The sequence below is a fragment of the Ylistrum balloti genome, unplaced genomic scaffold (assembly GCF_031769215.1).
Source record: "Ylistrum balloti isolate Yb309-2 unplaced genomic scaffold, AGI_CSIRO_Ybal_v1 Utg371388, whole genome shotgun sequence".
Classification (NCBI taxonomy): domain Eukaryota; kingdom Metazoa; phylum Mollusca; class Bivalvia; order Pectinida; family Pectinidae; genus Ylistrum; species Ylistrum balloti.
Genome location: NW_026782731.1, coordinates 1 through 121,889, shown reverse-complemented (window position 1 = coordinate 121,889; position 121,889 = coordinate 1). Strand labels below are relative to the sequence as shown.

The window sequence follows — 121,889 nt, the reverse complement described above, 5'->3', positions numbered from 1 at the left end:
AGTAAAACTCTGCACAGGGACCAACAGGAGTGACTTATGTAAACTGATAGCTTGTTTCACATCTGTTGTAAAATAATTAAAGTTTAGCTGTTTAATCCTAACACTGAGACTAGGATATGTCATCGCCCAATAAAAAGTGTTACACAGCCATGATCAATGGACTTTTTCTATTACTGAAACATATTCTGTCATTCAAATCTGCATGGACCAACATAAAAACAAATAAAATATGAGAGAAAACCTCTTCTTATCAGATGTTACATGAGTCAGAGGTAACTTTAAACAGATGACAAAACTCAGCTATTAATATCTCTGGTCAGAGGTCATCAAATACCCGAGGTTAAAGGTCAGTGATCATCATCATCAGAATCTGTCGGAACATTCCAGGGTTTTTCTGGAAACAATCTTGCTGCTGAAAATGAAAGAAAAATAAGATTTGTCTACAAAAAATCAATGTTTTGGAGTTATTTATAGGATAAAAACAATTTCAAACTAAAAGTTCATGACAGGACGACAAAATAATGCTTACTGGCATTTACAAATACAATACCAATCCATAGTTATTCTGCTGGAATGAAATTCAGTATTTTTCATGAGGTTTTTATATTTGTATAAATTGTGAGTATGAATTAACATGTTCATGAATCGATAGACAGATAAATGATGACATGAATTATAGTGCAAGTGGATTTCAAGGACTAAATTTATTGGCAAAATGAAGCGCGAACCAAAATGGATGATTTGTAAAACAAAAAAATTTCAGCCCCATGAAAATACATGATTTTAAGTAATGGATTGATGTATCTGAAAGAAACAAAATGTCTACTGTTAAAAGAATTTTTTCAGGGAAAATAACTGATTGTGCAAAACTCAGAAAAATAGAATCAAAAGCTTTCTATGTCTGTCAGTGACAAAACATAAAAATTAGGCTTACAAGGTGGATCTCTGCCTGACCGTGCCGAGATTGGATGTGCATGTTTGGTCTTGGTTGGAGGACTAACAGGTGCTGGACGTTGAACAGTCTCCATGCCTGGATCAAATGAAACATAGGGAGCTCCAGTGGCATTCTTTGCCCACTGTGGCCTCCCTATTCCATCATTTTCTGTGAAACCTGTGTTCAATCTCTGCAAGAGGAAAATGTTCACAAGTTATTAATTAAAGCTAATACTATAAAAGAAATGAAATTTCTGTAATCCTTAAGAACTTCTGAAAAAATCAGAATAAATGTGTTAATTGTATTAATGCTTAAGTGTATTTATGGCTATCTAATTAAACTGAAATTAACTGTTACATTCACTAAAAATAAAGTTTGTAAAAAAAAAAATGTAATATTTGAATGCCCCTTCAACAATCCATAAAGCATTGTAGTTTGATGAAATTGCTGAGGTTGTCAAATATGACCTTTGACATTTTGACATTCACTGATAATTTCCTTGATATGATTTGTTGCAGAACCTGATGACATAAAACTAAGGGCTCACGGGATGCGACGGACACGGCGGGGGCATGAAAAATAATATAATTAATTCACAAAGTCTGGGCACTAATTGGCCAAGTGTAAACATAGATCCTGTTAGACTTCAAATAATGTAACTAAACAGAGTAATGAGACTTACTGGTACAGAAGCTGACAACGACCTCCTGGTGGACATATTAAGGACATTGTGACCTGTCTTTACTTTACTTCTTGCATTCTTTGATATTATGTCTGCCTCTGTTCCACATGTCATCTTCCTCCTTCTGTAGGTGGAAAAATATACATAGGTATATTGTATGTATATCCTGTCATGATGAGTGTTAAAGAAATATATTCTTAGCAACTTTAATTTTATTATTTCCTGATTTAGATGAAAATTCTCAAATTTATCCAAGACTAGCAATAAATGACATGTAAATCACAAGAAAATTGATTCCTTTCATTTAAACTGGTCAAATCACCATATTTATCGTGCAGTAATCCCAGACAACCAATATATTAAGTACAGAGCTTATAGCCGAGACATGAACTTAAGTATAACTGATCTGTCTCAAACAGACTTCTAAACTCTCTGTACAGCTAACACAATACTGTAGGGCCACTCCAAGTAATGACTTACTCTTCGCAAACATTCTAGATCTGATCCAAAGGAGGGAAAAATTATCAGGGTCACACTTTCTAAATATTCTAGATCTGGCCCCGAGGAGGGAAAAATTATAAGTCTTACACTTTGTAAACATTATAAATCTGACCACAAGGAGGGAAAAAGTTATCAGGCTTACACTTTGTAAACATTCTAGATCTGGCCCCAAGGGGGGAAAACATTCTAGACCTGGCCTCAAGGAGGGAAAAAGTTATCAGGCTTTCACTTTGTAAACATTCTAGATCTGGCCCCAAGGAGGGAAAACATCCTAGATCTGGCCCCATAGAGGGAAAAAGTTATCAGGCTTTCACTTTGTAAACATTCTAGATCTGGCCCCAAGGAGGGAAAACATTCTAGATCTGGCCCCAAGGAGGGAAAACATTCTAGACCTGGCCCCAAGGAGGGAAAAAGTTATCAGGCTTTCACTTTGTAAACATTCTAGATCTGCCCCCAAGGAGGGAAAACATTCTAGATCTGGCCCGAAGGAGGGAAAAAGTTATCAGGCTTACACTTTGTAAACATTCTAGATCTGCCCCCAAGGAGGGAAAACATTCTAGACCTGGCCCCATAGAGGGAAAAAGTTATCAGGCTTTCACTTTGTAAACATTCTAGATCTGGCCCCAAGGAGGGAAAACATTCTAGACCTGGCCCCAAGGAGGGAAAAAGTTATCAGGCTTTCACTTTGTAAACATTCTAGATCTGGCCCCAAGGAGGGAAAACATTCTAGACCTGGCCCCAAGGAGGGAAAAAGTTGTCAGGCTTACACTTTGTAAACATTCTAGATCTGGCCCCAAGGAGGGAAAACATTCTAGACCTGGCCCCAAGGAGGGAAAAGTTGTCAGGCTTACACTTTGTAAACATTCTAGATCTGGCCCCAAGGAGGGAAAACATTCTAGATCTGGCCCCAAGGAGGGAAAAAGTTATCAGACATACACTTTGTAAACATTCCAGGACCAACACTTTATGTAATGACACACAGTATACATACTTACACTTTGTTAATACTCTGTACAACATCATCATTCTCCAATACATTATAACGCCATGTATCTTTTGGAACTGGATCTGATCCTCGCCAGGGAATCTTTTCCTTCTTCTTGCTCTTGTGCTTGGACACACGATAATCCTTCTCAAGGTCAAGTTTTAACTTTTCTAACTGTTCCAAGGTCGAATGCTGTTAAAATTGATACAAAAAGTTGGCATACACTTAGTACTATCAAAACAGAAAAACAGATTGTTTTCAAAAATAATATTACTTTACTATTGTTTCATTACATAGTGTGGATATTCATAAGGCATTTGATATTTCAACTGAACAAGAAATCAACATTCCCAGTAGTCACTGTGAAAATGTCCTGCTATAAGCAGTCAACATTAATGATTGTGACAAGGTGACGGCTGACGATGTTTTAAAATAAATATAAATTTCTAAGACACCTTCAAATAGAACAAAAAGATTACTTAAAAGCAATCTTCAAAAATTTATAAGAAAAATTAATTTGAATTATGTATTATATCTGATATGAAAAATGACCAAAAGTCACAACAATCTGACAACAGTTTCCAGTCAGATAGAGGATAGTAAGATACATAAGGGTTCTTACAGAATTCAGTCAGTAAAAATACACCTGTGTGATTCTGTTACTGTTCTATTTCATGTGAGTCATTCAATATAATACATGTAATGAAACCATAATCTGGATGTTTTATCTATCAGAAAACTAGGCAATAGTTGTAATATATAGTAATTAGAGATGTAACATTGAAAAACATGTTTAAAGTACAAACTTATTCATTTCCAACACTGATACATTTATCTTCAATTATTTGGAACTAGCCATCACATTAAAGACAAAACATGTATATAACTTGATATCACCTGAATTAAAGAAACACTTGCTGAAATATTTATTGACAAGTGAAACATGTGAAATGAAAGTGATATTAACTAGCTAAATGTGAACATTAAATGCGAATCTGAATCATTATGCAAATGTATACACCAAGTTTTACTTAAAAATGTCCATTTCTCTATTAGAATATTCATATTTCCATATCATTTACTCCATGTTGTTCATATATCATCATGTCAGATTTTTAAGAATTTTGAAAAAGTTCTGAAATCCACTTCAATATTTTCTATAATTTGTTATCACATTGCATTTAGCTATGAAAACAGGGAGTTGCTGTATGGGTGGTACTTTCCACAGGTCAAAATTTTATCAATTTTGTTTATACTATAAAGTTATACTTCAATGAATTAAAATATTTAAATTTGAATGAAAAAGGTCGACTAATACATGTACACATGTCTCATTATTTCATGGATTAAACTTAAGCAATCAGGTTAATGTACTGTGAATTAGTGAAAATATCATCTCTGCGAAAAATTACCAGCTAAATGATATTAGTCACAGTTTCCTTAATCATATTTAACACCAGAGTGCATAAGACATTTTGATGGACCGATATGATTTAGTATGTCAATATGACTAATCTGTGGTGAAGGAACCAGAGGAAATTTGGGTCAGGTGTCCTTCAGATCAAATATTATGTGTATACCACATGTTTGATTTACAATGTCAATAACATGATAGCAAATATGTTCGGAAAATTGTTGCAAATTTTGAAATTCGGAAACTTGCGTATTCTGTATTCATGGATTAAAACTGAACTGAAAACACCTAGAATAATTCTTAGTACTAAAATACCTATCCAGCTTAGGAGTTACTTAAGTAAAGTCAGAATAACTTTGTTAGCTTCTAATTAATTTTAATCATTATTTAAGGAAATATGAAGAGTAAATATGTTATAAGGGAAAGTAACACAAGCTATTACTGTGACTATATATAGCAGTAGTATTCATACTTCTGAACATGTAATTTCTTTCGTTAAAATATGAAAAAAAAGACATTCCAAACAAAAACAAAAAAAAAATCAACATGTTCCTTGTGAATTTGATTTTCAAATATTGATCAACAAGTCTTTCAATGAGATAACTTCGTAAGATTCTGATATACTTTGATATACATGTAACTAGATATAATACTAGCCAAATTTACACTTCAGAAATGTGTGCTTAATATGTAAAATATGTACTCAATTATTGTAATTGTGGATAACAATTTTTTTTTCTCTTCTTTTAATTTATTTTTGCACTTTAATCAAAGACATAACACACCGATTTCAGATATAATGCTTACAACCCTGTTTCATGTTGAAGTGTCTTATTTACGTAATACAAGCTGTATCAAAAGCATGTTGTATCAAACGTCACGATGGTTGAATTTTTTTTTATCTATAGCAGGACCTCATTCATTGTTGTTCTAGCTGCCCTAAACTGGCAAATTCTTGTCAGAGGAATCTTCCCAGCACATTTATGATCTTGATTAACAGATTAATTTGAAAATGAATATAAGTCCCAAACTTTAAAAATTGACAAAACAAAATAATTAGCTCTGACTGTTCTGGCCCGCCATCAATACATGGGTATCAACTTCAACTAAACTACTTTTCTGTTAAGAACTAGGGTAGTTATAGCCAAACCCTGAAAACAAATTAACCTTCACCCCAACACTTTCATATATACAATCAATTATCAACATCACTGAACCTTCCCATTCCTTCAGAAATAAGGGAGATAACTCCCAAATATCCAAATAATTAATAGATACATATTTGCTAAAGTATAATCTAACATTGACTTAAATCTTATATCGTTTAAGATTAGATACTTAATTAATTATGTTGGGTTAACCTTGTAATTAAAGTATTCAATATTGAATTTTCCGATGAGGTCCCCTTTTAGAAATTTTATTCCATGAAGTTTTAAATACTGGTTCTCATTTTTCAGCCAAAAAAAAAAAAAATTAAATTAAAAAAATACAATAATTACAAAGATGACCCAACTTATAAACATAACATGCAATGAAGAACAAGTGAATATATTTATTACAAGTAAAAAGAATATGTTGTTCAAACCCGAAGTCAGGGCAATGACACCTGATTTTAATATTTGATTCTACGATAAAATCTCGCTTTTTGGAAAAAACTACATGCACTGCATACATTTTCAAGGCAGAGGAATGAGGTGTGTACTGGACATTAAGTTATGGTATTCATGTTGAAATAAAACAAAGCCATCAGACAGCAGTACGAGTGGTCTAGTAAACTTTGTGTTATCACATACTGGCAGGTTTACTTTGCCAGTCATGCAAATCTGATTTGAGCCATGTCATTTTTCAACCATCAAAAAGCGAGATTCAAGATGTATATTAAAAATAACTCTTTCTTAAGTAAGTTTAAATTTGCTAATCCAATAGTCTCCCTAAAATTTAATGGTGGAAGTAGCAAAAATTTGATACTGGCAAACGAAAACCTGTTACACATGTGTTGGGGTTCTGTGTTAATGCCTCTTGATCTCTCAAATCATAATTTTTATTTCATTTTTGCAATGAAAATATTAAAACAAAGAAGTTTTGTAAGGACTAGATCCTCGCTGACATTTCTGATCAGATTAAATGAGAGTATCAAGTGAATAGGCCTTGTTATGAAATATCAGTGAAAAGTAGGAAGAATAGACCAGGGTTTGAACAACACATTCCAAACTGGCAGACTAAATAAGGTTTTACCTGGGGATTCTGTTGATAAGGAAAAAATACAGGGCAAATATCATTCAAAATGAATTCATATATATCAAATATTTCTGGTGGACATTCAACAACAGATTAGGACATCCTTAAAATATTTTCCACGTTTGGCACAGACCAATGTTAATTATCTTTTGAAAACATGGGTCAGTAGGTAGAGAAAGTATTGTTGCAATGAAAGGGAAAAAAAGAAAACTAATAGTGTGAAATTGTTTGACCCAGGTCACAAATCATAGTTACAAGGACACTGATGTTCATAAAATAGAACATTAATTGTTTATTGGATGAGACAGTACTTGAAATGGTGTTTACAGGAATGAAAACAAAAAAACATGGTGTCCATTATAAGATTACACAGAGTATAATCTGGGGTCAAAAGGTCAATGCCAAACACATAGTACTTTAATTAAATCCTTAGGAAAAGGGGCAATTTTCTGTTATCATAACCACTGAAACCAAAACGAATTCCTCAAAGGAGCAAACACATACTGCTGGACAATAAAAACACATTTGTTGGTAATTCTACTGAACAGTTACAGATTCAAGTGGGCTTATTACCAGACATGGGCTTACAATGATATTTACTGATAAATGAATTAATATGGTGTCTCTTTCTTATCATTTTCTTACCTGAAATGACCCTTATTTCTTTACAAACTATGTAATAATATTGCTTAAAATTTCAGAACAAATCTAGTATAATTTTTCTCTTTGTATAAAATTGCACCAAAAGAACACATCAAAACATCTTAGTTTCACAGAACTGATAAAGAATGTTTTTTTTTAAATTTGTGATATAAAAAATGAACATATACTTGTACATATTTTATTTGAATTTGAAACCAGATGAAGAAAGAAATAATAATATTGAACCTGATTGAACATTTTGCTATCAAGTTCTAAAAACTAAGAAACATGTCAACTATTCATTATTTGTGGTAAACTGTATTTATTTCTATTTCAGGCCAGTCGAACTAAGTCATACAGAAAGATTACTATAGAACTACCATCTTCAGAAGATTCTAAATGTATTAAAAAAATAGAATGATGAACACTTTTATAAATAAGAAAACTATCTTGTAGGAGGTGCACCTAATAACAAATTACTACTATTGTGACAAAGAAAAAACTAAACACAGGAGAAAAACTTAGGTGCAGAATATTTTCAAGTAAGAAAAACTCTATTATCTTTGATTAGCCAATAAAACATGATTTTCCTTTTTTTTTTTACTTTTTAGACTGAGTATCTAAATAATTCTTCAATTTGAAAAATTAACATTTAACGTCATGCTTCAATGGTCCTTTGTGTTAATTGTCCTGATGATAAAACAAAATGTGAACAATTTGGGTTTCACACACTTCTAAAAGCAATTTTGGGGACTTGAAAAAGTCCCATTAAAAAGTTTATCATATTTTTATAGACTCATCATTAGAATCAACAGAAATATGATGTAAAATCAGCCTGTTGAAAAAATTTCAATCAAGTTTGTGAGAATGATCATTGTAAGAATACTAATGCAAGGCATTATTGAGACATTAAAAACAATTAATTACTCTTAATTCAAATAAATTAAGGAATTTTCATTATCAATAAGAATTTATCTAGCAGATGGAAACCAAATAATCTATGATTATCCATATATCTGTAATAACAATGAGTACATACCGAGGGCCGATGAACTTTTAGTAGTCTAAGATTTTCCACGTAATTTCGTTTCCAGACACCAGTCTCGTAAGGACTGGGTGTAAAGGACAAGATCCAGCCTAAGCGAAGACATTTGGGCATCCAGAGTTTGTCACTTTCTGACAGGTGCTTCCAGTACCAGCATACCTTAAATATAAACCAAGAAATCATTAATGGATAAAAAAATCTCTGATACAAATTAGGAAATCCATGATACAAATCAGGAAAACTCAAAAATCAGGACATCTCTTATACAAATCACAGAATCTTAAATACATACTTACAGAGCAATCTATAATATGTAACACAAATTAGAATATTCTTATACATTTACACAAATTTGTCTGACACCAAGTAGGAGCTGATGTAAATCCATTGTGAATGCAATAAATAGTTATAATAGAAACAGATCTATGAAGTAAGAGGTCAGTTGCTTGCTACTTACCTTACCCTAGTATTACCACAGTAACTTTTTTAGGGTTGCAGATAGATAAAAAAAGAAAAGTGTTACTATTCTTGACTAATATATGTATAAATGGCAGAGGACAGAACTTCCCTGAGAATGTCACAGTGTCCTTATGCTGAGGCAGGGACAAGACAGAACTTACCTGAGAATGCCACAGTGTCCTTATGCTGAGGCAGGGACAAGACAGAACTTACCTGAGAATGCCACAGTGTCCTTATGCTGAGGCAGGGACAAGACAGAACTTACCTGAGAATGCCACAGTGTCCTTATGCTGAGGCAGGGACAAGACAGAACTTACCTGAGAATGCCACAGTGTCCTTATGCTGAGGCAGGGACAAGACAGAACTTACCTGAGAATGCCACAGTGCCTAGGACAGAGGCATGAACGAGACAAAATTGAACTAAGAATGACAACACAGCGTCCTAGGACAGAAGCATGAACAGGAGGTAACTTACCTGAGATTGATAACACGGTGTCCTAGGACTAAGGTAGGAACGGGACGGAATTTTACTGAGAACAAGAACACAGCATCCTAGAACTGAGGCAGGAACAAGATGTAACTTACCCGAGCACTGCGACACAACGTCCTCGGATCAAGGAATGACAAAATGTAGATAGAAAGGACACGTGGTAGAACACGTGTAAAATCCTCATGAAAAGCAGGAACCTTCTCATTCAGGAGATCTCGAGCGTAGTGTAATTGTTTATGTTTAGATCGTAATACCAAATCTTCAAAAATCTTCTTTCTCTGTTCATCAGTCCACTTGTCAAACTGTAAAGTAATATCATAATTAGAACATATTTTGTTTTCAATTTAATTTGTAAAATTAAACTAACTTTCTATCTGACTTATTAACATATAAACTTTATATGCAATCTGAAATGGGATTCCCAATCAAATAGTGATAATCAGTCTATATCTATCTTCATTATTCTAAATCTTGTGACTTATCAATTATAGAAATCATGATATCTATATGAACAAATATTTACAGAAAGAAAAATATATATTACTAGTAATTTTTATGAGAAAACAAATGATCAATATATGCATGCCTTACAGCAAAGATTGAATATACTATAAATTCTATCTGCCATACTTAAATTTTCAGAAACAAATCTCTAAAAAATGAATTATGATCAGTATGAATGAAGAGATTTTCAAAAAGTAAGACATCATAATACATACCCATTTTCCCATAAGAGCCTTTCTTTCCTCGAAAATCTGGGGAAGAAAGAAAATGAGTTTAACTATTAGCCAGCTACTAGTTAACAGTCTATAGTTTATCTACTGCAGTAATATAAAACATACTAGAACTGCAACAACTCCAAACAGTGCCTACAAAACGGCCAATTTTGTAGAATTTTTTCAGATAAGTCCTGAACATCTTTTCCAAAACTTTTGTCGTTTTGATGCATCCCACTATTACGAGATATCAATACAGTTCATTCTTAAATTTTGAGCAAGTTCAACAGGAACAACAGATCCCAGAGGGATCTTGGTGCCCACCTTTGTTTGATCTTTATTTGCTTTTTGAAAGTTGGATCTTTTCTCTTCTTTTCTGACCTATTCTCTGTTTTTGCTCTTAATGATAAGAAATATGAACATTTCTCTGCAGAAATAGCAATGATAATCTTTACCTGCCAAATCAAAGATAGTCGCCTGCAAGCCATTTTGATTTTTTTGATCAGTCCCAAAATCAAACGGGCACCAGTGGAGGCCAAAGGAAACATATATATTAAATTGGAGAAAGATCCATTCAGTAGAAGTTCAAAAACAGGATAACAATCTTTTATAGCTGGCTGCCTGTCAGCCATTTTATTTTTCTGATCAGACCCAAAATCAAATGGACACAACAAGGGGGACCAAGAGGAACCTACAGAGGAAATCTGAGAGAGATCTATCCAGTACTTCTCAAGAAATAGCCATAACAAGAATTGTTGATGGACGGATGGACAGATGTTGTGTGATTTGAATAGCCCACCATCTGATAATAGTGGGTTATGAACATAAATCCAGCACTCAGGTACCTGAGTCCCAAAAATCACTGCAAAACCATGAGGAAAAGACAGCACATTTTTTATTTCTAAATCACTGAATTAGGAAGTACATGTATCTCATCACATTTCAAAAACTATTTTCATTATGACTATGCTGTAATACTACTTCCAAAACACAAAATTTGTTGCCTTACCATGACCTCACTGGATAAATATTGTGACTAAATTGTATGAATGTCTGGTTGTATTAATTGTCACTGTGGATGCCATCTACCAGATGAAAATATTTTGCATGACTTCATGATTTATACAGATTACATTATATATACACTGATTTCAATCTTCCTGTAAGTCACTGGTAAATGGACATCTCTATCTCGAAAAACTAAACTGACCAAGAAAATGCTAAGAGAATTAAGCAAAACAAAGTTCTACCTTCAAGATCTTTCAAACCCTAACTGTATCAGACAGATTAAAAGTTAACAACATCTTGGTATGAGATTGATTGATATAGAGTAGATTTAAATACCATAGTAGCAGCTTATAATATCAATAATAAATGACATAGATATAATATCCAAAACACCATGGCAACACTAAATCATGGATCAAAAACATGTTCAACACTAGATTCAAGATTCAGCTTTTAAAACGTTGCAGATTCCTATCACAGATTAAGTGTCATTGGCCACTCCAGGAGTTAGAGGTATAGAACAATGAGATGCTTCCTTGGAGATATCGAACCTGGGTTGTAGTTGTCTTCAGGGACAAAAACTTGTGAAAGAAGGTGTAGTATAGAAGTTCTCAGTAATGGTTGCCATACTAGCCTCAGTTAGTGGAAATTTCCCTTTACTCGCAGTAATGGGAAAGAGTGTCTGGTTAGAGGCCGAAGGGTAGTAAGCTACTTTGTGTTAATATTTGAAAGGGAAACAATGACCTCTTGTGGTGCATACAAAAACTATTGGGTAGGCATCAGTCAAAGACAAACTTACAAAAGACTACAGACAATGAAACATTCAGCTGACATCAACAATTATAATACATATACTGAAAATTATTTACACAGATGGCATATGTTACTTCAAGTGATTTTCCCCACAGAAATATGAAGAGAGGTCCAATACAGTAGGAAGTGTGGTCTTGATTGGATTAAAAGGGGAGGACTTCAGACAATTTTCAAACTTTTGATTAAACTTTTTTTTTTTTTTTTTGCATATCGTTGACTGTTGTAAGTGGTTGATTTATAATGTAGGATTTTAATATCTTATATACCAAGTGCCATACAGAATGAAGATGTCTATGAAAAGTATGGATTTATCTCATTGAACATGAATTCAATTTTCAATCTGATTTTTTAACCGGGGTTGATCGAAATTAAAAAATAGGACATTTCCATTTGGACGACATAGCTATTTATTACACTTCTACAAATGGTTCGGTTATGTAGCTTTTCTTTACTACTGTATAATAGTTCACGTGTTCATTGCAAAAACGCAGTAACAAACACTAAAACATATATGATAAGTATGTGTATTATAAAAATGTAATTGCAGTAATGTGTCCCATCGACACAGGTGCGTGTCTGTGCACCGCTTACAAACCTTGTTATTTGTATCTTCATTACTTAGCGGCGTCCATGTACTCTTTGTTCGATTTTTTGCAATCATCGCCATTTTGTTGAGTGTGTTGGCGAGGCTTATGTCCTACTTTTGAACGAAATATTTCAAAAATACGGTGTAAAATAATGATAATTAGGAATGTTTACATCCATTGCCCCCGCGAGTCGGCCATCTTGATGCAGGTTTGTTGCCGTGGACGGAAATAACCGAACATTTTCAAGTGCTAATTTTTCATACATATATATTCATCTATTTTTTTGAAGATAAAAATCTCAAATTTACATACATATAATATTAATTGTGAATGTATTCGAAAAAAAAAAATTTTATCATTATTATTTTAAGGTCGTTCTGACGCTTTAAATGCACGAAATTGTCATATTATTTGAAGCGTGCGAAGGATAGGCACTTTGGGTGCAGACAACATGGCCGCATGCATGTCTGAAATTTTCTTTACTGTTTGCCAATGAAAACCTCTCTAAATTAAGCTAACTTCCTTTTGAAATTATTGGTTCAAGAAAAAAATAGAACCTCATTCAAACATCAAAGAAGCAATATCATCAGAAAAAAGGTGAGTGATGGAGTAATTCAACATCAACTAAAAGCCGGTACGCAACAATTGATTTAAATTTGTTAGGGAAGATCGAACACTGTAAAATCTCAAAACTCTACGCAACTGAATGAAAAGTTAATTGATGTTTTGGCGATATTCTCTTCCTAACTGTAGCATGTGTGTATAGGCATAACGATACAGTGCAATCTATAGATTGGAGACCTGCATGCTTGGTGACCACGGGAGACGTATCGGACACGGTGGCAGTAGTCCTTTAGTATAATATATTATAGGACTAAGGGGGGCAGCTCATCGAAAGAGTCTATCATTCAATTAATTTCCTATTCAAAAGTTGAATTGGCCACCATGCTCATACTCAATGTCCATGTCCATGTATTTTAAAGTCGAAAACTGTCCTTAACTTCGTGTTGAGATACAGGTATCGGTATCTCGAACGCTAACAACTCCAGCAAAAACCTGGTCCATTAATGGCATTATGCGTCATACATATACAGTTTCTTTGGATTTCAGATTTTGGTATCTATGTTTGAACTGATTGACAAATACAGAAAGTTTAACAAAGAAAGAGTAACATTTTACAGTGAAACTTGATGCAAGATGTAATGTTATATAAAAGTTAGTCAAACATGTTTTGAGGAGCAAGGATCTTAAATGGTCCAGCTGTTTACTTTTTTTGTGCAATGCATAATGGAATGGATTTCTGCTTGAGTTGTTTACATTCCAGACTTGCTACCTCACTCAAATGCTAAAAATCCTGACAACTCACAATCGTGCAGATAACTCATAATGGACAAAAGTTTTGAATAACAATTCAAAATGGTATTTTTCTCACTCCACACTCTGAGATTGAGATAAAAGCTACATTTCAAGTAAACAAATATTTCGGAAATATCATTTGCTATCAAAATTTCTTTAGAAGTGGATAACCGTGGGGCCTACCTCTTAATCCTCCTTAGATTAGAGCACCATTCAGAGAAAAAACAAGTGGGTACATTCTGTAAAGGTTCACTTATATATGTAGGATTTTGTTTTCCCATGTTTTACATTGAACTGCTAAAAAAAAAAATGAAATATACATGCATTTTTTTTCTTCAAATCATAGCTTCGTTATCAATATTTCTCATCTACTGTGAAGTAGCAATATGCCATTAACAAATTTTGAGTGGTCGTTTTTGAAAAACAACTTGATGACTGATTACTTGTCCTCATATGTGTCAGAGTCCAGAAGATTTTATTCACCGAGATGAGAAATAATTGAAGTCAAAGGGCTTTTCAAATTCTAGGATATTTTCAGCCTGTCCTAATCTCTCAGGAAGTTCAGGTATACTTAGTATACATGGCAGGCATAAGTTTCTATAATTCTGTTATGATTTGTATTTTGGTGGTATTCTCATAGGGTGTTGAGGAACAGAATAAATGCTAACAACAATAATTGATAGATAATCAAGATGAGGAATTGTGGTGATGATGCTGATGATTATGGCAAAGGAGATGGATGAAAAGTTAACTTTCTATGGGTGTGTGTGTGGATACATATATATTATCTTTGTCATGTTTTAAACTGATGTAGAAATCTGAAAAAAGTAAAAGGATTACCAAAAAAATATTAATATAAGATAAGACAGTGTTTATTTTGATGTAACAGGCTGACACATTTCAGTAATGATTCTTGTTTGGTTTTTTCTTTAAAGAAAGAAGAACAAAGAAAAAGCAATGTCGTCATATCCAGTTCAAAACCAGCAGCCTATGGTACAACAAAACCATCGTGAGTATAAAAATCTTACAGAGATTGTTAATTACTGAAGCAGGTGACACACAAGCATGTTGATGTGGAATGTCTGTAATATTTTCACTAATTCAGTGGAGGAGGTGTCTATGTTGGACTTGTTCAAAAGTTCATTTGTACTGCCTAGTAAATGTATAAATATATGCACTATGAATAAGATATTTCAGAATTACTTTTAGCTTCTTTTCATGTATATGTACCATAGTGCTTTTGCCGTATTGTTACAGGTGGAACACATTGGTTTGTAAATGTCATACACATTTAGAAGGCCTTTATCGTCATTCAACCACCTTATAACAGTTCATTTCAGAGAGAAAAAATAAGTTACTAAAATATTCAAAGTACTTGTATTTGTCTTAAGAAACCCTGAAGGTTACAGTCCATCACATTTGTTTTTCTTTTTTTGTGAAGTATGATATAAACATAACTGAGATACGGGGTTAATGTAGAATTCATTACTAAAAAGTCAGTATATTCCTGTCCTATATTTATATCTTTCAATAAGGCAATATTAAAGTCAATTTTTTGTTTGTGAGCGGAAAATATGACAGTCATGCTAATCATAACATTGTCAGATTTTAGGACATGATATCCAATTAATATTATGAACTCTAATTTTTCATTTGGTCTCTGTTACTGCAATGTATAATTTCTCTCTATAAGATTTTGTTATTGTACGAGACCTTTTCCATCATTTTTGACTGCTCTAATGTATATGGGAGTTTCAAAATAACATTATACATTTTGTTTACCAATAACAATGAAAATTATTTATTTTTAGGTAACAAAGCTGGAATGATGGGTAGTGGAATCTTAACAAATAACACAAACAACAATAGCAATTCAATGTCAAATCCTCTGATGTCCGTCAACAACAGCTATCATCCACCCACTCAGTCTCTTGTTGGCGGTCTACAACAGAAGGTCTTAATCCCTGGTGGAATAACTACCAATCAGAATCAGCCAGCTGCTTCCTCACTGACCAATCAGAGCCCTCCTGTTAATATTGCAGGAAGTGTCGCTGTTGGTTCCCAGATTGCAACGCCACCTGGTGACCAGCAGCCAACAGCTACAGTTAATGCCCAGACCCCGTCTGAGGAGAGTGAGAAAAAAAACCAGGAAACCATGTTGGCAAACACAAAAGAGAAAACCCCAATGTGTCTGATCAATGAGTTAGCTCGTTACAACAAGGTATGAAGGAATCAACCAATCAAAAATCTTTACACAACTTTTAGAAAAAGTTTTGATGAAATTTTTCCTCTATTTTTATAAAACATTTGTTCTGGAAAATATGCTTCAATTTTCTAATGTAAATTGTCATTATTTTTCAAAGCTGTTTAACGATAATAGTTAGCATTGCAATATCCAACATGATGATGGTGATCAAATTTTGCCAGATGTTGTTACTTCACAATCTATTTGGGGATAGGAATTGGTGGTCACTGATCATGTTATTTGACAGATGTTCGTTTAATAGAGTTAATCATATAGTTATATATAGTTGCTGAGTGAATTGAAACTGCTTTAAACAAAGGATTTTAAACTACAGATCACATAGCTATATTCATGGTTTATTTCAGTGACAAATTATTTTAACATATCAGATAATTTGTGAAAAAAAGTAGAGGAAATTAATTTCATGAAATATTCTATGCTTTAAATGCAAAGTGTTGTAGTGAGAGAGACTTTTTTTCTCCTAAATATTTCCCGTCTTAAGTACATCTTTCACATGACTTTCTGTCTTTTTGTGTGATTGTTTACAGATCGCACATCAGAACACACTGATAGATGAACAGGGCCCTGCCCACATTCTTAAGAAGATCTCTCACCTGGCTTTTTGTCTTTATTAAATAGTAAAAGTTGTAAGATTTTTGTGTGATTGTTTACAGATAGCACATCAGTACACACTGATAGATGAACAGGGCCCTGCCCATAAGAAGACCTTTTATGTCCAGCTCAAGCTCGGTGATAAGGAGGAGTATAAACAATCAGGCGCCAGCATCAAGAAGGCTCAACACGCTGCAGCTGCTGAGGCACTGGAGAATACAACCTACACCCATCCACCACCCAAACCCCCAAAAGTACTCCCTCAGAGGGAATGTAAGTAGTATCCTTATGTCACATATTTCAACCGTAGAAGGAATGTGTAGTACTATCCAATACTGAGGCCAAAATGTGACCCAAGAGAGAGCAGTATGTTTTTCAATGGTTTAAATTTGGTTTTAAAAGATCTTTGTGAAAATCCTTTTCGGATTTTCTTACGGTATGATATGGCGACCCATAGGGGAAATTGTAGAATTGCTACACAAATAAATTATATTCTCTGGTTTTAATTTCATGTTGAAAAAATGACTTATTATTGGATTTCAATTCTTTTCTTGCAATGCATTTTACATGATTTGGAAGGGTTTTTTTGTCAGAAAACATATTGAGTTCTTGAAATTTTAACCAGTTTCTACCTAGTTCTCTTGTCATTTATGTACATTAATAAACCTGGCTTTTGATAAACCATGACGATACATTTGTTCTTTTGTATACTTGGTCAGTGTTATACTACCATAAACTGGTTCTTTTGTACAGTTCCGCTGTCCAATTTCTCTGTTTTCTACTAATTTCTAGTGGATGTGACAACACCTACCGTTGAACTAAATGCCTTAGCAATGAAGCGTGGAGAGCAGACCATGTACCGTCCTCTAGACAATAGACACCAAAACTACTACCCTCCTCCCAACTACAACTACAGGGGCATGTACCAACAGAGGTAAGATATCACCCTCCCCTCAATAACAGATAACTAGATATTTACTAACAGAGGTAAGATATCACCCTCCCCTCAATAACAGATAACTAGATATTTACTAACAGAGGTAAGATATCACCCTCCCCTCAATAACAGATAACTAGATATTTACTAACAGAGGTAAGATATCACCCTCCCCTCAATAACAGATAACTAGATATTTACTAACAGAGGTAAGATATTTCCCTCCCCTCAATAACAGATAACTAGATATTTACTAACAGAAGTAAGATATCACCCTCCCCTCAATAACAGATAACTAGATATTTACTAACAGAGGTAAGATATCACCATCCCCTCAATAACAGATACTAGATATTTACTAACAAGTAAGATATCACCCTCCCCTCAATAACAGATAACTAGATATTTACTAACAGAGGTAAGATATCACCATCCCCTCAATAACAGATAACTAGATATTTACTAACAGAGGTAAGATATCACCTCCCTTAACAGATAACTAGATATTTACTAACAGAGGTAAGATATTTCCCTCCCCTCAATAACAGATAACTAGATATTTACTATAAGATATCACCCTGCACCAAAGCTCCCCTCAATAACAATAACTTATTTACTAACAGAGGATAACTAGATATTTACTAACAGAGGTAAGATACTGCATTATCACCCTGCACCAAAGCTACAACTTCCAAGGCATATACCAAACGAGTTAAGATATCATCCTTCACCAAACTACAGCTACTGAGATCATATTTACCATAAGATACTCATTATCACTCTGCACTCTCCTATACTAAACGAGTTATGTTGCTACAGAGATCATATCAAACTCTACTCTCCTTCCATGTTGTCTATTGGTGTTGAGATTGAAATGTACTATTATTGTTTGGAGGGTTACTCTCCGAGAAAGTAGTATCTAGCTTGTTTTAATGGAAATTGCAGGTATCATTATCCCAGAGCGCCTCGAGTGTTCCAAGTGTGTTTAAAGGTTGGGCCACGAGAGTTCATCGGAGAGGGTCCAACACGACAGGATGCTCGCCATGATGCAGCAACCAAGGCCCTAGCCATGCTAAGCAAGCTGCCTGTGCCAAGTGAACAAGACCAGAAGTCTGAAGCTGTCTCCACACCATCAGAGGATGGTGATGGTAAGTAGTTCACAATTGTCAAACATATGGGGTTGTCAGTCTGGTGTGTTATGTTTATTATACTGATGTGTTTATGAGAGGTGTCAATTTGTGAAAGTGTCCTGTTGGTTTAAATCTGAATTCTCTTTTTTTCAAGACATCGACAAACTGAAGTCAGAAATCAGCCTGGTCCATGAGATTGCACTCAAGCGTAACCTGAAAGTCAGCTTTGATGTAAGTTTAGTTTAACCAAATCAGGAAGTAGATCACATTATTTTGAACATTACTTCTTCAACATTTCTTGAGAGAATTAAATCAACTCTCCACCAAAATAGCAATAGTCAAAAGATTGAATTGTTTGATGGTACAGTCCAACAACTTGCTTGTCTTAAGCCTATATATTTTTTGTCTTGTCTGCAACAAAGTCATTGAAACCTTACTGGAAAAGTAAATATAGCTAGATCATATAGTGGAAACCTAAACACATCCATAATGTACAGATGGCTTTTTTTGGTAACAAATTTCTTACTGAGAAGCTTGGCTTTAACAATAAGCATTTAGCTCAGATTAAGTGCTCATATAGTAAAACGTGGAATAAAGTCATTGTAGTATGGACATCTGAACCCAGTAAATAGATTACCAGAGTTACAAAGACTGCAGAATTATAAAATTTGAATACAAAGCTTTAAATCTGGCTGTTCTATAGACTTCAGATTGAGTTGAAACAAATTTTTTCCAGTTAAAAAATGACCATACTAACAAAGCTGGGTAGGTGAGATATAAATAAGTGTAGTTCTTGTTTTAACATTCATAATATTTTATTTGAATATTTTACCAGACAATACACCAGAAATTGGAACAGAATTTGGCCTCTGATTACCACAGTTATCTCTCATCATCTGTAATCTTGCTGTATTTGTCCTGACAATTATGACCTGCCTTGTTTAGTATAAAGAAATTTAATAACAAAAAATATTTCGTTACAGGTTATCCGAGAATCTGGTCCGCCCCACATGAAGACGTTTGTGACACGTTGTACAGTTGGAGAATTTGAAGCTGAGGCTGAGGGCAACAGTAAAAAGATGTCTAAAAAGAAAGTTGCTGAAATGATGCTGGAGAAACTAAGAGAACTTCCTGCACTGCCTGTGTCTGCTATGAAGCCAAGAAACAAACCAAACAACAAGAAAAAATCAAAGAATATCATCAAAGTAAGTGTAAGTAAATTGATTTTCTTAAATGCTGGTGATGTTATCATAAATGCTGAAGGAGCTTTGTACAAAATTTACAGTCCCATTGTTTTTATTAGCCAAATCTGTTTTTTACTTCATTCTCAAGGTAGTATACATTCATTGAAGATATTTGTGTTTTCCGTTTAGACAAGGACCATACATTTGTATAGCAAACCTAAGTGTATATATCAACGTTAGAAATTTAAACAAGGTTTCGCCTAGGTTGTATTATTTTCTTGTATGAGAAGATATAAGCGGTCAAGATATGTGTTCCCCAGACAAGTTATGATTATTTTTGCATTCCTTTGATCTTTCTTCACATTTGTTGTTGACAGCAAGTCCAGAAGGCTAACCCTGACTATGGGGTAGGAATCAACCCCATCAGTCGACTTATTCACTTCCAGCAAGCCCAACAGAAGAAGGAACCAGTTTACACTCTTGTGACAGAAAGGGGATTGCCCAGGCGTCGTGAGTTTGTTATTCAGGTAATGTTTAACAAGTATTATAAACAAACTTTTTAGTGGTAAACTTATTATAGTGGGGCTTTTTTTGCACTGAAAACATCACACTAAAATAGGATTGCACTAATTCAAGTTTCAGTACATATTGTATTTATGCTAATAATTGTTGATGTGCAAATATATCATTGCCCTAATTTACTGAATTTTGTGAATACTTTAAGCATGGTTATAACTTTTGTATATATAATGTATATTTTGATACATGTATTTTTGTAATGTGTCACTAATTCATGTCTGGGTGAAATTGTGGCAGCTGAATAATTCCTGCTTATTTAGTGCAAGGCATAAAATCATGTTTACAGCAATTCTTTTGAGATGAAAGATAAAAGTGTGAAGAGATGAAGTTATCTCCCAAAAAACAATTAAGATACAAAGTATGTACAGAAAGTAGCTGATGTCTTTAATGCCTTGGTGAAATTTTACATACAAAAGTGACATCAACATTTTTTCATTATCTCATTGGTCAGATGTATTGCTGCATGTTTGGTGACATAAAACATTTTGTAGATGGATCAAAAATGGCCTTGATCTGCCGACACAAAGAAAATGATATGTCGGTTTTAATTGAAAGAAATGCTGTTAAGCTGGGAGCATCAGCTTGTTAGTTCTCCATTTAGGTTAAAATAAGTTTGACCTCAGTCTACTTTGATGGTCACCAATGTGATAAGTAATTATTGATAGCATAGAACTTTTATGTTCCATTCCTGTTTAATATTGACATCATGCTAAACTGGATCCCTGAATATAACTACCAAAATTACATTCTGATGTTTTATCAATAACGGAATAACAGATAATGTGATCATTCATTTTACTTTCTTAGATTTATAGTAAAATGGAAAGCCTCAATATTTAAATACAACGAAGATTTTATGTTAAGCAGTATTTCATTAAAATTATGTGTTTATGTACAGGTACAAGTGGACGACCAGACATGTACAGGTGTGGGGCCAAACAAAAAGCTTGCTAAAAGACATGCAGCAGAGGCAATGCTGACTCTGCTTGGCTACAACAAGCCTTCCCCTCAACCCACGAAACCAGCAATCAAAAGTGCCACCACACCTGAGGTAAAGTCATACAAAGCAAGCAATATAAGCTGTGTTCATGGTGCTACCATAATCTTGATACGTAAGGAATGTTTTTTTCACAGGTGACATGAAATGGACTAATAGTGTCTTTATTGATTTTTGTTTTAACAATGTTTTCTTTTCTTTTTTTTCTTTTTTCCCCCACAAAATATCTTTTTGGCTGTTTTATTGATTTCTACTTTCAAGATATAGATTTTTTGGCTTTTTATTCATTTTCAAATTATGTGTTTTTTCCCATAGTAATTGTTTTTTGCTGCTTTAATTATTTTAATTTTGACAGTTTCAGTTTTCTCTGTTTTATTCTATCCTCAAAATTATGGGAAAAACCCCACAAAAATTAGTATCTTTACATATACACTGCAGTTGTACCTTACATATCAGTATAAACATTAAAATTTGTTCTTCCAATCGACAAAAACACCTGAATTATTAATTGCACCACATATCCCTTGTATTCCTTTACTTAAGAGAACAAATGTGGTCCAAAGCAAGTTTTTTTATCAGTATGAAGAAATTGTTTATTCAGAAGCAAATAATGTATATTTTCATGACACATTTTTTTCTCCTTTTAGGGAATATCGGGAGAAAAGAAAGTAACATTTGTTGAAAACAATGAAGATTCAGGTATGTTCATCAATATCCAGTGTCTTAATTTGTTTTCCCAATACTCTACAAACATGAACTTCATTTTGTCAACTTTCAGGTTTTGTTATAGTTAAGCTAAATCTTCAATGCAGTCCTTTGTTACAGTCAGACTACAGCATATCTGAAATAATAGAAAGTTATGTTATAAAAATGTTAAAAATGTTAAATTATATTTCAGTGAGTGATATGAATGGAAAGGCACCAGTCGGCCGACAACTTGTTCCTGGCCTCCTGCTCCTGCCAGACTCTAAATATACAGGAGCTTCGCTATATAATCCAAGTATGTTTGATTCCTATCAAGATCAATATTTCCTTTTAGTGGGGAAAAAAAAATCTCGTATTCGTGTTCCGAGGACAAGGATATTTCAGACTGAGTTCAATTACTTAGATGCTTTTTTATTTGTGAAGAAAAGTGTATTCAGTATTTTTTCTTGCTTTTCTTTAAGATACAGATATCTGATAATAACTATGAAATTTGAATGGTTGTATTGCAGGTCTGTCAGGAATGGGAGACAATCTTGGGTTTGGACCTAGTCCTCGGCTTCGTCTTGGAGAGATTGCTTCCAGATACGACGTTGACATAAAATTTGATGAATTTGCTGGAACAGTAAGTGATATCCAGGTTTTATAATCATTGAATTATAAATATTAAATTTAGCTGGCACTAAGCCTGTGCTTGGCAATAAGACCACCCTTATACATATTTCTGTCAGGGGTCAGTAAAACTTCATGTCAGTGCCATTTTGTTATTTTTGATGAGCCCACCCATGACCTTAATATTGATACTTTGGCTGTGAGGATTTTATATCAGCGCTCTGCTTGAGTTTTTCAGAAGAGTTGTTAAGTTACAACTTTCTGATGTTTTCTGCAACTGAAAAATGTCATTTTATTTAATGGTGGTCTTTAAAAACAGAAACTCCAAAGTTTCTAGGAAATTTTCTCATGATATTGGAGATGGAAATTGATATATTTATGTATGGTTGTGCTATACAGATTGTATTTATGTTTTTACAAAATGGTCTTCCTTCTGCTCAGACAAATAATACTGAGGTGCTGAGCAGGGTGACACTAATGACCATCCCACCTCGTATCTTCCATGGAAGTGGCCCCTCCCCAGATGCTGCTCGAGACACAGCCTCCCTCGAGGCCCTCGCCTTCCTCGCCAACATTGCCAAGGAAGATATATCCTCCAGCGGTGATGCGTGAGTGTTCAGTTCTACAATATCTGGCAATTCTGATAATAAAAGATTTGTAAACAAAAGTTATTGCAGGCTTTAGCAGAGTTAGGTTTGTGAGTTATCTTTGAAAAAGGTTGTTATTGAAGAAAAATTTTATGGTTTGCCATCCCTAGTTTATGGCTGATGCGTTATATAATGTTATTCTTGCCAGTACTGACTCACCAGAAGTCAGTGGTATTTACCTAGTGGTCATTTCTTGAGGAATTTTAACATGTGGAGGCAGAATAAATTTCAAATTTAGTATGTCATTGATATCTGTTGAAATGTTCTGATTTCAAGCTTTAAGTGATCATTCATTTGTTCTTTAAAAAGAACAACTTGACGTATTTAGAATGTAAATCATTCATTTGAGGAGAAGTTCATACAAATAAAATCACTGTGACCTTTATTAAAGGTCTAAAGTCAAAGGTCAAAAGTCAGACAAGTTCAATATGAACCTTAGAAATAATATTAGGCTTGTTGCATTCACATGAGTTACATTATCAAGTCTCTCATTTGAAAAAAAAATCCAAAACTGAATTCAAAGCATGTTAAAATTTGCGTATGGAGTTTAGATTCATTCTTACTTGTGATTTAACAAATGTATTTTTCTTTTTCTTCATTTTAGTGTGAAAATCAAGAAAGAGCCAGGAGAACTAGCTAACTCAACAAACCTAGGGGGTGCTCATACAGGGAGAGTTCCCCCTATGTAGACGACACATTATGACAATTCCTCGTCAGCCATTCAACCTGAATGCTTGTCATCATAAGATGAGCAAAAACAGACGTTTTACATGTTACTGGTATCCAAGAGACATTGTAACATTTTGAATTTTCCACTTGCTATGCCTGCTATTTCTTCTAATCTACATCTCAAGGCTGGGGTGCTTTGCATGATTTTAGAATGATGTGTGAAGTTTGAAATGTTTACCAGGTTTGGGATAACCTTTCAACATTTTAATATTTAAATGATAATTGGATATTTGTTTCCTATTAATAATTAATATTTTGGTTAAATGTTTGTTAACTCAGTGTTTTGTTAAGAATTTCTTTTTTGACTTTCTGAAAGATTTTCTAGATCAAGAAAATTATCATTTTATTGTTAAAATAACTTTTAAATATCTCGACACAATGTCTGTTTTTGCTTTTTATTCCTGACACCCCTTTTTGGCATTATGAAGATGAATGTAAACCATCCATTCAGGAGAGTTTAACATGCCATTTAGGGAGGTGAGGTTTGGTGTACAATTTTGTAGTTACATATAAATTGGTTTGTTGACAACATGAAGGAGGACGCTGGACGAGGTATTTTATTGGATATTTTTGTATGAATACATGTGAAGACAACATAACTATTGATTGTTGATATCATAGTCAAGATGTAATACTAGGTATTTTGTATTTTATAACAAGAATGTAAGTCTCCATATTTGAACATACATCATACATAGATCACAAGGCATTAATGTATTGGAAATTGTAGACAGAATTTAATTTTGAAAAGAAGAATTTGTCCACCAAAAATAGAACATTAACTAAGCAGAAAAACTGTTTATTCATGTAAATTAAAGTATATTATAGAAAATTTGGTATTTTTGTCATAATGCTCGTAAATTTTTCACCATAGTAATGGAGCTTGAATTTGGAGATTTTTTTAAACCGCCCCTAACAGTCTGAGAATGAACGACAATTTGTCTTTACATTTAATCTTTAATAAAAAAAAATCCTTCATCTTTTTTATCCTAATTGATCATTACAATCCCAGATCTTCACAATCTTCACCTCAAGAAGTAACAGTTTGGACTTATTTTCTGGACAAGACTGTGATACTTTGTTATGATTGGTTGAAGGAAGGTTATTATGTAGATATGTTTCATAAGGAATTAGAAGTCATGTCTGATGGGTCGACCATTGCAATGTTACATAAGGCACTGAGTTACTGTGCATGTGTTACAACAGTTAAGACTTTGTGAGGGCTTTTCACTTGTCCTACCTATAATCATTTGTAAATATATATTCTGAATTTCTTGGGCTGTTTCTTTTAAACTAACACTACGAAAGGTTTTTTTCTGTCTGGAGAAATTTGGCAGAATTTGTTTGAAATTGTGAAGAATCAAGATCGTTTTCTCCATATAGGTAAGGGTGTACTTCTGAAATATCCAGGTGACGGAACACTCTGTTGTCTTTTTCATTGACAATGTGGCAATTCAAAGAATGGAAATTCAGATTTTAAAACAACAGATTTCCCAGACAGAATCCTATGTGTAAGAGTTGGATCTGCTGCTCGTTAGGTACACCACTAACATTTTACTCAGAAGGATTTGTTTATAAGTTTATATATCCTGATATCATTTGCTGGTCCTTGGTACTCGGAGTTTGTTGATTTTTAGACTGTTCCAAAGAAAGCTTGAAAGACAATAGTTTTGTTTCAAATTGACATACAGTAGCCAAAGAGTAATTTTATGAGAACAAATCGATGCGAACAATCATTTCTTATGATTATTATAAAACTGTAGCAGTGAAGAAACTGGGTAATTTCCCAGGTGGGACATGTGTTTTATTTCATGTATTACACACATTCTTACTTAAAAGAAAAGGTGCACTTTATCACCAACATTCAATTCGCTGTGAGGGGGTATATACTGATGGACAAAATCATTTGCCAGACTTCAAAGCTGCTGGATAAAGCTGATGGCTGCTTTTGTTTACTACAATTCAAACAATCTGACCAAAGTTGTGAGTTAGGAAATAAGGACATATCTTGTGATCTTACTCTATGACAGGCATTAACTTATTCCTAAATGAAAAAAAATTGGGGGATTGTGGCCAGTATTTACATGTAACCAAAATGATTTTTCTACATAAACGAAATCTCATTGGCTCTGTATGTCTGGGAACGACACCATTGTTTAAGTTCAGTGTATAAGCCTACCTAGATTAAAACGCAAACCTTGACAATGATATGTCTATTTTATTAATATCTTAGCTCAACCTAGAACTTAGTCGTTTAATGATGCTTTTCTCTTGGTGTTGTCTTCATATATAATCATTGATTGGGTTTAATGTTTAGACAATGAAGATGATATTGGAGAACTTTCTGTATTTTATAGGCCTATGTTTCTTTCACTGCTCTCTGTAAAGTTGCCTGTTTTCACAAGCCATTTTGTTGATACGGATACGATACAAAATATCAAGCTATGTTTTTACTTTTACACTATCTGAATACAAAATAAAGTGGAAAGCATATCATTTGCAATATTAAAACATGTATATATTATAAGTAAATGAAATGATTTTAATATCTGCGAAAATTTGCAACTGTGCATACAATGATTTGTAAAATATTCAAAGGAAGTGAATGCCTCTGTTGAGCTGGTTCCATTATTTACAAGTTTATGTGACTATAAAAAAATCAACTTTGAACTTGCAGTCATATCACAAAATTTTATCAAAACATGACTTGCATTCAAGCTTGAAATTTTTGAAGTCAGGGTTGTTTAGAAATAGGAATAACTATCTTGGAAACTGGTATTTTACAGAGGGTTTGCTTTCAACTCAAATTTTGCAATCATACCAAATGATCTACAGACCGTTATATGTTGGCGATATAAGAATATTCTCCAAATGATCTTCACTTTCCCCTGCTGTTATTGTTACAAAAGCAAGTCAAACTAAGATGGTTACAGATTTGTGGTAGATATAGCACTGTGTTTTATAGACAAAGTAGCAGATAAAAATTACAAGGTCTGTTTCAGTAGAACCTCTATCCCAGAACTCCAGGTTTTGTTGAAAGGTACCACCTACAGAATTTTATTGATCATTTGCTGATAGAAATGATATAATGAACAACGGATGGAAGTGATTTATTTCAGAGCTCTGGGATCAAATTGTTTAATTCCTGAAATAGACTGAATGGTAATAACTATTGCCAAATCTGGTCATGTTGTGAAAAAGTTTATTTTTATTTTTTGTTTTAATATCATGATTCATTATACCATAATAGTTAAACTTATATGTTATGTCTGAATGAAAGAGGCACAGTAAATTTGTTGATGTTTATCATAATACTGTACATTGATTCTGAACAAATTTTCATGATAATTTTCAACAGAATTATCCCCACCCTATGTGTTTTGACATCATTTCTTATAATGTTATGGCAGACACATAGTTTGGTAAAAGACATGATCATGTTGTGATTTAGACAAGTCTATAATTGAAAACTGCCCTGTATATAATACCTAAGGCTATCCAGTAAAAAGTCTACCTGACCCTAGGACTCAAGAATAGATGGCTTCTATCCATGGCAGAGTTTCTTAACAAATCAAGTTATATTTGGTACCTCACAACAAAACCTGGAGTCCTGGGGTAGGGTGTTTTGAGAGAATAGCCCTCATAGCTCTGTACTTTTTGTCTGGTTGATAAAGCATGTATAAAGCCATGTTCTGATCACCACTTGTTTAATATTTATAGCACAGCCAATTTTCAGGCATATCTGATATACATTATAAGAATTGTTATCAACTTGCATTATTATAGAAATGTGGTCATCTTAGTTTGACTGTAGATGGTGGTGTTGTTGTTGTGGTATTTTTTTCTAGATTTTGTGTCATTATTGTGCTGTATACAATACTGGCACCAAAACTGTACCACACTATATTAAAAGCTTGGATGTATTCCATGATAAAAATAAATTGGTTGAAACCATATCGTAGTTGTGTTTTCCTGTTATACTAGAAAAATAAGATTTTTGAAGTGTGAGAAATCTGATTAGGTTAGAATTCTGTTCTACATCGGGCGTCACCAATCAAAGTGGTTGATAACAGATTCGTTATCTCTGTAACTCGTCCCATCTAAAGGCGTGGTCATTAAGTCTGGCCAAAGCACCCTAGAGAAGAAAGATAGTTATTTTCATCTGATACCAAGAATTGCACAACAAAAGCTGACATATTCTGGAGATATGTGATTGCTATCACATAACAAATTAGTAGATTTAGGCTAAATCATTGGGCAGATCATTGGGGATTCCAACACAGGGGAGCGAAATCTCATTAAAAGTGAGTAGATCACTGTCAAGAGTCACCACTACAACATGATTGAAACTGTGAAAATAAATCAACAAGACAATTTGGTGAATTGCAGTCCCTCAACAAATGTGAAATAATATGCAGTAGGTCAAAAGTCAAAATCGAGTTAACTACTCTTGATACACGACACAAGCCTCACTTTGGTGAACCCCTATCCCAAGTATGAAGTGCCAGTCACAAGTAGTGTAGGAAACAGAGCTGTACTGACATGCAAGACTATAACTTCCTGCTCCAAGTTCTCGATGGGGGACTAATCACTTGAAGAGAAGAAACTATTGGTGATTTAAGACAATTTTAGAACACAACACCTATAACCTGATAACACATGGAAATAGAATACATTACATCACCCTCTGTTCTAGGTTAGTCTTTTGTGATGTTTTTAAAAGCTATCATGAAAATAGTGTATGTGATTCATTTGAATAGTGGCACAATTCAGAACGTACACATGACATTGTCTTATTAAAGTTTCATACAAAATATATGAAATCTAGAATTGTGCATCCTTGATACACCAGGGATCACTTTCAGTCTCTGCATCCTTGGATTATGTAGTGGCAAACTGAAGGCACAAGCCAAGTAATTTGATTGGTTTGTGGGGAAAAGAAAATGGCTAATTACAGGCCGATACACTCCTGTTGAAGATTACAAAGGAGCAACAACCAACTTTGAAACCATTACAATATCCGGTTATGTGACCACCTCGAGATTCATTTGATGTACATCAAAGGATCAAACTAGTCTGTTTGTCTTGTCTACAAAGTGTCGGACAAGGAACCTTCAATTTTGCCATGAAGTGTTCCAGGGGTGCAAAGAGCAACAGTGATTGTAACCCCTGGAGTATCGAGGATGTAGTACTTGTAACCCCTGGAGTATCGAGGATGTAGTGATCGTAACCCCTGGAGTATCGAACCCCTGGAGTATCGAGGATACAGAAAGAGAGTGATTTCAAACACTGGAATATCGAGGATACAGTGAGAAAAAGTGATCGTAACCCCTGGAGTATCGAGGATGTAGTGATCGTAACCCCTGGAGTATCGAGGATGTAGTGATCGTAACCCCTGGAGTATTGAGGATGTAGTGATTGTAACCCCTGGAGTATCGAGGATGTAGTACTTGTAACCCCTGGAGTATCGAGGATGAAGTGATCGTAACCCCTGGAGTATCGAGGATGTAGTGATCGTAACCCCTGGAGTATCGAGGATGTAGTGATCGTAACCCCTGGAGTATCGAGGATGTATTGTATAGTGTTCGTAACCTCTGGTGTATAGAGGATGTAGTGACTATAACCCCTGGTGTATAGAGGATGTAGTGATTGTAACCCCTGGAGTATCCAGGATGTAGTGATTGTAACCCCTGGTGTGTTGAGGATGTAGTGATTGTAACCTATGGAGTATCGAGGATTTCGTACCTGTAACCCCTGGAGTATCGAGGATGTAGTGATCGTAACCCCTGGAGTATCGAGGATGTAGTGATTGTAACCTCTGGAGTATCGAGGATGTAGTACTTGTAACCTCTGGAGTATCGAGGATGTAGTGATCGTAACCCCTGGAGTATCGAGGATGTAGTGATCGTAACCCCTAGAGTATCGAGGATTTCGTGCTTGTAACCCCTGGAGTATCGAGGATGTGGTGATCGTAACCCCTGGAGTATTGAGGATGTAGTGATTGTAACCTCTGGAGTATCGAGGATGTAGTGATCGTAACCCCTGGAGTATCGAAGATGTAGTGATCGTAACCCCTGGAGTATTGAGGATGTAGTGATCGTAACCCCTGGAGTATTGAGGATGTAGTGATTGTAACCCCTAGAGTATCAAGGATGTAGTACTTGTAACCCCTGGAGTATCGAGGATATTGTGATGGTAACCCCTGGAGTATCAAGGATGTAGTGATGGTAACCACTGGAGTATCGAGGATGTAGTGATGGTAACCCCAGGAGTATCAAGGATGTAGTGATTGTAACCCCTAGAGTATCGAGGATGTGAATTACAGGCTAGTGCCCTTCCCATCTACATTTTCATTTTTCTTTGGATCTCTTTGGATTTTCCACAGCCACGTCCTAGACTTCAATATTTAGGCCTTTACCATCACTTACAAGAGCCTAGAAGGGTCCTAGAAGGATGAAACGGCTGTATGATGCAGTTTACTTCATTGCTTGGCTCTACTCTAAATTTGCATCAAAAAGTCCTGTTCACTTGTGTCTTTGGTACAATCTTATAAACAACAAAACAAGTCAACAACTCTCCTTATATTTTGATAGTTTTATTAAGGATTTTAAAGTCAGAATGCTTCTGACAAATGTGTCTTTCTGTAACATTGCTATATAATAGCAAAATATTTTTTATTACAATTGTCAGTATATATCATTGAAGTTTAAAAAACCAAAGACAGCTGAAATAACTCGTCTTTAATGAGCATCTACAAACAGCTTTTTGAAATAATCACATCCTTAGTCACAATAACCCATCACATTCTATGATATATAACGGAACATCCAAGTTTTTGTAACTTAAATCTAGTTCAAGCACAATCTAAATCTGTACAAACAATCAGTCAGTGTCCATCTTCTCATCCTTCTTTCCATCACGTTCCTGCATGGCTTTGACAAATGCTTCTAGATCTGAAATCCAAGATACATATGGTCGTGAATCATGATGGGGAGACAATTAAAAACTTGGGGAAAACATTTATGTCTTTAACATTACCAAAAATGGTTAACATGAAGTCTGACTATTTTGTAGGAGACATGGAGAAAAGGATAATGCTTGAGAGAGAATGCCTGGGCAGTGATTCTACTATAGAGGCTACCATACATCAATTTGGTGATAATTATTTCTGTTAACAAGTGTTGTCCTATATAAACTACCATTCATAAAATAATATTATATACAGTTCCCAAATGTGTAATTTGTTTTCAATCACTGACCTGACCAATCAGAAAAGTATAACCACAAATTCAACCAATCAGAAACATAGCTTAACATATTAGCTCAATTTCCAATAAAGTAAATTGTATCACTATTAAACCTGACCAGTTGGATGACTAATTCAAACTCAAACTCAAGCAGAAATAGAGTAACACAAATTAAACCACTTTATCACCACATTAACCAATCAGAAAGGCAGAGACACTAATTTGACCACTAGGTTAGCAGACAATATTTCACTTATTAAATATTGATATTTATGAATTCCACTGAGTTAAGTGAAAGATGCCTCTAATTTTTACAATGTCCCGAAACATAATTTATGTTTCAGTATGAAATATATGTTTCTACAAAGACATATTGCCAGGTCTTTACAACAACATATTAATTATTTATGATTAAGACTTAAAATTCTTTGCTGTCATTCTTTGAAATATTCACCTTCACCAGATCACAATACCAGAAGCTATAGACAGGTTTTTTTTTAAATCACCAAGCTAAGGAAACCTGACCTACACACTTACCTCCTTGTGCAGCAGCAGTAGCCACATCCACCCCCAACTCAAACTGTGACATCAGAGGGCCAAGTTGTCCAGACTGGAGAGCAGCACTAAAGGAGGACAGTGCCTATTTTCACAGCAAAAAAGGTATATATGTGTGGTGTAGTCATAACAACAGAGGTATCGTGTTGTCATAGCAATAGCGGTATGATGGAGTCATAACAATTGATTATGTAGTCATAGCGACAGAGGCACCATGTAGTCATAGTAATAGAGGTATGATGTAGTCATGGACACAAGTTTGTTTGTTACCGATTAATGTAAACATGATTTAGACAATTACTTTTACAATTATCTTGGAACAACTTTTGTCTGAACAAAATCATGGGTTGAAATTGATATCGCCAACCTTATTTATAAACTTTGTTTTAGTCAAAATTCGGCTAAGTTGATATATTCCTCACAGTCCCTTGAATTTCGAGATAACAAGTTTTGACTGTATATTGTTTCATCTGTACAAATATGTCACTTCTATGATATGTCGAAGTTTCTAATTGAGATACCAATAATGACCCCTGAGAGAAGCATGAATTTATCAAAGGCTTTGAACTTAAACACAAAATTTAAGGAGAAGTAAATACATCTACATGTATGAAATAGAGCTAAATATTGTGAATTTTGAGGGCTACTCCTGTGAAACATCCATCGCACACCAGGAATTTCAAGGTTTTATTAAAGGGTACCACTAATAACAGAATCTAAATGATACTTTACTTAATAGTAATAGGTAGAAAATTAATCATAGATAAAAGTGATCTAAAGGTCAGTAAATGTTTTATATTACCCTTTATTGCCACGGCGCAATATGTGTTGACATTTTTATAAAGGTAAATAACTCAGCATTACGTCACATTACACATGTACCCATTGATTCCCTTCTTTATTGCTGTACAATTTATTTTCATTTTTTAGTCTTATTTAATGATTACTTGTTATGAAAATATTACTCCACTAAAATTAGACAGTTTATCCACAATGGCTAAATTTGTGTGTGGTGAAACCTGTTATAAGGTATGTATAATATTTACCTGTTGAAACTGTGGTGATGAGATAGTGTTGCGTAGTTCTGCCTCCGTCTTTGGCAGAGACTCGCCCTCAGGTAGGAACTTTATAAGTCTCTCCTGTACATCTTTGTTGGCTAAGATAGGTATCATCATTTCTGGGTTTAATGCCTGTACTAGATCAATATCTGCAACATAAACCAGTTTCTACTTCAATATCTATCCAGTAATAAGCTCACCCTTACCTACTTATTTCAAGTAGATTTATAAGAGAATCAGAGGTAATGTGCTGACCCTATGGGCTTTGGGTACAACTCCCATTTGGGCCACACCCCATGGGCTTTGGAAACACCTACCATTTGGGCCAAATCCATGGGCTTTAGGAACAACTCCCATTTGGGCCACACCCCATGGGCTTTGGAAACACCTACCATTTGGGCCAAATCCATGGGCTTTAGGAACAACTCCCATTTGGGCCAAACCCATGGGCTTTAGGAACAACTCCCATTTGGGCCACACCCCATGGGCTTTGGAAACACCTCCCATTTGGGCCAAATCCATGGGCTTTGGAAACACCTCCCATTTGGGCCAAATCCATGGGCTTTGGGAACAACTCCCATTTGTGCCACACCCTATGGGCTTTAGAAACAACTCCCATTTGGGCCACACCCATATTTAACGCTAGAGGTAATGTGCTGGCCTTATGATAATGGCAAGAAAACAAGAGTTCTTGCAACATAATAAAAGACATAGATATAAGACCATGAGTATCATATCCTGACTTTAAGATTTTAATGCAGGCCAGTTTACATATTTTGCAGAGAAATCTTTATCATTAGTTTACTACTGATATATATAAAGGAGATAGCTCGGCTGAACAGTATATACCTCGCTGGGGTTAGATGTAACAAATTGTCTCACCTTGTTTCGAGTCTGACCCAGGAACTGGAAAAAAAGTAGAACAATACATTTGTAAATTTCTGCAATTGTATGTCGCAAATCTCAAAATCCCAAAATGGTTATGGTTACAAATGTATATCAAACTGAATTAGCACTGTATATTTTCAACACACCTGATGCTCTACCTGACCTAGTACAGTTTGTGTTCAGGCTGGTGGAAAATTTCAATATCAATTACCTGAAATATTTTACTTCTTGACTGAGATCCCTGTAGCTATACTGTTGATCAAAATATAATTTGTGGCAACTTCTGCAGCAAAAGCATTGTGTTTAAATTTTTTGTACATTTGGCAAACTACAGGAATGCATCAACTTTTGGTGAATGTATACAATATGTAAGATTCAGTATGAGTGAGTGAAATCTGCTATAGATTCAGCAGCTAGCAGAGTATGGCCTATATCAATATCATTGGTTAGGGGATTCCCCTGCTATAGTTTGTTTCATGGTACTGGACAAAAGACAGTCACAAAAGGTCACTTGAGACTGACCTACAAACTGATCAATTCAGACCTATGGAGTGTGAGAAGTCAAATAAGAATATTAATGTTTGGTTAAATGAAAATGTGAATACAGCCGAGTGCCTTGTGCCTTTTACCTCTTGTTCACATTTTCTATGAAACACATTTATTTCTTATACATGGATAATGATGCTGTTATCATATGTTGCATTCCATTGGTTTCCCAGAACCCTTCTTCTTCCTAGAAATGACTTGGCTTAATGTGCAACAGATTTCAAAAATGTACACTAAACTAATGTATAATTAAAACTGTCAGATTAGAAATGTCCCCACCTTTCATACTGGAAAGTATATTCTGTAAATCACTAAGCTGGATAGCCTGGCGAGCAGCCGATGCCCCAGCAGTGGGTGTGGCAGCTGTGGTTGTCATGGGTGCCCCTCCCCCTGTGCTCTGAGTGGCTGGTGCTGTGGTTGTGGGTGTGGCCTGGGAAGGAAGAGCTGCTGCAGTGACTGGCCGTGGAGCCTGTGAAGGAGAATCTGTGCCTCTGGTTCCTGGAGAAGACTGTACTCTCATCGGGCTGGAAACGAAGTTACATGTCAGAAGAAAGAATTTACATGTACTACTAAAAACAAACACAGCATTGAGTTAGTTGTTAAAGAGAATATGACATTAAACAGATATATGTGTGTATTTTTGTAGAGATTATATTCTTGCTTATTTAAGGAATATTCGCTTGATGATCAAAAAGTGTTTCTTAAAGTATAATAAATTGTTTCTTCCAGATACTGCGGAACACAAAACACAATATTTTAGTAACCAGCCCTTCTTCTTAGAATCTAGGGACCTTACGAGGTCAATGGCAGATCCCAAATGAAACCTGTTCTATGCATAATTCTCAATATTTGTAGTCTACTCCTGAATATATTTCTATCTGATCACTGACTTGTAAATTGCTGCAAAATTGACAAACATTACATTTAAACTTACGGTTCTGATGCTGTGGATGTAGCACTTGTAGGTCGACCTCCCATAAGTGCTGATAGGCCTCCACCTCCTCCCCCCATCCCCATTCCTCCTCCCATACCACCTGTAAACACATCAAAATAAACATCCAACGGTGAACTGAAACAGTTCTGACCAAAAACAATAGAGAAAATTATAGTAAGGTGCAAGTACTCTCAGTTCAACTGAAATATCTGTTACAAAATTGAGCATCATGGGAAAATTAAGGTCAAAGAGTCTTCAATGGAAATAACTCTCTAAAATCTCAAACGACTTTCCATTCCAGACATGAATTTCCTTTAAAGAATATAGAATGAATAACTCTCCAAATTACTAAAAAAATCTTAGCTAAACACTGTGCTTGATATTTAATGATTAAACAATGCTACAATCACTGTTAACTTAATCAAACAACATGCAGTGATGAACTCTGACAGGGAAAGACAGAAAAAATCCAACACATGTGAAATTTCTGTTTTTTTCATGAACAAGGAAAATCATTGCTAGTCATCAAAAGCTGTCATCTACTTACCTAGAAGCTGCATCAGCTGTTGTTGGCTCATACCCCCGATGATGTTCTGGAGGTCAGAGTCACCTTGAGAAATAAATTTGTTGTACAGATTTAAATTATTCCAATTATTATCTATAAAAGTAAACAGACTTTTATATTTCAAAACCTGATATCTAAAATCTTCATTGATTTTAGTTTTCTACACTACGTTTATTTCTCATATATATATATAGTATATATGTATATACAATAAAACTTTCCTAAGACAAAGTGAGTTGGTATGAGTTGTTGTCTATTATGAAATAAATTGAATCCCTGAATTTTACTCATCAATTTCACTACTTACATATTAAATATATAACAAATTTGCATATAATGAATTTTCGTTGACAGAAAGCAAAATTCATTGAAAATGCTTGTACCTAATGTGAATTTCTGGAATTGCTGTCTATTGTCTCTCTTTGAAAGTGAAAGTTGGGACCCAAAAATGCATTACAATGCATGATTTAAAAACTGATAGAAGAATGCATTTGTATATGCTTTGCGAAAGCAGGATTTCCCCCCTTCGTATATCAGCCTGTAGTCATTTGGGACACATCAGACAACGAGAATGACTTCCCGTTGTCCAACCTAACTCAATGGAACAGCGTTCTGAAAGATGGAGGAGTTAACGCTGGACGATTATGTCAGTATTGTCAGTAATGTGATGATGAGGGAAATTCACATGTTGTGGAGATAATGTGCCAATAAAGCTATCATTCAGCAGTCTGTCAGCATCTGATCTGTATTTTAGGAAAATAAAACCATAAAAAACAAAGATCAATGTTTTAAGATATAAAACATTTTGACACTTGGTCTTGTTTTTTTTCCCCTTTTTATTGGTAACTGCACTACTTTCAACTGTTTAAAATTTGAGTGACAAAACAATGATAAAAGCCTTACATTACAGCTTCCAATATTTCTGTCTAAATAAACCACCTCATACCAAGTATGATGGGCATGTACATGTATACCTTATCTCTTATCCTGTGTCAGAAATTGGTCTTTTTAATTTTAACTGGTTTTATTTCCCTTTTTTAATATTAAATCATCAGTTCATTAATAACAGATGATGTCAAGTTATATCTTATATTGTTAGCCAATTCCTTAGAAAATCAATATTTTCTCAAGATTACCATCAAAGGAACCAAACAAATCCAATAATAAATTTTCTAATCTCTACGTATCTAACGCTTAGAAGATCATGAACATTTCCTTAAAATTACTGCAAAAGGGACCAATGCCAATTTACAGAGTAAAAGTTACTATAGTGTATATAGGAAAATTACATTTTTGAGCATAATTTGTTTATTTTCTTTTAGAACTGATTCAAACTTGATTAGAGATGATAGCTTGATGAGATGCATATATTGACCTTGATACTGTATATCTTATCAAAACTGGGGAATTTGCTGAAGGTACAAAAGAGTAAGTATATTAATAGGGATTATTGAGTATATTCCTATGTCCTTACCTATACCAGACAATTCAGAGGGCATGCCACCTCCAGCACGACTTGATCCTGGTGTGGGCGGATTGTTCAGGTACTCGTTCACTTTCTTACAATGTTCATCATCTTTGTCTGACTTAGGTTCCTATTGTTATGTTTATAAAAAAAGATAAAAATTGACATGATTTCTTCATTAATTACACCTCAATTCATAAATAAGGACGGTCAACATTAGAGTGGTTTATGTATCATAATTTTGTATTAATAACAAGGCATTGCTGTAATCAATACAAACAGATTCTCACAAACATTAGATTGTCCATAGAGAGTGATCAGTTCAGAAATACCAAAATATTGTGATGAAAAGAATTTTCTATTCGTAGTATCAGTAACCTTGACCAAAATTGACATTTTAACTTGAAAAGCAATGAAAAAATAACAAGCATAGTTGCTTGAGAATGCAGTGTGTGAAGATAGAGATTGATTGATCCAAGGGAACTCAAGTTATTGACCAAGATGAGTTTTCTATGCATATAAACATTGAAATTTATTTTTAACCTTTTACATCAGAATTTAATCCCAAGGAAACTGTGTTATAAGGGAAACACTTTGTGAAGTTTTAAGTTCATTCAGTCAAAGGATACACGTCAGCTATTGGGCAGAAACCAATTTTCTTTTTATATTAACAGTAACCTTGATGTTTCTTTCATATTTAGACCTAATCCACAATCATGAGCATGCACTCCATAACTCCACTATAACTTGTGTTATGCATCATTGCTCAAAACTGGTGATGCTCACAGACAGAATGACAGATGGACAACATCAAATTTTCAAATTTTCAATCAGGGGTATATTTAACATAACATGATGTCTATGGTGATATTTATACTTATGGATAGTACAGTAACACCCAGATTTGTTGCAAGTCAGATTTCAGCGATATCTTGAAAGTTCTGCTCATTACTCTAAAATTGGTAATATAATTTCATTACAAAGGAAACAATACTTAATCATCAACTTTCTTACCTGCATCCAAAAGAAGAATTTCCGAGTGGAGGACTTAAACTTGAGGACATACACACGTCCTGTTGTACATTGAGTCACATGCTTAAATTCAACATCATCAGGGAAAATGATCAGATCCTGTCAACAAAAAATCAGTTTGATAATAAAATATTGAAATAGTTGTTATTTATACCTGTGTAAATTTACCCGAGAACATTTACAAATGTATACCTTCTAACATTATCAATGTGCATAGGGTCTTTAATTGCAGGTAATGTTTAGGTCTTGGCTAAAAATAACTATGTTATATAAATTACTATAGCCTTTCCTGTTCTAGATATGTTTTACTCAAAATACAGACTTTTGAGTATTCATTAGGAGTCTGAAAGGTCAAGATCAGGTACCTCCAAGCCATACCTGTATTTCATTTTCAATATCTCTTAAATATTAGTGTTCTACCAAACTGTCTTTTTTTAGCTCTAACGCCGGACATAAAATATTTTGGATAATTATTACAGTGCCTCAATGGTGGCCAGGAAACTGCTGAAACAGACCAGCTGTTTGTAGTCATAAGGTCCTGACCATCTATCCACAATTTTATTCTTGTCTTGGTTGCGGTCAGACTATAAGCTGTTTGGTACATAATAGGCAGTTTTTGACAAATGAACATTTGTTTAAAATACAAAAGCACTATGTCAGAATGTGTTAATCAAATTGTTGCGGACCTATTTTGAAAACAGATAGTAAATTAAGTGTCGTTAAAAGATCAACCCAAAATGAAACGCTTTTGAACTGGCCCCAGTGAGGTTCCTCTGCTATCTCGTTGACAAAAGTAAAGACCAACACTATGAGAGATATCTATCTTAATGTGCTGTTCCCTACAATACCTTTCAGTGATCAAACAGATAATGACGACAGTGGCCTGTTTAAAAATGCAGACATGTATTTTAGAACACTTCAAGACCAAACAATGGGGAAGTCATACAAATATTCCAAAATTACAAGTCTTGAATGTCAGATAGCAAATTGAGATCAGTTTATTGCATAAATGAACACCCATGGAATCTAAGTCCGTTTTGGACCAGAGGAGTCTGAATTTTTCAATAACCGCTGTAAAATTAAAACTAGTGCCTTTTCAGAACGTCAGACTCCTGTGGTGGACCACATGGTATTACATTAATAGGAGTAATGACAGCCGAGACAAGTAGGAACTACCCATGATTGGACGGTAAACTCGCCCAGACTGGCCAGACAAACTGGGACGATTCGTCCATCAATCAGAATAAGTTGAAAGCCGGTGACTAATTATAAGTTAACTGTTAAAACAAAATATAGCAACGCCATCAACTAACATTAACTTATTTTATAAGTGAATTTCTTAACGTTAAGAGCAGCGGAAAGAAGCTAGAAAGAATTTAAGCCGACATTTTTTGACATGTGATTCAGCTATTTTGACGTTTTCTTACATCTTCGACAGTGCCGGTGGTCCGATCCTTCCAACAAAAATGCATCAGTGAGTCCTCTGATTGATAAACGTACACCTGTCCCTTCCTCTTGTCTGGATGGACCATCTTGCCCTTCATGAACATCTTTCCAGCCCGAAATTCCACAAGGTTTTTGCTGGAAGACCGGGTGGCCGAATTTCCGAAAAGTGCACCGCTCGCCATGTTGATTTTAACAGTCCGGAAGTGACATGGACGATCATACTAATGTAATACTATTAAATGACAGGTTAATCAAGTTGTATATTCAACGTAAAATCAAATAGTGTTGATAAGTCTTATCGTGCGTTTCAACTCATTTTTCTATCTTTTTAAGATATGATTCTTTTTCTGTGCAAAAACGCTAGCCTTGTTTAGATTTTGCTATAAGGAAAAATAACGTTAATCTTACCTTACCCCTCCAAATGAAATATTCCAATGCGGAAGGTCGGAATCGGAAAGGTTAAATCGTCTGGGTCACATGTGTGAAAGCAGCTGAACCGTTGCATCTGTCACATCGTAAAATTAAGGAAATTCTCTTAATTTTAGGAAAATGATCGAGCTGCTTCAGCAAAATGCTTCCATGGCGGTTGTGGCTGTGTTCTTCTCTGGTTACCTAGCGTACTATGCTTTATTTGTCGCTAAGGTAAGTGAAATCATCAGATATCCTTGCCATTGGATCGATTTCGGAGCCGGCAGTATGCAGATTGATTAATAATACAAGATCAAAAGAAATATTTTTAATGCACAACTGACAAAGCGCAGCCTTCACTGCAGCTGAATGACTACAATAGGGATGCTGATGTCGATAGTATAAAAATATTTGACTTTTTTTCAATTATTTTTTTTATTTACTGAAGTCAGGGACGTATAATAAAGTATTATACGTCCCTGCCGAAGTCTACCTATTCATGTAAGTTATAGACGTTCGGTTTAATTTAACTTAATTAACACTTAGTATGTGTGATTGATAAATTATTTACAATGTAATATTCTAAATGTCCATATGGTACCATATACATGGACTAATTTCCCAGCCCTGGACACATTGGCATTATATATAGCATCTATTGACTATAGGTATTGTATAATATATTGATTCTTACTGTACCAACAGAGAACAAAAGCTGTCCATAATAACACATACTAGCTAAGACTAGTGTATAACTATATGTTACTGTGTCTTTGCCCTGCAGTTAAACATGATGTAATTTTTGTAGGGTTTTAAGGCGACTTGAACAATATGTAATTTTTGTCGTATTTTTAAGCGATTTAGGGACATTTTGTCCAGAATTATGACAAGTCTGATCAATAGCTCAAGATTGTTTCTCAAAATTTTGGTGGCTCACATGAAAAGCATGAACCCTGCAAATCCTCAGTTGTAGAATGGTCTTTATAGAATTGTTGTTAATTGACTCAAATGCATTGTTACGGTTTATATTTCTGTTCACTTGTCACTTGAAAAAAACATTTAATAATTCCGATTCAGACACATGTACATATTTCTCTTTACCTTTGAAATAAAAAGAAAAGGATTCAAACACTATTTTATTGGAAGGAACACAAAGGAAGAATTAAAATTAATCCGAATTTTCTCTGCAGCCTAACTTACATCCCCATCTATTAATATCAGTTGTTTTTCTTTCATTTAAAACTAGAATTTTAATGTAGTCAAAATTAATGTTTAAAAAAAATATGGACTTGGATAATATTCTAACTCTGTGAGTAAACATAAAACCTGATCTTGCAAAAGTGGAGGGTTAGAAAAATCCACTCGTCTAGACGAGCCAAACGTACTTGCAGGCGAGTGATTTGTTTCAGTTACTTGTCCGGCGGGCGAGTGAAATTTGTAGTTCTGACTACTGAATTTTCCATAATAAATGACGTTTATCAACTTAAACACTCTTAAGACTAATTTAAATCCACTGATAGTCGATCGATGTTGTATCCTTCTTTTCACCACGTGTGAAGACTTGGGCTGATCCAGACAACGCGAAAACCTATTACTTTACCACAAATGTTGTTAGCAAGGTTGTTTAGTGTACGTAGTTACTGTCAAAAAGTCAATGTTCTAGCTCGCGTTAACAGTGAATTAAATATGAGTAAAACAATAAAAGCAAGTGTTGAGTTCAAACATTTGATATAGAAATTGATAATAAAATTTGTGTTCCTTAAATTATGTTTTGTTGCCTATTTTCTTCGGGTGAGTGAATGTTGGATTCGGGCAAGTGAATTTCAAGTTTCACTTGCCCAACAGACGAGTTGCTGAAAATATTTTTTTCTAGCCCTGAAGTGATAACTATACAATAGAATTCATTATGAAGTCTTGTTCCCCCAATGACCCTTTAAAACATGACACTCCCTTGATTTTGAGGGGCTTTATCTAGATATTAGATAACTATAGTTTGGAAACATCGTCCGAAGATCAAATGATTTCTGAAGCATAATATTTAATAATATAGCAATCAAAGTTTCTAACATTCCATTACATCAACTGTGATGATACTGTCAATATCAATATACTATAGAGTGTCAAAGAGCAGCAAAGTTCACTGAATGATAATAAAAATTATATATAAAAGGCAGACAACAATTGACTGTACAGTGTAATAGCATGATAGTTAACATCCTTATGATGTTATTTAAATTAGACATGGTCCTCATATTTATTTAAATAATGAAATAATCAAGACATTTTCATATTTATGGAAATAGAAATCATTTTGTTTGTTTAAATAAACAAACCTTAATGTTTAGATAGACGTCTTCGTGTTTAATTGAAGTACTTATTTAATGGTAATTAGATTTATCCTTTTAAATATTAATAGACATCAAAATTATCCTTGGCGATACACGTTTGTAAGGGATATTGAATTGGGCTCCAGCTGTCCATCCATTGTTGTATGGAACTATCAAATATGTAACCATGGTATTTGTGAATGATGCCAAACAATACTCAAAAAATGACTGACAGTAAAAAATGATCTACATAAAAACACAAGTAACACTGGTGGAATACAGTTATATACTAGTTATCATATCTAAATAGATATTATTGTGTGTCTGACCATTAAACAGCTGGGATCAGGGGATTTTGCATTATCTTGTTACTAATACATTTATTGATTTAACTGACTTCCTTACAATCAGTTAAATGCCATGGACTATCTAGATTAGTTTATCGTTGCTTTACGTCCCATTAACAAGCAGCTGGGACTAATTAGTAATTATAATTACATGTATACTCACTTCAGTATGTAAACATATTTTTTATTGAATCATCAAAATAAAATGCATTTACAAACTATAATAGCTATCATTTTAATGTAGTGGAAGCTATCAGTTAAAAGGGATAGATATAGCCTTATATTTTGTCTGTTTCAGAAGCCCAAGCTGGCCTGTAAAGATACAAAGTTCCGTACCTTTTTGCTGGATCACTGTCCTGTTATCTCAGAAAAGTATTCTCCCACTATTTGGTGTTTTGAATCCAGGGCTCAAACAATACTTCGCTCCTTTTTAAAATCTGCTCCAATGCTGACCTATGAAGGGTAAGGAAGAGTTTTTTTTCTACTATTTCAGAACGTATGAAAATGTATTTGATTTTTACCTACAATATTTACTACTGTTATTTTTGTCCTACTGACCCAGTTCTAGAACATAATGTGATGTCTCTGGAAATGTATGGAGGTCTCAGCTGACCTGTGAAATCCTTGAGCTTGTTTCATATTGTTAAAAACATCTACACAGTAATAATAATTTGTAAGCATAAAATATTTACTGTAGTCTTACTACAACCTTTACTTAAAAACTTTGCATTGGAAATTGTACATCAGATGTAAACAATAAATGTGTACTCTATTTACAGGGAACTCATTAAGATGGAAGATGGTGGACAAATCTTGCTGGACTGGTACCAAAATGACAATGATATTTACCCTGACACAGAAACCAGACCAACTGTCTTACTTCTACCAGGTCTCACAGGTAACTCCTAAATAGTGTAGTAACTGTCTTACTTGTCCAGGTCTCACAGGTAACTCCTAAATAGTGTAGGACCTGTCTTACTTGTCCAGGTCTCAAAGGTAACTCCTAAATAGTGTAGTAACTGTCTTACTTGTCCCGGTCTCACAGGTAACTCCTTAATAGTGTAGGAACTGTCTTACTTGTCCCAGGTCTCACAGGTAACTCCTAAATAGTGTAGTAACTGTCTTACTTGTCCAGGTCTCACAGGTAACTCCTAAATAGTGTAGGAACTGTCTTACTTGTTCAGGTCTCACAGGTAACTTCTGAATTCTTGAAACAGGTTGGGAAACTTTGGCATGTAGGCGTTACAAGCATAGAATGTTAACTTCATTCAAATTATTCATGGCGCTGCACCATTATACTTACAAAATTTGCTTCCTCCTATGATAGGAAATGCCCAAAATTATATTTTAAGGACCAATTCAAATATGCGTCCGCCAGCAAGTAGGACAAATATCTATATGAACTCTTTTTTATCTACTTCTATTAGGGAATGGAATGGCATACCAAATAACATAAGAAACTCTCCAACTTTGAACACTTTCAAAAACACCTAGATAAACAAATTATTAAACCTCTATACTACTTTGTTGGTGAGCGCTGGGCTCAGGTAATGCACACTCATCTACGTCTTGGATGTAGCTCTCTCAGTTACCATTTCTATAATAATCATGTTTCAGATACAGATCTGTGTGTATGTGGGCAGGTTGAAACTCCTTATCATTATCTGATGCAGTGTGTACGCTATAATCGAGCTAGAGAAAATACCCTAGATACATTAAATTTCAATTGATCACTGGAATTACTCATTTATGGTGACCCAAACCTGTCTCAAGATGATAATATCATTAGGTATATTTGAAAAGGTACAAAGGTACATTGTAGAGTCGGGTAGATTCTAGGTGCAGGGTGTGCTCTCTTTACCTCTTCCTTTCTCCTGTCTTACCAACTAATGTTATCTTGTAATGGTTAACATAATAACGGTCAGTGTTCATCAGTGAATGTTAAGTTAAAAAAAATCTTTTAATGTGTTTAATGTAAATTGTACTATTGGAACTGTTTTATATTGGAGATGGCTTAATATAAGATTTATAATCTTGTTGCCAGATCCATTTTCAATTTTATAATTTGTGTATGTGTATGTTGTAAATGAAAATCTGAAAATGAAATATTGTTTAAACCAACTCCTAAATAGTGTAGGAACTGTCTTACTTGTCCTGGTCTCACAGGTAACTCCTAAATAGTGTAGGTACAATTTCAATTTTCTAGGTCTCATAGAAAACTCAATTAATGTATATGTTTATGTAAGTGCTAACAGTAACTGTTGCCTTTTTGGTGTAGGTACCAGCAGTGACTCATATGTATTACAGTACGTTCATGAGGCAGCACAACATGGCTACAGGTTTGTATTCTGTGGATCATTCCCAAAGTTCATAAAACAATCCTAGTAACGTTGGTAAGGAAAATAACACTTTTGTGTAGATTTTACTTCATTTTATTTAAAACAAAAGTCAGGCTGTTCAGTAGGGATTACAAGCATGGAGTTGCAGTTTGATGGTTTTCACATTTTCACCCTGACTCTAAGATGCCCATGAGACAGCGTAAACATGGTTTTACTGAAAGTCTAAAATTCTCTTCTTGAAACCCAGGTTTGGTGGATTTAAATACTCATGGCAGAATGATACTACTAGATGGATCTAAGAATCTCTTCCAAAATTGCAAATTTCCAGGATTTCACATTTCCTTCTCAGTAGGGAGTGAAGGTTGCTTCAGTTTATGTAGGGAGATAGCAGTGTTTTAGGCATTTTGTTCAATTTTAATTGAAATGAATTTAGATTTTAGAAATCATTGAGATGACAGCTTAATGGTATACAGAGGTACTTTGACTCTCAATTCATGTCCTTATTTCAATTATTGTGGTAAACAAATTCTTTCAGTCTTATTTGGAAATGCATATCCTTACAAACATCCAAACAGATAATAAAAAATCTTGCTATCTGTTACATTGTGCAATTTCATTGAATACTGAGAATTAAGATAAATTAATAACTTCCAACTGATCCTGACAGGTATGACATAATCTGCTGGTGGAGAGGGTGTAGTTTATATAGGATATATAGGAAAATAACATTTTTGAGCATAATTTGTTTATTTTCTTTCAGAAGTAGTTCAGCTTTGGTTGAAATTATAAGTATAAGGTGACAATTTGATAAGATGCACATACTGACCATGGCTGACCCTTAGGGACTGATAGACGGGGCCAGAAATGGGTCAAATTGACTGAAATTTTCAAAGATGTTCTTCTGTACCTTGGTGAAAGATTTTATGTAGGAAAATTCAATGATTGGGTGTAATTTCTTTCAATTCAAATTTGGTTAGAGGCCTTAACATGAAACAGCAGTTTATGTTATGTACTATTTACATTTCGTGCACAATGCAGATAAAGTTATTTGACTTTTTTAACAAACATATTTCTATGACATGTTATGAGAATCATTGTGATTCAGATGACCGTTAAGGCCCTTGGGCCTCTTGTTTTAATTTGCATTGTGAGCTTATATGGTTAATATTCTGTTGAACCTCCCTGATCAAGTCTGAAATATTATTGACATAAACATTGTTTGTCCATGTTAATTGCTGTTTTAGGTCCGTTGTTTTTAACAATCGTGGCAATGGAGGAGTCAAACTCCTGGTGAGTGTAAAATGTTGTAAATCATTTCAGGGTCATCTGTAAGATGAAGACAACTAATTGATTACAGTATGGCTTAATTTAAAATCTCTGAACCTTGTTTTCCTCATAATGGTGTCTTTTATTTCTTCCTAAGTGAATATGACAATAAGAATTGATATGAAATTACAAAAATATTTAAAGACATTGATATGTTTGTTTCACCGAACAAATATCTTCATTAAGACTAAAATTGATTTTTTTAATTTTAATTTTAGACTGCGAGGACCTATTGTGCCACAAATACTGAAGATCTGGCTTTTGTAGTATCTTTCATAAAGGATCGTTATCCTAATGCACCACTTATAGGGGCTGGAATTTCACTGGGCGGGTGAGTCCTTAAAGGGATCAAAATCTTACTGAGCACGTTAAAATTTCACCAAGCAGTGTAGTCTCTATAAGGATAAAAAATGTTGATGGGTAAGATGACACCTAGCAATAGAAAGAGTCATGGAGACAGAAGTCAACCAACCACTATCAGAGCAGGTAAGTACTTAGGGGAGTCAAACTCTCACTGAAACAGGGAAGTCCAACAAGGAATCCAGATCACAGGATAGGGAAGTTCTTATAGAGGTCAAACTCTCATAGGACAGGAAAATTCTTATAGGGGCCAAACTCTCACAGGACAGGAAAGTTCATATAGGAACTTTAAACTCTAGCAGGTAAGTCCCATAAAGGTTTGAAATATATAACTGGCCAGATCAGTGATAATATTTCTCATCATGATGTTATAAATTTGAATTTGATATTCAATAAATTGTATATAATTTCGTGATGATAACTATAAAATGATTTGATGTTTTACAGAATGATCCTATTCCAGTATCTGTCTAAGATGGGTAGTGAATCCAAACTGCAGGCGGGAATGTGTGTATCTGTGGCGTGGAATGTGTTTGAGTCCTATGTAGAACTTGAGAAGCCAGGAATCAATAGACATGTCCTCAACCGAGCTCTCGCCAAAAATCTTGTCTATTCTATACAGAGGTTTGTCAACATACCAGATACACAGAAAACATTTTGCCAATCTGCCATTTTTATTTTGAACAGAGTCAGGCAGGGATGTAGTGTTGTCATCCTGTCCTGACTCATACCATCCTGAATCTGTTTTCAGCCAGGTGTCTTTTAAGGCCTCTTTAATTACGATATTTGAAAATTTAAGTAAGGATCTGTTTATAATATCTTAGAAGAAATTGTGTGTCATGTTTCCAAGGTCAGGGCCAGGAGAGATTGTCTCTCATGTTTCCAAGGTCAGGGCCAGAAGAGTTTGTGTCTCATGTTTCCAAGGTCAAGGCCAACACAAAGATTCATACTAGAAAATTATTCACCACTTTAGTGCTATTATTAGTTCTCTAGTATCTTTTTATTTCTTAATAGATTTTAATTAAAATTTATACAAATTAGGTCAACTTATAATATGGTAACTAATCAGCCTAGTATAGAGAGGGGAGTCATGAAAATCACATTGTAACATCAAGGTAATCTGTACACACTCTACCATATAAATGGTTATATTTGTGGACAGGTATTTTTGGCATTTTCTACGAGCACAAAAATAAGAATTGCAAGATGTATTGTATTACCAACTCTTCCCATAGAGACTCAATTATCTTGCAAAAACTGTGATTATGAAAGAAAAAAACTTGAGTTATCCTTACAGCAAAAATTGAAAATGCAAATATTAATTTACATAGATTGGGAAGAAGAATAAAATTCAGGTGTCAGTTTCCTATCTTTGGTCAACAAATTCAGAGTTAGATTTTGTCATCCTCAGTACTTCACAGTTTCACTCACTGTCATTATCTTCACCCTAGAACATTTCATGGCAAAATTTTAAGTACAAGCAAAGTTATGCGATTGTTCTAGAGTAAGTTTCAGGAGAAAAAAACTCACCTATCACAGACTGATACGCTCCTTTTAAGTTTACATAGAAGGTTTTATGTACATCAAAGGACCAAACTAGTCTTCCTGACTTACCCACAAGGTGCCACACATGAAACCATCAGTTTTGCCATGAGATGTTCCAAGGATGCAGAGAGCCCTTGGAGTATTGAAGATTTGTTTGAAAACAAACATGTGAAAAACTGTATGATAAAAGGCAACATTTGGATTATTTTGATTTATTTTCAGGAATGTTGAAGTCTTTGAACAGCATTTTGATGACATTGACCATGTCTTTAAGGTAAGTCACTTAACAGATGTTTGAAAATCACAGCAGGGCAGTGAATAAAAAATGTCTTGTATGAATCCCAGGCCTCCTTGGCAGCTAGATAACTTAATATAATCAAACCATTGTGTTGTTTAGAGATACAAAATTGCAGCTAGAAAGCAATATGTATGTAACTTTAGGTTGTTTTTTCTGAAAGTCATTCATGGTTATCCATATTCAGATGTTTTACTTTGAATCAAATTCAAACCACACAATTATTTTCACTTTATAAGAGAATTTCAAAAGAGCAGATTGCAACTTAACTTTTATAAAATGCCTTTATCTGGTTTTTTTTTTTATATTTCGAGAACTACAATAAAGATCTTTCTCAAATGTCATGTGTAGGTTTCCCTTGATTTTGATTGTGCCCGTTTTATTTTGGAACTGATCAGAAAAAAGAAATTGCTGAAAGGCGGCCATCTTGGATTTTGACTTTGAAAGTTTGTTATCACTTTTTCTTGAGTATTTCTCTATAGATCTTTTTCAGATTTCAGTTATAGGTTCCCCTTTGTCCAGCTTGATTTTGGGTCTGATAAAAAAATAAAATGGCCATATTTAATTTTTTCAAAGATGTTTTATTTCTTGAAACTTCAGCATAGATATTTCTCAGATGTAATGTGTTCATGTGCCTGTTTGATTTTGGGATTGATCTGGAAAAACAAAATGGCTTCAAGACGACCATCTTGGATATGGCAGTTAAATATTATTATTGCTATTTCTGCAAAGAAATGCTCAAATTTCTTATTATTGAAATCAAATACAAAGTAGAGAAGAGAAAAGAAGGGAAAAGAACAAATAATGATCAAACAATGATGGGCTCCTAGATACCTCTGGGATCTCCTGGTTTTGTTTCTTTTTGTTGAAATCACTATGATATGAGAATGATGTTTGTTTCACATCTGAATTATAAAATCTTTTTCTTAACCACAATTTCGTTTGTAAATCCACAACATTACAAGAATTTGTAAGATCAGTTGACATATTTAACCTTGCTTTTGTTTCTTTAAGTCTTCCACAATAAGAGAATTTGATGACCGCTTTACATCAAAAATGTTTGGATATGAAGACTGGCAGGATTACTATAAAGATGCCTGTATACATAATCGTGTCCACAAACTGAGAGTACCTGTACTAGTGCTGAGTGCTGCGGACGATCCCTTCTCTCCGTTTCAGAATTTCAAAAGAACAGATTGCAACTTAACTTTTATAAAATGCCTTTATCTGGTTTTTTTTTTTATATTTCGAGAACTACAATAAAGATCTTTCTCAAATGTCATGTGTAGGTTTCCCTTGATTTTGATTGTGCCCGTTTTATTTTGGAACTGATCAGAAAAAAGAAATTGCTGAAAGGCGGCCATCTTGGATTTTGACTTTGAAAGTTTGTTATCACTTTTTCTTGAGTATTTCTCTATAGATCTTTTTCAGATTTCAGTTATAGGTTCCCCTTTGTCCAGCTTGATTTTGGGTCTGATAAAAAAATAAAATGGCCATATTTAATTTTTTCAAAGATGTTTTATTTCTTGAAACTTCAGCATAGATATTTCTCAGATGTAATGTGTTCATGTGCCTGTTTGATTTTGGGATTGATCTGGAAAAACAAAATGGCTTCAAGGCGACCATCTTGGATATGGCAGTTAAATATTATTATTGCTATTTCTGCAAAGAAATGCTCAAATTTCTTATTATTGAGATCAAATACAAAGTAGAGAAGAGAAAAGAAGGGAAAAGAACAAATAATGATCAAACAATGATGGGCTCCTAGATACCTCTGGGATCTCCTGGTTTTGTTTCTTTTTGTTGAAATCACTATGATATGAGAATGATGTTTGTTTCACATCTGAATTATAAAATCTTTTTCTTAACCACTATTTCGTTTGTAAATCCACAACATTACAAGAATTTGTAAGATCAGTTGACATATTTAACCTTGCTTTTGTTTCTTTAAGTCTTCCACAATAAGAGAATTTGATGACCGCTTTACATCAAAAATGTTTGGATATGAAGACTGGCAGGATTACTATAAAGATGCCTGTATACATAATCGTGTCCACAAACTGAGAGTACCTGTACTAGTGCTGAGTGCTGCGGACGATCCCTTCTCTCCGTTTCATGGTAAGTATACTTAATGCAGCATGTACCTGGTAACAAGACCATGCCTCGTAATAAGACGCTTACATGTATTGAAGAATGATTACTGTAGAACTGTGATGAAAGCCGTGTCATTGTCCTGTATGTTATAAGCCCGCCCATTTCTCTCATTATTTATTGCAGTGACAATTATAGATACAACTTCGTAATTGCAAACAGATATAAAAAATTACTTTATAATAGGATTTGTGATCAGTCCAAACAAAAAACACTTTTTTGATGTGAAGTGTTTGGAATTTAGAATGGATCATTTGATCATGATCCTGGAACCTCTTGAAATCTCCCAATGAAATCAATGTCTTCTTGAAATTAGTCACACAGTGAGTATTCACATCTATACAATAATCATGATTTCTGTTCAGGACATGAATATTGTAACAACCCCCTATCCTTCTACCCCAAAATTGTTTCCTATTTCATTGTACCCATGCTTTTTTCTCTTTTGGTCATGCACCTATAAACTGAAAATCTAATGATCACTTATGTTGTATGTTCCAGCCATCCCTATCAAAGAAGCAGAACAAAACGACAACATAGCAATAGTCGTGACATCCCATGGTGGCCATATTGGATTTCTTGAAGGAATTCTACCTCGTCATGGAGGATACATGGATCGACTGTTCTCACAGTTTTCTCATGCAATCTTCGAACATGGCCCCAAAACACTACTAGCTGAAGAATATCGATAAACAAAATAGAAATATTTAGAATCACTACTAGGTAAGATTAATTTGAATTACTCATCATAAACATTGTGCAGACAAATTGTCTCAGTGTCTGGAATATAGTAGCATATCATAATGTACACAAATGTAAAAAGTTGCAATTTTTTTAGGTATTTTACCTCTGGCAATGATCAAGGATAGCACAAATCAGAAAAAATACTCACCTGATAGAAAAACAATAGTTTAATTCATGACTTCCTTACAAAATTCAGACATTTTGCTTCAGGTAAAGCTAGGAAAATTAAACACTAAAAAAACCACTAGGAGAACTTAACTCTGTTTAATAACAAAAGGCAGAATTTTTGTAGCAAAATTGTTATACCCTCACTTACACTTGTTTATACATGAGTGTGTTCATGATAGCCTGATGTACAAGTTCTCATTAACTCCAGAACTGATTTGCTTTACATTCACACCATCATACCAACAAGATCTACCCGGGGTATATCTGATTAGATATTGGATTTCATTGATCAAGGTTAAAGGTCAGATGCCTCCCATTTTAATCAAGGGATAGGGGATATAGTTATTTGAATCTGCACTGCATTGCTATTTAAGTAACAATACAAGCAGTGTGTAACTCTTTAACAGAAGTTTAAGTACAATTGTCAGATCGCAGAAATTTTTGTCACACGATAGGTGCTGTACATATAGTGTGCACACTAATTAATTACGTAATACATCAGGTATAAATGTTATCCGAACAAATTACTTGATATTAGCACCAGGCTTGGACAATAAACTGAATTGTTATACTATGTCAGCATTTACACTTGTGCACTGTACAATACTAGTATTGTTAGTATGAAATAAGACTTCACTCACTATCAAGAGAGGTACATGATACATCATGCCTTACACACGATTTACAAAATATCGGAATAGCGATTTTTTGTGTATGTGGATCTATGTACATACATTTATGCTTGTGATGTATATTACTGAAGTTTCTGCTTCATGTAAAATCATATACATTCAGAAAGTCTTTAAAATTTCAATTTTCTTCTACTTTTTAAATTTTCTATTCTTCTAGGATAGAAATATGTATATACTCTGATAATGTTTTCTCCACTTTAGATACATATTCACACCCATCACAAGTTTACTGTTACACTTCTTTCATCTTTCTTCTTTTGTGGAAGGATTTTACACCTGTACGTATATTCAGTTTCAAATCAGTTTCATTTCTTTAGAACCTATCCACATGTCTGTTCAAAACCATTTCATTTTACTTCTTCTAGCCTTGAACAAAATTAAATGAAATTTCACAGAAACCTTCCATAGCCAAATGTAAGCCAAAATTGTGAAACATATTCAGTTCTCAAGAGAGAGGCCAAAAGGCATTAAATTGCTTGGAATTAACATTCCAAAAATAACAAAAATCATTAAACAAACTGCATGAAATTGCTAAAATCATCTTCTCAAGATTCAGTTTACCAAAATATGAATCTAATGAACACAGCATCTTGTACTCCTCCCTGGGGAGAGTGTAAAGTTTCCTATAGTTTATATAGAAACGTTACATTATGGAGCATAATTTGTCAGATTTCCTTTGAAAATGATTCAAATTTGGTTTGAGTAAGTGATATGAGATGGCAGTTATTGTGTTACACATTACATACATGTATGATGGAGATCAGCTTATCTTACTATGTTAACAAGATGATTTCCTAACCATGGCAGTTTGTGTTACCGGGAACTCCATAGACTAAGAAACTGGCCAGTCTGTGCTTTTTTCCTCTGACACTTCTGTTTGCCGTGGATGGCTTGTGACGGGCCTCTAGTATGCCGTTCAGTGAGGTAGACACCATCTGCTAAAATAGACTTAAAATTACCTTGGCTGTTTTATATCCTTTGTGTAATTATTGTAAAAGATGTTGACATGGAAATATTGTATTTATCTGACAGTAAATCTGTGTCCAGTAATAAGCCCACCAGGCTTAACACTGTTGTAAAAAATGATAGAGAAAATTAATTAATTGTCCAGTACCTACCTAGTAATAAACCTACCCTCTGAAGTTTTGTCAGAATTTGTATGTTTATAGCCTGAATTGATTACAGGATAACTACATACGATTTCAATTTTACATCGGCTGATTAAGTATAGATGTAACTTCCATCAAAAATTCCCAAAATTCATTCACCAGGAGTATTCCATTGATAAGAAGGGAGAAAAGTTTTTCATTGTCATGACTCTTTGATAAATGTATGATATTATTTATTATTACTTTGTGTTAGAATCATCCCCTAGATATTACACATAGATGTTACTTTCCTTGGCATGTTCAGTCAATAAAAAGGAACAAATTGCTTCATTGTTTTGTATGTTCTTCAATATCAAACATAATTTATGTATTTATAATATTTAATATCATAAGTCACTCTTACTGAAAATTAATTTTCTGACATTGTAGAAAATTGAATTTTTTTCATATATTCATGCAGTATCATGTATCAATATTTTATGTAAATATTTGCACGATAAAAACTGTGACTTTGCTGTAGCTATGGATACAAAATACTTTGTTTATTTGACTTTTTTAAGAACATGTTTATTATTTTTTGTTATGATTTTGTTATATTCTTATACTTTTCTACTCAGGAATGTAAATCTGGACGATAAAAACGAGAAGTATTCAGAGCCTATAGTACCAGGTTTATATATAAGTAATATAAACACAATGATATCCGAATCATACATAGATATAATATTTAATTATTGGCTGTAAACAGCTTCTCCCCTTATTGATGAAGTATTAGCCATGTTTATTTATTAGTCTACAATTATTGTAGAAAATTGTTGTAAGATGCACAAAGTGTATTTATGCCAAAGCAGTGTATAATTAGTGCAGTAACATCTGTTCTGATCCATTTGAAATGGTAGATTAAAATTAATCAACATTCGTTTTTATAAAACCAAAGGATTAAAAAATATTGGGTGAAAAAAAATTTAAGTCAGTTATAATAGTCTTCATAGTTCCTTTCTATGTATCTTAAATCTTATGTATAATTATGATGGGATCTTTTTTAGGTCATCTGAACTGAAGGGTCATGATGACCTGTAGCCATTGATTGTCCATCGTCGTCCACTGTGCACCATGTGCCGTGCATAAACTTTTGACATTTTAAACTTCTTCTCAAGTTCTACTAGTGGGATTGAGCCCAAACTTACACGAAATGATCCTGAGATGGTCCTGATTAAGGTTCTTATTTTTTGGGTATATATGAAATCCAAGATGGCTGACATGACCACCATCTTGAACAAAATATTTCAAACTTCTCTAGTTCCATTTGTTCCATTGAGCTAAAAATTGGTGGAAATATTAAGGAAAGATAGCCATCAAAGTGGTTTTATTTTTCAATCTTGTCAAAACATTGACAGTACAGTCAGGGAAGTCATTTTGTAACATCATTGTACAATCATGGTTTTCCTGTGCAGCACCAATTTCAAACTTCTCAAGTTTCACCAGTTGTATTGAGCTCCAACTTTACTTTCAAAAACTTGTTACAGTTACCTACTCCTCACCGAACCTACCATCTGCGTCATGGAAAACAGCTTCTCAGTAAGATTTGATTGAAAGTAGAAAAAATAACCATTCTTCCTGCAGAAAGTTGTTGTAGTCAGATGACCGTTAAGGCATGTGGGCCTCTGATAATATTATGTTATGTTTTTTTCAAAGTGGCATTAGAGATTATGATGAACTTGCCATCTCAGTCAATTTAGTTAGGTGTAATTGACAGAAAATGAAATAGCTGAATGCTTTCATATGCAACGAATAGTCAATTTTTATCACCACAGAACTGATGTACATTTTTTTTTTTTTTCGTAATTCTGTTATGTTTTAAATATTGTTTTTGGAGTGTTTTTCTTAATCAAGAGATCAAGGGTGTGATGAGTTGTAACATGAAATATGTTACCAAATGTAATTGTAAGTGATAAGAAAACACTTTTTTTTAACCATTGTCTTTCATTGCAATGCCAAATATGATTTTCTTAGCCAAGCATTAAGTATATATATAGTTGTATTCCTAGTCAGAATTAATTTCAATTTGCATAAAAGTTTTAATTTAGGAATAATAAATATTGTCAGTTCTGGTGCACATAAACTATGCTATATGCTATTTATTGTTAAAAGAGTATTGACATGTTTGTACAAGGAAATATGAGGCACTGAAATAGGTTGACATTGAGTGAGGTGACATCTTATCGTATTCTAGATTTCAAGGTACTTGTCTGTTTATAGTATATCTCTTCACATTTTCAATACATTTGTACATGTAGAGTACTGTTGCTGAGAAAACAGTACAATTTTGGACTGTCTGCTTGTTGTTCATTACAACATCGAATTGATTGGCATACATTGTTTTATTTAAGTACGACTTAGCTGTACAGAAAATTCTTGTTATTGTGTTGTTTACAAGTATTGGACCACGTTTTAATTTCTTTCATTCCATTTGTTTTACTTCTTCTGATGTCTATATGATAGTCATACAATCAGTTTTCTGAGGTTCCGCTGACTCCTACACCAGAGGTTACATATTTCCACAGAGATGTGTTTTGTAAAAAGTCCACACCAGACATCCGTCTGTCAGAATGTCTGTTTTGTTTAGGTCTGTCTAGATGTTTAACATCTGGTGTAGGGGTGAGAGGAAACTCAGGCTATTAACAATAATTGATCAAGGATCAAGGAGGAAATTGCAGTTCTGTAATTTACAGCCCACCGAACGTATATTTCTATCGGACAATTCACAGTAGAAATTTTTACTGAAATAATATCAGATGTTTTTGATATTGTTAGACTGTGATATACCCAACACATGTTATGTCCTGTTAATGAGAATGGTGATCATGCTTGAGTTGTACAATAGTAATCAACCTTCGGGGATCTCCTTTGGGTGATACAATTAGTAATCAAACAAGGGTGATCTCCCTTGAGTATTTCAATTCTAATCGACCATCGTTAATATCCTTGGGACTGTACAACAGTAATCAATTGGTGGTATCCCTTGGGTTGTACTATTCGTAATCAAACTTCGAATATCTCCCTTTGATGGGAAATCAGTTTTCAAACATCGATGACCTATCTTAGGTTGTACAACTAGTAATCAAACATCGGTGATCTCCCTTTGATGGGAAATTAGTAATCAAACATCGGTGATCTGTCTTAGGTTGTACAACTAGTAATCAAACATCGGTGATCTCCCTTTGATGAGAAATTAGTATCAAACATCGGTGATATCTCTTAGGTTGTACAACTAGTAATCAAACATTGGTGATCTCTCTTAGGTTGTACAACTAGTAATCAAACATCGGTGATCTCCCTTTGATGGGAAATTAGTAATCAAAAATCGGTGACCTATCTTAGGTTGTACAACTAGTAATCAAACATCGGTGATATCTGTTAGGTTGTACTAGTAATCAAACATTTGTGATCTCCCTTGTATGAATGATAACAATATCTCTTACATAACGCTGCTTCGATTGAGTGCTTGTGTGCAATATACGTGTACACCTCTTAGACTGCTTTGTTGTTTGATGTTATGCAATAAATGCTGCTAATTTTACTGAAATGTTTAGAGTTTTTGTTGAGAGATGACGTAACCAGCGAAACTGTTTATTTAATATTGTGTGACTTTTACAAAACTACAGGGAAACGGATATCAGGGGGTGTGATTGATGTGATGAGTAAGAAGTATTCATCACAGTCTATTTATCTACTTTTTAACATATAAATGGACTTTCTTCTTTTGATAATTTCCTACGTCACTGCATTGGCCAATCATTCATGGCGTTACAAAATGAACGTAAAATTGTCCAATTAAAATGCTTGTTGCATAGAGGATTAAATTATTATTTGACGAAACAAACAAAAGACGGACAAATTTCGGCATTTTATGGTTTTTTGTTTTTGTTTTTCTCTCGAGGTAATTATGTGATTTACCATCTGGACTGGATGGGGTAATTAAGTAACGGAAATAAATCTTGATATAGACAAAATAAATAATAGCAATACAGAGTTTGACTGCACAATTAACAACTGAATGGATTATGAACAGTTGGAAGTCCCGTGTTTCGTGTCTTTCTGTAGCCATTTCTGTTATACCGATAAAAACCAGGACTTCTTTTTCCTCTTTTTTTTCTTGAATCTAGATTTGTATTGGCAAAATCTACAAGGTAGCTTCGCCCCAACTGTCATTCAGGGAAGTGGGGCAGACTCTTCTGCAGTGTTATGCTCAAATTCCTGCGTTTGGCAACAAGTCCCGCCCATATCATCTTGTGTCATGTTAATAAATTCAGCAAGAAGCTCCGCCCACCTCTCGTCTGTTTGAGTTGGCAGAAAAACCCGACTGCATATGTGATTTAGTTCTGCCTCCTAAACTTAAACAGCTATGAGAAGTCGAGGCAAAAGTGGCGATATCGGTTGAACCATTTATATTTGAAATAAAGTAGATGTGCACATAAATTATGTTAATTTACAGAGAGACCTTTAGAAAATTCGTGATTGTCCAGTATATTACCGGAAAGTTATGTATTGTCAATAGGTACATATATCTAAGGTGATGTGACGGAACTCTGGCCAACCTGACGTATAAATGACAACATTGCACGTTTTATTTTGGTCTGCTCTGAGTTAGGAGAATCATTACGAAACAGGTAAATATCTGTGGATAGTAGGTCTCCGAAAGCCGTTTTTCCGTGACATAACTGTGTAGGCTTTCTCATTCCATAACAACCAATTTATCAAATAGGATGTGGCACAAGTGGGAGAAAAAAAAGAGACTGGGATATTTAATCCGAAAGGGAACAATTTCAGAAATCGATGGATGTTTCTCTCTTTTTCTCGAAAATCAAATAACGCTCACTGGAACACAGTGTAAGCCAGTGATTTTTAATAATTACCGACCAAGTTTATGTCATTTAACATACTTACCGACCATATATACGTTATTTAACATAATTACCGACCAAGTGTACGTTATTTAACGTAATTACCGACTTAGTTTACGTCATTTAACATACTTACCGACCATATATACGTTATTTAACATAATTACCGACCAAGTGTACGTCATTTAATATAATTACCGACCAAGTGTACGTCATTAAACATAATTACCGACCATGTGTACGTCATTTAACATAATTACCGACCAAGTGTACGTCATTAAACATAATTAGCGACCATGTGTACGTCATTTAAAATAATTACCGACCAAGTGTACGTCATTAAACATAATTACCGGTCATGTGTACGTTATTTAACATAATTACCGACCAAGTTTACGTCATTTAAAATAATTACCGACCAAATGTACTTTATTTCCTTAACTTCCATTGTCTCCTTTTGTCATGTTTCACGTAGTTGTAACTGCTCATATTAATTTAGATGTCGTGCTCGAAAAAGATTGGCATATTAAGTCTCGAAAACGAAAAAGATGAAGGTACAACATACTTTGTAAATGTAATTAGTGAATGAAATCAAATCAAGTTATGAACGTGATGCTGTAAACATACGTATTTTAGCGTATGTTATGTGTCTTTCGCACTGAATGTAATCCGCTCATTTCTATATTCGTTATATCACATAGCAATAATTTGTGTAAAAGTAACAAGACGTAATATCTCATTACTTCAAAGTACATGTAGTTCACTTTCACATATCTATAATCCACGTACTTTAATGATAAAAAACAAACTGTATATATTATTTAACATTTATTGTTTCTTTGAGACACATTCCAATGACATGAACATCATACATTTAGTTTGAATTGATTTTCATGAAAGGGTGTGCGCATTGCAGGGTCAAATGCGTCACCTAAATTGAGATAAAAGTACACAAATTTTCCTGACGTATTTCGCATATCGTTACTGAAAATAGCACAGTAATTAGCATTACTTATGAATTATATTGAGAATGGAATTCTATTACAAAAAAAAAAAAAAAAGAAACTCAGTATTTGGATTTCTTTGTCGGACTTTGGACGGCATTGTTTAAAAAAACGAAATATGGAACAGCGCATGTGTAAAATCAGTTACAAGTTTTATCTACATGATGAGTATAAATATCAACAACGAGCGATGTCACGTCTATAAAAATATATTTGATGTAACCTCTAGACGTTAATATTTTACAGTGGCACAAACAAGTATTATAACAACGTATATATCAAATGACAGAAAATTAAAAAAAAATCCGGTTAACAAACAGGCATCTCACTTCCCTACCTAATAAAGTTATTTAAAACGGATTTAGCAGATATCACAGACCATGAAGCTTGTATGTAGAACCTGATAGATTTTCCTCTTAGCTTTAAGTATCATGTAGTAAAATGATATAACTTTAGTAATTTGTACAAATAATATTTGATCACATGGAGAAAAGCTTAGTTATAGTACTTGGGTTATATTAAAATATGTGTTACAATTTAAATTACGAGTAAACGAAAACAGAAATAATTTAATATATTACAAGCAATGAGACATGACGACTTACGAATACTATAAATGTATATAGTTGTTTTATGTACATTTAACACTTGTTTACGTCCGGCTTTTGTATAAAAACAATAGGATTCCCTGCAGTATTGGTTATTATTACCCAAAACTTACAATATACATAAACAGACAAGTATGTTCTAAAAGTCAATTATTGCTTATGAATACACAGTTTGCATTAGTATAATTTGTATTAAAAAATGTTTATATAAACAATGGCATTACTTTAATTTAATACATTTTTCAATAGGCCGGGTAAAATTATCACAAAACTTTCGAAGCCGCAAGCCTTCAATACCTTGTAATAAAATGGCGGCGGTCTTAAGCAAACCCCGTCTATATATGGGTTTACATTGTCTTATTGCCTAACTAATAACACACTAGATCATTGCCCATCTTCTTCCTCCGTTTTCCACTGTAAAATTGGAATTCTAGTTGTTGCATTGTAACGCCGACTTCCGAATTGACCTTTGACCCATAATTTCCGGAATTGGTATTTGGTACATCATCCGAAAATATGCTGATCTTTTCTGGTAAAGGTTCCGGTTCTTTACGATTTCCCTGTAAAATCAAAGACATTAATGACTTAGTTGAACTTCATTACAATTCATGCTTTTCGCGTCCTGGTCAGTAACTGACCTTTATAGGCTGGATAACCTACTTTAAGATTAGAACATTTCTTTCCGCTAGGTTACGCTCGCGACGCCTAGCGGATAGTTGAAAAAGACGGTAAGTGAATCAGAGACATTACTCAATATTTTTTTGAAGAGGTGTACCGGATCTTGATTGGTGTACGGAGTAATGTGCTCACCATCAGCTTATCAATTATTATACATTTTACAAAAATCTGTTATAAAAACGCCGGCGTTGTAGCACAAAAACATGAGTAAACAATTATAATATCTACACTGTATATTGCTGTCGGAAATATCATAAAAAAAGCGATGTGATACCCAGTTCTTATCTTAAAACATTAATCACATGCTCTCTTACCATGTCACTTAAAAAAACAAGTCTGATTGTATACAAATATCTGCATACATTGTACATGGTTCTGACAAAAAAAAACCTGGCATATATTTTGCAAATGCTGTAAAAAAACATGCCAAAACGTAAAAATTAGACAAGTGATACACTAAACTCGTGATATCATGTAAATAGACAAAAACCAAACACACTAGTGGAACTCTTCAGCATGATGGTAAATATTGATAGCAATGGAGTATATCAGCACCTGTCCAGTTCAGCATCTGTGTATTAACACATTCCCTAGTTACCAACACATTCCCTAGTTACCCAATTTGTTGTCATCTTCTTTTAACTACATAATTTGACTGTCTGACATAGCTTGGGATTAAACAGTTTGACTTGGTGTCGGATAAGACAGTGTAACATAATCTATGTTAGACTTGGTGTCGGATAAGACAGTGTAACCTGACCTATGTTTGACTTGGTGTCGGATAAGACAGTGTAACCTGACCTATGTTTGACTTCATGTTGGATAAGACAGTGTAATCTGACCTATGTTTGACTTGGTGTCGGATAAGACAGTGTAACCTGATCTATGTTCGACTTGGTGTCGGATAAGACAGTGTAACCTGACAGTGTAACCTGATCTATGTTTGACTTGGTGTCGGATAAGACAGTGTAACCTGATCTATGTTTGACTTGGTGTCGGATAAGACAGTGTAACCTGATCTATGTTTGACTTGGTGTCGGATAAGACAGTGTAACCTGATCTATGTTTGACTTGGTGTCGGATAAGACAGTGTAACCTGATCTATGTTTGACTTGGTGTCGGATAAGACAGTGTAACCTGACCGTGTAACCTTATGTTTGACTTGGTGTCGGATAAGACAGTGTAACCTGATCTATGTTTGACTTGGTGTCGGATAAGACAGTGTGACCTGATCTATGTTTGACTTGGTGTCGGATAAGACAGTGTAACCTGATCTATGTTTGACTTGGTGTCGGATAAGACAGTGTAACCTGACCTATGTTTGACTTGGTGTCGGATAAGACCGTGTAACCTGATCTATGTTTGACTTGGTGTCGGATAAGACACTGTAGTCTGATCTATGTTTGACTTGGTGTCGGATAAGACAGTGTAACCTGATCTATGTTTGACTTGGTGTCGGATAAGACAGTGTAACCTGATCTATGTTTGACTTGGTGTCGGATAAGACAGTGTAACCTGATCTATGTTTGACTTGGTGTCGGATAAGACAGTGTAACCTGATCTATGATTGACTTGGTGTCGGATAAGACAGTGTGACCTGATCTATGTTTGACTTGGTGTCGGATAAGACAGTGTGACCTGATCTATGTTTGACTTGGTGTCGGATAAGACAGTGTAAACTGGTCTATGTTTGACTTGGTGTCGGATTAGCCAGTGACCTAAACGATGCCCCAGTTTTCAGTGTATCTGTAACTTTTAAATTGTTTCTAGTGGTTATTGATTTTCTCCATCATGTATTCTGTAATATAACAGAAGACGTTGGTGACATTAGTTTACAAAATAAATTGCTTGATCCTCGCATGGACATGTTTGTTTAGTAGGCCTTTACCACTGACTTCATGAACTGATTATTGTGATTATAATGATAATGTGCCGGAGCCTGTGGACGTGACACTCATGATGTAGCAACGAAAAGGAAACGCTCTGACAAAATGGCCACACAAACCAAACCAAAATGTATATTTCAAACATCAACACAAATCGGTTTTATTGCTCGAGTAGGACACGGTTCATGTTTTACAACGTTCAGTAGTTCTAGAGCATCATAGTGTCGACAACACAAACGTTTTTAAATGATTAAAAGCAGCCGTAGTGAAGTCCAAGTACTTAAGGTAGGTTCAATCACACAGACGCTTAAGCTTGCCCGCAAAACAAAACCAACCGTTCTCAAATAAGTCTAAATGACTGAGCAGTGGTGATGGGGAGGCAGGATAATGAAGAAATCCGTAAGATATTTCAAATACTAGTATTTCTTGTTCCGCAGGAATATAGAATTAAATTTAGGTATCTGTGAGGAAGCCGCCATCTTTGAAGTTCTGGAAGTCTAGCCTTCCTCTTGATGATAAAATGTGGAACTAGAACGGACCGTTAAACATGTCAGTGATTTCTACTCGAGCAACAAAATAATGCGATTTAATAAGTCACAAATGATATTGTGTCTAATTACCGCCATCGTAATCCCTTCTCCCTGTAATTTACATAAACCGTAATAAATTAAAGTATTTCAAATATCATTTTATCATCGTGGATACAGTTTCGAGCTGGTTACGATGGCTAACCATTAATTATCAATGTGTATTTCATTTCTCAAATGTCATATTTGATATGGTATATATATTGTAGCAATTTCATTTAATTAATTACTCTCAAAATCCTATTTAGACGGCTACTAATCTTATCCAGGGGTGATATTGAATGGATCAAAGTTCAAAATACAAAAGGCTCCAAGTTTTAACCTGAATATATAGGAAGATATTTAGGACGACTGTAAATGTAGGAAATATTGAATTGTTCTAGCAATGTGTTTTACATTTCATCCAGATGCTAATGATATTGGAATTTCACATCTTTAATGTATGTACTGATATCATTCTTTATCCTGCAACTGCCACTGCCAAATATATTTTTGCTGAATTCGGCAGTGACGGAAAACAGCTGTATTTTAGCACGCGCGGTAATTCGACAGAATTACTCTCTGAATTAACTGAAATATTACGTTTAGAACTATAAAAATATAAATAGCTGCTGAAAAAAGCGATTTCACATTGTGTAATGATCAAGTTGATTTATGAAAGTTCATAAAATCGCTGCTATATCCGATGAAGTTTGGATTTATACTTCCGCGCGGAGTTAATATTTTGACGTCCGTCGTCAGGCAAAATTCAGCGTAATGGTAATCTCAGGTAGGATATGGTCAGTGTCCTAAACTATAAGCTGCATTTTTGCCCGGGACAGAAAGACAATAGTGACTCGCTAAAGGCTCCTCCCCACTTTTGTCTTTCTTCATCCTTGCCATTATATAGCTTATATTTTAAGACACTGACCATGCATTCTCTATGCAATGATTGGTTTAAGGGATAGCAAAAAAAATATAATTTTGAATTGTCAGTAGAAAACGTGTTCAAAAGGTCCTATTTCTCGAACAAATTAACTGAAACTTTTTTTTTCAAACCATATTCACAAGTAATATTCAAATGATATCTTTTAAACTATTGAAAATATACACACATTGATAAAAAAACAGTACATTGTCGTTTTCGCTTATTCTGCAAATCGAAACATGGATAGATATCGTAAATCACTCGTTGTCATATGCATCAGTAGATCGTGGTAAATTAAATAAGCATCCAACAAGTCTACCTAGAATATCTGTAACATCACAAAGTCGGGGCATTCGAACATGTAACAGAGAAGAAGATCAAAAATACTTGCATTAGACAGAATAGCTAGTATACCAGACACCTATTATTGGAGGGAATCGAAAATAAGTTATATTTATTGATTTATTAATTTATTGATTTATTGAGTTTTTAATTAATTTATATATTTTTGTATTCATTTGACATATACATCTACACACTTTGTATGAATTAACGTACCTTGGAATCAAACTCTGTCAGAAATCCCCAGTTTTCATTCCTGGAAAAGACCATAATAAACATAAAACAACGTACTCTATGAAGTCACGACTTCAAAATCCAAGGGTATTGATGAGAATCCTAATCAGATTTCCAAGATGGCAATGGCGACCCCAAAAAAGGAATATCACTTTATTACGCTGAGATGTGCTACAAAACGCATTAGGATAAACTAATCCTTGTAGAATGATAAAATAAGAAAGGTCAATTCCGACTGCTATTTCTATAACGCAGGATGCCAGAATTTTAGAGGGACATAATGCAGATGCTGTGGGGAAAAAGAAAAAGAAAAAAATAAGGAATGAACGCTCTTTTCAGAGACCAAGTGAAAACATTATCTTGACCTTTGAAATATTCATTTTTTTATTTTATTATTATTTTTTTTCTGATCTGAAATTTAGATTCTAATAGTGTGTTTAGCATATGTTTTACATGTTTATATGTTTTTGGAGTATGGTATATATGACTTTAACAAGTACTGCACCAGAAATAAGCTTGACAATATTAACATAGATTTCTATATTTAACACGATGACAATGTGTCGATAGAAATAGATATTTCGTGTGAACGTTTTTAGGAATATCCAAAATTATGAGTACAGCAAAAGATGTAGTTACAGACATATCAAGTTACCCTTTCATCATGTATCTTAAACTTGTGTTCTATGTATCTATGTAAAAAATAGAACTGAAGGGGTATTCATTGTGGTAAATGTACTATTTTTCAATCCATATGAATACATTGTTGAGAGAAGGGACCTTGATAATATCACCATAACGCATGATAACAGACAAATTTATAGATAAAAAATGATTTTTGATTAAAGTTTGTAAATAATTTTGACTTACCAATTTTTGAGACACATTTCCTCCTTTCCAACGGCTTGTTTCCATATTCTGTCCTGGGTAACATTATCACATTTGCTGAATTCAGCTTCCGAACGTTTTCCTTTCGGTCCACCTCCGCCACCACCGGAAGCTTCCGCACTGGAAACATGATTTAAACGTCGAGAAATTAACAAAAAACGATAGCTAGCAGACTTGACATTGGTTTTGCTTTTACGCATTTCATTTAGAAATGCGACTGGGTGGAAGGTGTTTCGACGAAGAGATCTGAGTAACAGACTTGGCGAAAAATACTGGCTTCAAGCTCGAGTAGCAGTTTCCAGCAGCGCAACCTTGATGGCAAATATTCACTTAATAAATTTATAAATTAATAAGATAATGACAATTAAAAGTATAAAGAAATACTGAATATCGTATAATTTGTCTCTTAGCCAGTTCCAGACAATAAAATGCGGTTTCCTGGTCGCTTTTCGTCTATGTGATATCCGCCAGAAGCTTTGATGACTTGACTTGCGAGGCCGATAAATGTGATTGTTCAAATGCATAAACAACTTTTGCTCTCCAGGTAGTTCATAAACGTTAGGTTCCGTTTTCAAAAACACGCATGATAAATATTTCGATTGCTATTACATCGCCTTCTCTCAACATGTTGAACATTTAGGCATTCTGGTCTTCCGGGCCGTTGATTAAAAAGAAAGCTCCACAATTTCGTCCAGAATTCTAAATTCGTGTTTCCATCTTCTTCAGAGTGAAGCTTTTCAAAACAATGAGCTCGGCGGAACTTAAAATGTCCCCGATAAAAGCATGCGTTGCTAATCAATGATTCAATAATTGACAATGAAATTGACGGCTTCCGGTTGAGACAACAATGACGTCATAATCGATATCGTCGTTAGTAGTAACAACTACCAGAATAACGATGTTTATTGCTGTCATAAAGGCTTGGGTCCTGAGAATTATGACGTGAAATCTAGATGTACCACTCAAAAAAGGCACAAAGTGGAATTATCTTATAATCTCGGACCAAACACTTGTCCGTCAAATTGTAAAACTCGGACCAAACACCTGTCCGTCAAATTATAAACCTCGGACCAAACACTTGTCCGTCAAATAGTAAAACTCGGACCAAACACTTGTCCGTCAAATAGTAAAACTCAGACCAAACACTTGTCCGTCAAATAGTAAAACTCAGACCAAACACTTGTCCGTCAAATTATAAACCTCGGACCAAACACTTGTTCGTCAAATAGTAAAACTCGGACCAAACACTTGTCCGTCAAATAGTAAAACTCAGACCAAACACTTGTCCGTCAAATAGTAAAACTCAGACCAAACACTTGTCCGTCAAATTATAGAACTCGGACCAAACACTTGTCCGTCAAATTATTTTGAGTTGCAGTGTATGATTTGAGTTGCAGTGTATGTTTTGTGTTACAGTGTATATTTTGAGTTACAGTGTATATTTATAGTTACAGTGTCTATTTTGAGTATTTTGAGTTGCAGTGTATATTTTTAGTTGCCGTGTATATTTTGAGTCACAATGTATGTTTTGAATTACAGTGTATATTTTGAGTTACAGTGTATATTTAGAGTTACAGTGTATATTTAGAGTTACAGTGTCTATTTTGAGTATTTTGAGTTGCAGTGTATATTTTGGGTTACAGTGTATATTTTGAGTTACAGTGCAGAACCTTTATCGATTTTGTATGTAAGTTGCTCGTGTCTCATCAGGTAATGTATATTTCATGTGGTATTTTTATTCATTTACTGTATCATATACATCAGCGGAGTCCACTTGATTAAAACAATGAATCATTTAGTACAGGTGTGTATTATAGCCAGGTAGCTAATAAATATACGTGGGAGGTTTCTCTCGTACATCGGGGTTAGTGGGATATAAGTAGCTATTTACACTCAAAGTTGACATGGGACACTTCAACTGCCGGCAGAAGATCAATATATGCTGTATATATAAACACGAGCGGTGATACAGGGCATATACTTGTCGTGTATATGTAGTCGTAATACCATGCGAGTCACAGGGACCTGAGAATTAGTCACAGGGTCCTGAGCATTTGTTTCAGTCTTGTCTGTATCACAGGTCCTGAGCATTTGTTTCAGTCTTGTCTGTATCACAGGGTCCTGAGCATTTGTTTCAGTCTTGTCTGTATCACAGGGTCCTGAGCATTTATTTCAGTCTTGTCTGTATCACAGGGTCCTGAGCATTTGTTTCAGTCTTGTCTGTATCACAGGTCCTGAGCATTTGTTTCAGTCTTGTCTGTATCACAGGGTCCTGAGCATTTGTTTCAGTCTTGTCTGTATCACAGGTCCTGAGCATTTGTTTCAGTCTTGTCTGTATCACAGGGTCCTGAGCATTTGTTTCAGTCTTGTCTGTATCACAGGTCCTGAGCATTTGTTTCAGTCTTGTCTGTATCACAGGGTCATGAGCATTTGTTTCAGTCTTGTCTGTATCACAGGGTCCTGAGCATTTGTTTCAGTCTTGTCTGTATCACAGGGTCCTGAGCATTTGTTTCGGTCTTGTCTGTATCACAGGGTCCTGAGCATTTGTTTCAGTCTTGTCTGTATCACAGGGTCCTGAGCATTTGTTTCGGTCTTGTCTGTATCACAGGGTCCTGAGCATTTGTTTCAGTCTTGTCTGTATCACAGGGTCCTGAGCATTTGTTTCGGTCTTGTCTGTATCACAGGGTCCTGAGCATTTGTTTCAGTCTTGTCTGTATCACAGGGTCCTGAGCATTTGTTTCGGTCTTGTCTGTATCACAGGTCCTGAGCATTTGTTTCAGTCGAGGTATTTATTAACCTACTCTGGTCTGTGTCACAGGGTCATGATAATTTGTCACAGTTGTGTTGTTAATGAACCTACCCTGGTCTGTGCCACAGGGTCATGATAATTTGTCACAGTTGTGTTGTTAACGAACCTACCCTGGTGTGTGTCACAGGGTCATGATAATTTGTTACAGTGAATATGGGTCTACCCTGGTCTGGGTGTAACATGTCTTTTAGAGGTTTGAAGGGTTACTTCAATATTCGGTGAAATTGACATTCTTATACAGCAAAGACAAATATTAATAAAACCTCAAAATCTCTTAAATACAATTTCTGATCCCGGTGACTAGAGCAGCATTGTACAAATACATCGACATGTCACCAATTATCCAAAATTGGATTATCATTAGTTCCATAAAGTCTTGTTCTTAGTATCATATTGAACCCGTAAACACTTCCTGTGTATAATTAAATCGTATAAAATCCGTAGAGCTCCACTTCACTAAAAACACCTACACATATATATATTTCAGACATTCCATATTTTTTATCTCGAGAAAACCCACTAACCAGACCAATATATACACGAACAACACTTATTCTGTCAGGGAACAATGACGACAGTGTATAGAGGGGTGGGGGTAATTTTACTTCATAAACTCTCGTGTAGCATGGACTTAAAATCATAGGAACTTTTTCTTCAACTTGTTTTATTTTTATTTTATAGTTGTATTTTATTTCATTTTATTTATTTTAACTTTGATCGGTTTAGTATGTTCAGAATAAATCTTATATATACAGAAAGCTGAAAAAGTGAATAATATTGATAATCAAAAAGCTCATGTCCGTCAGTTTAAATTGAAATAAGGTTATACTTTGATAAGATATGATATAACAAAATTTCAAAACTTACGTATACTTAAAACAATTAGTTATAAAGAAGATTATATACTTCCTTGATACATCTGAATCAATACATTAAATTTTTCTATAAAGCATTTCAAACTCCTTCACTTTTCCATTCTCCCACATTTCCTCAACCATGTGTGCACAATAAAATTACCTAGTGCGAATATCTCCCTCAACATTTATCCGACCATCACACTACTTCCCCTCCACAACAGCCTCCTCGACTCCCGGTTTTCGCTAAAGGTTTTCCGTCCTCTTGACACAGCGCTCCATCTTCTCCAATAAAACGCTAAACCCACGACCCATTTTACACATCTCCTTAAGTTCCCCTAATTGTACATGTTTTTTTCTTCCTTCTCTCGATTCTTCCCCGCCCTTCCATTTCATACTTTCATAACGTTCCCCTTTCTATTGAGTCTATCTAACACCACCACCACCTCTCCCTCTTCTTCTTTAATACCTTATCTTTATCCCATACTCCTACATTCTCCACAATGTTTCAATCTCTATTGTCACCATTCTATCTCTCCCCCGTAATCTGTCATCCCTCTGTACATCCCAATCTCTATTGTCTCCATTCTATTTCTCCCCCGTAATCTGTCATCCCTCTGTACATCCCAATCTCTACTGTCTCCATTCTATTTCTCCCCCGTAATTTGTCATCCCTCTGTACATCCCAATCTCTACTGTCTTCATTCTATTTCTCCCCCGTAATCTGTCATTCCTCTGTACATCCCAATCTCTACTGTCTCCATTCTATCTCTCCCCCGTAATCTGTCATCCCTCTGTACATCCCAATCTCTGCTGTCTCCATTCTATCTCTCTCCAGTAATCTGTCATCCATCTGTACATCCCAATCTCTACTGTCTTCATTCTATTTCTCCCCCGTAATCTGTCATCCCTCTGTACATCCCAATCTCTACTGTCTCCATTCTATTTCTCCCCCGTAATCTATATTTCCTCTGTACATCCCAATCTCTGCTGTCTCCATTCTATCTCTCCCCCGTAATCTGTCATCCCTCTGTACATCCCAATCTCTGCTGTCTCCATTCTATCTCTCCTCGTAATCTGTCACCCCTCTGTACATCCCAATCTCTACTGTCTCCATTCTATTTCTCCCCCGTAATCTGTCATCCCTCTGTACATCCCAATCTCTACTGTCTCCATTCTATCTCTCCTCGTAATCTGTCATTCCTCTGTACATCCCAATCTCTACTGTCTCCATTCTATTTCTCCCCCGTAATCTGTCATCCCTCTGTACATCCCAATCTTTACTGTCTCCACTTTATCTCTCCCCCGTAATCTGTCATCCCTCTGTACATCCCAATCTCTACTGTCTCCATTCTATTTCTCCCTCGTAATCTGTCATCCCTCTGTACATCCCAATCTCTGCTGTCTCCATTCTATCTCTCCCCCGTAATCTGTCACCCCTCTGTACATCCCAATCTCTACTGTCTCCACTTTATCTCTCCCCCGTAATCTGTCATCCCTCTGTACATCCCAATCTCTACTGTCTCCATTCTATTTCTCCCTCGTAATCTGTCATCCCTCTGTACATCCCAATCTCTGCTGTCTCCATTCTATCTCTCCCCCGTAATCTGTCACCCCTCTGTACATCCCAATCTCTGCTGTCTCCATTCTATTTCTCCCCAGTAATCTGTCAACCCTCTGTACATCCCAATCTCTACTGTCTCCATTCTATCTCTCCCCCGTAATCTGTCATCCCTCTGTACATCCCAATCTCTACTGTCTCCATTCTATTTCTCCCCAGTAATCTGTCAACCCTCTGTACATCCCAATCTCTGCTGTCTCCATTCTATCTCTCAACCGTAATCTGTCATCCCTCTGTACATCCCAATCTCTGCTGTCTCCATTCTATCTCTCCCCCGTAATCTGTCATCCCTCTGTACATCCCAATCTCTACTGTCTCCATTCTATCTCTCCCCCGTAATCTGTCATCCCTCTGTACATCCCAATCTCGACTGTCTTCATTCTATTTCTCCCCAGTAATCTGTCAACCCTCTGTACATCCCAATCTCTACTGTCTCCATTCTATCTCTCCCCCGTAATCTGTCATCCCTCTGTACATCCCAATCTCTACTGTCTTCATTCTATTTCTCCCCAGTAATCTGTCAACCCTCTGTACATCCCAATCTCTACTGTCTCCATTCTATCTCTCAACCGTAATCTGTCATCCCTCTGTACATCCCAATCTCTGCTGTCTCCATTCTATCTCTCAACCGTAATCTGTCATCCCTCTGTACATCCCAATCTCGACTGTCTTCATTCTATTTCTCCCCAGTAATCTGTCAACCCTCTGTATATCCCAATCTCTGCTGTCTCCATTCTATTTCTCCCCAGTAATCTGTCAACCCTCTGTACATCCCAATCTCTACTGTCTCCATTCTATCTCTCCCCCGTAATCTGTCATTCCTCTGTACATCCCAATCTCTACTGTCTTCATTCTATCTCTCAACCGTAATCTGTCATCCCTCTGTACATCCCAATCTCTACTGTCTCCATTCTATCTCTCCCCCGTAATCTGTCATCCCTCTGTACATCCCAATCTCTACTGTCTCCATTCTATCTCTCCCCCGTAATCTGTCATCCCTCTGTACATCCCAATCTCTACTGTCTCCATTCTATCTCTTCCCCGTAATCTGTCCCCTCCAATACATTGTCTATCCTATGCACTTCCTAATCTCTTCTGTTTACAACTCTGTATCTCCATCGTTCTTTTTCTGTATTCCTTTCCTGATCTGTCCCTCCAGCATTCTGTCCTCTGTTCCAACCTAGATTTCCTCTGTCTATTATATCTCTCCCTCTTTTTTCTGTATTCCTTCTCTAACCGGTCCCTCTAACATTCTCTCTATCCTCTGTACCACCTTCGATCGCCTCTGTCTACAATCCTATCTCTCCCTCTTTTTCTGTATTCTCCTGTGATCTGTCACTCCAACACTATGTCTGTTATCTGTATCACCTTCTTTCTCCTTTCTTCAGACATATCTCTCCATCGTTGTGTATTACTTCCTTACTCTATCCTTCCAACACTTTGTCTTCTCAATTTTCTCTTCCCACGAGTCCTCCCCTCGATCCCATTTTTCCTTGGTCCCTCACCTGCTACATACCACCACGGATTAAGATATATCTAAATCCATGATGTACCCGACCCTGAATCTCTCCATCTCTACCTGCCTGTCTTGGACACAATTATACCTATCAGCTGTTAATGTATATCGAATGAAGACAAAATTCGATCCGGCATGAAATTTCATTATCAGATAATAATGCGAATTTCATTTACTAGTATAAACGTTTATGACGAAATTCAGAGTCGACCTACACATCCGTTTTTTATATAACTTGATACTACAGCGAAAGAAACTTGTTCTGTGGTGAAACATTGAATATGTATCATATATATATATATATTATATGTATGTATATATTTATATAATCACTGGTAACATATACACAATGACAATGCTTACGTGAGTTTTGGTTGAAATGAGAATATCACTCCTCCAAATTTCCTGTCCATAATGTTTCCTAAATACTGGCTGTTATAATTAATCCTTGTTGGTTTCTGTCGTAAAACACTGTAGATATGAAAACTTCTCTTTTTCTTGTACAATGCGCGTAGTGTTATTATGTACAATATTTGGCCTGTTTGTATATGAAAGAGAGACGTCCACCAAAAGCCACTGTCGTTAAGCCGGATAGGTAAAGGTAAACAAAGTGTCTACAATAGTATACAGTTCACGTTCAGGTGTGTAAGAGACGCGTTCACACTCGGCTACCTGTACCAGACATATAGATATTAAAGCTCTTCTATCAATTTCACTTACTCCCGCCAGTATTCACACTTAATTTAAACCACACACTTGTATGTTGACATGAAAACGACAATCTGCCTGGTGGATTTCTCCCTAAAGAAATCAATGATGGGGGGGGGGGGGGGGGGGGTGGGGGGGATTTCTATAAAAGATCGTTTTTATAGAATTGTTCTTTTATTATTGATTGTTATAAACAATGACTTCCTGTGAACCTGGCTTCACTTGCTTATTCTAATATTTCAAGTATCACAAAATAATTCTAAGATCATATACGGTTTATGCCAACAAACTATCGTAATTGATATTTAAAGCGCTTCTGTATTTTTACACACACCCTCCGCGGAAATTGACACTAAATGCAGCCTGTGAAATGTGATTCCAATTTATCGATCTATACTCCTACCTGCCGTCCTAAATGGGAAATGGATTTCTATTTTACATGTGATCTCCACACACTCGAGTGATATACGACAGTCGCACAGCTCATACATACATTAATATTCATGGACGATATTTTAAAAGGCTGATCCAGCGATCTGACGCTGATAACAAATATGGATCGGGGTCAGTAGAATATGTACATTGGGAATCACCTGATCTTTTTTCATAGAAACGTAATTGTACATCTGGTGCCTACACAGGTGTATGTATGTGTAAGTATCAGGTATGGTTAAAGAGAACTGGCGTTGTTACTGTAATTAGTTTACGTAAAACGAGATTCAATTATTAAAAAAAAAAAAACGGTATTAAAAAGACTAATAATGATATAAAAAAAAATAACGTTAACAAATTAGGGAGTGTGTCCTATAAAAGGAAGTGACGTAAGCATGATTATGAAACATTAAGTAGTAAATCAGATATAGACCTCTCTTGGTGACTCTTTAGTCTTGTCTTTTCAGTGGAAAAAAGAAGAAAATGAAGAGGATGGACAAACGCGACGTATTGTTCACGTCGCGATACTAAGTAAATGCGCAATAAATCTTCGAAACCGTGAAACTTTGTCCGTACCGCGAAACCTCGACCATACCTTGAAATATCGCATGTCGCAATACGTTGTCTGATTTTGGTCATTTCGCTTTGACATTGCGATAGAAGTACTCCATCAACGCGACAAAAGTACCTCGCCAGTGCGACAACGAGACAAAAAGATATATCGCGTTGCCGGGATACTGTTGTCGCGATGTCACACTATCGCGCTGGTAGGGTACTTCTGTCGCGTTGTTCCGTTGGCGTGTAGATTTCGTCGTATTGTTACGTTGGCGTCGCGACAAAGCGAAACGGCCGCAATAAGCCACAATATTATTCTTTGAAAAATTATCTATACCGCAATATAGCATCCAGGCCGTGAAACTTCGTTCATAAAGTGACACGTAAATATGGTTTTGAAATAAATGCTATTTCGCCACCTTATTTCACCGTAAATCATATAAGACAGTGAGAACTATTGCCGAGCGTGCTATATGTAGGATCAGCGATAACAATGGATAAACGACGGAAACAAGATTTCAGTTATTGCAGAATTCTATTTCCGCCTACGACTGCTACAGTATTTTTGCAACTTCCGCTCTCTCTACTTAATACTTCTTCTGTAAATGATCCAAAGGATGTAATCGTCTGTCCTAAATTATTGAAATTATCACCATATTACAAAAATGACAAAACGACAATTAGTGATGTCATATTTGAATCGTTACTGTGGAGGTTAATTATATTCACGAATTAATTCTACAGTTATCGCTTTATTATTGGCATTGCTTATAATTATCTCGTTCGCTGTAATTATCACTAACCAAAATAATTACTAATAACCGAAAAAAATATTATAACCGAAATAATTACTTTAACCGAAATAAATATTATAACCGAAATAATTACTATAACCGAAATAATTACTATAACATAAATAATGGACATTATTGAAATTGTCGTTATCACTGAAGATGTCCATATATCGCTATTTTGAAGTCCGTGATGGGGATCACTGATTATGTAATATGTCTGATATTTGTACTGTTCTCTGTCACACACTTAATGTACATGTACATTTGTGCTTCATGGCCAAATCAAATTCCTGTAGACACTGTGTAAATATGTTCTATATGAGCTGATTGTACATTTCAAGTTCAAATCGCGTTACAATGTTCCTTAATGTTTATTTTGTGACGTTTCCTCTAAAGGTTAAATTTGGTGCAAATTTTCGTACAATGAAAACCTTTCAGAGACAACTTTTGTGTGCCACTTTCGGCTTCGGTTAACATTATATTTATTTTCATACTTTCCTTACATTGTTATTACTATTGATAAATAATCATCAGTTATCGACATTTCTACATTATATGGTATAATATTATGTATGCTCTTTTCTATCTTCATTCAAAAGTTTCCATTTCAAGCGAGATTTTTTTTTCAAACGATTCTGAGAAATTAATTCATTCTTTTTTATTTATTTTTTTTTTTCTGGGTCTTGGCGAGAAAAAATAACAACTTCAACACAAGTTTCATTAGATCTCATGTTTGAGAGGTTTTTAAGTCAAAATGTAGAGAACAAAATCAAGTGTAAGGAGCCATTTTGGTGTGACGTAACATCATTGTCCATTTTATGACGTCACAATTTAATTCTGACTGACGCAGTGTATATTAAAATAATGACACATATTCACAGGAGGGTTATGTGATAAACGAATATATATAACAACATATTTAAAAAAATAATGTCGAAGTTTGGAACTCCTCAGTTGATGAGAAGCACATCACATTAAGGTAACATACACCCTTAAGACATTGATTTCTGCTTACGAACTCGTACAGTCCTGATTGTTGTTGATGTCCTTAGCACGTGTCTATACGTATACATGCTTTACCTAGTGCCTATATTAGGTAAGGTTTCATTGCACCTGTGCGTGTTTTATCTGGGAAGATCGGTATTTGATTAAATCCGTTTGTATCGATTTCAGGTAACAACGGCATGTGTTGTATAGATCGGTGATATACTGAGTAAAACACTTAAATATTTACTGATCTTGTATGTCTAATCTACACACCACACTTTTAGGTTTTCGCAGCATTTGATTATCACAGTAGTTTGTCCTAAAATTGATAAGTGAGACAGATATCACTCGATGGTTTGATGTATATGTAATTATTGTCTTTCATGATGATCATTTAAATCGTAAAAATATCGGTATTTTTATTTCAACAATTTTGATACATGAAAGTAGGGTAACGATTTCTTGAATATTTACCGCGTTGATTTGATCTTAACACCTGAATGTAGGGTAACAACTTATTGAACACCTGAATGTAGGGTAACAACTTATTGAATATTTACCGCACTGATTTCATCTTAACACCTGGATGTAGGGTAACAACTTATTGAATATTTACCGCACTGATTTGATTTTAACACCTGAATGTAGGATAACAACTTATTGAATACTTACTGCACTGATTTGAATTTGGAATACATGTTTATTATTGTATTTATATAGAACAGTAGGTTGAAGTACACAGAACGTCGAGATTTGTTTATATCAAAATATGTCCCCTATCTTATAAGGAAGTATATTGTAAATGTAAAAACAAACAAACAAACGAAAAACAAATAGCGTGTTTATCAAGCTGACATTTCTATTCCAAAATTCTGTTCTTTCCACAAATTCTTATATTTAAACGACAAAACTATAATCCGACATAGTTTAATAATAATTGCAATCAATTAATATTGTTTGCACGACAGTAATGAAAGATTTGCTTACAGGTACATATTAGCTGTGATTTTTGACAGATTTGAGGCCAACTTTCACACTGAATATTCTAAATATGTACCTCAAAGTTGGTCTCAATTGTCGGTACCACGTCATGCTAGAACGAATTCTTAATTAAACTCATTATCTCTTCAACTGACATTGCCGATTTCCTCTTAATTTGACGTTCATGCATGTATGAACTCGAACACGTCATACTTCGACGCATTCATTAACGTTAATGGACATTAATTAAAACTGTTCGATAAATGGCATCAATCAATGTTTAAGCGTATCATTAAACTTTTTTTATTTATAAATATATTTATTTTTTATGTCTGTCCCCGGTAACCACGAAATTGAAGAAAACTTGTTTCTTTTTGTCTCCGGTAACCACGAGAGTGAACAAAACTTGTTTTTTTCTGTCCCCGGTAACCACGAGAGTGATGAAAATTTGTTTCTTTTGTCCCCGGTAACCACGAGAGTGATCAAAATTTGTTTCTTTCTGTCCCCGCTAACCACGAGAGTGATGAAAATTTGTTTCTTTTGTCCCCGGTAACCACGAGAGTGATGAAAATTTGTTTCTTTTGTCCCCGGTAACCACGAGAGTGATGAAAATTTGTTTCTTTTGTCCCCGGTAACCACGAGAGTGATGAAAATTTGTTTCTTTTGTCCCCGGTAACCACGAGAGTGATGAAAATTTGTTTCTTTCTGTCCCCGCTAACCACGAGAGTGAACAAAATTTGTTTCTTTCTGTCCCCGGTAACCACGAGAGTGATGAAAATTTGTTTCTTTTGTCCCCGGTAACCACGAGAGTGATCAAAATTTGTTTCTTTTGTCCCCGGTAACCACGAGAGTGATGAAAATTTGTTTCTTTTGTCCCCGGTAACCACGAGAGTGATGAAAATTTGTTTCTTTCTGTCCCCGCTAACCACGAGAGTGAACAAAATTTGTTTCTTTTGTCCCTGGTAACCACGAGAGTGATGAAAATTTGTTTCTTTTGTCCCCGGTAACCACGAGAGTGATGAAAATTTGTTTCTTTCTATCCCCGCTAACCACGAGAGTGAACAAAATTTGTTTCTTTCTGTCCCCGCTAACCACGAGAGTGAACAAAATTTGTTTCTTTCTGTCCCCGGTAACCACGAGAGTGATGAAAATTTGTTTCTTTTGTCCCCGGTAACCACGAGAGTGATGAGAATTTGTTTCTTTCTGTCCCCGCTAACCACGAGAGTGAACAAAACTTTTTCATCTACAGTCCTTATATTTGTGTAGCATTATTTGAAATTCTAATACGTTTATTAATGTTGCATTCCTTCACACCACAGCTTAATACATGAGGATATACAGGTATACAAGTTACATGTATGAAAATCCTAGTGGTCAGCGTGTAACAGTACCGTGTGACCCAGGCAATAGATATTAGCGGAGAAAATTAATTTCCATATAAAAGTATATATTACCAGTATGTTATTACTCTCGGGTGTGTTTATTCTGTTGATTGTGGAATGTTGTCGAACTTGACAAAGAATCTATAAATCATGTAAAGGTGCTTCACATTGTATATGATAATTAAACGTTTATAATTCTGTAGGTCACAGTTCATATGATTATCATGTAACCATTTATGTATATGTGTGTATATCTCCCTCCCCCATCCCACCCAACCAACCACCCACCCTCACCCCGTTGATGGTTGTGTTCCACATTTTTAATTTCAAATGTGTCAAAATGAATTTTTTCTACGTTATATGATGAAAAGTATATAATTTTTTTAATTTCATATGAGATATTATGGAGCTCGCTTCGAAGTTTTCATTTTTTGCTTTTCCCAGAAATAAAAACTTTGAAGTCTTATTTCATTATATCTCGTAATATAGTGTTAACTTGTATGACATGGAACAATAACATTATAGAATCTATAAATCATGTAAAGGTGCTTCACATTGTATATGATAATTAAACGTTTATAATTCTGTAGGTCACAGTTCATATGATTATCATGTAACCATTTATGTATATGTGTGTATATCTCCCTCCCCCATCCCACCCAACCAACCACCCACCCTCACCCCGTTGATGGTTGTGTTCCACATTTTTAATTTCAAATGTGTCAAAATGAATTTTTTCTACGTTATATGATGAAAAGTATATAATTTTTTTAATTTCATATGAGATATTATGGAGCTCGCTTCGAAGTTTTCATTTTTTGCTTTTCCCAGAAATAAAAACTTTGAAGTCTTATTTCATTATATCTCGTAATATAGTGTTAACTTGTATGACATGGAACAATAACATTATATACACAATGTGTTATTATGTATGTCTAAAGCCTATACAAGAATACTTACATTTTCGAATTTTGTACTGCCCGATCACCAAGACTATCAACAAATTTAAACATGTTCACAAGATATGAAAACCAACACTTCATTAAAACACTCCGCTAGTTTTCTTAATGAATGTATATATTCGATGTTAAGATGTTAAATACAAGCCGAATATGTTCGTAAGAAAATGATGAGGCCACATATAGGGAAATTTTAATTTGGATATATAACTTAAAAAGATGGCGAATTACTTTTTAATACAATGTTGGTCTAAGTATTAACAAATTGATATATATTGTAGTTAAAACATGATAAAATAGTATTTTTCGATAATAACGAAAAGCTCACCCTAGCTTATGAAATGCGTGGCCCCAGCTTTATTTCTATTAAACGGAAACAACTGTCGAACCATTTAATAAAATTCCGGCTTCTTTTTCATTTTCCATTGACGACCAGCCCTTTAAGTACACAATCATTATTTACAACCAAAACAACCCAAAATCGAAAGATTTCAATGAACCTTTAGAAAGTCACATTTGATGGTGAAAGTTAACAGTAGTCGGAAAAAACGACGCATTCTAAAATACAATGGCGAGAAAATACTGTTATTGATAAACAAAGACAGAGCCGAAGGGACATGTTGTGGGTCTAAAACTCCATCATAGTCTTTGATTGTGAGCGTAATATAACGGAGAAGATGGGCCAGAATAATATTTTTATTTGCACCAAGTCTAAAATATTAACTTTGGATATTAGCTTTAAAATAGGAAAGTGGAATTTCAACCTTAGCATGTTTGAAACTACATTGACATTAGTATGACGTCATTTAGTTATGACGTCACAATAATGATGCTAACAAAAGAAATCGTTTAAGGTGCATTGTCATGAGAGCAGTTACAGAACTGTACAGATCTTGCTTGAAGTGAGAGGTATTTTGTCAAAAACCTTCATTAGCTGAGAGTTAAAACAAAGTGGTGTAAAACCTGAGTCCGTATTCATGAAACCGCTCTCATGCTCAATCATAGATTTTTGTACTTTTTCATAATTCACTTAAATCATATCCAATAATACAAATGTCAACTCTAAACATAGAATATAGCATTTGGCTTGAAGTCCTTTCAAATATTTTCAAAACCAGCCTTCTTTGTTCATTTTTAACTAAAACAAGATATAAGACTTGAGCATAAAATTCATGCTTGAGCATGAGAACGGTTTCGTGAATACGGTTCCTGATCTCCGGTCATTTTAATTTTTTTTCGTCTTAAAACAATTCAGATCACACTTAGGCAGAGAGTTACTATAGTATTGTCCAAGGCCTCTTGGTGAAATTTCCACATAAAATTATCCGTTAGATTCTCCCTGGTAGAATCTGACAGATCTTATGATTCCAAAGACACAATTTTGTTTAGAGATTAACATGCTATAAACAATCAAAAGAGCTCGTCTTTATATTGTTACAGTATAGACACCTGTATCTGCAACGTAAACAGCTCCAGCCAAAAATACAGTCCGGCTGTAGATACAGGTGCCCGTGGTTAGCGTTTGTGTAACATTTCGTGTCAGTAGAAGGGAAACAACTCAATCAAATTTAAATGTCGAATGTTGAAATAGACTATAGCTTTGATAAACTTTTATAGAAACATTATATTATATAAATTTCGATAATCCTCTTCCTCAAACCTACACAGTATACATATATCTACCTCAACCCAACACAGTATACATACGTTTACCTCAACCCAACACAGTATACATATATTTACCTCAACCCAACACAGAACACATATATTTACCCCAACACAGAACACATATTTACCTCAACCCTACACAGTATACATATATTTACCTCAACCCTACTCAGTATACATATATTTACCTTAACCCAATACAGAACACAGATATTTAGGGCTAAATGAACCATTTTAGAAAATCCTTCATTTCTTTTTAAAATAATGTTAGAAGGTTTTTAGTTACATTTGGCAAATATGTCACACCAAAATGTTCATGATGCAGCGCTTTTGTATGAGAATGAATATCGTGTTAAAATGTTGTATAGTAAAGGTATATAATTCGTCAACCCCGGGGTATTACAAGGTAGTGAGAAATAAACAAAAAAATATTTGGTTTCTCTTTTTTTTAAATTAATAAATTTATTTATCTTTGCTATTTGCCATATCAATCAAGTGCTTGCCCACTACTGTACAGAGTGTTGATATGTGACGCCGTTGGTCACGTGGCATTCTATTCGATGTACTCATGAGTAACATTTTACGTCGGGAGCCAGTCACTCTTTGTCCAATTACAACATGTCTGATGGGTTAACGTGAGACCATATACATGTCCCGGATACAGTAGTCTTAGTCCCTCTCACCAGATGTCGCAAACATCAATACACACTAGGCTCTAGGTTTGGCTTGTTGATGTCGTAATAAATGGTATAATTATTGTGTTCTAATCCGATATGATATGTATATGACATGGAATAGTGCTACATATCGATCTATAACCATTGTTAAATATGATTCGTCAACAAAGATCACTTTCCTTACGAAGGTCATTCTTGTTTACCTATAGGGTTTATCTACTCATTATCAACTGGTGTCATTTTGAAGGAGAGTCTTCTTGTAATAGCTGGTCGATATCTCACGGAACAACATACAGGAGAACAGTCGCATGTCAGCCAGAGCACAGACCGGTCCGTTTCTCAGTTTCTCGTGAAATACAGATCACCACGGGTAGGGAGTCTCGGGGCTTCCTCTGAGGTAACGCTTTGGGTAGGGAGTCTCGGGGCTTCCTCTGAGGTAACGCTTTGGGTAGAGAGTCTCGGGGCTTCCTCTGAGGTAACGCTTTGGGTAGGGAGTCTCTGGGCTTCCTCTGAGGTAACGCTTTGGGTAGGGAGTCTTGGGGCTTCCTCTGAGGTAACGCTTTGGGTAGGGAGTCTTGGGGCTTCCTCTGAGGTAACGCATTTTATTGACTGAACTGCAGTCAAGTTTTTCCGCTTATAGAATCCTACACCGGTCTCTGCATTCTCTCGTTAAGTCCTGAATTTCCAGTCGCTAGAACATTAACTATCGATCAAGGTGTTTTCTTTTCTTTCCTGTATTTATCGACAAAGGAATTAGAAGCGCCTAAAGTTTCTGGTAGGAACGATTACCTGCCGAATAGTCGATACAGAGCAGACAAGTGACTAAAATAAAGTCGTCTTATTGATTTCCAAATAGCAACGTATCGGTTGTTTCCGTCATCGTTACGAACCTTGACGGAATTTGTCGAGATGTGACGATTCGTCCTTTCATTTCTTAATGAAAATGTCTGGTCTCATCGACATTCATGTTCTCTCAAAATATAGCAAAAGATGTTTTCTCTTCAAGAAAATGTACTGGATTTTTTCACGTGTCAGACATATGTTTTGAAATTATCTCCCTGTGACATCAAAACGGTTTGATACAAAATACAAAAATGTTAATTAATTAAACGTTAAAAACTGTTTATCGGGACCCATTGGCTACAATTATACCACTCTCTTACTACAGGATACAGGCTTTGGTCATACCGCTTGATTCCTAAGGCAATAGAGATACGCTATTAAAGCTACAATTGTAACGAACACATAACGGCAGATGGACAATAGAATATGGTGTAGTGTCCACGCAATAGTTACTAGGGAGATAAAGTTAAGTTGTAAACATGACGACTTAAATTGATGTTCTCGTAAAATGATTATAATTGCCCGCGCAACTGAATATCTCAACAAATTTGTCTGAACTTACTATGTATTTCGTTTGGTATGTAGGTCAACTTATTAGAGAACTTGCATACTTGACACTGAAATAGATTATAAGTATTTTTAGAGAGTTCGTACTTTCAGTTATTAAAACATAAACTGCCGTTTAACGCTGTCACGCTATATTATGCGTTATGTTGTTGGTACAAAGACGATTATCCTGGTTATTATAATTTTGAAATCATATTAACTAACGGAACTAACGATCTATAAATTCTGCTGAACTAATTCCATTAGATAACAAGCTGAAAACTCTGATATTTATAGATTTAGACTAAGTGCGGTCCTTTTGTACATGACTTAGTCGATTTCATGCCTCGGTAATGTTCTATATATCTATCTCTTGTAGTTACAAGTTCTTAAACTGGAAATGCTTTGGAAGAAATTGTGCATGGAATTTCAATTTGATTTTTGACTACATACTTGTCTGTCTGTCTGTCTGTCTGTCTGTCTGTCTGTCTGTCTGTCTGTCTGTCTCTCTCTCTCTCTCTCTCTCTCTCTCTCTCTCTCTCTCTGTCTCTCTGTCTCTCTCTCTCTCTATATATATATATTTGTAAAGTGATATTTGTAACTTGTGGTAGATTGTATCAATATATATGCAACACATTTCGTGAAAGCTTACTTATGTTGCTTAGCTAATCATTCAGTGGAGCTCACGGTATGTAACCTGGGCTGACAGGTCTTAGATGACCTTCAAAATCTAAGGGTTCAGCATACGTTCTACGCTTAACTGTGTGACCAGAGGAAGGGACAAGCTGAAGTTCGTACTTTACATGATTGTAAATTCTACCTAACACCTAACCTATTTTCATGACAAGTGAAATCTATTTCAATATTTGTTTATCCAAATTTGTTGTCATTATTGTTTTGAAGATTTGTTGACAACTTTCCGATAAAACATATCTGATACTTTATCCGATTGTTCATGCCATACACCATATATCAAATATTGTTCTGTATATGACTCATGTGGTGATTTATGATGCATTACGTTTTAATGTAAATGATCTGCAAAAACACAGTCCTGATCAAACACAGTCCTGATCAAACACACAGTCCTGATCAAACACACTTTCCTGATCAAACACACAGTCCTGATCAAACACACAGTCCTGATCAAACACAGTCCTGATCAAACACAGTCCTGATCAAACACACTTTCCTGATCAAACACACAGTCCTGATCAAACACAGTCCTTATCAAACACACAGTCCTGATCAAACACACAGTCCTGATCAAACACACAGTCCTGATCAAACACAGTCCTGATCAAATACACAGTCCTGATCAAACACACAGTCCTGATCAAACACACAGTCCAGATCAAACACACAGCCCTGATCCAACACACAGTCCTGATCGAACACACAGTCCTGATCGAACACACAGTCCTGGTCAAACACAGTCCTGATCAAACACACAGTCCTGATCAAACACAGTCCTGATCAAACACACATTCCTGATCAAACACACAGTCCTGATCAAACACACAGTCCTGATCAAACACACAGTCCTGATCAAACACACAGTACTGATCAAACACAGTCCTGATCAAATACACAGTCCTGATCAAACACACAGTCCTGATCAAACACAGTCCTGATCAAACACAGTCCTGATCAAACACACAGTCCTGATCAAACACACAGTCCTGATCAAACACAGTCCTGATCAAATACACAGTCCTGATCAAACACAGTCCTGATCAAACACACAGTCCTGATCAAACACACAGTCCTGATCAAACACACAGTCCTGATCAAACACAGTCCTGGTCATTCGTATCGACGTAGCCGTTAATGCGTACCTTGATTTGTAGATCGTAACGTCATTTCGGAATACAGAACTACGTTTAAAAGCACCTTTCAGCTTCACAATGTATATCAAACATACGTTAGTAGAAACACCACCAATTCTTTCCTACACCCCATACACCCTCCTACATCCCCATACACCCTCCTACACCACCACACACCCTCTTACATCCCCATACACCCTCCTACATCCCTTCACACCCTCCTACACCCCTACACACCCTCCTAAACCCCTACACACCGTCCAACACTCTTACACACCCTCCTACACCCCTACACACCCTCCTACATCCCTTCACACCCTCCTACACCCCTATACACCCTCCTACATCCCTACACACCCTCCTACATCCCCATTCACCCTCCTACACCCCTACACACCCTCCTACACCCCTACACACCCTCCTACATCCCTACACACCCTCCTACATCCCTTTACTCCCCTACACACCCTCCTACATCCCCATACACCCTCCTACACCCCTACACACCCTCCTAAACCCCTACACACCGTCCAACACTCTTACACACCCTCCTACACCCCTACACACCCTCCTACATCCCTTCACACCCTCCTACACCCCTACACACCCTCCCACACCCGTACACCCCAGGATTCTTTCATTCATTACGATCTATTTTGTATATGATATATTACACAATATCAAAAATATTGAATCAAAATTATTAAAAAGAAATAAGTAAATAAAATCGATATTCAGTGACAATTTTTTAAATGTCCATTTTGAATCCTATATTTATAATTCGTCCAAGTTACACTACATGCTTAATTTAAACCGACGCTTTGAATATATTCAGCCGTGGGTATAGACTCATTTTTAAAACAGATATTGTTTTTCTCATACAACGTGAAACCTGATATAAAGTGTTTTATCTTCACATAATAGTTTTAAATGCATGATAGAATACCTTAACATGAGATTTCTCTATCACCTGTCAATACTTATTGTTACCTGTAATTAATACAAGTAACCTGACACGGTATAATCAGTATCCTCAGTTTAAACATCTACAAATCTTTTGTTAAATCAGTACAGACTGCTTTATGGTATAATGTACAGGACGATTTAAACACCACTGTGCTGATGTATTCTGTACACGTAAACAGACTATTACGAGTTATAAGCTCGCCATAGCAATTACATTGTGATTGAAAAAAAATCAATTTGAAATAATCTACCATGTGTATGAATAACAATTGGATTATTTGTTTCATACAATCAGAAATGAAGTACCGTTTTCTCTCCGAAAGGTAGAATTATATTATGTGATGTTGATAGAAGAAAGCCATAGTGAAGGTGTTATATATAACCGTAATGGTAAATCTGATATAACAGTGGAAGTTATTTTGTAGTTGTAAATTCATATTAGAAATAGAATATAAAGTATTCTTAAGTTGTAAACAGAATACCGGATATTCCAAATATCTATTCTATATCTGTGAATTTTATATGATATAGCTGTATGATATCGATATCGTAAGAAGACAATTTGTTAATGAAGAAATCAAATGCATTTATTAATTAATTAAAAAGAAAAATAATTACCCTTTTCTCGTCGTCAACATGTAACTTCCAACCATCCCTGTTGTCATGGTGATAGAATCACGAGTATTAAGAAACGAAGTAAAAACCACAACACTTGTAATTCCAGGTAAGATGATATGTAAAAATCCACAGGAATTGGTTTCCACTTCAAAGACAAGGAATCGATTCTCACTTCCTCAGGTGTCGAAAATCAATAAGCTGTCCCAGTTAGATCTATTAGCCGAAAAAACCTGTAAATTCAATCAATACACAGGTAAAAATGGCAACAAGTCCGAAATACCTGTCTCTTACACGGCCGTATCTGGAGGAATGTTATCCTCACAGGGGCCTGCGGGTCTGTCAAGGCGGGGTCTGTACCACAGGGGTCCTAAGATGTGTTGGGAGGGGAGGGAGGTCCTTCCCACGCGGGCCTGCGGATCTGTTACAGTCAAGGCGAATAGTAGGGGCGAATGGGAGGGGGGTAGAGGGGGAGGTCTTTCGGGCGGGGTCTTATAACCTGTTACAGTATCAAAGTAAGTGAAATTGGGAGGGGAGGGAGGCTCTCTCATAACTACAGGACATGAAGACAGGTTACAGTCAAGGAAATTAGGATTCATATTAACAGGAACATAAAGATCTCTTACAGTCAAGGAGAATAGGGAATTATTTCCACAGGAGCTTTAAGATTTGTTACAGTCAAGGAAAATAGGATTCACATCCAAAGAATCCCGAGAATTTGTTACAGTGAAGGAGAACAGGGATCATTCACAAAGTAGCCCCAGGATTTGTTACACAGGGGCCTGAGGATTTGTTACACAGGGGCCTGAAGATTTGTTACACAGGGGCCTGAAGATCTGTTTCAAAGGGGTCTGAGGATTTGTAAGACCTTCAGAACATTTCCTATATCGTAATCATGTATAACAAAAAGTCCATCAAAAACTACATTTAGATATTTAAATTAAGAATAATATTTACGTTATCATTAATAGAGTGCTTATTTTCTGTTATTTATTCATTTCATATTTGAATGATTCAGTAAAAAGGAGGTAAATACGTGTTTTATTTCAGTGGAATATCACTGGATTAAAATGTTGAATTTGTTTATAATTGCAGAAATATTATGTCTATGTATCTTCATCAACCAGGCCTGTTATACAATGTGGTATTGCGCAGCACATAGACGAAGGGATTAGCTACAAAATGTGTATGTTGATATTATGCTAGTGTGCATTGAATTATATTGAACATTTGACGGGAAATTGATAAATTTATATAAAACTCATCCCTATCCTCTCCCCTAACTTCCCCTCCAAAATCCTTAACCGTTTAAAATCCTAAAACGATAATAAGGCTCTCACTTTGCTCTCCTTTTATCGAGTTAGGTCCAAATAAGTCCCTAAATTGTGGTACAAAGCACGGTTCGTTTAAAGTATGGCACCAGTCAAATGATTAACTTCGCAAACTTAGAGCATATGTAATAAAGTTTGTTTGTAGATAATGTCACCGCTGAAATCATTTTAAATTTACCTGACGAAGACAATTAGTTATGTTCGTTTGCTTGTTCACGTAAAGTCATGAAAATATAATCAACATTCATTACTAACCTTGGCGTTGGTTTTATAGGCCCTGGAATAAATAATTCACTTTTACAATGAAAAATAGCATTAATGGTTTGTTTACGGTCATGACCAAATCTGACAGCCGAATAAACATACACATAGAGAGAGGATATATATGTACTTACATATAATATTTTCACTTTGCATCTATCTACATATCTCCACCTCTCATAACAAAAAATAATGACATTATTTGAATGACCATGACGACAAAATTATCCAGAAATTTTCATTTACTTTGATTAAGTTTTAAACATAAAAATAATTAAGGAAAGACATTAAAATGAAATAAACCAAATAGATTAATTAAAGTTAGATTGATTAAACTTAACAAAAAATATGTATATTACATACCTGTTGAAATTCGTAAGTTAAAGTATCCAGGTGTTTTCCTTATTAACAGGTAAGCACACACTGATACTGTGTATATGGACGTTTCGCTGTGTATATAAATCCTTATACGAGTGTATAGTTTGGAGATACCCGGTATAAAAGACACCGTTAAGCTCCTATCCAACTATTATGACTAATTGTAAAATACAATCCAGAGACTTAGTGTACGGTTTACAGGGCGTCCTGTGTATGTGGCAGATTAGCGTCAGCATGCATGCCAGAACACACATATTTCAAATTAAAACTGAACATTATCGGAGACCGTTTGTAATATCGTTCACCTTTCTTTGTTATGGTATTTTAAAATATTTTATTCTGATTTTCTAATGATGAATAGTTCACTGTTAAAGATGATTGAGACTTTTCTTCTGTCTTTACTCTTTTCGATTTTTTTTATCTCGATTATGTACACCAGAATCTGATTAAGTGTAGAGCTTGATGATATGATAGTATGAGTGTAAATTTGAAACAAATCCGTCGAGAAGTTCTCAAGATATGACGTTGATTTGGAGCGGGATGGGACATCGGGGACAGGACTCGACCTGAGGACGATATAAGCGACGCGAAGGACAGACGTTGATAAGATGACTTTATATGTAAAGACATTGTTATTGTCAAAATCTGACCCAATGAAATAAACAAGAAGATAAACACGGGATGTGTCAGTATCTGTATCGTGCTGTCGGTGATATCTACACTGTACAGTTGTAAATCTATGTCAGTAAGTGTAAGGTAACGTTCTCAAAGTGTGGGCATGTCACTTCTCCTCCTTATCTGTGCTTGATCACTCCGTAATTCAAGAGTTTATTAAAATACAATATTATGATTGAATTACCTGCCTTAGTATAACTTTTCTGCACTAGAATTGCTTTTTATGATAAATACGGGTCAAAGCTACCATATTGGTAGATTTTTTGTCCAAAATGGCGCTGACTGGTCATCTCATTCCAATCTTTGGTTGGGTGTGAGACTTGGAGGTCCCTCTGGTTTACAACTGCTGTCAAAAAACCATTGTAATAGTTGGAGATCATTCACTATGGTAATTGTATTGAAAATCATTTGAAATTGATTGAATTGAATTCCAAATTTATTGACACGTTTCAAATGACTGAACATAGTTTTTAGCGGTAATGTGATATATAACGAACACATTGATCGTCAGTTTGCAGCAGCTTGACACAAACAAACTATTGTATCGGGAAGTAGAAATTTCCCATTTACACTCTGGTAATGATGTATGGTACAGCACAAATGAACATTTCATTTCATTTTGTTCCGTTCATTCTTTTTTTTAGATCATCTCAGATCTCAGAAAGGAATACCCGATGGTATGTAAAGTTTACCAGAATAGAATACTACAGCGCAAACGAACAGGGACAAAATATACCACAGCGCCGACACACAGGGACAAAATACACCACAGTGTCGACACACACGACCAAAATATACCACAGCGCTGACACACAGGCGCAAAATATACCACAGCGCCGACACACAGGGACAAAATATACAACAGCGCCAACGAACAGGGACAAAATATACCACAGCTCCGACACACAGGGACAACATATACCACAGCGTCAACACACATGAACAAAATATACCACAGCGCCGACACACAGGGACAACATATACCACAGCGTCAACACACATGAACAAAATATACCACAACGTCAACACACATGAACAGAACATACCACAGCGCCGACACACATGAACAGAACATACCACAGCGTCAACACACATGAACAAAATATACCACAGCGTCAACACACATGAACAAAATATACCACAACGTCAACACACATGAACAGAACATACCACAGCGCCGACACACATGAACAGAACATACCACAGCGCCGACACACATGAACAGAATATACCACAACGTCAACACACATGAACAGAACATACCACAGCGCCGACACACATGAACAGAACATACCACAGCGCCGACACACATGAACAGAACATACCACAGCGCCGACACACATGAACAGAACATACCACAGCGCCGACACACATGGACAGAACATACCACAGCGCCGACACACATGAACAGAACATACCACAGCGTCAACACACATGAACAAAATATACCACAACGTCAACACACATGAACAGAACATACCACAGCGCCGACACACATGAACAGAACATACCACAGCGCCGACACACATGGACAGAACATACCACAGCGCCGACACACATGAACAGAACATACCACAGCGCCGACAACGTATATCACAGTTTCAACACTTGAACACAATTTGTTAAGTATATTATCTTGTCAAAACATAAGCTAAAATAATAAATACGAAGTATAAAAATAATGTGAACAGAAAATGATAAAATTATCGTCACCATACAGAAAACAAAATCAATCAACCATGCCAGTAGCACTACACAGCAACATACACTACAGAATGTACCATAACGTTGCGTCGTAATAACACCACACAAACCGGATACCTAGTCTTGGCAAAGCCAGGACAAGCACGATCGGGGGAGATTATATACATACTTAGTAAGGCATACGTCGATAATGCCGCAACAGGATTCCACCACAGTAGCGCAGTCAATTTTAAAAGCCCACACTCAATTAATATTTAAAACAAATAGGAAGTTTACACCAAGAAATATGTAAGGAATATGTATTTATATTTTTTTATGTCGTGGAAAGAACCCAAACGTTGTGTATCATGAATACATTAATAAAATGAGCAATTCGAAGCAATCCTTTGTCGACAATTCTACCAATCTTGGCATTTGTTTATCCAAATTACTGGTTTGAATTTTGTTTATAAACGATTTTGTGGCATGTGACCTCGCATGTAGCCGGAGCGAGATGTTCGTGTGTATCTTTCTTTCGTTTTAAGACCATTATTGCGATATATTACGTATATATATATAGTCCCGGTGGTCAAGCGCCTCTGGGCGTCTTCATCACCGACTCTGTGTTCGAGACCTACGTGAGGCAGTAACCAGGTTTTGACCGCAGGTCTGTGACTTTCCTCCACCACCCAAACCTGGCACGACCTTAAATGACCCTGGGTGGTCATAGAAGGTGAACCAGTCATAAACTTAACTCTACCAGCTATATATACCGCGCAACAATTCCCGGCAAACCTGAAGGTTTTCATGAGAATAAATGCACATAGACATCTCGCTCCCGCTGTTTCCGTGAGAAATTAACCAGTGATTGGCCAGAATTAACCTATTTTCAGTAGTTTTCGATATCTAAACCCCGTGTAGATTTTCATGGTCGTCTTTTTTATGTTCTGAGGGTTGACTCAAATGTTTAAGGTGTAACGGAAACATACGGATCTAAAATCTATATAAATACACACGTACGCTCCATTGAGTTTTGAATGATGCACACCCGTGGATCATACGATTTATTTATCAATACTCAATGGCTGTATTCTCTCAAATTTAAATATCGTTTTGTAGGCATTTAATTTTTTTCTCTCTCGAACTAATATGATTATACTCCGACAGACAGGTAGGTTTGGTATGTCTTTGATATTTTGTGAATGGCCACCATTCACTACTCACCGATATAAAACTGAACAAACTGCTCAAGTCCACTTCCTTGAATTGAAGCTTGAAATTGTAAAAGTTGTGATAACAAGGTCCGCATTATTCTGACGTTCTATCGACCTTATTTTGAATCGGTCTGGAATCAAATCCAGGCCCCAGTAGCTCAATCAAAGGTTAGTAACAGTTAACAGTGATCAGTGAAAAACTCACTCACCTCACACAACTCAACTCACTCACTGTGCGACTGACCGTGACTGACTAATTTTCTAGCTGACCAACCGACCGACTAAGTAATGACTTACCAACTTAATAACTAACTGACTGACTAACAAACTATCATATATTACATATATATTAGTATAATTAAAATAAAGATACATTAATACCCAAAACGCCGACACCTTATAAAATAAGTTATCTCCCTTGTATCTCACGCCTGGTGTGGTGCTGATTTGTTGATAGTTAACACAATGTAGATGGTAGGATATCATACACACAAGCCAACGTGTCGACACATCTTAACTCAAATTATCTGTGTAGACAACTTGGCATGTTTAGTACAAAGGATTAGGAACCATTTAGATACAGAAGATAACAGGTGACAAGCTGTGTATTACACGTGATTTGACGGGAATAATTTGTCTTTGTCCTTACAGAACATCGTTTCTGTTTGGATAAGACCATTTTAAATAAAAAGCATGGATAACAATGAGCTCTATCACATTATCATTACCGAGTTGGGCGAATTTTCTTTCAATATTATCAAATAATGTGATATTCCATTCGATACATATCTCGCTTTCTATACGAGGTACATCAAAAAGGAGAAAATAAGGATGGCGTCAGCTCATTTTAATATTAGGTAAACATCTGAAATGTCGTACAAAATACTGACGTCTACCAGCTATTCGATTGACCTGCAGAGTCAGCTAATGACGGAATAATCAACGCATGTCTCAGGCTCCGCAGCGAAGCGTTTAAAGATAAGAAACTTGCATACATTGTACATGAAACACAGAGTTATCTCTCTTCTCATAAATGGTATATTTTATCCTCCAATAGAGCAAAGTAAATAATGAAGCTTAAGACGTCTTATGTAAAACAAATACTGGAAAAAAATGACAGTCCAGTGTACGCTAGTTTGCAGCCCGATGTTCGCAGTAAGAGATCTATATTACACCTTATAAAGCCAAGTTTTATAAAAGTATTGACTGTTAACCAATTCATATTCGTTGAATTCAGTTAAGTACAAATAGGATTTAGATATATGCAGCACATGTTGACAATTCCGTTTACAGTAAATAGTCGCCGTTATCAAGTGTATGTTTAGTAAAGTAGCATATTATCAAGGAATGCGCGGAGTTTTAAAATTATCAAAGTCGACTACAGTATGTACATATGGTAAGAGTGCTTATCTAAAGTCAGGCCAAACCAATGTAAATGAATCGAAAGTAAGAGAATAATCAAACACATGTAGGTATCAAAATTAAAATCAGCACAATGGTTGAAAAAAATCGGTAAAATTAATTATACTATTGTGTAACTTTCCTTAATATTTTGATGTTACCTCTTCCGAATGTCATATTTGACTTTAGGCAATATATATCGTACCTGTGATTCGTATAAAACATTTTCTTTCCCTTCTCAAAGGGAAGTAACTCTCTATTTTACAGACGTGGATGTAGGATAAAAGCGTCTTTAAATGTACGTTTGGAATATGTAATATTTAGTGTATTGTAGAGAAATCCAAGATGTCGTCGGTAAGTCTGTATTTGGATTAAGAATATCGATATAATAACACTTAGGACTTCATATACATATAATATAATTCATACAACAAGGCTTGCTCATCTCGCCAAAAGTTTAAAAAAAATTGCAATTGTGATAACACCAATTGACCAAGAACATTTCATAGTGATTTGTAAATAATGGCAAGAACCATTTCTTCAGGTTTATTTATCATGTCTCTGTAAATGACGTCAAAATATAATTTGGACATCTGTGACGTCATTGTAATTTGATGACGCCACGATATGATCTGAGATAAGTATCATCTACTCCGTGTATCATTTCGTCCTCATTCTACAGACACCACCAAATAACGGAAGCACGACTAGTTCCGGAAGTTCTCGTCCTCCTCCTATAAGATTTCCCCCGCAAATCACGACGCCATCTACTTCCGTTTTCGACGGAGAAGCTGGGAAAACCATCTTAGCGCTGATTGTTCTTATATTCATAATTCTGTTGATCCTCATCGGTGTGATCTGTCTGGGAATTTGGATGTACAATAAAATGTACAGGTAATGATGTCCACGTTAATCAATAGAGACGATCATCAAAGACATCTTTATTCAGAATAATATTTTTTTCTGGATCTGATTCAGAGGAATATTATCATATTTTAATCTATATCTATTTTTACAGTACCAGTACTATCAATTTTATCTGATAACATTGATAATAAAATCGTCGGTAAATATGGATATAACTGTACTTTGAAAACATGTAAAAAATAATCGAAATTTCGGCACATATAAAAACTTGACTAAGTAGTCTATTAAATGAAAGAAATATTCCCATTAAGTTATACCGTTTGGACAAGTATAGTGTCCTGTCACATACATGTATGACGCCAATGAAGTATGCAAAATTGTGTATTTTTCTATTCCCTATATAAATCATAACATTATGTAAATTGTCTTGTAATTGCCCTATGACATTTACAGACATCTCCATGGATATGATCCTAAAGCGTGTACCGCCAAACTGTATCTATGGTTATATCTATGATTTACGGTGGTATCTATGGTTATAGCTCTATGATTTACAGTCGTTTCTATGGTTATAGCTCTATGGTTTACAGCCGTATCTATGGTTTTATCTTTATGATTTACAGTCGTATCTATGGTTATATCTATGATTTACAGTCGTATCTATGGTTATATCTATGATTTACAGTGGTATCTATGGCTATATCTATGATTTACAGTCGTATCTATGGCTATATCTATGATTTACAGTGGTATCTATGGCTATATCTGTATGATTTACAGTCGTATCTATGGTTATATCTATGATTTACAGTCGTATCTATGGTTATATCTATGATTTACAGTGGTATCTCTGGCTATATCTATGATTTACAGCCGTATCTATGGTTTTATCTTTATGATTTACAGTCGTATCTATGGCTATATCTATGATTTACAGTGGTATCTATGGCTATATCTATGATTTACAGTCGTATCTATGGTTATATCTATGATTTACAGTCGTATCTATGGCTATATCTATGATTTACAGTGGTATCTATGGTTATATCTATGATTTACAGTCGTATCTATGGTTATATCTATGATTTACAGTGGTATCTATGGTTATATCTATGATTTACAGTCGTATCTATGGTTATATCTATCATTTACAGTGGTATCTATGGTTATATCTATGATTTACAGTGGTATCTATGGTTATATCTATGATTTACAGTCGTATCTATGGTTATATCTATGATTTACAGTGGTATCTATGGCTATGTTTACTGTATGATTTACAGTTTACAGGTATCTATGGCTATATCTATGATTTACAGTCATATCTATGGTTATATCTATGATTTACAGTGGTATCTATGGCTATATCTATGATTTACAGTCGTATCTATGGCTATATCTATGATTTACAGTCGTATCTATGGTTATATCTATGATTTACAGTCGTATCTATGGTTATATCTATGATTTACAGTGGTATATATGGCTATATCTATGATTTACAGTCGTATCTATGGTTATATCTATGATTTACAGTGGTATCTATGGTTATATCTATGATTTACAGTCGTATCTATGGCTATATCTGTATGATTTACAGTGGTATCTATGGTTATATCTATGATTTACAGTAGTATCTATGGTTATATCTATGATTTACAGTAGTATCTATGGTTATATCTATGATTTACTGGTATCTATGATTTACAGTGGTATCTATGGTTATATCTATGATTTACAGTCGTATCTATGGTTATATCTATGATTTACAGTCGTATCTATGGTTATATCTATGATTTACAGTGGTATCTATGGTTATATCTATGATTTACAGTCGTATCTATGGTTATATCTATGATTTACAGTCGTATCTATGGTTATATCTATGATTTACAGTCGTATCTATGGTTATATCTATGATTTACAGTGGTATCTATGGTTATATCTATGATTTACAGTCGTATATATGGCTATATCTATGATTTACAGTGGTATCTATGGTTATATCTATGATTTACAGTCGTATCTATGGTTATATCTGTATGATTTACAGTCGTATCTATGGTTATATCTATGATTTACAGTGGTATCTATGGCTATGTCTATGATTTACAGTGGTATCTATGGCTATATCTATGATTTACAGTCGTATCTATGGTTATATCTATGATTTACAATCGTATCTATGGCTATATCTATGATTTACAGTCGTATCTATGGTTATATCTATGATTTACAGTCGTATGTATGGCTATATCTATGATTTACAGTCGTATCTATGGTTATATCTATGATTTACAGTCGTATCTATGGCTATATCTATGATTTACAGTCGTATCTATGGTTATATCTATGATTTACAGTGGTATCTATGGTTATATCTATGATTTACAGTGGTATCTATGGCTATATCTATGATTTACAGTCGTATCTATGGCTATATCTGTATGATTTACAGTGGTATCTATGGTTATATCTATGATTTACAGTGGTATCTATAGTTATATCTATGATTTACAGTCGTATCTATGGTTATATCTATGATTTACAGTCGTATCTATGGTTATATCTATGATTTACAGTGGTATCTATGGCTATATCTATGATTTACAGTGGTATCTATGGTTATATCTATGATTTACAGTGGTATCTATGGTTATATCTATGATTTACAGTCGTATCTATGGTTATATCTATGATTTACAGTGGTATCTATGGTTATATCTATGATTTACAGTGGTATCTATGGTTATATCTATGATTTACAGTCGTATCTATGGCTATATCTATGATTTACAGTCGTATCTATGGTTATATCTATGATTTACAGTCGTATCTATGGTTATATCTATGATTTACAGTCGTATCTATGGTTATATCTATGATTTACAGTCGTATCTATGGTTATATCTGTATGATTTACAGTCGTATCTATGGTTATATCTATGATTTACAGTGGTATCTATGGCTATATCTATGATTTACAGTCGTATCTATGGTTATATCTATGATTTACAGTGGTATCTATGGTTATATCTATGATTTACAGTGGTATCTATGGTTATATCTATGATTTACAGTCGTATCTATGGTTATATCTATGATTTACAGTAGTATTTATGGTTATATCTATGATTTACAGTCGTATCTATGGTTATATCTATGATTTACAGTGGTATCTATGGTTATATCTATGATTTACAGTCGTATCTATGGCTATATATATGATTTACAGTGGTATCTATGGTTATATCTATGATTTACAGTCGTATCTATGGTTATATCTATGATTTACAGTCGTATCTATGGTTATATCTATGATTTACAGTGGTATCTATGGTTATATCTATGATTTACAGTGGTATCTATGGTTATAGCTCTATGATTTACAGTCGTTTCTATGGTTATAGCTCTATGGTTTACAGCCGTATCTATGGTTTTATCTTTATGATTTACAGTCGTATCTTTGGTTATATCTATGATTTACAGTCGTATCTATGGTTATAACTATGATTTACAGTCGTATCTATGGTTATATCTATGATTTACAGTGGTATCTATGGTTACATCTGTGATTTACAGTGGTATCTATGGCTAATTCTGTATGATTTACAGTGGTATATATGGCTATATCTATGATTTACAGTCGTATCTATGGCTATATCTGTATGATTTACAGTCGTATCTATGGTTATATCTATGATTTACAGTGGTATCTATGGTTATATCTATGATTTACAGTGGTATCTATGGTTATATCTATGATTTACAGTCGTATCTATGGTTATATCTATGATTTACAGTGGTATCTATGGTTATATCTATGATTTACAGTAGTATCTATGGTTATATCTATGATTTACAGTAGTATCTATGGTTATATCTATGATTTACAGTGGTATCTATGGTTATATCTTTATGACTTACATCCGTACCGTTCCACCATGAAGTCCATATCATGTGCGGCATCGCTACAGTTTCTCGTTTTCTTTTTTAAGTTCATTTTTATAAATTATGTTATACACTTGAAGACATTATGTTTATAATGACGATAACGTTTGTTATAACTGTGTCCTATCTTCTTGTTGTTGTTTAAGCCTAACCGAATTTACTTGTTAATAGCCATTTGATGAACTTCCAACGTAATATTGCAAGCAACTAACTATAACTAAACTGAAAATTTTTAATGATGAATATAAGCTGATTGACTGAACTGCTTTCAGTTGGCGTCTGCATTCATTTGTATCATGTATGTCATCAGAATAAACGCAAATGAACTCGCTTCATTGAACTTCTCAATCAATTTCACATTCATATTGCGCAGGATTGTCAACTGAAGGCATTTCTAGGGCCGTTGTTATTATTCTTAACAGGAAAGCGATTGAGAAACAAGAAGAAATGGAGAGATCGAAAACGAAGACAGTAGCCACACAAACTAAACTCACAGGTAAAGGACGTGTGCACCAATACAAACTTGTGCATGAGTCAAGGTTGAAAACTTCAAAGTAATGCATTGTACGATTATGTGATTTTATGCAAAAAGATATATTTTTGATTGGAATTGGAGTTTTGCTGACAATTTAACTCCTCATACGTCACCATGACCTTTTCAATTTCCCACTGACATTTCTGGTTTCTAGAGTATATTTGAAAGAGGGGAAAACAAAATAAATCTTTGAGATCTGTTTATAATTTTATGCTTTCCTTAAGGTCGAAATATGGAGGAATATATCAGGAGAATGGACACTGTGTATATGTCAACGTACAAAGGGACACAACTCCCAGGCAGACTAGATTTACCTGCCAGATGGCACCAAAAGGATCCCGCCCAGTATACGGAACCATGGCCGAAATATTACCACACAGATCAGCCAAACTACATAACAAAAGTCGACTGAATATATATCGATATTAAAAAATGATTTGATTTATCGCATTATTGGGGTTTTTTTTTATTTTTAAATTTTTGTATGTTTTTTAAGGTTTTGGTCACGATTTTTGGTTTTGTTAAATTCTAGTCGAAGTCCACACGATCATGAGGAGATTCTGGACTAAATGGTAAAACATATGAACCAGTGACCATTCAGTGATAAATACACACCAACAAAATGAAGGATCATGTCGTATCTGAAATACGAATAAGAGGAGTTAAGTGCAGATTTTCGTTTCAAGGAAAAATCAGGCCGTGAGGTTTATATCAACACATGATGGTTTTTAATCACAAATCACCAGATTTATAATCAAACTCTTTTTTGTATAAGACTGACTCCCGTCCAAAAAGACGGTCGTTTTTTAAACAAAGCTGACCTTGATGATTTACAAACCCCGATGAAAACGCCCAGAAAATAGTAAAATATCTTCATCACGTTTCCAGATTTTACCTGAATCAAAGTCATGTACAATGCGTGGGAAAATGGTCGCGTGTCAGTTTAATACAAACCAGATACCTACAGCAGGTCCGGTCAGCTACCAGCACGTGTGGTCAAACATGTTTAAATATACAGCGGAAATGCATCGCCTCACTGAATGCTACATCATATAGATTTGTAATTATTAGCACTAGTATTGGACAAGATTAATGTAAAGTTTTGTTAATTACATATGTACTCAGAAAAATCTTGTAGGGTCTATGATAAATGAACTGTATACAATATCTCTATAAATAAATCATGTTATTTTCTGCAATTTAATTTAACTGATTTTGTCTGTTTTCATCACCTTTCTCGGAAAAGAGTTGAGATCGACAGGTTTTACGTCATCATATACGTCCCTGACGTCATCAATGTCCTGAGGGATAACTTCCTCTTTGATACCTGTAGATCCCTTACTCAAGTTCCTTGGTGAATCGTCACAAGCTTCCTTAGTATCTCCCACACCTGTCTTAACGGCTGATGTTTTGCGTTCAATTTCCAACACAACGAGGGTAACTGAACATTTCCTTCTTTTTATGAACTTTTCTGTGTAATATGATTGGCTAATCATAATTATTTCTTACTCGTCACATTCTCTATCAACATTCACAAAACTTGTTTCGTGACTGTACAAATCATGAAACAAAAAACGGTTAAAATTTTAGGGGAAAAACGAAAGTAGTTACACCTGATTCTGAAGCTGTTTCTAATTTCCCCAATATTTCACAGTATGACCAAATTAGCCATCACAGATATTTGTGAATGAAATGGACTTCTTTGGGTCCCCTGGAGAATCGGTATCGTCTTTATTCGCATCATCATCGACATCGTTTTTGTCGACTGGTGATTTGGAGTTTGTTTTTCGACAACATGCGGAAAGTGATTTCATACCCTTCTCGGATGTTTCCCTGTAAGTTAACAAATTAATATTTACCACATCTATATTCATCGACTTTACTCGTAACGTTTTCATCACATCATCTTTGCCTCACAGGATTACAGTCGTCATCAACATTAGGTGTTGTGACGGGATATAAGCCATTAGCCTCTCGAAAATTACTTGGACAATTAACTTCAACCCTTAATTACCATTAATTTCATCATTTTCATTTTCATGCTAGACATTAATATATAAATTAGATAAATATACTTCAGGATTTACCGTTGGACGAATCCCGTCACGTGATTGCAGATTTCTTCTGGATGATTGGTCAGTCTTTTGAGGGAGGTTGTGGTTTGATCTGACTTAAAAAGAATAAAAGTAATACAATGAAACCTGATCTCTAAAAAGAGGCTACCTTCATCAGGAGACCGGCTCTATAACGAGATCACCTTCATCGAGATACAACCTCTATCAGGAGACCACTTCTAACAAGAATCAATCACTATAAGGAGATCACCTCGATTAAGAAACCTCTATGAGGAGACCACCTTTGTAGAATGACAACCTCTATCATGCGACCACATCTAACAAGAATTAATCACTATAAGAAGATCACCTCGATTAAGAAACCTCTATGAGGAGACCACCTTTGTAGGGTGACAACCTCTATCATGCGACCACATCTAACAAGAATCAATCACTATAAGGAGATCACTTCGATTAAGAAACCTCTATGAGGAGACCACCTTTGTAGGGTGACAACCTCTATCATGCGACCACATCTAACAAGAATCAATCACTATAAGGAGATCACCTCGATTAAGAAACCTCTATGAAGAGACCACATTTGTAGGGTGACAACCTCTATCATGCGACCACATCTAACAAGAATCAATCACTATAAGGAGATCACCTCGATTAAGAAACCTCTATGAGGAGACCACCTTTGTAGGGTGACAACCTCTATCATGAGACCACATCTAACAAGAATCAATCACTATAAGAAGATCACCTCGATTAAGAAACTTCTATGAGGAGACCACCTTTGTAGGGTGACAACCTCTATCATGCGACCACATCTAACAAGAATCAATCACTATAAGGAGATCACTTCGATTAAGAAACCTCTATGAGGAGACCACCTTTGTAGGGTGACAACCTCTATCATGCGACCACATCTAATAAGAATCAATCACTATAAGAAGATCACCTCGATTAAGAAACCTCTATGAAGAGACCACCTTTGTAGGGTGACAACCTCTATCATGCGACCACATCTAACAAGAATCAATCACTATAAGGAGATCACCTCGATTAAGAAACCTCTATGAGGAGACCACCTTTGTAGGGTGACAACCTCTATCATGCGACCACATCTAACAAGAATCAATCACTATAAGGAGATCACCTCGATTAAGAAACCTCTATGAGGAGACCACCTCTACTAAGAGATTATGTCGCATCTATCCAGAGACCGCTCTGTTTTTATTGTGAAAGGGTAATTATTTTATTGTACATTCTCTTCTAAAAAGCGAAAAAAAATCTAGTATTAAACTTCGACTGCTGGCTGCAGCGTCTGTCAAAATTTGGACTTGTATATTTGATGTGTTCGTTTTTTTTGTGAGAATACTTGTAGAATGCAAAATTTCGTGAGAAAAAAATCTCGTTTTATGCATTTGATTAATGTTTATCATAATAATTGGAAAGCGTGTGTATCAGCTTTGTGCTCTTAATTGGTGGCGTATATTTTGGGTGATATGAAAATCAGTTAACACACGAAATAGCCCGTCATTTATACATTATCTTTCTTAAATAAATGTAAAAAATAATACTATAATTCTAGAACAATATGATTTGAGTATTTCAATTCATTACAAAAATCAGCGAACACTCGACCTTAAGATGCATTATGCAAGAGTTGTCGCCCTTGTGTAAATCTCCTATCAAAAAATATCACAATAATATTGCAAAATGTCAGACGATAAGTATAGTACTCCAGACATCTCTCACTTACGACAGGAGGACTTCGAGCGCGTGTATGAACCAGCTGAAGACACATTTCTATTCCTAGATGCACTGGCAAAAGAACACGAATATATCAAGGAGAAAAAGTAAGAAGAAAAGAAAACATTAACACGTGTCTTTATTTTTAAGCACTGTTTCCCTTTCCACGATTGAAGTTGACAGAGCTTTTTACTAAGATCAGCACATGTAGAATGGCCACTTTAGGGCACACAGTGGTCTGGAACCCAAATTCTTCCAAAATAAACTAAGAGGGAAAACAAAGGCAACTTCAACTTCACGGTTTAATAAAATAATATTTATGAGCAGCATGCCTATACGAGTATGTGAAATGCAGTAGTTGGAATATTGGGTCACATATATTCATTTTTTTGAGATTTTTAAAACATGATGATTTTTTAGGTCGCCATGATTTAGGGTACCCTAATGTACACAATTTTGTAATATCGGCAGTTGTCAGATCGATCCCTAATATCGTGTGTGCCCTCCCAGAACAGATAACTGTCTCTGATTCTGAGTGACATGGAATTCATAAGGACATTAATGTTATCATACTGAAAGGTCAAATGGTGCTTTATGATGAAAGGCACATCATTAGGCCTCAGGATCTCATCTCAATAGTGTACAACCATTTAATTCCTGTTAATGATCACTAAAAGTGTCTTTAAACCATGGAAAACTCCTGAAACCGTACAATCCACTCTCAAAATGTGTTGTGACCCAAAACACAAACGTCTGCACAGCTCTCATCTTGACACTGGTTCACACAATGACGACCATCTGATATAAATAATGTGAATCAAGATATTGATCCATCTGTGAAGAGCATTGATCTCCAACTCCAATTTTTCAGTTTTTAAAAAAGAGCATTTATAAAGTCTGGGCACATGTCAATCATCACATACATGCTCCACGTGAGGTGTCAGTTGCAAACCAATTTACTGATGACATGGGCATAAATTTGCCTCTCACACTCTATATGTCTCACAGTTTTGTTGGATTTGACAGTTTCCATTACTATTTTGTGCTCTTTTGACCATTGTTGATCTCCTGCACACAAATGGGCAAGCCTTGACATTACACTTGGACGTCCTGGTCTCAATCTGTCATCATCTCTAATCGTGGTGTTGAGATAGAAAACTAATTGACTTTTAGTTGATTTGTGAATTCTGAAGTGAGTAGCGACTTGCTGTTTAGTGCTACCTCCAATGAGCATTGCTCTATTCAAGTTATGATAGCCGTGACATATTTATAAAAACAATTATTGATTGCAAGTGTATTTGTGATCACTCGTCTTGATAATAGTAAGATATTGACATTACCATGAATGCAATTATACGGTCACGGTAAGTTGGTTATTTAGACAGACTGGATTTGGATAAGTTTTTTGTCACAGATGACAGATTTCAAACATTTATTGGAGGATTGGGTAAGGTATCCTTTTAGTCTTCTTTACTTTTTACACAGCAATGTTTATTCCATACAAATTAGCACAAACTGGTCAGTTTCTCAGCTTCCTCAAAATGACCCTGACTTAGATAAAGCCAACAACCAAACTTATTGGAATTAAGAAACCTGTCAAGCCTTGTACATTGAGGTATTTCAAGGAAGAGAATCTCTCATATCATGTATGCAAGTGGATGCTTCAATGCCATTGTTTCACAACACACAATTTTATTGGAATAACATAGACCTAGGAATATGAAAAAACAGCTGGTAAATTATAGTCTGGTTCCTGAATTTTTTTACTTTGATTTCGGAATTATTCATTTTTGTGAATTTTTTTGCCGTTTCATTTCCAGACCGTCTTGTTGTGTAGAGATAGGATGTGGATCTGGAGTATGCATAACATTTCTAGCAAAGATGTTAGGTCCAACAGCGGCCATGTACTGGTAAGTCATATTTAGTAGCACAAAAATGTTCGAATTTGAATCTTAGGAATCTGGTTTTAGACTAATTCTTTACCATTGATAAAATTTGTGCAAAGAATGATATTATAAAAGTTTATACTGTATGGAAGTGGTTTTTCTTGTATATAAGAAAAGATGTTTTTCCTTTTTTTTTCTTTTTTTTTGTAAAAGATAATGGGAAGAAAATTTTAAATATACCTTAAAATTTATCAAATTTCCAAAAATACTTTAATACACTTACTGTGTATAATTAAATATAGAACACAGGAAACTTAACTTATTCAGTATGCTGTTGTTTGGATAGTTGATTTCATAACATTGTAAAAGAAAACCCTACATGAAAAACTGGTGATTGAATCTCACTGTTTTGTTGATTGAAGTATATATTTGTGTCAATAAATTTTCCTGTGAGTGGAAAGAACATGCAGAAAACTGTAACATGACTTTGGTATGTATATATTGACACATGAAGGAATATATATACTGTTAGATATTACCAATCTATATAGGAGAAGGGATATAACTCTTCAGTACGAAATCTTTGTTTAAAGGGGGATAACTTTATCCAGTATATTAAAGTACCTTTAAATGTGTTTAAAGGTGCACAGACATCAACCCATTGGCTGTTTTGGCAGCAAAGAGGACTGCTGAACAAAATGGTGTTACAGTCATTCCAGTACTCACAGATTTGGTAAATTTAGAAGTCTTAATTTATCCTGTTATAAGTCCACCCATATCTGTAATTACTTTCCATAGAATAATTCCCAGGAGTTTCAATAAAGGCTTTATGTATTGTCAACTTGCACTTATTGCAGAAAATAACTGATGGAGTTAATGCCAGGCATTTTCACTTTTTAATTGATGAATGATTAAAGAGTGTAGCATACTTTCCTTTTTTATTTGTGGAAACTCTGATATGATGCAAGTCATTTTGAAGAACTGTTTTATTAACCGTCTTCCAACAACGAAAGTGACAGAGAGACAGCAAAATTTCAATACAGTTCAGAGGCTGCAGCATTTAGGTTTAGTACATTTATACAATACATCTATTCTATGATTGCAACAAAAATTATTTGATTCTGATTACAGTTGTAATTAATATAAATTTACAAAAATTGTATTCATCACTCATTTTACACATTAGAAAAAGTACCAGCAACAAAATGTCAATATTTTTCTATTTAAGTCTTTTTAATTGCTAGGTTCAATGCCTTCAACCTCGGCTGAAAAACCAGGTGGATGTATTGCTATTCAACCCTCCATATGTTGTTACACCGACAGAGGAGGTAAGTAAGAGGATGTAATAGGAAAGGAGATAAGTAAAAGAGTGGGAGAGGGAATGGATATAAGAAGCTGGGAAAGGTTGGGAGAGGAGGGAAAGGAAATAAGAGAGTAGGAGGGGAGGTAAGAAAGAGGATATAAGGGTAGGTAAGTAGGTGGATGTGACAGGAGGGGAGGTAATTAGTTGGATGTGACAGGAGGGAAGGTAAGTAGGTGGATGTGACAGGAGGGGAGGTAAGTAGGTGGATGTGACAGGAGGGGAGGTAATAAGGTGGATTTGACAGGAGTGAAGGTAATTAGTTGGATGTGACAGGAGGGAAGGTAAGTAGATGGATGTGGTAGGAGGGAAGGTAAGTAGATGGATGTGACAGGAGGGAAGGTAATTAGGTGGATGTGACAGGAGGAGAGGTAAGTAGGTGGATGTGACAGGAGGAAAGGTAAGTAGGTGGATGTGACAGGAGGGGAGGTAAGTAGGTGGATGTGACAGGAGGGGAGGTAATAAGGTGGATGTGACAGGAGGGGAGGTAAGTAGGTGGATGTGACAGGAGGGGAGGTAATTAGGTGGATGTGACAGGAGAAGAGGTAAGTAGGTGGATGTGACAGGAGGGAAGGTAATAAGGTGGATGTGACAGGAGGAGAGGTAAATAGGTGGATGTAACAGGAGGAAAGGTAAGTAGGTGGATGTGACAGGAGGGAAGGTAAGTAGGTGGATGTGACAGGAGGGAAGGTAAGTAGGTGGATTTGACAGGAGGGAAGGTAAGTAGGTGGATGTGACAGGAGGGGAGGTAAGTAGGTGGATGTGACAGGAGGGGAGGTAATTAGGTGGATGTGACAGGAGAAGAGGTAAGGAGGTGGATGTGACAGGAGGGCAGGTAAGTAGATGGATTTGACAAGAGGGAAGGTAAGTAGGTGGATGTGACAGGAGGGAAGGTAAGTAGGTGGATTTGACAAGAGGGAAGGTAAGTAGGTGGATGTGACAGGAGGGAAGGTAAGTAGGTGGATGTGACAGGAGGGGAGGTAAGAAGGTGGATGTGACAGGAGGAGAGGTAAGTAGGTGGATGTGACAGGAGGTAAGGTAAGTAGGTGGATGTGACAGGAGGGGAGGTAAGTAGGTGGATGTGACAGGAGGGGAGGTAATGAGGTGGATGTGACAGGAGGGGAGGTAAGTAGGTGGATGTGACAGGAGGGGAGGTAATTAGGTGGATGTGACAGGAGAAGAGGTAAGTAGGTGGATGTGACAGGAGGGAAGGTAATTAGGTGGATGTGACAGGAGAAGAGGTAAGTAGGTGGATGTAACAGGAGGGAAGGTAAGTAGATGGATTTGACAAGAGGGAAGGTAAGTAGGTGGATGTGACAGGAGGGAAGGTAAGTAGGTGGATTTGACAAGAGGGAAGGTAAGTAGGTGGATGTGACAGGAGGGAAGGTAAGTAGGTGGATGTGACAGGAGGGGAGGTAAGAAGGTGGATGTGACAGGAGGGAAGGTAATTAGGTGGATGTGACAGGAGGGGAGGTAATTAGGTGGATGTGACAGGAGAAGAGGTAAGTAGGTGGATGTGACAGGAGGGAAGGTAAGTAGATGGATTTGACAAGAGGGAAGGTAAGTAGGTGGATGTGACAGGAGGGAAGGTAAGTAGGTGGATTTGACAAGAGGGAAGGTAAGTAGGTGGATGTGACAGGAGGGAAGGTAAGTAGGTGGATGTGACAGGAGGGGAGGTAAGAAGGTGGATGTGACAGGAGGAGAGGTAAGTAGGTGGATGTGACAGGAGGGAAGGTAAGTAGGTGGATGTGACAGGAGGGAAGGTAAGTAGGTGGATGTGGCAGGAGGGGAGGTAATTAGTTGGATGTGACAGGAGGGGAGGTAAGTAAGTGGATGTTACAGGATGTATGTAAAAGCATGTCAGGCATAATTCAGATATGTTGTCTAGAATAGGAAACTAACAAGGGAATTGAGGGAAGGAAATTAGATCAGGACTGTTTGGGAAAAAACAATAGGTTCGGATTTGGAGGACTTGTTTGATCTTAAGTGTATACCAATACAGTACCAATATAGTTTGAAGTAAGTTAGCACACAATAACAACTTTGACCTTTGCCCTTTACAGGTGGGCAGTGATGGGATTGAAGCTTCCTGGGCTGGGGGTTGTCATGGCCGTGAAGTAATGGACAGGCTTTTCCCACTAATTCCAGACATTCTTTCACCTCTGGGAATATTTTATCTCGTCATTATCAAGGAAAACAATGCAGGTAAGTCCTATGTTTACTTGAAGATTCAAGTGTAAATAGAATCCTAAAACTCAATATTATATATTGCATAGGTAGCAATTGTATACACTTATAGGGTAATCTGTCCTGAATAGTCAGGACGACATATAGCCACTGTGTTTTGAGCATCATCATGTACTGTGCATAAACCTTCCTTTGCAATGAATTCTTCTCAATAAGCAAAAGGCCTAGGGAGCTGATATTGGGCCAGTAATATGATAGGATAAAGGGCTACCAAGTTTGTTAAAACGAACAACCTTGACATATACTTTCGTGGTCATAAGGGTCAACTACATAAAAATCTTTAAACGATGAAGAGCTATCAAGTTTGTTCATATAATTGACCTTGACCCACATTTAAGGCCACAGGTATCAAATACATCAAGATCTCTTAGATCAAATTAGTTGAGATATAAAATATCTTTTTCAACAAGCAATAAGTCCAGAGTAATGGCATTTGTGTGGCATGTATAAAGAATGTGATTTCCAGTTTGCAAAATGTTTTTTTGAACCAGCAATGTCTTCTTTGTAAGATTTCAAGTAGTTGAGCAATTCAGGCCGATTTGGCCTTTTTCATATATAGGACTTTTTAGTCAGATGACCATGACCTTCTTGTGTAATTAGTACTTACCAAAAATGTCTTTCTAGCATTTCACTCCCTTTCATACCAAGTTGCAATATCAGTTACATTTCTTTAACGACATGAAGATTAGAATTTATTTATTTATTGGACTTGTGTACCTTCCCTTCTTGATTTTAACTTTGTTTTTGGCCACTTACAATGGTAAGGGATTTCTTCAAAAGTTGATACAAGCTAGGCCATGTTTGCAGATACATTGGTGTAGATTCCTAATTGCAGGTCACCTTTACAATATTACCATACTATTTACTATATTAGAGATGTGCTAACTTCCATCGATGTATTTACTTCTTTGATAACCAACATTTTCAAGCTGTATATATACTTAGATTATCAAGATATGATACATTTTTTTTTCTGCTTGTAGTTGATGAATACATATATGCGTGCTTAAGAAGAATAAAAAGTGATTATTGCATGTTTAAACCTTAAAGAACAAGTTAATGAAATTATCTCTATCTATTGTATCTTGTTCTAAATTTAGGAAACAGATTCAATCACAACAGGGAAAGGAACAAGTCGTTCTTATAGTTTGTTAGATCAGGAGTGTCGGTCTGCAGTTTTAGTACTTTAAGGGTAGAAATATGTTTTCATTTTTTCCTAAGAAGTCCATCGTCAGGGCGAAATGGTTGACAGGTCTAATAAAGTACAAGAACTATATGTCCATTCTTTACTCAATCTCTTACATACTTCTTCGTCACCAGACAAAGATGAAAGTTCAAAGCTACTCCGACATTAAAGAAAACCATGTTGTTGGCTCTTCCCTAGCCTTATGCTAAATCATATCTTTTTATTGAAAAGTGTTATTTACGTGTCTCTTGTATAGTTTTTAGGTTTTCCTTCCCATATATAATGTATATGTATGGTAAATGTTGTTGAATTAGTGAATTAAATGTGTTAGTTCTCATTAAACGGTTTACTGATGTTGATTGTTTGTATGATATCCGAGTAACTGTTTGAGTGATTACATCATATTCATTTTGGAATTTTCAAGTACACATATTATGGTTTTGTTTTCAGAGGAAATAGAAGACATCATGAAAGGTTATGGTTACAAGATGTGGATAATTTTATCACGAAGATCGGGGCCTGAATTCCTATCCATCTTAAAGTTCACCAGATGACACATAACAAAGACCAAAACACTCTGAGAATACAAGCCACTAGAACTTGTCACCAATCCCACTGAAAGATCATGTTGCCTTCTTTGATGACAGGCTCTCACAATAACACACATTGTAGACACTGGAAACATCCTGCGTCCACTGTTGGACCACTTTCCTTATCTACGATGTCCACCGAAGGAACAAATTCACTCCAGTTTTCATTCCCTAATAATAAAAGTGGAGAAACCTCGACTAACCGAGAAAATTGACCACGTACTGAAGAGTCCCAGGACAGGGTCAACCTTCAGGCAGTAGTGGTGCCCTGTTTAAGAGCACGGAAAAATACTCAAGATACATGCTTATAAGTGTCAGAAACACATAGACTTCTATAAACGTATTTGAAGGGACAATACTGAAAGGTCTGCAAACCCACGTCAGCCCACAACTCCCGAAGGTCAGCACATCTTTCGGGATTGATTGGGAGGAATGCCATGTTAAATTTGGATTAGAATTAAACTATTACAGAATTATTGTTCAGAACGTATTTCTGCATTAGCATCTGAGATTGAGATGATTAAGTAACCGATAACAAAGAAGTCTACACCGGATGTAGAGATTCAAGTTTGGGAGATCACATGGATTTTGTTGAACACCGATTTCTAACCACGCAAGGACTAGTACCATTATTATTGTGGAGGTATATCTATGATATCTTTTTTATCGGGCCACATTCCCTGGAGGCATTATCCTTGGTCCGTTAGGCCATGAACTCGTTTCATGACATTATTAAGTTTACCTTTGAAGTGAGTGAGATCAAAGTGAATTTTTTGGACACTACTATTTATAAACTCCCCGACGGGAAGTTGGGGAGTAAATTGTTCAAGTAACCGACTAACGCATTTTTATATCCACACTATCGTAGTTGTCTTCCACATCAACAAATCAATAGTATACCGAACTTACAAGCACTGAGAATCAAGATGAACATTAACTGTAATTGTGTTATTTTTATTGATTGCTTAACCGTGAAGGATTTTGAATAGAAGATTACTTAGTACTGCTCAAATGGACTATTAGGGAAGTTATCATACAAAGCACTGGAGAGTTATAGCTCTTCACTGTAAACGTCACAAGTCACAATATAAATCTGCCCGTCCTAAGAGTACTTTGGATATAGAGTTGATCGTTGTCGTGATGTAGTCTGACTTGTGGGGCGAAACCGGTAGACAAACTACCAAATAAATAATGGAAGAACCAACCTCTAGTCTGTTGGATTGATTCTGATATATTTAAGCTCACCCCTCCTCATCAATCCCTTGCGTACCTTCGGGTATCCAGGAGAAAGGTCGATAGCCTTGATGCCTCCAATGATGGTGTTGACTCTGTCACTGTCACTAATATTGACCTGAGACAAGACAAAATACACCATCTTGTGAATTAAATGTTTAAGACAGCATTTACTATAATTGAAGGCTAATCAAACTGGTGCTTTTGATTTACTGTAAAAGTATTTTTTATGATGGTTCAAATTTTCATATTTTTTTTTACCCAAACCTTGACCTATAAAGGAAGGAGTTTTTTGAGATAAGTTGTAAAATGGATTCATTTTTATTTCTAGGTTACTATCAATCCTGATTTTGTTCAAACCTCTAAAACGACCAGTACATAGTTAATGTATCCTGTAGTATTGCCATTATGTTCAGTTGGTGGTGGACAAGAGCGATGAGAGATTGGTGTTAGATGTCAGTTTGGTATATTGAAACCATAACAAGTTTGGTAGATGGATAAAAGTGGATTGCTACAAGACTGTCTTTCTTTTGACAGATATCGATCGTGCTCTGTAGGTGTTTCGAGATAAACATTTTGATTAAGTGTGGTCCTATATATAGGATGTTTAGAGGGGAACATTGGAGTCACCGAATTCTCCTCACTACGGTATACCAATCTATAAGCAGGTGAAGCATGTTTTTTTCTTAGCTGTCAGTGTCTAATTTTTGTAATATTAAGGTGGATTAATCTTTGAATTTTAAATTTCAAAACTTCTTCTGGAGAAAGAGTTTTTTCCTCTCAGTTTCTGCTTTTCAATGGTGGAAATATTACCAACTAAAATAAGTTGTTCTTATTTTGGCACTAAATGATGTAACTTCTGTGTGGCAAAAAGAACCTGTTATATGGTATACAGGGCAATAGAATCCACTTACCTTAAAACTAACGGGTTACCATTCAGTATCTTGTAACAGTCAGGTTGAAAAGTGGAACAATATGGTTCCAATACAATACAGACTGCATGGCTGTCTAATAGCTCAGTTAATATAAACAAACAGGTTGAAGATATGTTTTGTGGTGCTCTCACTGGGAAAATGGTCAGTGATCAAATAAGACAGCTTCGAGATTTTACCCACTATGATTAGGAAAACTGATATAACAATATTCCAAGATCTCTTGTATGGGGTATATTACAAAGTTTTGAAAAAATGTTCCCCAGTTTCAAAATATTGAATTATTAAGATTTTCATGTACTGGTTATCTTGTTTAAGAAATCTGATCGTTCAATATATATGTATTACCTAGATATTTAGTTGTGCACTGATCTTGTCTGGTTTGGTGTAGTATGTTAAAATTATATTATGTGTAACTAGAGAAAGATCTGTGAAGGATATTCTCGGGGAGAAAAAATGAATGCTCCCTGAAAAGGACTTCATTACACTCACAATTTTTATTAAGCTGACTAACTCAGTGACGAAGGGGTAGCAGGTCCTGTATTTGATACACTGCACATCCTCTTAGTATGATCTGTGTAAACACCAAATTTCATTGTCCTTGCTTAAATGAAAGCAAAGTTGTGCTCGGGACACAGAAAGATTTTACAAAAGGCAATTTACACTGCTGTCATTATTGGGCCCACCTTTCCCGCCCCAGGGGGCAGAGACCCACCTATTATACAAAATTGATCCCTATTTCCCAATAAGGCTTCAGAACAAATTTGGGCAAAATCCAACAGGAGGAGTAGGATTTTACAGAACAAAATGTCCCATTTTTGGCCCTGCCCTCCCAGATCCAGGGGGTGAAGACCCATCAGCTATACAAAATATATTCCTCTTCATCCAAGAATGCTTTGGACTAAATTTAGGCAGTCCTGCTGAAGGATTAAGATTTTTAAGAATTTGCTCTATTTCCGCTATTGGGCCCCACCCCACAGGCCCCAGGGGCTCAAAACCTAACATTTATACAAATTTTCTCTTCTTCCAATAAAGAACACGCACACAAACAAGTAAGGAAAACAATTCTAACAAGAGGCCCAAGGGCTATTACGGTCACTGGAGGTCTCCAGATCTTTGGACGGTTTTAGAATCAATCAGTCCCAGTATTGGGGCAGACAGAACAGAACTGATATATGCATACTTACATACCGTAGTTTTTATTGTTTCGAAGTTTGAAGGCTTAATTTTCAATTAAACAGAACCGATAACACTATCTTTTGTTGTAGTTTAGCATCTTTTACTTCTGTGACCTTTAAATTATGACAAGGTCATTCATCCTAGCATGCTACTGGCCAAATATCATGACCCAGGATGATTTGCTTATTGAGAAGAAATTGTTAAAAGATTTTAACACTTTTGACCCCTGTGACCTTTTAAGAAAGTCAAGGTAATTCATTTGAACAAGATTGGCAGCCATTATTCCAGCATGCTACAGACCAAATATCATAAACTTGGACCATTTGCTTATTGAGGAGTCATTTAAAGATCTTAACATATTTGACCCCTGTAACCTTGAAAGTAGGTCAAGGTCAATTAATTGAATAGACTTGGTAGCCCTCATGCAAGCATGCTACTGATCCAATATCATGACCCTGGGTTTTTGGTTATTTAGAGGAAGTCGTGAAATGTAAATTGTTTATGCCAGACGACAGATCACAATAGGTCATTTGAGACTTCTTCTCAGGTAACCTTAAAAGAGAGAGAATGAGAACAAAAACAAACAAACAAAACAAAATAAAAAAAACAGTTACTTATTGATGAGTACATATTTTATTTGTCTTCAATACAATATAAAATGAATATGAAGCAAGACTGAACAAATCACTGGTACTTTCTATAAACCAGTCAAGTCTGGGCCAAAGTCTGTAAAATTAGGGAAATAAGGCTTCAGTTAAGATGAGTGCACCTAAAGTCAAGCGTCAAGTAAATGAAGGAGTTACTGAAGTCAGATGTCAGTAAATATATGAGTTGATAAAGTCAGATGTCAGTAAATATAGGAGTTGATAAAGTCAGATGTCAGTAAATATAGGAGTAGATACAGTCAGTTGTCAGTAAATATAGGAGTTACTGAAGTCAGATGTCAGTAAATATAGGAGTTGATAAAGTCAGATGTCAGTAAATATAGGAGTTGATAAAGTCAGATGTCAGTAAATATAGGAGTTGATAAAGTCAGATGTCAGTAAATATAGGAGTTGCTAAAGTCAGATGTCAGTAAATATAGGAGTTGATAAAGTCAGATGTCAGTAAATATAGGAGTTGATAGTTTGGTGACAGTGAAGATGGATGTTGCTAAAGTTTGGTGACAGTGAAGATGGATGTTGCTAACGTTTGGTAACAGTGAAGATGGGTGTTGCTTAAGTGGAGATGGATGTTGCTGAAGTTTGGCGACAGTCAAGATGGGTGTTGCTAAAGTCAGGATTTACAGTAGAAATTTAACAACCTGTATAATTATCAAACATGCATAAAATTAACATGAAAGCAATTCTTTAATACAATTATATTAAAACCCGTATTATCAAGAGTATAAATTCAGAACCTAAATTACAGCTATTGCATTTAAAAATAAAAAACAAGATGTGTTTATAAAACACTATGCCCTCAGTTACAAGATTCTGAAGTGGGACATAAAAACTCTTCTGTGTAAGGCATTTGCTAATTTCATGCACACTTTGTGAAACACTTACGTCTTCGTTGTGGAAATGTTTTTTACTGTCAAATGTAGGTCAAATGCCAGGGTCAAGGTCATATGGTAAAAAATTCTGGTACCACCTGAAATGTCTTTCCACAAGGAACACACATGCCAAATATAAAAATCATACCTCTCATGATGCAATAGTTATGGCCAATGTTAATTTTTTTTACAAATGTAGGTCACAGGTCACAGTAAAGGTCACATGTTGAAAAAGTTTGATACCAGTGGAAAGGTCTTGTCACAAGGAACCCACATGCCAAATATGAAAGCCCTATCTCATCCAGTTCAATGGTTGTGGGCAACGTTAAAGTTTACAATGGACAACCAGACAGCATAAAAAAAATATGCTCCCAATCATTCGATGCATATAAAAAAAAGCATTTTGTTTGATTGCCTCTAAAATATTACCAAAGTACATGCCATTTCTAAATATGACTTTACCATAACAAAGAAAACAATGGTCCGACAGACTCGGTTAATATTAAAACAGGTACATGTATGACGATATATCTTTTCATTTGTACACACACCATATATCATATTCAAGTACAATGAAGACAGGTAATACAAATTTGAAAGCCTCCGATCAATATCAATTACTGTATATAATACATTGTCTTAATTTTTCTTATATATGGACATTGTAACACAATTGTCAAAAGGAAGATAATTTTTGACTTGTGCCCTATCTGGACAAAGATTTCACTATCTATGTTACCTAATCCCCTAACCAAGACCTTCTACAACTGCCTAACCATAACACTACCATGACAACCCAATCCAAAAAGCAATGGGTTACAACTTCTGTTTTTCTATGAGTCTGGGATAAAATCTGTTTTTGAGAGTAGGGCATACCTATGATTTTGGTAGGTACTAATAACTCTGTTTAATATGACGATTAACTTAAACTTGAGTAAAATAAAACATTTCAAAATGTTTTTGCGGATGTGAATTTGGGTGAACATTCAAGGTAATTCTTGATTTCTTACATGTTTGATCAGTTTGTATGAATCCTCTTTATAAAGTTTGAATCTTCAAATTATAAAAATATCTGATCGTGAATTTCAATATTTTTAACATTTTTTTTTTTAAAAGCATTCAATTTTGAGAGGACTGAGCAAATTCATGTACGTTCTTCACATCCACAAAATATGGAATTCTAGTGTGATAACTATTGCTAGTTTATTATCATACAAGTGTATAACATAAATACAAGATGCAGTGCGATATACACTGAATATATAGTGTAATATAAACAATGTAAAATGATACAATACGCCAGAGTAAAAGTATTTAAAAAATCTCATTGTAAACAATAATACCCTTCCAGCAGTGTCAGGTTCAAATCCATTTCCAAACAATGTGGCACAACCAAGGGTTTGAACCTACCCTTCAAAGACCTTGTAATATATACATCTACACTAGACTGGATTGCCTACTTTAGTGCAATGGTTTTCCGTTTAACTGCACTCCTAGAAAATTCTGTCCAGGGCCCTAGACTGGATTATTTGTAAATATTGTATTTTATCTTCTTGACCATATGTAAGATGAGCATATTGCTCAATATGTTATCAAAAATAAAGAAAGCCAATTATAATTATTATTATTAAGTTGTATTAATACAATTTTTTTTCCTTTAGACTGCATTCAATGAAATTATTGTATTGCAACTGTTTTATTTTCGAAGCAAAGTCTGGAGAAGAGTAGTAAAAACAAGCCATCCAGTCTATTCAGGATAACCATCTTTCACAAATTTGTCATCAAAACAATGCTGATTGGTCAAATCAGCAAAGAAATCTCTGTGTGGGTCGGAGCTTCAGAAATCCTACCTGTTAACTATGGGAATGTTTGTGAGAAAAAGAGATGGGAGTATTTGCACTGGCAATAATTTGAAAATGTTTTATTCCAAATTTAACAACAACTTGATTAAGTACCATTTCATTTAACAGCCCTAATTCTGATCACTATGTGTTGTTCATTAAACGTAAGAATATACCTGTAATGCTGTAGTGTACAAACACAACTTGACAAGATGGTACCAATTGTGAAATATGGAAATTTGATTTTTTTTGTCTGAAAATTTCCAGTCACCATCACAGAATGAATTCTGCAATGATGAACAAACGATTCAGCTGTTAAAAATGGCAGAATCACCCTGAACCTGTTATTTTGTTTTCAAAATTAACTCAAAACAGAGAGTAGAGAAATTATAGTTGACAATCCAGTCTATACCTCCAACAGCTCTTATCAGCTGACAACAATTTAAAAGGCCTTGTAATAAAACTGTTTCTTAACACTTCTGTATGGAATCTGTGACAAGGTCAGATCACACACTTTTCAAAAATATCTGCTGAGCAGCTGTACTGTTGTATGATACCTGGATACACATTTACCTATAAACCAACATCAGTCTTTGTAATAATTATTACAAGAAACTCATAAAGAAGAGGCCCATAAGGCCAGCATTGCTAACCTGGTTAAATTTGCTAAAATTACTTTATCTGCATTATTGGAAAAGTTATATAGATAATTCCCCGATTGGGCCCTGCCCCTCCCACCCCAGACAGCTGAGACCCACTGATTATCCAAAGTTGAATCTGTTTCATCCAAGGATGCTGCACACAAAATTTGAACATAATCTAATTATTCCTACTGAAGAAGGATTTTAAAGAATTTGCTAAATTTCCCCTTTTCAACCCCTCCATTCAGGGCCCAGCAGAGCTCAAATTGATTATATAAAACGGAGACCCCTTTTCCCAAGGATGCTTCTGACCACCTCAGATCAAAATCCACTCAGTTGTTCATGATTAGTAGTAATATTTAGTAAAAGTTGACCAACGCAAGACAGATGCCACGGTGTCTCATCAGCTTACTTGAAACTTTGTGCCAGGTTTGCCACAAGGAATATTTGTCCATAAAAATTCACCATAACCATTAATGAATGTTTATATATTTTCCCCAAAAAAGCAAACTATTCAAAACCAACATAACCAGGACTTTTGTAGGCTCCTCATAAGGCTGAACATAGTTAACTCTAATGTATAAGGCACATTATCATATCATTTTTCACAAAAAGTTCTCTGCTAGAATTATCAAGCATGACAGTTCACAACAGTTTGTGATTAATTACAAAGCTTTTAACAATATATGTTACATCTTCTGGTAATTAATAGATACATTTGGAGCATTATAATTCCTATCTGTGGCATACGTAGCTCAACACCATTTAGGCAGCAGTGATGTATTTTCTGACATAATCCTTCCTTACGAGCATGTCTTCCTGTGGGCGGTTATGAGGGGTCCACACTGGTTCTCTGCTCATTTAAAGCAGGAGACTTAAGAAAAAATCATAGTTAAGGGTAAAATATGAGGTGTCCCCCTTCCACTGACTTTTTCATCCAGGGTGAAGCGATGGTATATTCCAGCAGGCAAAACAATAAGGTCTCCAGCAACCAAGAATATACGAATCCACCTATCTCCCCTGTCTCGGACATCAAAATATCCACTTCCTTCCAATATTAATCATAACACAATTGACAACCAATATTTTCCTGTATTACACCACTTGACAACCAATATTTCTCTATTACACCACTTGACAACCAATATTTCCTGTATTACACCACTTGACACATATATACAATATTTCCTGTATTAATATTTCCCCTGTATTACACCACTTGACAACCAATATTTTCCTGTATTACACCACTTGACAACCAATATTTTCCTGTATTACACCACTTGACAACCAATATTTTCCTGTATTACACCACTTGACAACCAATATTTCTCTGTATTACACCACTTGACAACCAATATTTTCCTGTATTACACCACTTGACAACCAATATTTCCCTGTATTACACCACTTGACAACCAATATTTTCCTGTATTACACCATTTGACCAATATTTTCCTGTATTACACCACTTGACAACCAATATTTCTCTGTATTACACCACTTGACAACCAATATTTTCCTGTATTACACCACTTGACAACCAATGTTTTCCTGTATTACACCACTTGACAACCAATATTTCCCTGTATTACACCACTTGACAACCAATATTTCCCTGTATTACACCACTTGACCTATATTTTCCTGTATTACACCACTTGACAACCAATATTTTCCTGTATTACACCACTTGACAACCAATATTTCTCTGTATTACACCACTTGACAACCAATATTTTCCTGTATTACACCACTTGACAACCAATGTTTTCCTGTATTACACCACTTGACAACCAATATTTCCCTGTATTACACCACTTGACAACCAATATTTTCCTGTATTACACCACTTGACAACCAATATTTCCCTGTATTACCACTTGACCTATATTTCCCTGTATTACACCACTTGACAACCAATATTTTCCTGTATTACACCACTTGACAACCAATATTTTCCTGTATTACACCACTTGACAACCAATATTTTCCTGTATTACACCACTTGACAACCAATATTTTCCTGTATTACACCACTTGACAACCAATATTTCCCTGTATTACACCACTTGACAACCAATATTTTCCTGTATTACACCACTGGACAACCAATGTTTTCCTGTATTACACCACTTGACAACCAATATTTCCCTGTATTACACCACTTGACAACCAATATTTTCCTGTATTACACCACTTGACAACCAATATTTTCCTGTATTACACCACTTGACAACCAATATTTTCCTGTATTACACCACTTGACAACCAATATTTTCCTGTATTACACCACTTGACAACCAATATTTTCCTGTATTACACCACTTGACAACCAATATTTCCCTGTATTACACCACTTGACAACCAATATTTCCCTGTATTACACCACTTGACAACCAATATTTTCCTGTATTACACCACTTGACAACCAATATTTTCCTGTATTACACCACTTGACAACCAATATTTTCCTGTATTACACCACTTGACAACCAATATTTCCCTGTATTACACCACTTGACAACCAATATTTTTCCTGTATTACACCACTTGACCAATATTTCCCTGTATTACACCACTTGACCTATATTTTCCTGTATTACACCACTTGACCAATATTTCCCTGTATTACACCACTTGACAACCAATATTTCTCTGTATTACACCACTTGACAACCAATATTTTCCTGTATTACACCACTTGACAACCAATATTTTCCTGTATTACACCACTTGACAACCAATATTTTCCTGTATTACACCACTTGACAACCAATATTTCCCTGTATTACACCACTTGACCTATATTTTCCTGTATTACACCACTTGACAACCAATATTTTCCTGTATTACACCACTTGACAACCAATATTTTCCTGTATTACACCACTTGACAACCAATATTTCCCTGTATTACACCACTTGACCTATATTTCCCTGTATTACACCACTTGACAACCAATATTTCTCTGTATTACACCACTTGACAACCAATATTTTCCTGTATTACACCACTTGACAACACCACTTGACAACCAATATTTTCCTGTATTACACCACTTGACAACCAATATTTTCCACCACTTGACAACCTGTATTACACCACTTGACAACCAATATTTCCCTGTATTACACCACTTGACAACCAATATTTTTCCTGTATTACACCACTTGACCAATATTTCCCTGTATTACACCACTTGACAACCAATATTTCTCTGTATTACACCACTTGACAACCAATATTTTCCTGTATTACACCACTTGACAACCAATATTTCCCTGTATTACACCACTTGACAACCAATATTTTCCTGTATTACACCACTTGACAACCAATATTTTCCTGTATTACACCACTTGACAACCAATATTTTCCTGTATTACACCACTTGACAACCAATATTTTCCTGTATTACACCACTTGACAACCAATATTTTCCTTGACAACCAATATTTTCCTGTATTACACCACTTGACAACCAATATTTCCCTGTATTACACCACTTGACATATATTTTCATGTATTACTCCACTTGACAACCAATATTTTCCTGTATTACACCACTTGACAACCAATATTTTCCTGTATTACACCACTTGACAACCAATATTTCCCTGTACACCACTTGACAACCAATATTTTCCTGTATTACACCACTTGACAACCAATATTTCCCTGTATTACACCACTTGACAACCAATATTTACCTGTATTACACCACTTGACAACCAATATTTTCCTGTATTACACCACTTGACAACCAATATTTCACTGTATTACACCACTTGACAACCAATATTTTCCTGTATTACACCACTTGACAACCAATGTTTTCCTGTATTACACCACTTGACAACCAATATTTTCCTGTATTACACCACTTGACAACCAATATTTCCCTGTATTACACCACTTGACAACCAATATTTTCCTGTATTACACCACTTGACAACCAATATTTCCCTGTATTACACCACTTGACAACCAATATTTTCCTGTATTACACCACTTGACAACCAATATTTTCCTGTGTTACACCACTTGACAACCAATATTTCCCTGTATTACACCACTTGACAACCAATATTTCCTGTATTACACCACTTGACAACCAATATTTTCCTGTATTACACCACTTGACAACCAATATTTTCCTGTATTACACCACTTGACAACCAATATTTTCCTGTATTACACCACTTGACAACCAATATTTTCCTGTATTACACCACTTGACAACCAATATTTCCCTGTATTACACCACTTGACAACCAATATTTTCCTGTATTACACCACTTGACAACCAATATTTTCACCACTTGACAACCAATATTTTCCTGTATTACACCACTTGACAACCAATATTTCCCTGTATTACACCACTTGACAACCAATATTTTCCTGTATTACACCACTTGACAACCAATATTTCCCTGTATTACACCACTTGACAACCAATATTTTCCTGTATTACACCACTTGACAACCAATATTTCTCCTGATTTCCCTGTATTACAACCAATATTTCTCCTGTATTACACCACTTGACAACCAATATTTTCCTGTATTACACC

At 35.3% G+C, this 121,889-nt stretch overlaps 7 protein-coding genes and 1 pseudogene across 8 annotated transcripts; 4 read left to right on the top strand and 4 right to left on the bottom strand.

Moving 5' to 3' along the window:
* Positions 1-321: 321 nt before the first annotated feature.
* Positions 322-12,594, bottom strand: LOC132562301 (F-box only protein 16-like). Its single transcript, XM_060227042.1, has 8 exons — positions 12,523-12,594; positions 10,110-10,145; positions 9,486-9,692; positions 8,436-8,600; positions 3,113-3,294; positions 1,623-1,740; positions 935-1,124; positions 322-412 (listed from the first exon to the last, which is right to left on the bottom strand). Exons 1-8 carry the CDS (start codon positions 12,592-12,594, stop codon positions 348-350), a joined length of 1,035 nt encoding a protein of 344 aa, XP_060083025.1. The 3' UTR covers positions 322-347.
* A 373-nt stretch (positions 12,595-12,967) lies between these two features.
* LOC132562294 (double-stranded RNA-binding protein Staufen homolog) lies at positions 12,968-28,198 on the top strand. 2 transcript variants are annotated; one of them, XM_060227037.1, is made up of 15 exons: positions 12,968-13,111; positions 14,806-14,879; positions 15,682-16,091; positions 16,790-17,000; positions 17,520-17,661; positions 18,610-18,812; positions 18,949-19,025; positions 19,778-19,999; positions 20,356-20,505; positions 21,456-21,608; positions 22,202-22,253; positions 22,453-22,554; positions 22,769-22,881; positions 23,310-23,476; positions 24,120-28,198. In XM_060227037.1, exons 2-15 carry the CDS (start codon positions 14,828-14,830, stop codon positions 24,202-24,204), a joined length of 2,139 nt encoding a protein of 712 aa, XP_060083020.1. In that variant the 5' UTR covers positions 12,968-13,111; positions 14,806-14,827; the 3' UTR covers positions 24,205-28,198. The 2 variants fall into 2 exon arrangements, with proteins under 2 accessions (XP_060083020.1, XP_060083019.1); XM_060227036.1 differs by having other exon boundaries at positions 19,778-20,005.
* A 2,625-nt stretch (positions 28,199-30,823) lies between these two features.
* Positions 30,824-40,177, bottom strand: LOC132562284 (proteasomal ubiquitin receptor ADRM1-B-like). Its single transcript, XM_060227025.1, has 10 exons — positions 39,962-40,177; positions 38,517-38,633; positions 37,512-37,632; positions 36,020-36,082; positions 35,473-35,572; positions 34,818-35,062; positions 33,987-34,010; positions 33,093-33,253; positions 32,029-32,131; positions 30,824-31,197 (listed from the first exon to the last, which is right to left on the bottom strand). Exons 1-10 carry the CDS (start codon positions 40,160-40,162, stop codon positions 31,127-31,129), a joined length of 1,206 nt encoding a protein of 401 aa, XP_060083008.1. The 5' UTR covers positions 40,163-40,177; the 3' UTR covers positions 30,824-31,126.
* Positions 40,178-40,538: 361 nt separating this feature from the next.
* On the top strand, positions 40,539-52,336 carry LOC132562298 (phospholipase ABHD3-like). Its single transcript, XM_060227041.1, has 10 exons — positions 40,539-40,622; positions 43,361-43,524; positions 43,842-43,960; positions 45,341-45,401; positions 46,646-46,691; positions 46,946-47,058; positions 47,535-47,711; positions 48,855-48,906; positions 50,880-51,045; positions 51,580-52,336. Exons 1-10 carry the CDS (start codon positions 40,560-40,562, stop codon positions 51,768-51,770), a joined length of 1,152 nt encoding a protein of 383 aa, XP_060083024.1. The 5' UTR covers positions 40,539-40,559; the 3' UTR covers positions 51,771-52,336.
* An 8,265-nt stretch (positions 52,337-60,601) lies between these two features.
* Positions 60,602-82,373, bottom strand: LOC132562285 (uncharacterized protein C2orf50 homolog). Its single transcript, XM_060227026.1, has 4 exons — positions 82,138-82,373; positions 65,812-65,949; positions 64,924-64,963; positions 60,602-60,867 (listed from the first exon to the last, which is right to left on the bottom strand). Exons 1-4 carry the CDS (start codon positions 82,371-82,373, stop codon positions 60,676-60,678), a joined length of 606 nt encoding a protein of 201 aa, XP_060083009.1. The 3' UTR covers positions 60,602-60,675.
* An 11,486-nt stretch (positions 82,374-93,859) lies between these two features.
* On the top strand, positions 93,860-99,296 carry LOC132562300 (uncharacterized; annotated as a pseudogene).
* Positions 99,297-102,646: 3,350 nt separating this feature from the next.
* Positions 102,647-111,144, top strand: LOC132562295 (methyltransferase N6AMT1-like). Its single transcript, XM_060227038.1, has 6 exons — positions 102,647-102,786; positions 104,500-104,589; positions 105,208-105,298; positions 105,810-105,893; positions 107,989-108,130; positions 109,809-111,144. Exons 1-6 carry the CDS (start codon positions 102,647-102,649, stop codon positions 109,910-109,912), a joined length of 651 nt encoding a protein of 216 aa, XP_060083021.1. The 3' UTR covers positions 109,913-111,144.
* Positions 111,145-113,906: 2,762 nt separating this feature from the next.
* Positions 113,907-118,363, bottom strand: LOC132562283 (acireductone dioxygenase-like; the record flags this gene model as incomplete). Its single annotated transcript, XM_060227024.1, is given in 2 exon segments — positions 113,907-118,202; positions 118,238-118,363. Coding segments are annotated over 2 exon segments (255 nt in total), but the record flags the coding sequence as incomplete, so codon positions are not given.
* Between the last annotated feature and the right edge of the window lie 3,526 nt (positions 118,364-121,889).

Coding starts and splice junctions, on each gene's coding strand:
- LOC132562301 (XM_060227042.1), bottom strand. CDS start 12,594: ATGGCGATGATTGCAAAAAATCGAACAAAGAGTACATGGACGCCGCTA. Junction 1,741..3,112: donor GTACAGAGTATTAACAAAGT/GTAAGTATGTAT, acceptor TTCCACCTACAG/AAGGAGGAAGATGACATGTG. Junction 413..934: donor GTCAGGCAGAGATCCACCTT/GTAAGCCTAATT, acceptor TTTCATTTTCAG/CAGCAAGATTGTTTCCAGAA.
- LOC132562298 (XM_060227041.1), top strand. CDS start 40,560: ATGGCGGTTGTGGCTGTGTTCTTCTCTGGTTACCTAGCGTACTATGCT. Junction 45,402..46,645: donor GCAGCACAACATGGCTACAG/GTTTGTATTCTG, acceptor TTGCTGTTTTAG/GTCCGTTGTTTTTAACAATC. Junction 51,046..51,579: donor TCCCTTCTCTCCGTTTCATG/GTAAGTATACTT, acceptor TGTATGTTCCAG/CCATCCCTATCAAAGAAGCA.
- LOC132562295 (XM_060227038.1), top strand. CDS start 102,647: ATGTCAGACGATAAGTATAGTACTCCAGACATCTCTCACTTACGACAG. Junction 102,787..104,499: donor GAATATATCAAGGAGAAAAA/GTAAGAAGAAAA, acceptor TTTCATTTCCAG/ACCGTCTTGTTGTGTAGAGA. Junction 104,590..105,207: donor CCAACAGCGGCCATGTACTG/GTAAGTCATATT, acceptor ATGTGTTTAAAG/GTGCACAGACATCAACCCAT.
- LOC132562285 (XM_060227026.1), bottom strand. CDS start 82,373: ATGCGTTACCTCAGAGGAAGCCCCAAGACTCCCTACCCAAAGCGTTAC. Junction 65,950..82,137: donor CCCGAGACTCCCTACCCGTG/GTGATCTGTATT, acceptor TCATGTTTCCAG/TGCGGAAGCTTCCGGTGGTG. Junction 60,868..64,923: donor TGACAGAGTTTGATTCCAAG/GTACGTTAATTC, acceptor TTGATTTTACAG/GGAAATCGTAAAGAACCGGA.
- LOC132562284 (XM_060227025.1), bottom strand. CDS start 40,162: ATGGCGAGCGGTGCACTTTTCGGAAATTCGGCCACCCGGTCTTCCAGC. Junction 37,633..38,516: donor AATTCTTCTTTTGGATGCAG/GTAAGAAAGTTG, acceptor ACATAACAATAG/GAACCTAAGTCAGACAAAGA. Junction 34,011..34,817: donor TATACTTTCCAGTATGAAAG/GTGGGGACATTT, acceptor CTTTTTTTCCAG/TTCCTGGGTCAGACTCGAAA.
- LOC132562294 (XM_060227036.1), top strand. CDS start 14,828: ATGTCGTCATATCCAGTTCAAAACCAGCAGCCTATGGTACAACAAAAC. Junction 22,555..22,768: donor AGCTTCGCTATATAATCCAA/GTATGTTTGATT, acceptor GTTGTATTGCAG/GTCTGTCAGGAATGGGAGAC. Junction 23,477..24,119: donor ATATCCTCCAGCGGTGATGC/GTGAGTGTTCAG, acceptor TCTTCATTTTAG/TGTGAAAATCAAGAAAGAGC.